At 48.2% G+C, this 121,896-nt stretch overlaps 3 protein-coding genes and 1 non-coding gene across 11 annotated transcripts in view; 2 read left to right on the plus strand and 2 right to left on the minus strand.

Moving 5' to 3' along the window:
- BMF (Bcl2 modifying factor) overlaps positions 1-17,584 on the plus strand; it is a 19,039-nt gene extending 1,455 nt beyond the window's left edge. The window contains exons 2-5 of one of the 5 annotated variants that reach the window (XM_064147514.1): positions 5-169; positions 1,091-1,411; positions 2,315-2,478; positions 16,271-17,584. In XM_064147514.1, the coding sequence (XP_064003584.1) occupies positions 1,096-1,411; positions 2,315-2,478; positions 16,271-16,372 (582 nt within the window). In that variant the 5' untranslated portion in view covers positions 5-169; positions 1,091-1,095 and the 3' untranslated portion in view covers positions 16,373-17,584. Of the gene's footprint in view, positions 1-4; positions 170-1,090; positions 1,412-2,314; positions 2,479-9,986; positions 10,203-11,632; positions 12,298-16,270 lie in introns of those variants that run through there. The other 4 variants (XM_064147534.1, XM_064147498.1, XM_064147524.1 and 1 more) reach the window with 4 other exon arrangements.
- A 38,309-nt stretch (positions 17,585-55,893) lies between these two features.
- On the minus strand, positions 55,894-56,008 carry LOC135181136 (U6atac minor spliceosomal RNA). Its single transcript, XR_010304751.1, has one exon. It is a non-coding gene; the product is annotated as a U6atac minor spliceosomal RNA (small nuclear RNA).
- A 19,162-nt stretch (positions 56,009-75,170) lies between these two features.
- SRP14 (signal recognition particle 14) lies at positions 75,171-78,824 on the plus strand. Of its 2 annotated transcripts, none has more exons than XM_064147589.1 (5): positions 75,171-75,279; positions 75,871-75,943; positions 76,389-76,501; positions 77,638-77,670; positions 78,016-78,824. In XM_064147589.1, the coding sequence occupies exons 1-5, from the start codon at positions 75,256-75,258 to the stop codon at positions 78,103-78,105; spliced, it is 333 nt and encodes a 110-aa protein (XP_064003659.1). In that variant the 5' UTR covers positions 75,171-75,255; the 3' UTR covers positions 78,106-78,824. The 2 variants fall into 2 exon arrangements, with proteins under 2 accessions (XP_064003659.1, XP_064003650.1); XM_064147580.1 differs by lacking the exon at positions 75,171-75,279 and adding an exon at positions 75,420-75,709.
- Positions 78,825-79,581: 757 nt separating this feature from the next.
- EIF2AK4 (eukaryotic translation initiation factor 2 alpha kinase 4) lies at positions 79,582-121,691 on the minus strand. 3 transcript variants are annotated; one of them, XM_064147557.1, is made up of 39 exons: positions 121,420-121,691; positions 113,729-113,844; positions 112,485-112,587; positions 109,979-110,152; positions 109,154-109,234; positions 108,511-108,659; positions 106,970-107,085; positions 105,969-106,126; positions 105,014-105,549; positions 104,533-104,642; positions 103,865-104,022; positions 103,168-103,574; positions 102,579-102,648; positions 101,457-101,540; positions 100,309-100,431; positions 99,805-99,909; positions 99,540-99,597; positions 98,796-98,875; positions 98,082-98,183; positions 97,464-97,514; positions 96,236-96,472; positions 95,586-95,661; positions 93,868-93,989; positions 92,788-92,837; positions 92,533-92,701; positions 91,947-92,063; positions 91,229-91,294; positions 90,536-90,706; positions 89,791-89,925; positions 89,577-89,684; positions 88,632-88,760; positions 87,818-87,904; positions 86,433-86,545; positions 84,984-85,042; positions 83,829-83,926; positions 82,579-82,647; positions 82,038-82,082; positions 80,823-80,947; positions 79,582-80,072 (listed from the first exon to the last, which is right to left on the minus strand). In XM_064147557.1, exons 1-39 carry the CDS (start codon positions 121,546-121,548, stop codon positions 80,018-80,020), a joined length of 4,941 nt encoding a protein of 1,646 aa, XP_064003627.1. In that variant the 5' UTR covers positions 121,549-121,691; the 3' UTR covers positions 79,582-80,017. The 3 variants fall into 3 exon arrangements, with proteins under 3 accessions (XP_064003627.1, XP_064003616.1, XP_064003637.1); XM_064147546.1 differs by having other exon boundaries at positions 79,582-80,075; XM_064147567.1 differs by lacking the exons at positions 79,582-80,072; positions 80,823-80,947; positions 82,038-82,082; ... (2 more) ...; positions 84,984-85,042; positions 86,433-86,545 and adding an exon at positions 86,566-87,386.
- Between the last annotated feature and the right edge of the window lie 205 nt (positions 121,692-121,896).

Consider the following 121,896-nt stretch of genomic DNA (forward strand, 5'->3'; position numbering starts at 1 on the left):
TCAGGCCTGAAATTCCTCTTGCTAGTCTTCTGTTCTGTTAAATGCTTCGCAAACCAGAGCAAAGGAAGAGACCTGAAGAGTTGAATTTCACTGCCTTGTTTGGAACTGGGTGGAAATCCTGGAGATGGATCTCTTAGGAGACTGTCTTCCATTTGGGTTAGATGCACAGGTAACAGTAAAGGGACTTGTGTCTTTTTTGGTAAATCTGCTTCTAATTACTATATGTATGCAAAGAGATCTGAAATAGTGATTTAGGGTTTATTTGGGGTCTTTTTCCCCATCATTTTTGTCCAACTTTGTGCTGCATCAAAGTTCAGGAGTGTTTCCTTTGGCTGTTACAGAAGTCCTTCTTTGAGCACTGACACCAGCAATGTCTGTGACTTGCTAGTAAGGTGGACTAACACACTGACAATGCATATAGTTGCAGGTAAGAGGGCTGATAAAGTGATGGCATTCCCAGGTTTGAGATATGTCTTACTTAAGCAAATGGAAGAAATTAGAATTTTCAAGTTGGCCCTTATAGGGAGAACTTAGAGAGCTTCACAAAAAATGGCTTGGCTAGCTCTTGAGTTTCGCAACCACTGGGGTTTCTAAGGAGCCTGCCCTTGCAGCCTTGTGATTACAAGAGCTTTTCTTCACCAAGTAAGAGATAGGAAAACATGACCGGAGTGTGCCATAAGGGTCAAATATGGCAGGCCAAAGCAAAGTAGGCCCCAAAGAAGCTGACTGGCACAGGGCGATCTGAAGGACTGGAGCTGCTTTTTAAAACAATGTCTTTTCAGTTTCTGTGTGTTGGCATTGGGGGTTGGGTGTCTCCTTGTGACCAGTTGTGGAACTGGAGATGTGGATGGACTCTTGGACACGTGAACTTTGTCTTTCTCAGGCTCAGTCCTCTAAGACTTTCCACAAAGCCCTGATCATCACCACTGAGTCACTTGCCTTTTCTGCCCATGCAGATGGGCAACACTGAGGGGGAGGGAGGCAGGCGTGAAGGAAAGAGCCGTGTTTTACACTTGGAGCAGAGGCATTCTCTCCTGGACAGTGTTCTGGTTGTGTTTTAGCTGTTTCCTCAAATGTCCCTTTATTGCAGGAGCAATGGATCGCCCCAGCTACCTGGAAGAGGACTATTCTAGCCTGGATGGGCTGGACGATGACGTGTTTCACTCTGATGACTTTGGACTTGCAGGTCAGCCTGGTGAGATGACTGCAACTGGCATTTTCACACAGAACCAGTCCTACAGCTGCCTTCTGGGGAGGTTTCAACTATTCCCCCTCACACATTGCTGTGGTCCCGGTATCAGGCATCCTGAGCAGCAGGACAAGGCAACTCAAACACTCAGCCCGTCCTCTTCCAGTCAGGATGTTATGTTGCCTTGTGGAGTCACTGAGGAGCCTCGGAGACTCTTCTATGGTAAGAGCACTCCAGTGTCACCAGCTTTGCATCAAGGAAACTGTCCCTTTAGCACTTCCCCAGCCAAGCCAAGTTTCTTTCATTAGCACATTTTATTAAAAGACCAAAATTATTCTGCTTTGGTCCTTCTCCCTCAGGAAAGACAGCTTGAATTTTCCTACCCTTGCTTGTCCACTGCAGGAACCAGGCACTTGCTCATTGCTTCTGCCGTTTTGCCTCTATCTGTCACATTTTATTTTACTGCTAGATATAAGTGCTCACCATATGTTGTACCCCACAATTTGACAACATTGTTTAACTTCTAGTGGTCTCATCCACTCCTAGAAGCTTTCAGCAGAGAGGGAAGTGCAAAAATTAATACTTAGTTAGACAACATTTAGTCCTTTTACTGGAGTTAAAGCTGTCAAGCAAGTAGCTTGTCCATCCAGTGCTTTACGAGTAACTGGTGGAATGCCACTCAGCTTTATGCATTCAATTCAGCTTTCATTCAAATCAGTCCCACTAAAGGCCAGGGACTGAGAAGAGCCTGACAGAGAAGATACAGAACCTTTAATGGGAGACAACTTGAGGCACAGGTCTTGTAAAACTGCAAAACTGTCATTAAAAAAAAAAATCAGCCTTGGCTGAACTATAAAGAAGCAAAAGGCACCGAGTGTAAGATCCTGCCAATCATTTGATTATGGGAAGCAGCACAATGCTCTGCTTGACTGATATAAATCTACTTAAAGACTGAGCAAATGTTTTACTGCATGGTTATGGTAGAGTCACTGTTTGGGCTTCAGGAACTAGACTGTTGCCTGAGTCAGAAATGTGGGATTATGTGCAGACTGTCCTCCATGAAGTACTGAGCAGAAGGGCTTTTTCTGCACTGGAAGAATGACTCTCCTGATACCTGTTTTGTAGGCAATGCTGGTTACCGTTTACATGTCCCTCCAGCTGGTTTTGCGTTGGATCCACACCTCCAGGAGGAGCCTCAGGAAGGTCACCGGGAAGCGCGTGCCGAGGTGCAGCTGGCACGGAAGCTGCAGTGCATTGCTGACCAGTTCCACCGGCTCCACATACAGAGGGTAGGGTGTCTGGAGGGGAAGGTGGGGGCTCAGCTGTCCAAGACTTGTTCTCTGTGACACTGGCTCCAGGCATCACCTAAGTGTGCTGCTGTCTAAGGCAGCAGACTGCCAGTAGTGATATGGCAGGAGTATCCTGATGAATTTTGGGTATGCTAGATTGCTGCCTCTTCCTAAAGGCTGGGCAGGTGGAGGGAAGAGAGTGTGGGCTGCATTTACTGCTTGGGAAGGGAGCTGTTCTGTGTTAGCTGTTGCACTTCCAGTTCATCAGCCACAGGGGCACTGAGGCTTTCCCCAGGGATCTCTCCCTTGGTCTTTATTGAAGCTTTTACTCCATCCTCCTCTCCTCATCACCTTCTTTTCTGTGGCCCAGGTGGCCATCTGTACCTTGTATCAGCTCCTCATCTTGGAGATGACAACAAGCCTGAAGGCTGTTCTGACACTTTGTTGTCTAAGGGTAGTTCTCTGAAATGTTGTGGAGTATGCCTAGATCATGCTAGACTTGCTAGCAACTCCTGTCAGCCAGTCCTGGTTAGTGTCTCTGACTTATGACTAACTTCCTCACACCAAAAGACAGCTCTAAGATGCCATCAGGTCTGAAAACTGCACTCCAGAATCTTGGTCACAGAATGTTAGAGGCTGAAAGGGACCACAAATGATGATACAGTCCAACCCCCTGCCAGAGCAGGATCATCTTTTTTTTTTTTTACAGTCCAGTTTTCATTATTTTATCTCCCCTCTTCTTCCCCACCTCTAAATGCCCTGATTGTTTCTTCCTTGCTCCCCTTCCCTTGTTAACATGAAATGTACATCCCAGCCCGTGCTGTTTGTCAGAGGTGGCAGGGTGTTGGCAGCAGGCAGCACTTTGACACTTCCATGCAGTTCCTTCCACAAAGGAGGGTGTTTATCTGCTTGCATATGAAGAAGCTGACACTTGGTGACTGCAGAAAGCATTCCGCACTCCCAAGAGAGTCGATGCTGTTAAGTATAGGACCTGTTGCGTTTCTTGTCACCGGTGAGCAAGGATTTGTCCTGGGGACAGGATGTGGCATGTGGTTAGGCAAAGATTTGGTCCTCTCCGTGCGTAGTATCAGAGAGGGGGAGGAATTCTGGGACTTGAACTCAGAATAGCAGATTAAAGAAGCTGTAGCAGGCAGAGCAGCCTGTGGAAGTGCAGATGGAGCTATGGGCGTCAGTTAGTGAACTGCAGGAGGCACGGGCAACGCGAGATTTTTCAGGCCCTTTGCGGCTGGAGCCCCGCAGCTCTCTCTGGCCAGACCCTCGCAGGAAGGGAGGTTAACCGGCTCGCTGGAGGCGCCCTGGAGCGAACTGGTGGAACTGGTTGTAACTTGACCCCGTCCAGCTCGGGGTGGGAGGGAGCGTTATCTGTGTAATGTCTGTGCCTCGGAAACCCATCCAGGAGCGCCCACCCAAGCCAGCCCTGCTGCAGGTGCCCCGAGTGGGGGCTCTGCTGCCAGGTGCCCCGGTGCGAGCTGGCCGCGGCGGCTGGCGGCCGAGGCGAGCGGCCGGCCCCGGGCCTGCGGCAGCGGTGGTAAACAAAGGCGCCCGGGCGCCTGCTGCCCGGCCCTTCAGCCAGGGAGGAGGAGCTCCGCTGGCTTTGTTGGAACTGGAAGAGCAACAAGTCGAGAAGGGAGGGGGGAGCCGCGCAGCCATTTACATTTGAAAACAAAACAGTAACAACAAAACCCCAGCAAGCACAAACGCCACAACAAACCGAAAAGTTAACTCGAGGACGGAGCGGTTCGGCCAGCGGCGCTGCGGGGCTGCCGCGGGCAGACCTTGGCGTGTGGATCCGTTACGGGATTCTTTCTTGTTTGTCAGGAAAACTGAGCGCGGAGCCCCTGCTAGGGTCCAAGGCACCGTTCCCCAGGGAGCGTTTTGTTGCCGTGCCCAGTGCCTTGCCGCCCAGCCCTCACGGCAGATTTGCCTTGGCTTCTGGCGCATAGCTAGTGTGCAGAAGCCGCTGTCCTGCGTGCAGCGCCGCTCCGCAGCCTGTGGCTGAAGAAGCGAGAGCTCTGCCCCTGGAGACACGGGAACTGGGTCATGTTGTGTTGTGGTTTGGAAAGGGCAGCTTCGGAGACACGGAAAACTGGGCTGTCGTTTGTCTTGCTCTGAAGCTAATCCCTGATTTTGGTGCCCCGTTCCAGCTCGTCCCAAACATTTGGTCAAACCCAACTTTCCAGAGTGGTGTTTTGAATCAGATTTAGAATACCACAGAGTTGGTCACACCAGTGTGGTCTTGCAAAGTACTGAGCGAGAGCAAGCCTGGTTTCCAGCAACTGTACCTCTTGTCAGAGCCTACAAAACACCTTACCTGTGAGCCTGTGAAAAGAAAACGTTTGTGCCCTGTCAGTGGGAGTCAGGCAAGGCTTTCAGCGTGGGAGTAGTGCACCCACCCGGCTCAAGGGTTGCCCTCTCGTGGCTCTGGAGTTCTGCAAGACTCTCCAGCAGTACTAGTCTGGCTACCATTCTGCTGCCAGAGCAGCAAGGCTCTGTTGTCACAAAGGCTGTTGGTTAATGTACATCCTTGGCTGGGAGAGGAATGGAGCAGGCAAGAGCTGCTGAGGCTGACATCACTGCGTTGTCGTTGGACTCAACTGCAGGCATAGTCTAACCCCATCCCACTCTAGGAACCGTGGAGAGACACTGTTATCTCTTCCCCAGGCTCACAGAGCTCTGTGGTATTTACTCTGTGGTACTTGGCTGTACAAAAGATTTTTGGGTATGTGTCTTGTAAGAATGAGAAAGTTGGCCACACCCCTGCTTTTGGCATGCACACCATTTTCAGGGGTTCATTTCCTACTAATACATTAAACAGAATACAGTAGTTTTGAACATGGCTATTTTGTCATTTAGAGCAGTAACAGAGCAAGAATACAGGCTGTAGTCTCCTGAAGGTTTAACATCTTTGTCAGTGATATGGACAGAGGAATTGAGTGCAGCCTCAGCAAGTGTGCAGATGCCACCAAGCTGTATGGCACAGTCAACTTGTTCTTGGGCAGGGATGCCATCCAGAGGAACCTGGACAGGCTGGAGAGGTGGGCCCAGACCAACCTCACGACATTCAACAAGGTCGAGTGTAAGGTCCTGCATAAATACAGGCTGGATGGTGAATGGCTGGAGACCAGGCCTGAGGGAAAGGACCTGGGGGTCTGGGTTCAGGAAAAGCTCAACATGAGCCGGTAGTGTGCACATGCAGCCCAGACAGCAACTGTGTCCTGGGCTGCATCAAGAGAAGTGTGGCCAGCAGGGCAAAGGAGGGGATTCTCCCCCTTTACTCTGCTCTCATCAGACCCCACCTGGAGTACTGTGTACAGTTCTGGAGCCTGAGCCCCCAACATGAGAAGCACATGGAACTGCTAGAGCGAGTCCAGAGGAGGGCCACGAAGATGATCAGAGGGCTGGAACAGCTCTGCTATGAGGACAGGCTACAAGAGTTGGGGTTCTTCAGCCTGGAGAAGAGAAGGCTTCAAGGAGACCTTATAGTGGCCTTCCAATATCTGAGTGGGACCTACAGGAAGGCTGAGGAGGGACTGTTTACAAGGTCTTGTAATGACAGGACGAGGAGTAATGGGTTTAAACTGGCAGAGGGGAGATTCAAACTAGATGTTAAGAAAGAGTTCTTTACAGTGAGGGTGATAAGACACTGAAACAAGTTGCCCAGGGAGGTTGTGGATGCTCCCTCCCTGGAGGTGTTCAAGGCCAGGTTGGATGAGGCCCTGAGTTACCTGTTCTAGTGGGAGGTGTCCTTGCCTATGGCAGAGGGTTGGAACTGGATGATCCTTGAGGTCACTTCCAACCTAAACCTTTCTGTGATTCTAAGGTGCTGTGTTTATTATGGGAAGGATTTGGGCAACACTCTGTGTTCCTAAGTAGCAGAGCCTGCTACAGGTAGAGTTTGCAGAGGGCTATGCAGAATGACATGTGAGACCTGTCTATGTTATCTTGAGCTCTTCAGTACCTTCTACCTGTCTGAGGCTGTGTAGTTTCTGGCAATGTTCCTTGGTTTGGGCCAAGTGTAGTACTGCCATGGGATCTTGTCTGTTGCTTGCTGCACCTTGATGTTATGGAGAATGGATCTGAGCTTAGGGGATCTGCTTGTCAGTTGGCTGGGATGTGCCTCATGAGTCCAGACCATAGCAGCAAGTGCTTGGGCTCTGCTTGAGGTCCTGAGTGCACGTGAGTGTCCTTCCCTCATGAAGGGGCCTTTGCCTGTGCTGACCCAACAGTGTATTTCATGACAGGAGGTACTGCTACATAGGATCTGAGTAGACAGCCAGGGATGGCAACAGCCACCCCATAAGAGCATGGGGCTGTACCAGAGTGGGGTGGGTGACACAGGCTGTCAGTATCACACCCCATGGGTTTGACTTGCTCCACTGAGGCACTGGAACTGAAGATTTTTCTAAATAAAAGAACTCTTTCTAAGCAGGCTGCAGCTTTGAGGAGACTGCTTTTAGCACATCTCTTCTTCATGGTGATAATATCACTTCACAGGGGATAAAATTGTCTCTTTAAGAGCCAAGGAGTGGTAGCCTTGAACAGTTCTGGGCTTGAGTCCAAGCAGAGCCACTGACTTGCTGTATGACCTCAGACAAGTCTCTTGACCTCCTTGTGCTTCAGTCAACCCATCTGGAAAGCTTGGTTTAAAAAAAGCTGAGCCTCAATGAGAACCAGATGCTGAATCAGAGCTGAGCTTTCTTGAGTAAATAAGTGCATTACAAACAACAACAAAGCCCCTTTCCAACACATCAGAAATCCTGCAGTTGATTTAGATATGCTGACCATGCTCAAAACAGCCTCTGTGAATCTAGCTATAGAGAACTTTGTTTCTCTAAGTTTGCCATTTGGTTCAGCAAGTAGCTCTTTTGCCGCCACTGCGTTGGGCTTGAGCAGCCTGTGCAACATGAACGTTTGCATCCACACAGGCTGTGGGCCCACCGCTAGGTATCTGTTTGCCTCAAGTTAATGACACTGAAAATGTCCAGGAGGAAATGTTGTTTTCCTTTGAAAGTGAAACTTGTTATATTTTGCATACTTCTTTCTCCTCTGATTCTCAAGAGAGCTGTAGAAGCATGATACACTTCTGCTTATGTAGTGAGGAGTCCCTGTCTGGTGGGAAACTGGTGTAGAAAGGGGCACACAGTGCTACATGTGCATTGTTATCGCAGCCTCAGCCCTTACTGAGGACACTCGGAGCATGTTGTTACAGTTGTTTGCTTGAACTGGAGATGTTGGAGAAAAATATTCTTTCTGATGGCTACATTTTAGAGAAAATGTTCAGAAAAACTCTCAGTGTCCTGTAGCTGGGCCTGAAGGTCATGAGGCTCTGTGCTTTAGTTGTACACACCTCTGAGACTTGGGTAGATGCTTGCTTTTGCTTCCTGAGTCAGTATGCTTCGGGATCTTCTCTGCTGGTTGGTGCTTGCTGGTCCCTGCTGTTGCTGTGCAAAGCAGTGAGTCTTCAGCTTGGCTTTTCAGGGGGGTTGCCCATTACAAGACTTTTAGTTTGCATCTGAGGATGCAAGAGCATGGTGAGAGAATATCAGATGGAGAGCTCCTAAAGTGATTGAGCAGTGGTTAAAGGACATGGGTAGGGTGGGTGTGAGGTTGGGAAGATTGAGTTGTAAAGCAAAGTTTTTGCAGGAGTATGGAATTGGGATTGTTTGCTTGGGGGAAGGAGGGTGCTATAGGCAAAAGAGGGATTCTCAGTCAGTGGAGTCAGAACCTTACTATGAGGAAGTGGGACAGACTCTTTACTTAGTGTTAGCTTTTTTTTTTGTCCCTGTTTTGAGAAATTACAATGAAGGAGAAGGCAGGCTTGGAAGTGCACTTTTCCCTATGCATGTACATGGCATAGCAACCTGTTGCCTCTTGTCTAGCACCTGTTCTGAAATCCTGCTACCCGTGGAGCTGTTTATTTAGCATTTAGGTTAACAGAAAATTGCTAGACCCTTTCATAACTGATCTGAAATAATATTCTTTGGTAAGCTAAGGAACTGAGAACAAGAATATAGTTACACCACTGTATAATTTCATGTTTCTCCCATGTCTTGAATATTACATACAGTTCTGGTTTTCTTCTTCCACAAGTGAAGCAGCAAAAGGTTCAGGAAAGGGCAAGAAAGATGATGAAACTTCCATGTGAAAAATGCAAAAACTGGGCTAGGACTGCTAAGAAAAACAACAACAACAACTACCACACACACACACAAAAAAACCCACAAAAAACCAAACCCCCAAAAAAACAAACAAACAAAAAAACAACCAACCACCAACCAAAAACCAAAAACCAGCACAAAGCAAAGGGTAGCAATATGAAATAGAACTCAAAAGTGACATAGAGGAGATGGATAGGCTTAATTCTCCCAGTGCAAGAACTAGGTAAAATCAAGTCAAGTTAGTAGGAGCCAGCTCAAAGTAAATAAGGCAGTTTTTCATATGATACATAAGTCTGTGGAATTCCTTGCCAAGGTGTATTGTGCATCCAGCATTTTATCTGGGTTCAAGGGGAATTGGGATGAGTTTATGGCCATTGAAGGGGATATTAAATAAACAGAAACCAAATCTGACTTGGGAAGTATTGAGTTTAAACTAGATAGATGCTGAAAGAGTATTTAGGGGGAGCTATTGCATGTATTTGCCCTCTGCTTTTGCTCAGGCAGCCACATAAGGCTGCAGCTGCTGGAGGCTGGGCTATGTGAACTGATGCAACAGTGTCATACAAACACCATATACTGATTTAAGGAAAACCACACAGCTTTTGCATCAGCCTTCTTTATGCTTTCAACTGACTAAAGATTTAAATATACTGTGACTCTGTTCCTGCTTAAACTAGGGGATAATGTCAAAAAGCATAACTTCCTGCCTAGCTCAGCTAGAGGAAGTGGGCAGAGGATAAGGGAGCTGGGTGGCAGGAGAGCAGTGCAAGCTCTGTGCAACAGTGCACTGCAAATCCTTCTCTCTGTCATACAGGATGGCAGTTGGGCCACAGCTTCAAACTGCCAAGGCTGCCCACGTTAAAGATCACAAAATAATTCTCTGGGACAAGGGAATTGTTCTGCAGTATTCCTTGACATCACCTGTATCGCTGTGATTTAGGTAGTGCTCAGCCCTGCTGCTCCTCCTGTGCAGCCTAGCAGTCTCCACAGGCTCTTCTGAGTTTCTGCGGCTCCTGTGGCACCATACTGGCTGTGACGGTGGGAGCCTGCTTTCTGCTTGCAGCATCTTGACAGCTGAGAAACTGTTTGTCAATTAAGAAATAATTGTGGTAATATCCCACTTCATTTTTAGTGTGACAGACTAGGAAATGCAAGTTGTAACTTGTCTGAGATCATGCAGAGATCACTGATTGGAACCCACTTGTTCTGCCTCCAGTCCTCTGCTTAGGTCAGTTGATCTTATTAAGATACTGCTGTGTCTGGGGGGGATGATGAGATGTGTGGACTGATTATTTATGGTGAGGAGTGGCATGTTTGTGTTTCCCTCAGTTACATTTTAGGGTGGAAAGGCAGGAAAGCAAGTGCTGTGCCGCAGAGTCTTCCTCTGTTTCAAGTTGGTGAGAAGGGATGTTCCAGTAGCCTCCTGCACTCCTGTCTTTGGGTGGGTGTTTCGGTTTCTCCTCGGTCGCTGCCCTTGCCAATGGCAAAGGGAGCTTTCTGAAGACTGCCCCGCAGCAGAAGGCACACTCAAATAAAAATAAAAGCGGTGAGATAACTTCTGTTAACCTCAGTTCGTTTTTTCTGTGCTGTAATGCCTGAGGAGCTGCCGGCTCAGGGGGTCTGCACCCACCCCCTGAGGAGGGCTGCGAAGGGCCTGCAGGGCACGGAGGAGCGGCCGAGAGGGCCGTGCGTGAGAGCAGTTCTGCCCGGCAGTGTTTGCGCTGTGTCTGCTGTGTTTATATCGCTGGCTAAATTTAGCCTCTGAGTCATCAGAGCCGCTGACGAGAGGCTGCTCTGCCCGCAGGCTCCAGTGCTGCACCTGCCTGCCCTCCCACCTCCCTGTCTGCCCTCCCTCTGCCTGCAAGCTCCCTCATAGCCGGGCAGCAGCATGCCCTGGAGGCTGTTGAAGTGTTACTGTACCAAACCCGAGGTGTGCCTCCTGAGTCAGGGCTGTCCGTGCACCGAGCGGGTTGGCAGCAGGTCCCTTGCGCTGGTGGGGAGGTCAGTCTGCTCCACGGCCTGTGCTCTTGGCTGACAAGCAGGGTTAGCCTCGGAACGGCGTTGTCAGGTCACAGGTGAGGGCCGAACGGATAAATCTGCCCGAGCCTGCTGCCTGCTGCTGAGGCTGTGGAGGGCATGAGTGTTGCCTTCTGGATGTGGAGGCCAGGTCCAGCCATCTTTTCCTGCACCTTCATTTCTGCCCCCCGGGGCCCCTGCCACAGGCTGGGGATGGTACCAGGTGTGGCTCTGTGGAAATGCAAGACCCTTATTTACTGTATTTGTGGCGAGTAAGCTGGCATGCCCCCGGGGGTGCAGGAGGGGAAGGCTGGGGGCCTGGGAACGCGGTGGCCGGTGGTTGCCCTTCCCAGGTTGCCGTCAGCTGGCTGTTGCCATGGCGTCTGTCTGCTTCCCCTTCCTGCCCGCTCTGAGAGGAAGACGCGAGGGGCTGCCTGCTTGTTTTCGAACTGCCAGAAAGCTGAGCGAGGGCTCATCTGCACAGCTGTGCCCTGCAGCAGCTCTGGGCATGGAGCTGCCGGCACCATGCCTTGCTCAGCCCATCGTCTCGGCAGGAGTCAGTGCTGCCCTGAACAAGGAGGGCCTTGAACGAGTTTGGGGGATCTGCTGCACCCTGCATCACTCCTGCCACGCTGCTGTTGCATGTCCTCTCCCTGTGAGCACTCATGGTGCTTGCCATGCTTTGCGAAGCCTGAGGGGGGCTTTGAGAGAGGAAGCGGTGCTTGAGGGGACACCTTTCTCCGACAGCAGTCCCGTGTAAGAGCAGTGGGGTTTGCAAGGCAGAAGGGAGCAGATCCCTGAGAAAGCTCCTCGTCCCCCTCTCTGTGTCACCCTGGGAAAGTGTGCCGCTGAACTCCCGGGTTGTTTTTTTTTCTGTGTTAGGAACGCCTCAGTGTTGTGGTGTTTCTCTGCTCCTCTTCCCCACTGCTTTTACACATGTGTTATTCTTTGGTCATTAGGAATCACAGCTGGAAAGATCTGTATCTGACTTCCATTGGCCTGCACTTCCCTCTCCAGCGGGGGACACCTTTTGTAACCTCCGTTGCCTTGGGGACTGTGACTTTCTAGTCTTTCTCAGCTGAAGCATATTTTGTGGTAGTACAATATGCCTGCAGCCACCTGGCAGGCGAGGCAGCCCTCGGTGATGAGTCAGCAGCTGCTCCCGGTGTGCCAATGTTCCTTGTTTTCAGTGAATAAATGAGACCCTAAAAACTGACTGCTAGCACTTGTGTTAGTCATTGAAGGAAGAGCGGTGGGTTTATGTACACATGTGCCATTCTTCTACTTTGGCTCTAGTAGTGCCATTTATGGCTGTATTTTAATCCTTCTAGTTAAGATGGGATTAGATTGGACCCTTAACCACCTGGAAGCCATGAAGCAAAGTCAGAAGTTGCCCAAGAGTGTAGACAGGAGTGGCCTTTGGGTATGTGACAGAAATGTATCAGAGCCATAGAAGATGTGCGTGTGGTGAACATATTCTTTGTTTTGTGAAGGCAGAGATGTATCAGGTGTAAAAGTGAATCCTATCCATTCCTTGAACATTTATGCTTAAGAATTTAAGGAGCTGTATCTGAGGGACAACATTGTCTTCAAGATGTATTACCTGTCCTGATCTTCCTGTGATCACCCCTTGCAAGGACTTGGTAGGAATGAAAAGCTTTGGGTATCTGGGCTGCTCCTGGGCAGACAGATACACAGACAGATTTCTGTGTGCTTACAGCATGAAACATGTCTTAGGAATTAATTACAGAGAGGCAGTGTTGGGTCAGTCATGTCCTGCTTTCATATGCTTCCAGTAAAAGTCTTCCTGGTTCCTGGTTTTTTTTTTTGTATGTGTGTTTGTTTACCAGTGTAGTGGAGTCTGGTTCATCACAGTGCATAGGATGTGCTTCACTGAGGTACTGTTGCTGCAGAGGACACTTTTCCTGTAAAATGGCCTTTCCTTGTGACTCATTCAAGCATTCATGCTAACCTCACAGACAGACAGACAGTCTCTTAAGGATATCCCCTTCAAAAAGCAGCAGCTGCAATAGGAAATGGTTTTATGTGCTTCCAGCTTTGTGTTGACTTGCTGTATTCACAAATTTAGTCTAGCATAGGAGGCAAAGCAGCATAGGAGGCAAAAGGGACTGCTTTGCATCTCGAGGCAAGAGCTTCAGAATGTTCACTGTGTCAGTACCACATGGAGGTAGCAGTGTTCAGCCCTGATGTCTTTGTGCAGCAGTTCCTTTGAGAGCTGTATCGTTTTGGTGAGGGACACAGCAGTGTGGTTAAGCTGAGGAAAATGCTAAACGTGTGCCACAGTAGTTATGACTCTTAGAAACCGGTAAGAATTTATTTGAAACATATCACATCTGAAAAAAGTTGGACACCAGATTGATGGAGTCATTCTCCTGGGTTTTGTGTCCTTCCTGGCAGCTAACTTGCACCACACCAAAAACAACCTCAGTCTTGAAACGTTTGAGTGTTTTGGGTTTGGCAGAGGCATATCTAGGGAAAAGCTACTGAAACTTGGGGAAAGGACATTTTTTAGACTGGGACAGTTCTTTCTATGAAATATTTTTCTCTACTGCAAGGAATATCTGCTGTTTCCATTCCGTGGTTCTTATTCCATGCTGAGTTAGTACCACAGAATGCAGATTGGCCCAGAAGTGAACCCATAACTCTGTAAACCCCACCAGCTAGACTCTTTGCTGAAGCAAACAGTCCCACTTTGCTCCTCTCCTTAGGTCACCTCTCTGTATCATCAGATTGATTATGCGATGCCATGGATCAGATGGATTAGGATGACCTGATCTATAGTGAAGGCAGCCTCTTGATCGGAGTACTTCTGGCCTTGATCATTGTCCTGCTGTTGTTCACTTTTCTGTGCTAGTGTGAGGAGAGAACAGCCTGAGTGAGCTGCTCTGGCAGGTGAGCCAGTGAAAGTGTATGTGGGAGCAGAGCATTGTGGAAGGAAATGCTGGCTGAGTATAGACCCAGGAAAATACAAGTCCTAGGTCTAGGAATAAACTCTAGGATGCTGCCCTGGGCCTAGTGCTCTATTTCTTAACTTCAGAACAAAATTAATGATGTCCTTCATAAAGGGATTTGAGATTCTTTTGATTTTTATAAGCGGGGGAAACAAGGGTAAAGTAATTCCTGTTCTGCTCTTGCATGGGAATCTCCTTGAGTGTCTTAGGCAAATAGTGGGAAACATTTTTAACTTGAAATGGACAAAAAGGATGTACCAAGAAAAGTGCCTTCAAGAGGCAATGAAATAAACACAATAAAATATTAACTAAGAAATGTGTAAGTTTTTCTCAAATCATCCTTCTCCATGAAGCAGGATGTTAGGATGGAGATTGCACTCCTGGCAGCATGCAGGAGTTGAAGTTGCACAGGCCAGCTCAGCTGATGTCACCTGCCCCTCAATTCACTTGATAAAACTTGAGAGTTTCCATTACAGAGGAGCCATCAGTGGAGCTGAGATGTATTTTCAGTTTAGAATTTCAATTAGCACTTGTTAAACATCCTTTTGCATTTCCCATTCTGAGTCCCTATGAGACACTTCTTCACCCTCATGGCTGTCAACAGCAGAGCAGATTATCTTCAGAGCATCAATGGCATGTTTGGCCATTATGCTCTCCTAGTATAGTGGTCTACCTGCAGAGCGTGCTTGCATGCTCCTTTGGCATCCTAGCCAAGTTCTCTGTTTGAGGAGCAGCTTGCCTGAGCTGTGGTAGCTTGATAATAAACAGTGTCTGGATGTCGTCGGGGTATTGTGCTCCTAGGTGTATGTCTGAGCAGGTTTGGGAGTGTGACTCTGTAGGGGAGGGGGAGAAGAATTTCTAGAACTGGATGAGGAAGGGCAAGCCTGGTCAGACTGACAGGCAGGTCACAAACTAAAAAGAATCTTGCTCTTTGTTAGTAACCCAGCCCTAGGGGATCATTGCCGAAAGATTGTGTTGCCTGTGAGCCCAGCAGTGCCTGGTCAGTATGGACTGAACCCAGGGCTGAGTGGTTTATAACTCACTATAGAAGGCTGCAGAGCCTCTGTCTATGCGTCGTGCTCCAGGCACAACCGTGCTGAACTGTGTGTTGGGATCTGTGTGAACTCCTCTAAATCCAGGAGACTGATGTTAAATTTTAAGGGTAAGAGGAACGATTGACTGCTAAGATGCAAGACGAACACTGTTCTGAAGCCTATTTTGTGTGTGCTTGTGACTGTGTTGGCACAGATCTGCTCACACTGAAATAGGAGCGCGGTGGAATGGCTACCTGGGAAGGGGTTAAACGCTGCCTGTTGACACCTCTCCAATACACCAACTCGATTTGCAATTCTCTCTTATTTGTGATTATGTAAAGAATGTCTTGCAACTGTGTTGTTCTGCCCTGCTGGGCTAATCTGAGCTGAAACAGCTTGTTCATATAATGTGCTTCAATGCTCTTTCATGCTCTCCTGTGTAGTGAGGCAAAGCTGTTGGAAGCCAGTCTTCTGTTTCCTCCTCTGCCGGGGATTGGGGGTGGGTGGGTTTGGGGCTGGTTTGTTTTGTTTTCCAGAAATGATCAGTCCCGATTAGCAAATATGGAATTCTGGATGAGAAAACAAAGGCTGACTTCTAATAGAGGGTGGGTTATTGAGGTGAAATAGTATCCCGGGCTGGGCAATGTAAAGAGAAACCCACCTGTTTGTGTGAGATGCCATTAAAGTGAGGGGAGGTGGGGGGATAATCGGAGCTGCTTTTCAGGGGTGATTACACGTAACAAAAGAAGGAACAGTGTCCCTGCCCCAGAGCTGCATTATGTAGTCTGGTGTCCCCCTGAAACTCAACTCCCATGTTTCTTCCTTGACAATGGGACCTGAAATAACCTCTTGGTTTTGTTTTTTTGTGTGTTTTCAAGTATGTTCTTGCTTAAGGTTTAATTGGCTCTAGTCAGTAGGAAAGGGCTCCAAGGCTGATTATTTATGGCTTACTGTCAAAAGTGGCTATAAAAAGGGCAGTATTATCTTGGAGATGCTGGGAAGGAAAATGTGGTGGGGGGAGGGTGGGGGAGTGTGTGTGTGCACGAATGTGTTTTCTTGTACTAGATGAAATCAGAGTTTTGCTGTCTCAGCAGTGTGGTTTAAATTGAAGATTAACCCTTTGACCTTCACGGTGTCAAATCACTTACAGATGGATCACCAGTTATATTTTTTCTTTCTTTTTTTTTTTTTTAACTTTTGGGGTGAAGGGGGGCTTTTCTTTAAAAAAAAAAAAAAAAAGGTTGTTTGTTCATGCAGCTGGGGCTTTTGAAAGGCTCAGAAGCCAATCTGATTAAAAACAGCACTTGGCTAAACTCTGCAAAATCCTACAAGCAAAAAAAAAATTAATCCTCTTGTGCACAATGCATAAAGGGTCTGCTCTTTCTTTTTGTAATGTTAGAGCTACAATTATTTCTGGAGAACTTATCATTTCCCTCTTTCCCCTCATCCCTTGCTGCACCCCCTTGTTATGCTGATGGGATTAAAGTGTCTGCTCTTGAAAAGTGTAACTGAGTTGTTATTGGAAAAGAGAAGTGGTGTGTTGCAATTTCAGAAATATAAATAACCTCGTCTCAACCGTTCCCCTCTACAGCATCAGCAGAACAGAAATCAAGTGTGGTGGCAGCTTTTCCCCTTCCTACACAACCTGGCCTTGCAGACGGAGGCGAACAGGAACGGCCCCGGGCAGAGGTGAGCCGCTGGCAGCCCGCAGGGAGCACTGAACGAGCACTGGCTGGGGCGAGAGGCTGCGCAGCGCCGGCCGGCCGCGGGACTGCGTTTCTGACGCTCCTCTTCTCGTTCGGGGGTTATGGACTCTCCTTTGCGGCTGCCTGCCCGCGCAGCGGGGAGCTCTTGTCCAACACTGTCAAGGAAAGCCAGAATGTGGGGGTGTTTGGTGAAGCTTGCTGCTGGTTCCCGGTCATCTCTGTGCAAGGGAGGCAGGCACCAGACCAACAGCTTCCTCTGCCCTCTGTCAGTCCGTGGCAGAGTGCAGGAGTGTCATTTTGGCTGCTAGTTAAAAGGGATGTCTGGGACTGATGACTCTAAACAAACTTTGGGTATCTTCCAGAGCAGAGATGCTCAAATCCTACACACACAAAGTCCTTTTTAGCAATGGAAACATCCAGGTGGCTTCTATCCACCAGGTTGCTTGTTTTCTGCATGGGTTACTGCTTGTTTCCTTGCACCCCGTGTGAGAGAAAATCACAAAGCAGTCTGAAATCTGATCTCTTCAGTCTTTCCATTGGGCACTGGTTGCAGCTCTTTCACAGGAAGTCATTCTTTGTCATTGCCATCAATGGGCAAAATTATTTCAGTAGAACAGTCTTAAAATTAAACTTTCCTGGGATTCCTGGTGGCTCTGGGCTCTGCCACTGTTTTCTTCCAGCTCAGTGTTGGCAGTGCCCGTGTGCCAGTGTGAAGCCACAAACACCATTCTTCTGAAATGCTAATGCATATGTTTTGATTAGCTGATGATGGGTGTTTACTTTGATCTGGTTTTCTTTTCTTACTGCAGTGTGGCTGGCCAGGAAGGCTTATGTCCCAGGCATCCCCTAGTTTGGTTCAGGATTCAACAGGGAAGTTAATTAGCAACTGCTCTAACACGAAGACTGTACAGGCAGTCAGCCCTTTACCCCAGTGTGTAATTTTTGGAGTCTGCTGTAAGCATATGTTGACTAGCAGCAGTAATGTCACTTCAAGTGACTGTCTCTAATAGGTCCTGGTTTGTGTGCACTCAGAAGTTTGTCCACGTGGCTCACACTGTTGGAGCAGCACAGGGAAACAACCCTATCAAACTGAAGGATGTGTGGCTGCTTCTCTGTAGCCTTAAATACTGTCAGGCCACAAACCTGGTGACCACAAGGGCAAAAGACACAGAAAAGCAATACAGACTGCATTTTCTTCAGGCTGTTTCCACATACCACTGCACCTTCTTGTAGGCCTCAAGCAATGCAGCCAGCATGAGGAAGAGCTGTCCAGAGAAAGGCTCTTCAGGCCTGCTGCAAAACGTTGGCTTAAAAGTGTTGAAGAACTCTGCTTGTGGGTACTCTGCAAGCCCCACGCTGCTGTATGGGACGAGCAGCTGACTTGCACGTGTGCTCTCTCCTCCACCCCTCTGCACACCCTTCTGAGTCTGGCTTTCTGGGGTGTTTGTGTAATCTCACTGTTGCACTGCAGTGGCTGGTAACAATTTGCTGAGCACAGTTACATTGGACTTTCTCCCTTTCACCCCCCTTTTCCTGATTTGCATCCTGCTCTGCTGTGGCAAAATGTGCTTTAGCTCCACGAAAGCTTCTCAAGCCTTCTTCAATGTTACCTGTTCACAGTCACTCTCAACACAAGGAGACTTTATATGAGAAAGGTTTTTTTCCTCCTTTTATGTTATTTTTCTAGCTAGAGCTAGAGTAATATGTTTGTCCATGGTGGTTAATAATTCACATACATGAATCTCAAGTAATATTTTTTTTGGGGGGGGGGGGGGAGGTTCAGGAGAGGGAGGGTGGGAGGTTTTTTCAAGAGGGAGAAGTGTTTTGGGGGGGTTGTGTTGTTTCTTTAAGCATGTGCACTATAGAGTTATCCAGAGGGACACAGGTGACAGCTGCTGCTGACTGCAGCAGCAGGATGGAAGCCACTCTTTGCCCATGTGGACAGGGCTGAGCCTTTTCCATGCCTTGCTTTGCCCGGTCTGTTTGGAGTGCAGGCTGGATGCTAGGAGCAAGGCCGTCCCTGAGTGGGGAGGCTGAGGGGAAGTGCAGGCACAGACTGAACTCTAGGATGTGCTGCTTGGGTTTCCCACTGGCTACCAGGACCCTTTTATCAGGAACAGTCAAAGCTGCACCTTAGCAGCCCTGCAGACTACAAACAATTCAGCAAGTGCACCTGGCAATTAAAAACTGTCCTGAGCTTTCCCCTTCCCCTCAGCTTTGACTTGGCTGCCAAACAGGTTGATAAGGCCTGTTCTGGATATGCAAGCTGGAAAGATAGGTTTGGTACTGGTGCTTTCTGGTGCTGCAAACCCATCTAGTTTATCTAGGGTAAGACTTCTGAACATGGAGAAACAAGTATCTGAAACCATGCTTCAGTCAGGCTGCCTGCCTTAGCACAGTCCTTTGGCTCAGGGAAAGACACCTCTTTGCCAGTCTGTATTTCCCTCTGTAACAACAGACTTATCAGAATTGGTCATGCCAGGGCCTCCAGTTAAGAACTCCTTGAATAACAATGCTTGATTGGAGACATGGAGCTAATGCTAGACAAAGGCTGACTTCCTGCAATGTGCCTGTTGGTTACTGGTGCCAGAGATTTACAACCACTGATAATATATTTTAATTATGTTGCATATCTGCATATCTTGGAGAAAGGAAATATGCTCTGTCAACCCAAAAGTCTTATTTTACTTCGTGTAGATTTGGAGGGGCAGGCTGGTGATTAACTTAGGGAGAAGCAGCTGGTTTGTACTTAGTGTCTCACCTACTTGAGGAAATAGTGAGAAGATGTCACATGTTCATCAACAAATGCACGACACCCATGCATTGGTCACCCATTCCACCTTAGGAAGAGCTGCTGAGCATGCCCTGAGGAGATCTGCCCAGCAAAGTAACTGTTATGTGGCCATGGACACATGTCACCTGTTGTGAAAAACAGTTCCAAGGAATGTGGATGAAGCCCTGTTGGTGAGGGAGCATGCTCTAGTTTGTCTTGGTGAAAGGAGTGGAACACTATTTCTCTCTGTGTTGTAAAGCTGCAGTCTAACAATTTACAAAGAACAGTTGGATCTTTCTCCTAAAGAAGTCCTGGTTTTAAGGAGCAGCTCTAAAGAGTTTGAGCTGCTGCTCCTGCTGGTTGCAGCACCCTTGAAGTATCTTGCTTGCCTGCCTCAGATCTCCAAGACAGCTTCAGACCTCAACTCTTTCCTTGAGGGACAGAGTTCTTCCTATCCCTTCCCAAATTCCCACCCTTTCAAGTATCTTGTAACCCACCCATCCCTGGATCCAGCAAGCCTGGTGCTAATAGGGAATAGTTTATTTTCCTTTTGTTTCCTTCAGTCCTTGAAAGCTGAGCCAGTAATCACAAAGTGACTGCCCAGGGCTAGCTGCAAACTGTCCTAAACAGGACACAACAAGGCAGGGGAGAGTAGGAATCTACATGGGAAGGGTTGCTGCTCTTGGCTCTGCGTGTTGGGCCTGCTTCTCCGCAGGTGCTGATACCCCTGGTAGCACTGAACTCCTGTAACTGATCTCATCTCTCAGTTCCAGTGGCAGGGTGCTGTTGGGTGTTTGTTGGCTAAACTCTCTTTAGAGCAGTCCTGAAAGAAATTTCCTTATCAGCCTTTGCTTTGGATCTGTGTTTCAATAAGGGAATAGAGGCAAGGACCCAGTCCTTGATGTAGAGTGGCTGCAAAGACATCTTTCTATTCGCCATTTGCTTTGTGCTCTCACACCTGGACGTGTTCATGTGAGGCTACTACAGTCCTGGAGCTGCTCCATAGCGGCCACTGGGCCTGTACCCAAGGCTGAATTCCATTCAGTGTGGGGCTTGGCACTCTTCTGGGAAACTGCAGATTCTGCCCATTAATAAATTAGGGAGAAGGACTGGGGGTTTTAAAAAGAAAGCAGAATTACTTGGGGTAGTTATTGCAATGAGACCTCATCAGCTCTGCAGTGAATTCCAGCCTTCTGTTGCTGGTCCTGACCCATATCTGCTGCAACTGTGGGACTGGCATCTGTGACATGCTGAATGGTGTGCTGCTCCTAAAGGGAAAAAGGGGGAGAGCACTTGGCATGTGTGCTAGGGTCACAGGAAAATGCAGCTTTGTGGAGGCCTTGCCTTTTTTCCCGGTAGTGTTTGCTGTGGGATCGTAAGCAAAAGGACCATGGAACGCCCGCTCCTGTGGATGGGAGCTCTGCAGGTGAGCTGCCGAGGACTGGCATCGTCTGACAGGAGAGCTTTTAGTAATGACCTGCAAAAGAGTCTGTCGTGCAAGCCGGCCGTTGTGATCACTTGCAGAAATGCCTACTGTTGCCTTTGATTGTTTTAGCAAGAAGAAATACCTCAAGGAACTGGTAAAAGATCCCTGGACAATCTTTTGCAGTTCCTCAAGCCCTGCGTGGTCTCTGTTTCTCTGCTCTGCGTGTGCTCACGCGGCTGTTCCACAGCTCAGCTCTTCTCCACCAGGAAAAGCAGAAAAGACCAAACACATCAAATGCACTGGAATGTAGTCGTGTGCGTGAGTGTGTGTGTGTGTGTGCTCTTAAACCGAATGCAGTCTGACGTCCCCTGCCCCTTCTTTCCTCCGTGTGCCTTACCTTCCCCCTTAGCCACAGAAAGAAGGCTCTCTTCCTGCCAATCCCATGCTGGAAGCTGGTTTCTGGGAGGCGAAACCTAATGTCTGTGGGCTGTGTTTTAAAGCCATGTTTCATTTCTGTCTTCAGACTCTTTGCTGCCTTTGGGGAATGGAGGGGTGGGAAGGGTAGATTCTTAAACTGTTTTTAAAATCTGTTATGGAAATGTTGCATGTATAAAGTTGTGCTGAAATCTAAAGGAGTCTCCCCGATTTGTGGACACAGCTCCAGGAGGGCATTGTCACACATTCCTCAGCTCTGGTTTTTGATCAGACTATTCTGAAAGGAAAATTTGGTGACAAAAGGGAGAGAGACTGATGGAAAGATGACATGGTCAGGATCTGCTTAAATAGAGGTCAGAAGTTGGACTTGGGAAATTTGCAGACAGCCCAAGGGATTGGTGCCTGTTTGAATGGGGTGCCACTAAATCTGAGCTGGACCACTTGGGGTTTGGCAAGGCTCATCACGTACCTCTTGCTCCGTTCCCTCCAGTGCTGTGGGGTGCAGTCTCCCACCTTTCTAGGTGGAATGCTCTGATGAGAGCACTATGAAGTGGGGGTTCACATTTTCTCCCTCCCCTTCCATGTGACTTTTCTACTTTAGTGGGATTTTTTGGTGTTTTTTTTTTCTAAACCTCACAATCCTCCACCTGGAGAACCAAAAGAGTAAGGTGAGCAAGAATTTGCAATGTACCTAATAAAGCTTCCCTCAGGGAAGGGTTTCCTCATGACTTCTGATCCTGCCCTGCTGCAGAAGCAAGCCCAATGCTCTCCTGTGAGGCTTCTGTCTGGACTAGTCCTGAAGTGCACACAGCCTCTTCGCCATGGACTGAGACCCAGTGAGAATGTAGCATTTTGTTGTCCTGGCTGTGTGCCTCCAGGGATCTTGCCTGTACCTGCGGTGACTGAGCAGAGCTCCTTTTGTCTATCTGTGCAGTATATTTGCTTTGTGCTTTCTTTCCTTGGTGCTTTTTAATACTTTAATACTTGGATTTTTTTTTCTAATAACTGGTACAATTTTTAATAAAATTGCTAAATTGTTTGTGTGTGTTCTCTGTTTGTTATGGGATGGAGGGCCCTTACACAGCAGTGAACCAAGGAAGTGATACAATTTGAGTAGTTCAGCTTTGAGAATATCTGGCAGATCTTTTCTGTGCACCCTAATACCAGACCCTGCCACAAAGGCAATGTTTCTTTCCAGGTGGGACTGTTCTTCTTGTGGCTGATTTAATTTATGAAACAATCTTCTGAGGAGGTGTGTCCCTGTGCCTGGAGGGAGAACTGCTGCACAGTTAACTTGCTGCTTCTGGTCAGGAAGATCTCTTCAGGTGTTCATGGGCTGCATGCTCCAGAGTGTAACCTTCGAGCAATGGCTGCTTCCCTGCTGCCTGTGCAAGTCCATTGCGAGGCACTCAGGCCTTGAGAACAGACTCCTTGCTGGGCAGCCCTGGCAGGCTGCTCTCCTGTGTAAAGCAGAGTAAGGTGGCCATGCCTTTGGGAGGGCCTGTAAAGTGATGGTGGTGACTCCTTCACACATGGAACCACAGAATATACTGGCTTAGAAGAGACCTTCAAGGTCATTCAGTTTAACCTTCATCCTAGCATTGCAGACTGTCTTGGCCATCCCAAGTGACAGCAAGACATGTTTTGGGAATCACCAGTCCTTGGGCGCTACTCTGTTCCTGCAGGGAAATGCTGCCTGCATGAAGTAGTGGTGCAGAAATGGAGTGTGTAGCACAAACGATTTGTGGTTGGCTGGTCAGGCTCCTTCAGCCACGTTCTTCCTGCAGTGTGATGCTGCTGGTTCAGCATTGATGGGAGGCTGCAGCCAGCCCAGTTAACAATCCTGGCTGATGTTAAGCTGCCTGGGCTGGTGTGTGCGTATGACAAAAGGGCCTTTCACTGCAGGAACACATGATGCGTGTGGCATGGAGAGCCACATGTGCATCTAAGAGCACAGGGGGAAGAAGACAGTTTTTCTTTTCATTGTGTTAGATCTGCTGAGAAGGGTGTCCCTGGCAGCCTCATGTGACTGTGAAAGAGCCTGTTGTAACACACTGACATGAGGGGACAGAAGTGAGATTGACTGAGATGGGAGGCTTGGCTCTGAATTTCCTCATTCTCATGTGGCTAAATTCTCACCGTTACTTAAACTGCTGCTCCTCAAAGCTGTAATAACCTCTGTAGCATAGACAAGAATATCTCTAAGGAATGAGTGGGGTGTAATGCTGCCCTGGGAGCCTCGGCCTGAGGAGCAGGACGTTGAAAGTAAAGGCACAGCTGTATAGACAGCCTGCCTCTCTCTGAGAGCTCCTGATCAATCCTGGCCCTTCAGTTTGGCTCCATCGTGACCTGCTGTCACCTGGTCATGACAAAGCAGACTCAGGGTGCATGGAAACATTGCCAGGATTAGGCATCAGGAGCACTGCAGGCTGGAGTGTTCCTCTTGCAATAAACATTAATCCTTTTCTCAGTTTGAAAGAAACTGGATATCCTAGAAAATGAGCTTCAGAAAAGCTTCATTCTTCAAACACTGAGCCTGCATGCTGAGGGCACTCTCAGTTTATCTGCAGCCGTGGCCTCTCTGGTGGCAATCACAACCCATCCCTCGCTCTCTGTGCTAAAGCGAGCAGAACACTTCAAGGGAATTGCATTATGAGCTTCCTAACGGTGTGCTGTAGGGCTGAGGTAAAAAGTTCAAGCAGGGTTAGTGCTTCAAGGGGAAATGTTGTCTTGTTAAGAGCAATAAAGTGCTCTGAGGATGAGAAGGTTCTGCGGTCATGCAAGCTGCTGCACAGAGCTCTCTGCATGGCGCTGGCTGCTGGCTTTCAGAAGCCACCCTGGGCTATGGACTGGGGGATATTTTCCAGGCACTGACAACATCGTTTCACAGAGCAGTAAATGTGCCAGGCCTGAGTCTCTGCCATGTACCTGCAAGCTTGGAAGCAACTCTGCTAACCAGCTTTTAGCTTTTGCTCTCATACCCGAGTAATTCAGAAACAGTCCAGCTCCATCCCCTGCCCTCTGTTTATGGGAGGTGGAGTTTGTGAAGGGAAAAGTGTCCTGAAAGCCATTCCTGAGAGCTTGGGGAGATTAGTGTTGAAATGCAAGGGCTGCAGTTCTGTCAGTGTGCATATCACTGGATCCTGAACGGCTTCAACTGGGAAGAACCTGTTTCCAACAGGCATTTACCAGAGTGGATGGTAATTCCTGGCAGTGAGTTGTCTTCCACCTGGCATGACCCATGGCACCCTCACACACTACGGAGCCCACCAGCGACCCACCCGGCGTGACACACTGCCTTCAGTGTTGCTGCTCCTCTGTGAGTCCTTCACATCTTGATTTCTCTTGAGTGAATTATGTGCTCTGTGACGCTCATAATGGACTCTTTTCTTTCTGCATTAAAGTCTGTGTCAGCATTCTCCTTCTCTGCGCTTTGCCTCAGGGCTCTTGATGTATACAAAGGCTCCTCTGTTTTCTGCTCTTAGTCACACGCTTTCCTCTTAACCTCAGTGCTATAAACTAAACATCCACCCACCATGGCTGGAGATGACCCTGTTTATGTCTGCCGCCCGGCTCACGCCAGCGGCAGCCACCGAACTCTGCCTTCATGGAGCCGGCTCTCAGCCCGAGGGCAGGGAGCCTTGGCTTCCTAGGGCACCAGCAGTGTGTGCAGTGCCAGCGGCAAGCAACAGCTGGGGAGCAGTTAGCAATCGGTAAAGAAGTGCGTGGGGTCACTCGTTTTACCCCCCACCTTTTGAAGGGACTAGAGGTGGTCCTCCTGGCAGTCCACTGTGGCTTCGGGACACACCAGTTCGGGCTGAGACGGCAAGATCACAGGAGGTGCCTTCACCTTTGTGGGGTGGTCATGGACTCTGCTGCAGTGAGTGTGACACAGCAGGGTACAAGTGTGCCACGGCAGGGTGTGTGTGTGCCACATCAGGCTGTGAGTGTGGCTCAGCAGGGTGCAGGTGTGCCACAGCAGGGTCACTCATGCTGCTAAGAAATGCCCAGTTTGGACACCTTTGCTGCCAGCCTTACCAGCACAGCTGCCAAGTGGAGGTCTGGTTGAGAGGATGACTCATCTTCAGCAGTCCAGCAGCTCGAGAAAACAGGGTGAGCAGCAGCGAGTTCGGGACACGAGGAGGAGGGGCAGGAGCCGCTGCTGGTTCCCGCCTAGGGATAAGGCTTTCGTGCAGGTGTCTGGAGCCGAAGGTGCTTCTCTGCGAGTGGAGCCATCTGAGCGTGCTGGGAGGGAGCAAGGTGTAGTCCTCCATGAGGGGCTGCCACTCTCCTAACTGGGTCTCAGCAGGTGCCACTGGAGCAGAGTAGTCCCAGAGGAGGGCTGTGACCCACGGTCACCTGCTGCATTCCCCCTTCCCTTTCATCCTTTGACAAGAAGGTACCAAGATGCTGTTTCAGTGTCTTCTAATGGGTCTTCCCTGTGCCTCTGCCCATCATTTCCAGTCCTGCGGCGGCAGCTTCTTGACACCCCTCTCACTGCTCCCCCTCATGCAGGGAAGCCCAGGGCTCTGCAGCTGGCAGCCAGCATGTCCGGTCCCCTTGGTGCTCACACACAGCAGGATGCGGCCACAGAGCTCGTTTTAACCTGTCAGTGTGAGCATGCTCCCCATGGAATCTTTGCTGCCTGTCTCATTAGTCTAATTTTAAATACCCCAAGTGACCGCCTGGCTACTGCTTCCCTCAGGAGACTGCTGTACCTGCTAATAAATCTCACTGCCAAAAGGCCTTCCCCATATCCCCCTAACTCCTCTCTCCCTTAATTACACCGCAGTACTCCAGTTGCATCGTTGTGTTGCTTTGCAAGGAGCTCTTACCAGAGGCATTTCTGTAACCAAGGTACCCCGGAGCTCACTGGACTCCTGGGCAGAAGTCCCTGCAGGCTTCAGATTTCTGAAGATTTCAGGGAAAGCTCTGCCCGTGCCCTTCATGCTAACCTGTATTGCTGGAGCTGGCGTGCTATGGCACAGCGTGGCTTGACTAGAGTTGCCACCCAGCCCTTCTACTGCAGCCCTCGTCCCCTTTCTGCCTGGACTACCAAAGTCTTCAGTGAGGATCTAAAAAAGGAAAACAAGATGTATTAACCCAGGATGTTGTTTTCAGAGGTGCCCAGCACCCTTGCCTGCTGGCATTGCCTCCCCAAGCTGGCAGCCCATGAGAATGAGAGCCAAGGCTGCAGCAGGACGCCTTGGTCCTTATGCCCTGGGAGCAGCTCAACGAGCAGCAACCTCTTTCCACCAGCCAAGTAGCACCAGTTTGGCAGCCACCGCTGTGTCCCTGTGTGTCAACATCCCTCCTGGGGTTGTGGCAGTCACAACATGACATTGCTTTGGGCAAGGGCAGATGCAATAAAGCATTTCCCTTCTTTCCCTTCCTTGTGCAACCATGAGTCATGGTTCTTAGGAGCAGATAATCCCTTGCCAGCTAGGGTTTAATTTGCTGTACTGAGAGGCTCAATGCTTTTTGTGTACATTTACCAGAGGGGGTAGAAGCATGTGTGCTCTATATAGAGTAACCTCATGCCCTGAGTTGATTGAAAAATGGGTCATCACTTGCCCCTTTTAGAATCTATGCCCTTAAAACACACAAGGAAAGGTGTCCTACCTTTTGGATACCTTTTTGTTTCTTTAAACTTAATGATGAGAGAGAATCTTGATGAGTTCAGAGACTTCTGTTTATTTTCAGGTAAACACAGCACAGACGGCTCAGGCACGAACCTCCTTATGCTACCCCAGCACTGCCAGCTGTCATAAAGAACAAGGTTTTGTCCTTTGCTGCAGGAATGTCCATGAATATGATACATTTTTTACCTCCTGACTGTTCAGGAGGAAAAATTATTAAAAGGCATAGGCCCAGGCAGAGCCTTGCCAGTTGCAGTGTCAGTTACAGGCCCTGTGCTGGCTGAGATGTTTTTCAGCATGCTGAGCTCTCATGAAGGCTTTGGAGGGCTAAGGGCCCACACAGCTCAGAGGCTAGAGAAGGCTTTGAGCAAAGCCTGGAATGGGCCCCATCTCTCAGACTCATAGAACTACATCTCAGCTACTTGCTACCGAGCCTTGTGAGGGGAAATCCCAAATTAGGACCTTCTACAACCCATGTTGTCACCCTGCTGCAAGAGAATTTGCTGGAGCAATTTGACCTTGTTGCTACTTCTGAGTTAGCATCTGATTCGTTAGCCCTAAGGTTGGAAATCCATGCTCTTGTAGCCAGACATCCATGGCTCATGTCTTACAGATGACCCAAACACAGATGTGTTTCAGCTGGCCATGATGCTTGTAACCACTAGACCACAACCTGCTCCTAGGGCCAAGAACAGCAGGGAGATTTCTGATGTTCAGTTTTCAACAAAGCTGTCTCACTTGCGAGAGCTTTTGGAGTGCTGGCAAGGTTAACAAACTGACAAGGAGCCTAGGAGTGGGCAGGCAGAACTGGAATGGAAAGGCAGAACTAAAACCAGAAAGGACTGCTAACAGCATTTTCTGGTCTTGTTGTTTGGTGTAGATTTAGTTTGATTATTTTTTTTTGAGTGACTCACAATTTTTGAATTTGTGGTAGGTTACAGTGTTGCCAAACCTTCATCTAAATCTCTCTCTAAAGGTTTCATGCTGATTTAGTCCTTGATCCCTGTCTTTTGGGATGGCTTCTAAGGATACCAACCATGAGCAGATATGACAGGACTTTTATTTTATTTTTTTTTATTGTGGACACCTCCTGAAAGAATTGCACCAAAATAAGGGCACAGCAACGGCCTGTGGGGACTACCAAGCACTCTCCAGACAGTCTCTACTTTTGGTCATTGCCAGCATGATTTGATTTGAACAGGGAACTAATAAAGAAATGCTGTCAAGCCCAGGCAAGTTATGTTTCTGCTTCTCCACCTGAATCATTTCTTGAGTGCTTGTTGAATGCTTGAAAGCAAGTTGGATGCCTTCCAAATCAAAGCAGATAGCCTCCCTGTCCCAGCGAGGTTACAGTGCCAACAGAGGCTACCCAATGTGTGGCAGCAATCTTCTGTGCCTATGGGAGGCAACAGAGGCAGCTGAGCATACAGATTGTGTAGGCAGGACCTAAAGACCATATGAGATGTTTGTCTGTGTTGTTGGCCTGTTGGAGTTGCGCAGTGCCCTGGGAAGCACTTCGTGTCAGGGGCAGGAGGGATGTAGCCCAGGACAGGTCACTAAACCCAGCCTTGTCCCACTGGATGCACTGTGTGCTTGGTGCTTTAAATGGACTTAGGAAAGGACTTGCATGGATATCCCCACATGATGCAGCTGAGGCTCAGTGACCAAGCTTTTCAACAGGAAAGGAGGCTTCTGGATCAAAACTTGCAATGTTTCAGCGTACATAAATGGCGAGCTCCTCTCTCTGTGCACTGACATTTGTAAACAACTCTTCCCTGTCTTGGCCAGCTGTGTGGCTGTGACCACAATTACACTCCTTGTACATCACTTGTTTCTGCTCTGGGTACCCGTGCTCTGGTAACAAACCTGGCCCTTGCAACACTGTTTGTGTCTGCTGCTCCTTTCCTCTGCCACCACTGCCATCTCCTGCCTCCAACAGCATCTGAGTGCTCAGCAGGTGGCACGCAGCATCGGTCACCAGCCAGGGGAAGGGAGCCTAGCGCGGAAAAACTCTAAGCTTTGAGCTGGATCCAGGACGGCAGCACAGAGAAGCACTGGGGTGGTGGGGTGTGGTGATGAAAGGGACTTTGCCCTGCCTGTCGGCAGGGTTCTTTACCATTATTGTTTCTCCCTGTCCTGCCATCAGGCTTTCTGCTCGTTTTCCATTGTACCCTCCATGCCTTTTCCATCTCTCCAGAAATCACTGTCTTTGTTTAGAATAGACTTGTGGTACCTGCCAAGACTATATTCACAGAGAGAGAGAAGCACATGGATGCCAAGTTCCTACAGAGTTATCAAGATCTCTGACTACACCATCAGCCTGGTCTCGGGGAGAGCTCTGCCCAGTCACCACAGCTCTTCCCACAACACCCACCAAAGTGTTTCTGACCAGGGCAGTGCACCTCAGGTTCCACTGGCACCTCCCCACATCTCCTTGCAGTTGCCCTGACTAGTCCCCTCCAGGCTTGGACTTTGGTGTTGCTTTGTGGTGCTTTGAACAGACACAAAGAAAGCAGCAAGTTAGGGAAAAAGGGTGAAGGATGCTTGGCTCAGAAGCATTCAAAGGTACCACACTCATACAGGAACAGATTTCATCAGAGCACAGCTTGGTGGTGTGGGCTTGTAGCCAAGGAGAAGTCCCCCTGAGGGGCTTTGCTGTCTGTGTTTGCCTTCTCTTTGTGCTTTACCACCTTCCTCTAGCTCGGCCCTACAGGGATTTCCTGCTTGGTCTCCAAAAGGAGATGCTTTGGCTAGGAGCTTAGCACCTCCTCTCTGCAGCAGTTCAAGTCAGCAAGATGGTAAGTACACATAAAATTGAAAACAGAATCAGTCCCTTCATCACCAGAGCAACAGATATGAAAACAGACCAAAGAAAATGTCCCTTGGTTTTAGGTAGAGGAGTCTGAATTACCTCTGTCTTTTGGACCTGTTTCCTAATATTCTTTGATCATAGTTGAGATGGCTGCTGGGGAAAGAATTTCCTAACAAAAGCAGCCTTCTGGCAGAAGGTAAACAAACCCACAGCAGGCTTTGTGAGCAGCACTCCTCCCACTAGGAGTGAAAACACAGCAGCTGAGAGCCAGCAGCTCTGAAGTTTCAGTAGCCAGAACAAGCTGTGATGCACATCTAAAAGATGCCAGAAGCAAATGCGTGTTCTTGCACCTTGCTTCGAAGAGGCAGCAAGGGTCTCATGTTGATTAGGGCACCCTGCAGTGTTCTGCCACCTGCTCTTTCACCTGACGGGACAGAATCGGGGATGGAAAATTGCCTTGTCTGAAGGAAGTGTAGGGTGGATACCAGACTTTAATCTTTAAAGGAGGGGGAAAGCTGCAGCTTTAGATGAAGTGTAAAAATTCTGATCTCCTCTTTTCCCTCCTGTCTGCCTGCTCCCCTGGAAAGGTGTTCTTCTTGACTGTCAGTTCAGTCTGGTTTACTGCAGATGGGTTTATTATGTTCCTCTTACTTTGCCCAAGGAAATAACACTCTCTTCCCACCATCTTCCCCTGCCTGCTGAAAGAGACTGACACAAGCAAAGTCTTCTGCTACAACTCCTGGCCTTAGATTACTTCAGTGAAGACAGCACAAGTCCTCCATGAGGCCTGGAGGATCTAGATCATAGAATCATAGAATCAATCAGGCTGGAAGAGACCTCCAAGATCATTCAGTCCAACCTAGGACCCAGACTTGCCCAATCAACTAGACCATGGCACTAAGTGCCTCATCCAGGCTTTGCTTCAACATCTCCATGGACAGTGACTCCACCACCTCCCTGAGCAGCCCATTCCAATGCCAATCACTCCCTCTGGGGAGTTTCTCCTAACATCCAGCCTATACCTCCCCTGGCACAACTTGAGACTGTGTCCCCTTGTTCTGTTGCTGGTTGTCTGGCAGAAGAGACCAAACCCCACCTGGATACAGCCTCCCTTCAGGTAGTTGCAGACAGCAATGAGGTCACCCCTGAGCCTCCTCTGCTCCAGGCTGCTCAACCCCAGCTCCCTCAGCCTCTCCTCAGTGCTGTGTTCCAGGCCCCTCACCAGCTTTGTTGCCCTTCTCTGGACACGTTCCAGCACCTCAACATCTCTCTTGAATTGAGTGGCCCAGAACTGGACACAGGACTCAAGGTGTGGCCTGAGCAGTGCTGAACACAGAGGAAGAATAACCTCCCTTGTCCTACTGGCCACACTGTTCCTGATCCAGGCCAGGATGCCATTGGCTCTCCTGGCCACCTGGGCACACTGCTGGCTCATGTTCAGCTACTATCTATCAGTTCCACCAGGTCCCTCTCTGCCTGGCTGCTCTCAGCCACTCTGTCTCCAGCCTGTAGTGCTGCTTGGAGTCGTTGCAGTCAAAGTGTAGAACCCTGCACTTGGCCTTGTTAAATGTCATCCCGTTGGCCTCTGCCCACCCATCCAGACTGTCAAGGCCCTCTGCAGGGCTCTCCTACCCTCCAACAGATCCACATCTGCTCCTAGCTTGGTGTCATCTGCAAACTTACTGATGCTGGACTCAATCCCCTCATCCAGATCATCAATAAAGATACTGAACAGGAGTGGGCCCAGCACTGATCCTTGGGGCACACCACTAGTGACAGCTGCCAACTGGATGTGGCATCATTCACCACTACTCTCTGGGCCCGGCCCATCAGCCAATTCTTGACCCATTTCAGAGTGAATCTGTTGAAGCCACAAGCTGCCAGCTTGGCCAGGAGCTTGTTGTGGCAGACAGTGTCAAAGGCTTTGCTGAAGTCCAGGTAGACTCCATCCACAGCCTTCCCCACATTCACCATCATAAAAGGAGAACAGGTTGGTCAGGCAGGACCTGACCTTCCCTGCCCAAGAAGCCAAGATCCTTCCCAGCTCTGCCACCAGCATGGGTGCAGGGGTTCCAGGAAAGCAAGAGTGCCCTTGCCTATGCCTCCCCTGTACCTCCGTGCATCTTTACCCTGCTGAAGGCTGCAGTCACGGTAAGCACAGGCAGCACTCAATGCACAATGCATGAACTTGTTGTTTTGCAAGGCTGGGCAGTAACAGCTTGATGACTCACTTTATCTCTGCAAATAGACTAAAAACATACTTATTTCTTCAGGGTATTGTGAAGATTCAGAAAACTCCAGCAAGCATTGTGGGGGGAAATTGCTGCTCCTAGTACTGTTGCAAATTAAATCTTTGGTTGCTCCCCTCACCCACGGTGTTAATGCTCCACAGGGAAGGAGTGCCCCTTTCACTGCCTTGCCCCTAGTTCTGTCTTTCTGCTGCTTCTTGCATAAATAGGGGATGCTCAGGTGCCCCAAACCTCCCTGAGTCACAGAACATGTTTCTATCTAACCTGGTGCACTGAATAGCCCAGCACTGTGCTGAGGGTGGGCACTTCTGCCAGCAGGCTCGGCACCTGTTGCAGGAGTTAGACTGAAGTGCTGAGATGTGCACCCACTCTCCAGCTTCCACTGGAGAGAGGGAAAGGAAGAGATAGAAAAAGGCAAAATGCTGGCACCATGAAAACCAAAGTGAGGAGTAAGCAGGGGGAGACGCAACACTTTGAGGAACCAGCAAGAACAAGGCACAAAGGAAGCCTTTGCATGGCAAAGAGAAACGTATAAAAAGTGCCAGGTGCTTCTTCTGTAGCTCTTTTTGAACAGTTCTGGAAAGCAAATGAATTAATGGTTTCCAAACCTAGCAGGTATACTTGCAGCAAGCAGAAACAGGAGACTAAAGAGAGTGGTAAAGCAATATTTTAAAGAGAAGATTACAGATTGGAAATTGGGCTCGGTGCAAAACCTTTTCTTCTTTTTTTTTCATTATTTTTAATTTTTTTTTTTAGTTACTGTTAGCTATAAGCATGAAACATGTGCCAGAGGAAATGAGAATTGAAGAAAATATAGACAACTTGGCAGGGCCACAAAATGAAAGCTTTAAGGAAAGAAAATTCAGAGAACAGAAGGAAATATTGGATGGAGAAGTGATAGCAGCACAGAAACATCACTTTTCAGAGAAACAGCCTTGCACCATCCAAGTTCTGAACTACATGAAAGGGCTAAGTTCTGTCACATTGGTCCTGGGTGGTAGGGAAATTATGGGATGCCTTCTCTTATTTAACCTGTTGAGAGAAAAAAAAAAAACAAAACAAACCATACACAAAGTCAGGGAAAGAGGAAAACAATTCCAGCAAGTGAAGAGTTAAGCTGTTGGAACAGTTACCAGACACTGTTTCTGCAGGAATGATGAAGCTGAGATTTAGAAGACGTTGAAAGAATTGTGATTCTGAATGGCCAAGTACACATTAGTGCCCCCACCTTGACACAAATAAACCACAGCTGCCTGGACAGTGTAATTCCCTTTTGGCTGGGAACTGGAGATGTTATTTAGAAGGCTCTTTGAGAATAGAAGTAGCCCAGTGAGAGATTCAGAGAGAAGCCAGGGATCTAAAGCTGACCCAGCAAATAGCTGCTCCTCCTGCCTGTGTGAGCAAGCTGAGGCAGCTGGATGCTCAGCAAGGACCACTGGAGAAGCAGAGGAATAAGCCCTGATCCTCTCCTCTGAGAAGACAGCAAGGCAACAGCAGGTGCTCAGAAGCTGCTGTGAAAGGCCTGCTGTTGAATCTCTACTGACATGAGGCTTGCACTGCCATGTTGGCCTTTGGTCGGTTGTCAGCAAGGAGCAGTATCTGCCTTCTCTGTCTGTAACGTGCAGCCATTGGCCTCTCTAGCACATGAAGTCACTGAAGCTTCTGACCTGTTTACTCAGAGCTTCCAGAGGCTGTTGGTGTTGAGACATGATCATGTTACAGGCACTTGGTGTCCCCACTTCAACCCTGCGAAGGAGTTAGTGATTGCTCTGATTTGATCTATAATGCTGAGGTGGCAGTGTTTTCCTCACCAGCTGTCCTGCTGCAGTGCTGCACCCTCTGTCTTTGCAGCTCACAGCACCCTGGTCCTCATGCAAGAGCTGCTTTGGCAAGTAGGGTAGCGTGTCCCTGCCCATGGCAATGGGGTTGGAACTAGATGATCCTTGTGGCCCCTTCTAACCCTGACTGATTCTATGATTCTAAGTCATTCAGTTAAATGATGCTGGGTCCACAATCCCTTAGCCTACATTCACATCTGCAGGCAACATGCTGGCCATGCATGCAGCACCCAGGGAGGGCATCAGTGTGTCACACTGGAGGCAGAGACATGCCCTTATCTACCAGGCCAAGGATGGGGTGGGCAGCCTGCCTGTGCTTGCCTTTTACTAAACTTCACCCAGAATCATAGAATCAATCAGGCTGGAAGAGATCTCCAAGCTTGTGGTATGGTGGGACTTCTGGGCTGCTCTGCATTTGCTCCCATGGTATGCCAGCTTCCAGTCACTGATCTGGAAGTGAAGGGCTGAGCAGCATTTCTGTGTCAGGAAGATGACAGCATATAGCTCATTTAGGTGGGGTCTGCCAGAGCCAGCAGTCTGTCCATAGTGATGCAAGACTTAGCCCAGGATGGAAAACTGGCCTGAGAAAACTAAATATTTGAGCAGCTAATCTGTGCTGCACTATCAGCACCTGAGCTAGGCAATTAGAGCTCTTGCACAGCTATGGAGCCTTTGGTCAGGTCTGTAGGTTGCAGCCCAGGCACACCTCTGATGTCTGAGATCATTTGCTCCAAGCCTACCTTTGTAGTTTTTTAATGTGCTCAGAGCATTGTATGGCAGTGGTTGGGGAGGTGTAGTCAGACACAGATATCCCTGTGGATATCTCACTCGATGCACATCGCCACCAGTCCTGCCTTTGGATATTGTGCTCCGAGATGCTGTGCTGTGCCTGGGACAGTCAGGTCCCCACATCCCAGGAGGCAGCAACTACAAATGCACTCTGCACACTGTTATCTCTTTCTTCTGCCCTTCAGCCTGCCAGGTGCTTTGGTAGCCACACAACTGCAGACACCTCACGAGCACATGTTTGTTCGCTCCTTTCATTCTTGCTGCACTGGGCAGCTCAGCCCAAGTGCAGGAGGGATCCCAAAGGGGGCTGCCAATGGTGTTTGAGTCATGATTCATCCCACCTACTTTAAGGACTTCAGATGGAATACTTCAAGAAGCTTTGGCACTGCAGTTTCACAGAATCACAGACTGGCAAGGGTTGGAAGGGGAGCTCTGGAGATCATCCAGTCCAACCTGTCTGCTAAAGCAAGTTCACATGCAGGTGTAGTTCCTGTCACCCAGAGCAAGTCATCCAGCTCATTGCAATCCTTTCCCCACTATTGGGGTGCTGCTTCCCCACCCCAAAGCACCACCTCCATCCTGCATGAAGAAGCTGGGGGTCAGGAAGTGTCTGTCTTTGTTCCACTGGGAATTTCCATGCTTGCAGCAGTATGGGTGGAGAGGAGTAATATTGTCTGATGGAGCGCCGGGGATACAGAGAAACCCCTCTGTTTGCTGGCCCTGACTGCTCCACATCCCTGCCGGGGGAGATGCAACGCAGAGAATCTGTATTCCCCTGAAGGGGCCCTTCGTGCATGGGCAAGCACCCTGAGAGGTCAGTTTGCTTAGCCAGAACTGGGAAAAGCAAGTTGCTCCTTCACAGCAAATCAGGGAAACTCCGGAGTGCAGAGGAGAGGTGCAGAGGTGCTGCTGGTGGAAAGCAGAGATGAACCTGGGTCAGGTAAAGCCACTGGCCCATGCAGGAATGTTAAGAAAGAGCCAGGAAGAGAGGAACAAGCCCCATAGCACATGTAGCTATGGGATCATGGTACAGAAAGGCTCTGGAGGACACAGGACAAGCTATGAACTGTTGTAGAAGGGTCCTGGACCCCTTCCTTCTTCCTAAGTGCAGCTCAGTTCTCCAGTACAGAGGAGACAAGGTGGGCAGATGCCAGTGAAACTCACTGCTCTCACCAAGATTCGCATCCTGTGCTACCAAGGGAAGGATTCTTTGGTTTAAGGTGGTATGAAAGGCTATATGTTATGTGCTCTGTGAGGATGTAAACCATTCCCTGATGCAAGCCTGGAGCTGTGGAAGAGTATGTATTGGAGCTGCCATGCATCTCCTGAGTTAGACTCATTTTTGGAGTCTAGTGCAGCTGGAGATGGAAAACTGCAGGAAGACAAAGTGCTGTAACCCACTTAAATCACAGGATTCATGAAGTCAGTGGCTTATAGACCAATACAGCTGTCAGGCTCCCTTCTGATCTTTCTGCTGTGGCAGTGTGCCCAAGAGCAGAAACAAGATTTCTGTGCTGTCGGGAGCTCGCTGGATGCTTTGAAAAGCCAGTCCAGCGGGCACATGAGGCATACCCTGCGCTCTCTGACCCAGCTGACCTAGCAAAATGCCTGGAGTTGGCATGGTGTCTGCAGGTCTGTGGTAAGAGACTGTGTCTCAGGAGATGTGGTAGTGCCCTCACTCCCCTCAGTGCTGCGGTGGCATTCCTCTTCTGCCACTCTGCTGCTGGACCTTCTGAGCACTGCCTTTACTTTTCTAATGTGGTATGTCATTAACCAGGGGGACTCACTGCCACATCACTGTGTCCAGAACTGAGCAAAGAAAGTTGCATGGTTCTATATGGTTCATTGACTTCCAACATTAAATGAAAGAAGAGATATGAAAGACAGATCATAAATCAAACTCTTGCTATTGGCAGCAGAGCAGCAGTTTTCCCCAGGGTAGATTACTGCAAAAGAGTTCTCACATCTTCTGGAAGAAGCAACATTGGCTGCTACCCAGGGACGACAGCAGACCAAGCAGACTGTGTAGGTAACATCACAGGGCCATAAGTGAATGGGCCACAGTGGCAACAGCAGCTCTTGCCCACTGCACTGCTAAGGATGTTTCCTGAAGTGAGAACAAAACACTGCTGCCTGTGCTACCAGGCTTGGAGGTAACAGAGATCAGCTGGCCATGCAAAAAGCCACCCTTGTTTTTTGCCTTCCCTGCCTCCAGCAAACAGCCTGGGCTGGTTGCACCGGAGGGCTGCAGGACCCCTGCTCCCCTTCTCTGGCTTCCCTGGCCACCCTCCAGCTACAGCCAGTGCAGAGGCTGAAGCTCAGACGCCTGTAAGCTTTCATGTGACTGATAGGCGTAGAGGCTCTGCTGCTTAAACCTGGGCTCAATTAACAGGTACAAGCAGTGAAGGGCAATACTAAGAGCTTGTTGGAGGATTGACTTTGCATTCATCTGTTGCAATTAATCCTAATGGAGATGTTAATTCTAAGTTTCTTTACCTTTCTTTCTTTTTCTTTTAGGCTGCAATATTTCTGCTTTTCCCTCTAGAATATATGTTGGTGTGCCTTTTCTTCCTTCAGTGTCTGTTTTCTCTCAAGAACAGCTTTTTTTTTCTGTTGTGTTTAATTGTTTTTCTGCTGATTTATTGTTCCAAGCCCATGCTAGGCAGTCTGTTTATTTAGAATTTGGATTATTTTTAAATGGATCCAGAGCTCTAGGTCAGTGTTTAAAAATTAACTAATAAAATACACAAATGAGGCCCAATGGTCAACATAAGATTACACATCCTTGAGGACTTGCATGCTACTCCAAACAAACCACTGGGGAATACCAGCCCTAGGTCCCGAAAGCATGGAGAGATGGACTGAAATAGACTGGTCTAGAAAATATGTACACATGGGGACCCTTCTCTGAAGGCATCAGGCCACTCTTCCTCTGATTGAGCCAGCAGGTGTTGGTATGAGCCCTCATGAGGAGTAGTGGTGGTGTATGGCAGGGAAATGCTGGGCTCTGCTCAGCCCAGGTATGTCTGATCCTCTGGTTTCTAGATGTGGTGGGAGAATGCAGCTTAAATGATGCTAAGTATAATGTGCTCCACACAACACAGGGCAGGACACCAGAGGGTCCCAAACTTGTGCTGCACATTTTCCCTTCCATCACAGAGGCTGCTGCTTCCCACTGAAAATGAAAAGTGGTGGTGGGCAGCCTGTGCTGTTCTGTGCAGAGACACAAACCCACCCATCACCTCCCCCCACTGCTCTGGCCCTGCCCCACAGGTGGTGCTCTGACACATCTGTTCCACTCTTCACACTCCATTGCAAAACTTGTCCAGTAAGCAAACAAGTGGCATCAGCCCTGTGCCTGTGCTCTGCTTGTTTGGAGAGGCAGCTTTGGCTCGTGGAGGATGGGCAGGAGCAGCAGACCCCAGGAGAGAGCGTGGAGAACAAACAGCCCCCCACTGGCAGCAGGCTGAAGGGGTGACTGTGGCACAGCCTGGCTCAGCTGCTTGTTGCACGGCAGGGCAATGGGACCAAGCCAGCGCATCACCCAAAGAGAGGCCATTGTGGTTGCCAGCTGGCAGCCACAAAAACGCACCCCGCAGAGACCGTGGTGTCCCGTGGCTGGGGATATCGAAGCTGTGAGGTCCATTGTCTCTGCACAGAGCGGGTGGGAAGGCTGGGGGTGGCCTGAGGCCATGGGGAGGAGGTAGTGCCCTTGGTGATGCTCAGAGATGTGGCACTGGTCAGGCCAGAGAGAGGAGCACACCAGCCCGCGGGCGCTGGCTGACACGCAGGCCTGACAGCTGGGCACACTCAGCTGCTATGCGTGAACGCAGGGGCAGTGGCAGGGGGTACCCAGTGCGGTGTGTCCTGCTCACCTTCCTGCAGAGCTGGGGCACGGACAGCAAAGGCAGGAAAACTTCTGGAGCTGCAGAACTAAACCCACCTGCTCCATCAGGCACAGCCCAAGCTTGCTGCTGCCCTGATGATGGATGAATTTCTCATATTCGTGCCAAGTGGGAGGCAAACCTCCCCCAGAGGCTGGCTGGATGCTGTCCCCCAGGGGCTGGCTGTGCAGTGTCCGCAGCCAGAGGCAGTGCCAGCGTGCAGAGATGCTGCTGGACGAGGCAGCAGCGCCGCTCCCGCTGAGAGCAGAAGGGTGTTTTAGCAGTTGTCCCTACGAAAACAAGATCGCGCTTTTTAGTGTGGTGTTAACAGCTATGTTAAAATCCTCACACTTTCCAACAAAAGAAAAGCCCTCAGAGAAACCCAAACAAACGCTCACACAAGCAACACTGGAAGTTGGCTTGAATTACAAACACAGGAAATTAAATACAAACCCATGCTACATAGCAGCGAGGGTCGGGCTGACGGCAAGCCAGAGGAGAGCAGGCAGCGAGCGCTCAGACTGCCGCCAGCTCCCCTGCCCTCCCGGCCGCTCTCTACCCAGGCACACCTGTGTGGTAGCCCGGGGGGGGGGGAGGTGCGCACAGGCACCTGCCTTCGCAGCTCTGCCATTCTCAGCACACCACTGGGATCAGAGTCGTGCAGTGACCTTTCTCTGGACGGAGCTTGCTCCTCAGTGCACATCTACAGCAAGGTGCTCTATCCAGCACTGCAAATAGCAGTTGTTGGTTTGGATTCTTTTCTAAGTTGAGGTCATGGCAAAGATTCAGTCAACGGCACAACTTCACAACAAATGGAGGTGCAGCTGAGAACAGTGCAAAGGTGGGAGCCAGGACAAGAAGGCAGGAGTTCCTTAAAGAGGTTTTATTGTTGGGAAAAAGCCAAAACAAAACAAACAAAAAAATGCAAATCAACCATAATATTTAATCTTCCACTCCAACTGCACCAGCAGAAGGCACTTTCACTCCAACAGGAATCGACACCGAGGGTTGTGCCAGCACGGCAGCTTTGCTTGGGAAAAAAGACACAACACTCTCCCAATGGACAAAGTTTTCCTGGGCTTCACAACTGGTCTCCTTGTGTGCCCTTTGCTGTCGCAGCCGGCATGCTGCCATCAGGTGACATCCCATGTCCTCTGCCGAAGCCTCTTCCCACCTGCAATCCCTGCCGCATGCTGACGGCAGTCCGGGGCAAGGGGCAGGTGGCCTGTGTTTAACCAACATGTCTTGGCTTGTCCCTGGCTCTGAGCAAAGCCCTTAGCGGCAAATCTCTGGCCCATGGCCTCAGGCCTAGGGTCTGCACTTGTTTTTCTGCCTTTATCTTCAAAACACCGGCAAATGTATTTGAAAGGAGCCCTCTGTTCTGTTTTCCTTTCCTTTATTGGGCTTCACTACAGTTTGTCAATACCGGCTACCGGTGTTATTTGAGGCCACACTGACAAAAAAAAGTAAAGGTCCTTGCGAGCTCTGCACATTTATCTGAAGTTCTGCAGAAGGTCACATGTCTCCTCCAGCAGAAGGGCTTGCAAAGTTAAACAAAGTCCCCTCGCTGCTCTGTCTGAGTAAATACAGACCAGATTGGAGTAAATAAACAGCCAGGCAGTGTCCCAGACAATGGCCCTGGCGAGGAATTAATAAACTCTGCCTCTCGCACTAGCAGAGTGTGACTGCAGCTGGCAGCCCGCCCTGGCGGTGCTCCAGAAACGATTATTGCTAGACAGAGCCAAAGGAGCCTTGGCACAGTGCAAAGCCCACAGCTGGAGATTAGGTAACAGAGGGGAGTGCTGGCGGCGCTGCCAGCGCGCTGGTTGCCCTGCCTAGGGAGGGGGTCAGCATGCTTCGCTCCCAGCTCTGAGCCCCCAGGGTGCCTGTCTCAAAGCCACACTGCTTGGGTTTGCAACCTGGGGTTACTCTGCAGGACCAAGCTGTCATCCCAAACCGAGGTGTCAGCCAAAATGCCTGGCTGGTGAAACTAGAGAGGATGAGCCTGCACCATCCCTGTCCTCTCACCACCCAGAGACTGCTGCCCTTGAGTGAAAGAGGCTTGGTGGCACTGCAAAGAGGACAGCCAGGCCATGGAGCAGAGCACTGCTATTTTGGATGAGGGAATAAGATTAGCTTCTGTAAAGAAAAGTTTTATCTGGGCTTGTCTTCTGAGCTGGGAGTTGAATCTAGCAGCAAGAGGCCTGATGAGGAAGGAAAGGCCTCCTAATGGGTTGTGCTGGGGGGTGGGGGGCAGCTAATGCCAATGGGGAGCCTTTGCTAACCCAGCCTCTTAGCTGGACAGAAGTTATCACTTGAACACATTAACGAAGAGTTATGGCTCAGACACATTAATGAAGGAGGTGTAAATAGGAAGGGACTGTGGAGGAATGGTAAAAGTCATCCCTCCACGTCCAGAGAAATGGTGTCTCCTTTGCTTTACATACTGTGATGCAGCAGCCCCTGAGCTCTCTCGAAGCAGAGGAACTGGTTGGGGCTTGGAAGCCCTTGGGGGTTGAAAGTGCAGCAGCTACTCTAGATGAGCACTGCAGCAATATCAGGTAGGTTTATCAACTGGGCTGCCTCCAGAGTGGACAACCTGCTGACATACCCATCTCGCTGTTTTCTTCTCCCAGTGTTGCACTGGCTTATTTGGACCTGTTTTCTTGGCTCCCAGGCATGGCTCTGCTCATGGCGCTGCATTGGCACGCCTGCATTTGCAGCTTGCAATCCCACAACAAGCTATAACCAGGGTAGCAAGGTCAGGGGGGCTCGGCACTTGTGTGTTAGAGCACAGGGAGATGGAAGTTGGAATGAAGGGCTTAATCTGTTGCAGTACCTGCTGAAGAAGGGAGGCTGTGTGCAAAAGCACTCTCATTCACAGTGGGGAGAAGACTGGCTCTGAGGGCTTCCCGCACCATTTTGATGGCCAGCTGCAGGGACAGCCCTGCTCCACATCTTTTACTTCTCAGTGGCCGCAACACTGGAAATGGAAAAGAGGAAGAAATCAGTCTTTCTAAGTGACATTGCCATGCCTGGACCAATCTGGATTACTCTGGCAGCAGACTTTACCAAACACAAAGTTACCAAAAGGAGGGCAGTGTTTTATGCCACATATATACTATAATAAATGACCTTTCTCATCCTCATTTACTGCTGAATCCCCAACCTGTCTCGGGCTGAACGGCCCCAGAGAAAAACAATAATAGTTTCCAGCTCTGAATACTGCCTTTTGTCATCAGGTTTGAAAGCCCTTCACAAAGGAGAGGAATCTCATTTTCTGTGTTTTTCCACAGGGAGAAAGAGGTCATGCAGACACAGCCCAAGCCCTGCTCTGCTCAATGCCGGCCTGCTGCCACATCACCTTCCCAGGCCATTGCTGTGCCCTCGCCAGCCAGCCCTGCTCCACAGAGGACGCAATGCTTGAAATGCCACTTGTGTGGACTTGTCTTACAAACAGTTGTTATCTCTGCATGAGACTGCAAAGGCTCCTGCTGCGAGTAGCTAATGGCTGGGTCAAACGGAGGAGTCTTCCAGTTAATGCTGACCAGGGCTAAGGCAAAACTGAAGCCACAGAACTTTGCTCACACCCCACACTCCTTCCTCCTCAGGGAGCAAGTGGATTTTTCTCTCATAACAACGTATGAAGTAAAGAACCGATTTCCATTAGCCAAGCTGCAGATTTTGTTCTCCCTAAATCACCTTCTCTTGATAAGAGTGGGCACTCCGTGCCAGCGCCTCTAAACATCGCCTGGAGAGAAAAGTTCTGCGGAAAGTGAAATTCAGAGGAGCTAATAAAACATTTTCTGAAGGGTCTGAATCTCTCATTCCAAAGCAAACAAAGAGGTCGGCTGACCTTTCAACCTGACCCTTCTCTTTTTTTTTCCTAAGGCATTAAGAAAAACATTCTGCAAACAATGAGTGCTGGTGGTAATTGTCCCTCCCCTGTGCCCCAGTTCTTGCCAAAAGCAACATTTCAATGGCTGTGGGGGGTGGAGGTTGAAAGCAAATGAGTGAGCAAGCAAACGCTGGCTTTCACACATCAGCGGCTGGCTACGCCCTGCCCGCAGCCAAGGAGGTTCAAGGTGAGGGAGTCAAGCTCGCAGGCTGTCCCTCACCGAGTTTTACAGTCGCAGGTATCTGAAATATTGCGGTCTAAGTATGGAACACTGTATCGGAAGCACTCAGAAAGCCCAGTCAGAGGGTAGGCAGAAGGGTCACGCCGCAGCGGAGTGCAGTGTGATTTAGATCAGCATCTCCAGCCGACTGCGGCCTTCTACCTTCCCTCGTGTGCCACAGCTCCTCCCCCCGCGGCCTGCCGCCGTCCGTCTCCTGTCAGGGAGAGGCCTGGTGTGCAAACAATGTAATGGGGGGGGGGGGCAAATTTGGTTTAGATGAGGAAAATCTTCTTGTTCCGTTTATCTCCGTTGTCTTCCAGCGCTAGGACCTGCAGTGGATCCTGCTGTGACACGTTTCCAGCTGCAAAAAGAATCAAAAGCTTTAGGGCCGAGTTCCCTCCTGGTTCTGGAACATGTTCCACTGTGCAATCTGCTGCAGTCTCTCTCTGCAATAAAAGCACTAATGCTCTCCAAGAGGCCTCCCCCTTTCACTTTCCTCATAAGAGGTGATGACAAGCTCCCAGCCCCATTGTCTACACACATCCTTAACTGCAAGGAGCCAGAGATTTAGCTACCTTTCCTGGTTCTGACACTGCCTAACCTGTGCACGGGTCCCGGGCCAGCCCCTTAAGCTTTCCCCCAGGCCAGAAGTCCCTCCTTGCTGACGCTGGACGGGCAGTGCCTGCGCTGCGGGGTGTAGACAGGAGTACTTTGGGCTGACTCTGGGATCCTGCTGCCAGAAAGGGAGGCCTGCCTATGCCAGGGCTCATCACGCTAGCTCTGCAGCAGCCGAGTCAGTCCTGTAAAAGCACACTGGTACTGTCAAGGTCCTGCCTTTGAACGTGCTTCTCCAGCTGTAAAAAGTGGCTGCAAACACCGAGCCAGCTCTGTAAAGGCCTACTGAGGCTTAGGCGTGTTGGCATCCTTCTCCTCGGTGTCAGCAGAGCTGGCAAACATGAGGAGTGTGCAGGATGGCTTCTGCTTTTTCATACTGTAAAACCCTGCAGCCCTGAGAACAGACCTTGTAATTCCCAGCAGACACACACAAGTGGGTTTAGGTGCTCCTGTGGGAGGGCAAGAAGAGGTCTGGGTGGGTGGGTGGGGGCGGTTAAGAAAACAGTGCATCCAGAATCTTTTTGTTACCCTCTAGATCCACTTCTCCTCTTCAGCAGAAGTTTGTGTAGCAAAGTACAGTTTTGTGGCTCTTCTTCAAGACCATTAACTCAATATAAAAATATCAGCAGTGTTTTTATTATCTGAAAAAAAAAAGAGCTCAGAGCTGGGTTTTTGTGAGCGGTGCTCGGTTCATTAAACAATGACTCAGAGGAGGTTTTGTGGTGGAGGTTTCAGCCTTTCCTTAGCGGTAGGATCGAGATGTCCTGTTTTCAGGATAATCTAACGTTTTTCATGATCATCTGCCTTTCATCTCTCTCTTGCTGCAAAATTCCTCTTTACCTTGATCCCACACAAACCTCTTAGGTTCTTGCTTTTGTTAATGTAAATTATTTACTTTAGAAATGCTGAATCATGACACTGAGGTTAGAGAAAACTGCACTTGTATTTAACCTAAGAATCCTTCCCACATCTAAAGATTCTTGGACTTTTATTTTTGCATGTCCTTACATTTCATGGTTTAAAAAAGTTCAAGTGGCACTTGGTTTGGCCCTCCTCAGAGAGGTCCAGACCTGGACCTTTTACCCTGCAGATATTTAATTCTAGCATACGATGCCTGCTAATGCTGTGTGGGAGGAACTGTGCCTAGACACTGGATAGCTGTGTGGGCAGTCAGTGCACTGGCTCCTCTCAGGCTGCCCGCCCGTGCCACTGCTGGCTGGCCTCCTTGAAGCGGGGGTGGCAGAACACCCGTGGGTCTCGGGCTGCAGCTGCACAGGCTCCCCTGCTCCATGAATGGCATGGCACGCACCTGAACAGAAGCAGGGTGCAATTCAGAGAAGCACTCCAGAGCTTGTGTGAACATCTGACACTTATGTTAACACTCAGAGCTTGCAAAAACAGGGATAGAAATCTCCTGAAAAAAAACCAACGACTTTTGTAGTTCCCAGTTTTCACCTAAGGAAAAACACAAGGAAAAGGAACCAGAAGCCCAGCCCCAGGTGTGCACCTCTGCCTGCTGAGCAGCTGAGCAGCCTAGAAATACAAATATGTCTGGGGCCACGGCTTGAGTATTGCCCAGCTGCAATCCTGGCCCACCAATGCAGGAGCTACCTTCCACCCATGCTTCTCTTCTTCATGTGTCTCCCTGGCTGACTCTCAGCAAAGACACGATGACATGCACTGGTTACCCACCATCGAGTGACAGGCAGCTTCCATATGCAGTCGCAAACTGAACTGGTAAGTGGTTTGTGTGGCTCAAATGAGCATGAAAGCTGAGGCAGGAGACTTGCAGTGAGCACACTGCCGCTATCAGTGGCTGCCAGCACTGATGATAAAAGATAAAAGCCAGGCCGAGGCCAGGAGCACTTTCTTCCCACTTCATATAGGTTTTCAGGAATGCACAGCTGAGCTGCAGAAAACATCAAGCACACAAGAAAGCCATAGCTTACACTTTGCTGTGGTGTAGCTGCTTACAGGTGTCTGCTCTGCCACCCTGTGCTCTGCCTGTGGGGTTACTGCAGCACCAGTGCAGTATTCCTAGAGCAAGCTCTGTTGGGATACACACAGGTGGGTTGCTGCCGGCAGATTGATTTCTGCTCTGAGCAGTGGCCGGCCTCGGGCTGCCAGGCACAGCTCCTGCCCTCTCTTCTCTGAGCCAGCCAGCAGCCCACGACATCTAACAGTGGCAGCCAGATGCCTGCTGCATCTCTGCTCTACTGAACACTGCCCAGCATGCAGAAGGGCTGACAGAGGCTGCCTCCTTAGACACTGAATGAGTAAACAAGCCATTCCTCCAGCCCTTTCCAGGGTCACTCAGCCTGAACTGAGATGCCAGCCTGGCAGAAAAGGGGCTCTTGTTCTGGCCCCCTCAGCAGCAGCTGGTGAGGGGCTTGTCCCTTGAAGCAAAACAGGGCTGCCACACAAGTGAGCCCAGTGTGTACAGAGCACAGAGGATGACCTGTGCCAAGGACTTTTTCTGGAGGCCAGCTCAACCTGCATCAGCTAATCCATATTTTCAGTGCATCATATTCCAAGTTCTTTTACATTACCACTGATAAATATCCATTTTAGTGCTAAGCTTTCCTCTTCTGGGGATGCCAGCAGTAGCTTGTAACTGTTTAAGCATCAGCACATCTTTAAAGCAGGTTTCATCTCTCCTGTTTACAGAAGGGCTGGGAGAGGGCAGGCAGTTGTTGGAGGGCGAGTGCCAAGCTGCATCATGGCCAGGGATAAAGCCCTATTTCCCTCTGTTTCTGCAACAGGACACTGTTTAATCCAGGCAACAGTCCGGAGGAAAGGAGTTTCCCAGCGGGACAGTGAGATGGTTTGCGTGCATGTGACAGTCCAAGGAGAAGCCCAAATAGGCACTGAAGTGCTGCTGGCCTCTCTAGGGGCAAGGTAGCTATTTTGGCTGTTATTTGCCCTGCATTTTACAGCCCTTCCCATCCTGCCATGACCTCACTTCATCACAGATGGCCTCTTAGGTAGTTTTAGCCTGCATAGCTACAGGGCAGTTACTAAAGTAACTTGGGCTGTGAGGGGAAATGCTGGAGTGAGGAGCTCTAGGACAGCAGCAGTGCCACCAGTCTTCTTTTCCCCAGGCTCTAGCAGAGTGCCACACGTGCATTTGATACTTGCTCCTGCTCCATCCGTGAATCTTTGCCCACTGCCAAGGAACTGCTGCCATGCTCTCCATGCCAGTTTGGGGGCAGTGCTGCAGACAGCTCTCCCGTGCCCTGCTGCCTGCACTCTGGAGCTTGTGCTGGAGACCTTTGCAGCAATGCAGAACTCAAGGAGCGTGCAGGACCTGGGAAGCAGGAACCTGTGGGTCGCGTGTTGGCTCTAGGAACCTGCCAGGAGTGGGGCACATGCAAGAGTGCAATTAGAGAGATGTATTCCTGGCGTTTCCAGGGAGCTTCATTCTCCCTTCCCAGCTGTGCTTGGGTGGAGGTGAATTTCCAGTGCAGTGGGAGCACTAACAAGTTAATGTTTAACATTATTATTACCTCATCTTCCAGAGACTCCTTCTAAACATAACAATTGACGACAGGCTCCTGATAGTTTGGAGGAGCCCGACCTCAGCCCTACGACTATGATGAATATGGTTTCCCTTCCCCCTCTGTTTTGATTTTCTGCTCTGTTACTCCAGAGCATTGGCTGGCCATGACCCCTGGCTGCTTTTTCTGTAATTACCAGCTCCTGCCAGATTTACTGTGGAAGTTAATGTCTGTTCCAGCCAAGTCAGCTCCACTGTTATATTGTACGAGACAGTAACCCCTTCAGTACAGGCAGAGCTTTAGCAAAGCAAAACAAAGAGCTGGGGAAGGGGCGTCTCAAGGCCCTGGGGAAAGCCGCTGGTGCCCGGCTGAGGGTGTTCCTTAGCACTGCCACTGTCAATGCGCAGGGGCAGGACACCAGCCCTTTCTCAGGGGCTTTCCAGTCCTGCAGAGCACACGGGGTGCCCGGTGAGGAAAGAGCATGAAAGTGACTGTGACAAGAGCTCTAATGCACTCTCAGGCTTTTGTCTCCATCCACGGTGCTCCTCTGGGCCTTTGCTTCAGAGCCTGCGTGTCGTCTGGTGGGACTCCCTGCAGTAAATTAACATTAACAGTTACCCTTAACACTGGAAGGATTTTTTCAGGTGGTTTTATGCAAACAATTTTTTATGTGCTGAGATGAAGCTTGCTACAAAGGGTGAGACTCACAGTCAGATGGCTCTCCAGTCTCAGCTTTGGTCCAGCCATCAGCAACATTCTGCCTGCCTGACCAGAGCAGCTCCTGGGCTGCCCTCATGGCAGAGCAGAGCATTCAAAGGTCTGTAGAAGCTGAAACACACTGGAAACACAGTCAAGGGCTAAATGCAGTTACAATAAAGGCCAGATTCAGATGAAAATTATGCTCAGCTATGTCTGGAATAATTCCATCTAAGACATTGGAACTGTGGAGTGCAAGTCCTGTGCCTGGGGGTCATGGTGGAATTAGATGAGTAGCCCTAGTATGGTGTGTACCTAGGGAGCAGCAGTGGCCACAACAGCAGTGAGCAAGGTCAGAAACTTCTGCCCTGGACACCACTGGGAGACAATTATGAGCAATCAGAGATCAGGCAAGTGCAAATCTGTTGATGTGACCTGTCACTATGGGTGGGAAGATGCTAGCAGTGCACCAGGTAGGCCTGGATAGCACAGTGGTAGCAAATTCTCCTCTAGGGTTCCCATCTTTCTGTTCAAGGTTTTGCAGACAGATGCACAGCAAATGCATGGTGGAAATAAGCAGGAGGTATCATCAGCTGTGGTGTGTGTACCCACTGGTGTTTAGACTTTTTGGGCAATGCACAGGCAGTAGCTCTGTTCATCAGGCTTACTTCACGTGGCTGGTTCAGCACAGCACATGGGCACAGCAGTGTGAGCTGGGAGGTGTTGCCTGCTGTGCAAGCACCCCATGGTGACTTGTGGGCACCTACCTGAGACTGAGACATGCTGCAGCACAGCAAGGGGCTTTTGACCTGATGGGCCAACCAGATATTCAGAGAAACATGAGAAATTTACAAAGCTTAAGCAACAACAAAATCCCAAAAGATCCAACTGGAGATACTCACACGCAGAACAAGAGAATACACCAAAACTGCAGATGTATGTGCTGTGCTAGTCTCCACTGCAATGAGAATCTGTGGTTCGTGGCAGACAGCCTGCTCCCGAGGAAAAAAAGCACTCTCCTCTTCACCAGGGACATCAGAGCCAGCTTCTGGGGTTGTGGGGCTGTGAGCAGGACTGGGTACCAGAGCTGCTTGGAAGGAGAGGCTCTGTGCTTATTCCCACTGTGGAAGCTAGGACTGGAGACACCCCCAGACAGTGGGGCTGAAGTAGCAGATGTGGGCACTCACACACAATCTAGTTTTTGGGTAAGAGACTTTTGGACCAACCAGCAACTGCGGGCACATACCAGGTGTGAAGAACTGCTAGCTTTCTGCATCCAGCCTTGGCAGCAGTTCACCCATGCTAACGTCCCCACGAGTGAGTGAGGTGGGTGCTGGGCTCTCTTGGGCTTCATGCCTTTCTGCAGCGCTGGGGAACATCTCTGCCCCGGGAATGATGGCAGCAGACTGCAGAACACGAGCAAGAGTAAACACTGGGTGTCTCTGCCAGGAAGAAGGGGAGATGGAGGGCTGAAGTCATCTCTAGTATTCTGGGCAAAAATTCTGGACAGAAACCAGAAGGAAGCCACCCACCAGCACCTCAGAGCCCTGGGTGAGGACAGCCAAGGGGACCCTGCACAGGCCTCTCGGTGCTGAGCAGCCTGCTCCAATCTCTTCTCGCGTGTGAGGCGGTTCATGGCCTGGCACGCCACGGGGACGTGTCTGGCAGGCTGGTCCTGAGAGGTGCAGGGGCTGTGGCAGGAGGCCATGGTGGCCTGGCCACCCGCCAGCCTGTCAGCTTCTCCTGCTTCAGGAGCTGCCAAGCTGCCGGCCCTGGCCACGCCGCGGGGAGCAGGGAGCGGGCAGCAGGGAGCAGACAGTGGGCAGCGGGAAGCAGGCAGTGGGCAGCAAGCAGTGGGGAGTAGGGAGTGAGGAGCGTGCAGCAGGCAGTGGCTGCGCTGCCCTTGGCTGTTTGCCGTCCCCGCAGCCAGGCTGCAGGAGGTGCAAGCCAGGCCTGGCAGCAGCACAGGGGCTCACCTTGGCTCGGTGAACACCCGGGCTGAGGGCAAAGGGGTGCCACAAGTCCATGATACTGCAGATGGAGATCTCCATCTCCTCAAGGTGCACCAAGGTGCCGCAGGTGCCTGCTGTTGGAAGTCAGCTGAAATAATTCCCAGCGGCATGGAGTGGGAGCGTTGCCCTCTCCCTGCACAGCTTAGGACAACATCTCAGCCCCATGCCAGGGTCCGCCTCCATGGCTCCTGCTCTGCTTCTCCAAGCTAGCCAGGTCTGTAGCACTACCTGCAATGACCGTGCCAGACACACTCAGGCATGCTGCCCTCTGGGTGCCACCACAGGGTGCTGGAAGCACCCCAAGAGACTGCCACTATGGGAGGCTGTGGCAGGGGTGGAGACCTGCTGATGTAAAAGAGGTTGTGCTCCTCCTCGACTTCCCAATCATGCAGGAGTGCTGCATGGATGCTACTGTGCAGGCCAAGTTCATTCAAGGCATGCGTGTGAAGCACCTCACAGCGTGCCAGGGGCTGCCGTGGTGGCGATGGCCACTGCTGTGCCTCATTGGCTGGGTACCTGCCTCTGGCCACAGCTCATATACAGTGCAGAGAGGAAGTTCTTCCAGCATCTGGGCAGTGATGCAGCATTGGATCTCACGTGCAGGAATCACCCCTGGATGCTGTCCAGCTTGTGAGAGCATGGGGCTGTTGTACCCATCCTTCATCCCTGTTCCCTTCAGCACAATGTCTGTTGCTGTATCTTCAGGAAGCCACCAGATATTTTCCTGTTAGGAATCCCACAGGACAGGTAAACCTGTTACAGGTCATTTGCAGCATCTCCCCATTACTGAAGAAGCATTTAAGACTTTCCAGCATCATCAGCCTGGCATCATCCTGGCTACTCATTTTCAAACCTTTGGTTTCACAATAGGGAAGGAGTTGGACTGGTGAGAAACGAGCATTAGGCTTTCTTGGGATTCTGTATCACTCAATGTTTCCAAAAAGGCTTTTGCAGAGCAAAATATACTGCCAGCATCCTCCTAAGTACTGTCAGGTGCAAGTAGATGTGCTAGGAGGTTTGTGAACAAGGGCAGGAGTGGGAGGTGGCCCTGTCAGCTCTGTTTACATCCCATGCTGTTACAGGGCATTTGCTGCTGAATTTGTTGAGTCTGACCAAAGCTTTCTTTCGATTTTGTGCAGTTTGTCAGTTTAGAAAATGGCAGGATTGCACCTTGCCCGGGGTGCAGAGCAGCAATCAGCTGTATGCAGACAGCTGAGCATTGGCAATCAGATGCACTGGAAAGCTCTGCAGCGAAACCCTCCCTTCTGTAAACATGCTCAGCTATCTGCTCATCAGGCTGGGGGCTCTTTCTCACAGGAATGGAGGCTGACACCAAACCCAGCAAAGGAACAAAAGCCTGGTCAGAGGGAAGGGCATTTGCAGCCTATGAAGTGAGTTTTGCTCCATTCCCTAGCTGAGATGCTGCTTTGGGAAATGTATTCTCTTCAGGCCTCTCACTGTGACTCTGTAAACAGAGGCATCGACTTGTATTTGGAGACACTAAAAGTGATTTAAATGCTCCAGCCTGGGATTTTTGCCAAGCAGCACCTCCTTCTGTTTGCTGCAGGGGCTTTCTGCCCTCCCTCTTGCTAGTGGGTTTGTTCTTGTTTTTTTCTTCTCCTTCCATGCAGATTTTTTTTGAGTCTATCCTTTGAGACAGCCTCTTTCACCTAAAAGAAGAAAAAGAGGGGGAAAAAAAATAAGTTTGCGTCTCCAGATGGACAGCTGCTCCCTGCTCCTTTTGATGTTGCTTTTATCTGCCAGGCCAGTGCTCTCTCACCCTCTTCCCTCCCCCGGAGGCAGTTTCCATGGGGGTCTCAGGGGAGCTTTGTCTCTCACATGTGTTTAAAGAGAAATGTGGAGCTGACACAAAGACTCCACTGCTCGACCTTTCACCCTCCGGAGTTATGAGTGCCATAAAGCTGGAGTCCCTGGTAACAGCACCAATGACCAGGGCAGTTCTGGACACAGACACAGCTCTTTTGGCAGAAAACTGTTTAACTAAAAATAGTTCTAGGGAGGAAAGTAAGAGGTTGTGCAAACTAGGCAATATCTTTTCTTGCCTTATTTGGTATTACTGGCACTGGCATGAGTTTGTTCACCATGGCCAGAGGGTTTCGCTGCGTTTCCGATCAGATTTGGAATGAATGGGACACAGACAAAAGTGACACCTGCTAAGGTTCTGGGAAGCCAAGCCTGTGATGGGTGGTTTGCAAAGGGGTGAAGGGAGAGATGCTTCTCCTTGCTAGCAAGGCCTGAGGAGCTGCCAAGCCAGCCAACAAGCAACCTTCAGCTTCAGGTCCCACAAAAGCATTCAGGTGCCTTGGCACCAGAAGAGAGGAAGAGATGATTCTTCCCTTGCCACTCACAGCTGTGAGGCTCTCCTGGAGCTCGCTGCCCAAGCCGGGTGTCTCCCACCATGACGTGTGGCATTAGTAGTGCTGTCTTTCTCCTTTTCTAATTCCTGTTCAGCCTGGCTAGGAGAGATCCAGGTGCTCCCCACCGGGGCAGGTGGTTCCCCAGCACTTGTGCTCCCGCTGCAACGCTCACCTTCCGCCTCAAAGGCGCCAGGCGCAGAAAGGGAGGGCAGAAGAACTCCCTGACTCTTCTGGCTCCTGCAGAGGCTACTCATGTGCAGGAGAGTGGCAAGGGCCTTGAATGCCGACCAAAAGCTCTAACAAGAGGAGGGCTTTGCCCAGGAAGCTGCTGTCATTAGAGGGGCCAGGTGCCAGAAGAGAAGTTCAGAGGTGACTCCTTCATTTCTTTAAGCGAAGCTGTAATGTTTGAATGCTGAGTGTGACAAGGCACAAGTGACCAGGTGACCATGACGCCTTGTCACCCAGTTTTCCTTCCTCCACCTTAAACTGGCTACAACCTGGCCTGGCCATCCAGGCAGCGTAGGTGGGGAGGGGTGGCTGCTGCTGAGCTGGGGTTACACTGAGCAGAGTTTCAGACTCCTCAGAGCACCCAAATATGGTGAAAAATGCCTGATTCTCTCTGGGAGCAGGTTGTCTGGGAGCAGGGCCCACCTGTTCCATATGCTCGTGTGGCTGTATCAGCTCCTTGGGGTTCTTATCAAGGCCTAGGGCTATGGCAGCAGTGAGACATTTCCCAGCAATCTTTCCTTAAACTCTCATTCTTCTAAAGCAGATAAAGTGAGGGTCACTCGCTGTGCAACAGAGGGGAAGGCTTTCCTACTCACAAAAACATTCAGGAGACTTTTACTTCAGGTTAAAGAACAGACCACGAAGCAGAGGGGGAGGGGACAAAACAAGCCTCCGAAAGAAGGAAAAACCTCAGTGATTTATTCTGATACATTTTGTGTTTTTAACCTAAATGTTGCTACTGTTGGAGCAGACAGGGAGAGCCTTTGCACCACAAGGTACACACAGAAAAGGCAGCCAGGGTCTCTTTGCTCTTACACGACCTCCCACCCCAGCAGCCCTTCTGCCTGAGAGGAGCAGCTTTGTGTGTGAGCACAGTGAAAACCCCCTGTGCACCAGTGCGTGCCCTTGTACTTGCGCAGCTACACTCGCCTGCTTGTCCTGCACGATAGCTGCACATAGGCACTCTCATCTCATTCCTATACACCTTATCTTTTCAGAGGCTTGTAAACCTGAAAATAACAGCACACACTGCCTTAGAAGCAAGGTTGACACTGAAATCCTTGGCTTAAAAATGGTGCCTCGAGAAGAAAAATCTCCACCAGCCTGAAGGCAACAGCTTTGGCTCATGTGCCAAATGCTGCTCTCCCACCACGTCAGGGGGAGCTTGCTGGGGGAAGGAATGGTGCAAAACTGGAGTGCAAAGGGCAAGCAGTCCTTTGGCTCTGGTGATCCTTCAGTGCTATATGAGCCTTCGGGGGATTGAGTGGCAGGAACAGAGAGAAACCTCCACCTAGCTCCCCTAAATCACATCACCTGGTAGAGTCAGAGAACACAATCTCTTCCCTCCCATCTATCACCCTCACGCCAGGCAGGTCTCAGAGGGGAGAAGTGAGCACTTCAGCTCAGAGCATGCATCTGTGGTTAATAACAGATGATCCTAATCACTGCTCTTGGAGCCCAGGGCTAGCTGATATCTCTCTTCTGACTACTGATCCCCATAATCTTCTCATTCTTGAGAAGGAGCTCATATTGTGAAAGATGAGTTTTAGCCACTGGGACAAAAATAGTCCTCCTTTTGCTCCAGAAATTCAGATAGCAAAGTAAAGGAGCAACAAAGTGGCTGAGCAGCCAAACTACAGGGTTGGGAAGGTTCTGCATTGTGTATCTGGCTCTGCCACAGGCTTGCTTTTGGTGACCTTAGCAAAATCAGTAAAGATATCACAGCCTCTTTCACCTCCTCTGGAAAAATCAAGATAATGACAGACACAGCTCCAGAAGGACATAGTGAGAGCACATCATTAACTGACTGGATTTCCCAGAGTGAGATGAGTTACAGTATTGACAGCTGAGAAGCTGTGCTGAAACTGCTCTTTTACTCAAGAGTGGCTTCAGGGCTTCTGCAGCAGCCTTTGAGGCTGCACTACCACTGAAGGGTAGCCTCACCAACTCTCCACTTACACATTAAAACCTCTGCACGGGCAGCAGCAGAGCCATAGATGCAGCTGCAAGAAGAAACCACACACCACAGTTATGCAGGTGCATGTGGGCCCCAGTGGGAAAGAATATTAACTGTTTCCTGGTAATAGGGACACTGAGGTCCTTCGTGCAGGCAGAATCATCTCAGTGCAGCTCCGGGATGAAGCCTGTGTGGGAAGAAGCTGCTATCTCAATAAATACACAACTGCAGCACATCTCAGCTTCAGTGACTTCAGGCTGAATGTCCTGGATTCCCTTTCACACTCAGCTGAGTTTGTGCACAGCATGTCCCATCTTTCCAATGTGGCAGCAGATGCTTGCATCCTACAACTTCCATTTGTGTCAAAGCTTTGTGTCTGGAAGGTATGGCTGGGATTTACCCCAGGATTTCAAAGCCAAATCTCTTTTTTTATTATTTAAACAAGGTTATCATATTATTTGTGTCTTTTCTTGACAAAAAGTTGCAGCAGGATCATTCTTTGTGCCCATAAGGTACCAAGGAATTAAAAGAATAGTTCATAATTCATACATTCTTAGAAGAGTTTTAACTTTTTGGAAGAAAATTGCCTGGTTTGATTATTCCAGTATAGTCTTTAATGGCAATCACTGTCTGAAATGGAAGCTGCCTGATGATTTACAAAGGCAACAGGGCATGTTTCCCTTCTCTGAAAAGACCAAAGTGAGGATCAGGACCCCAGCATGAATGTACACACAAGTTACATTAAAAAAAAAAAAGTTTCTGAAGTGTTCAAGGAAAACCTGGATGAGGCACTTGGTGCCATGGTCTAGTTGGTTGGATAGGGCTGGGTGATAGGTTGGACTGGATGATCTTGGAAGTCTCTTCCAACCTGGCTGATTCTCTGACTCTACCTCCCAGTTGCCTGCTTTGCTAGAACACTGAGATGTGAATCCAGACGAAACAGGTTTTTTTTCCAATACACGTAGTACCTGTGAGTCTGCAGGACTGGCTGAGCTGAAGCTGCTGCAACAGAGCAATGCTTTGGTAAGCCCTGCTGATGCTAATGCACTGAAACAACAACATGTGGCACTGCAGTCCACCCACATAGCACCATGCATCCCATCAGACGTGCTGATGGTTACATTTCTCTTCTGAAATCACAAAGCTGTCAGTTCTATCTGCAATGCTCACAACAAACGGTGCTGTTTTCATCACATGCCTTTGTCTGGTTGCAGCTGTACTTGGGGTACATCACCTCCTGCTTGAGGAGGTGATGGTGGATGCTCCTTAAGTATTTACAAATGAGATATTCAAGCTTCTGCTTTTACAGAGCCCCTCCTGAACAGGAGGAGGCTGTAAAACTAGGCAGAAAGTGTCGAAAGAAGAAAGTCTGGCAGCAGACCTCCATGGCCACTTGCTTGCAAGCAGAGCAGAAGGTAGTCTCTGTCTTTTGATTCAAACTGAAATAGAACCTCTGCAGGTTTTCCAAATGCCTTTGCACATAAAAGCATTTGAAAGCTTAGATTTGGTGCAAGTTCCAGCAGAGGTTTGTGGCAGTGGTTAGTCGGAATGATGACAGATGTGGAACTTTATCTTCCCTTGATGTCATGATAACAAAATAGCTATGAAAACATCTTTTTTGTTTGTCTTCTTGCCTGTTTGGTAAACAAGACAAAACATGCACAACCATGCCCCTTTGACAGCTTCTACTTCTCCTGCCACTGCTGAAGCTCAAGTGAAGATGAAACATTTTAGAAAAAATGGCTTGGATGGATCAGATCAAATCCAAGGAAGTCCTGCCTGCATGGACTTCTGGTTCCTATGTCCTAAATGATAACTTTGATAACCTCAGCTATTGCTTAACTCTGCAAATACCTACTTTCAATAGGTGCTTCAAGACTTAACATCCAAACATCCTATTTAAGCACCTTTGAAGTCCCACATCTGCACATGCTTACTAGCACTTAAGTGTTTGTGAGTCACACAAGTGCAGCTCCTACCCACATGGAAGGTCAGTGGAGATCCAGACCTAAAACATTGCTTCCCTCTGCCCTTCCCTCCTTTTTCCTGTTGGGCTAATGATGACGCTTGCTACTCTGGGGGTTTTCCCTTCGAAGCAGCAGTGGTTATGATGATGCTCCTGTGTTTTCACACAGACTGTGGCAGCTGTGATGGGCTTTTCGGGACATAGATTAGATGCCACAATGTAAGGTACAGTCTAAACCACAATAATGTCCACTAGGACTGCTTGCATCCAAACCAAGGGAAATGCTGTCCTGCTCTCATTACATATGTCCAAAGTACTGGGAAGATGGACTTAATTTCGTTTTGCAGTGTGTGAAATTCACACTTCTTGCCTCCCTAGAAAGTGTTGGCATGATGGGGGAGAGACTGGTGTGGCACATTTCTCCCCTTCTGAGTCTTCCATCAGGGAAGGGAAAGGCAAATGAATTTATTGTTCCAAACAGCAGAAGAGTGGGTATGATGCCTACTGGCTAGGTCAATTGTCAGCCAGAGCCTCAGCTTCCTCACCCTGCCCAGTACTGCTGCTGTATTCTCCACCAGGCAGCTGCTGTATGAAGTCAGCATGTGGAGCCCAGGGTGTCCCTTGTCACCTGAGGCAAGCTAAACAGTTACACACTTTTCTTCTGGTCTAGCTTATTTCCAGTCCTTTCCTACAGCTGTCTTTCCAACTTGGGAGCTTGTGAGTACCCCCAGTCTCTTGTCTAGTGGCCAGAGTACTCTGAACAGCTGTGGCTTTATGTGGGGCAGAGGGGTAGAAAAGGGCAATAGCAGGGCTTTGGCACATTTCACACTGTTGGCCAGCTGCACCTGCTGAGATACTGCACATCGATTACCTGCTGTGACAGTGGCCCTGAAATTGTGTGCTGTGTATTGCCCTCTGCACTGAGATCAGAACTGCGTCTGTCCCTGCCTCCCAGGAGGTCTGATCCTCCTCAGGGTCCTGGTTTTTGCTTCACATGGCTGAAAACTCAGTATCACAAATCCTGGCTCTGCGGTTTCTCTTTCAGAGCCAGCAAGTACAGTGTGGGAGTGAAGCCTGACTATGTCTTCATTCAGCCCTCAGCTTTTCAGGAGACGCTGCCAGCAGTAGCTGCAGTGATGGGCATTTAGTGAGGGCAGTGATGCTCATGTTGTACCAACTCCCAGCCACTGCCTGCCGGCGGCGGGTGCAGCCCTCACCTCGTGAAGGTGAGTGAGTGGTTCCTCTGCAGTAAGGGCTCTGGATGGCTCTTGTGCAGACAGGCTTAGGAAGAAGCAAAGGTCTCACAGCCCCAGTTACCGCTCAGCAGAGGCACCGACTCCTGGAGCACAGCCAGAGCACCAATGCAGAAGCAGTTGTGACACAGTGCATGGTGTTAGGGAAAGGACTCTGGGAACTTTCTGGGCAGACACGGGCTGCATGTCCTCCTTGTACACGCTGCAGGGGAAACGGGAGAGGAGAAATACCAAGGGTGGGAATTCAGACTGTGTTTTCATTTCCTCTTTCTTGTTTGCAACTTGGTCCTTCTCTACAAGAACAAAACAAAACCCATACCCACTACAAGAAGAAGAGAGAAGCCAGCTGCACCTGGGCTTGCACAGGAATGTTCTCCTGCGCTCAGCTCAGTCACTTCCCGGCAGTACTGAACTCCAGCAAACACGGTGCGCTCTCCCTTTAAGACAGACTGCTCCCTGCCCAGCTGTTGACTTGCCTGAAGGTGAGACCTCTGCTTAAATTCATGGCTCCAGCTGTCAAAAGCAAAGAAAAGCAGCTTTTCCTTGGCGGCTCTCTGCTTTGGGTAGAATTTGACATCTTCCTCAGTCAGCAGAATTTAATCAGCATCAAGTGCCCACAGCCACTCAGCTCCACCACCACTGGGCTGGGGAGCCAGACCTGTGGAGGAGAAGAGGGGGAGAGCCCACAACACAGCAGGCACAAACAGGCACAACTGCCTGTTTCTATAGGAAATCCAAGGCTTGTCCCTGTCTGGGGAGAGCCTCATTATACCCTTGGACTTTAGAACTGCTGTTATCACACAGTAACTGTACCCTGCTTAGGCTCTGCTGCGTCCTCCTGAGTAGCTGAGAGTAGTGAATGGAGTGAGTTATTGACAGCTGTCGATGTTACTGATTTCCAGAGGAAATCTGCTGAAATGGGCTCAGGGATATTGTTTCTCAGGCTTGAGTGAACAAGTAAGGCCAAGGGAGTGATTTCTGAGACTGCCAGGCTCTGCTTGCCTTCCTCCTGGGGAAGGATGCTTTCAGTTATTGTCACACACCTGTGAACAAATTAAATTATCTACCTCAGGTACAAAATTGTTAAGCTAAGTGCCTGACTAACCCAGCATTTGCTGCATTCAGACTGGACCAGTGCAGGAGATGTAGGCACACACAAACTTGCATATGGACCCCCAAAGCAGGAGGGAATTTGCCCTTTCCCCAGTACTGCCACCTGCTTCCTGTGATCAAGCCCCAAAGCTCTACAGAGAGAAGTGCCCTGGGAAGCAACCGGGGCTGCAGGCAGGGAGTTGCTGGTGTGGAAATTCCCCTTCCAGGCTTCAGCCCTGCACTGGTGTCTGCTGTGGACCACCACTTGGGAGCCAGCCTGGCTGTCCCAGGAGCCCTGCCTGGGTGTGAGCCAGCTGCAGCAAAAGCGTGCAGGGGGTGCTTTCTCCAGAAGACTTTGTGTTGGTGCTTGCCCATTCACAAGCACTTGCTCACAGTAAACATTATCTGCCCCTATGTTTTCAGCACACAGCCTCCAGCCCTCCCTATGCAGTTGCTCGTTTCTAGCACCTGCAGCTGTTACCCATTTCCTGACAATACCACCGTGCCCATTGAGGAGAGGAAGGACATGTTGGGTTGTTGAGGACTTTTTAATGTTTACTTCTTCCACCTGTTTGATATTAGGCTGCATAATGGCACAGGGTTAAAGCAGAGGGGGTGGCTGCTGGGAGCAAACAGGAAATGAGGCAATACCCAAGGTAAGGGAGGCAAAGGGCAGCTGGGCTGTGAAGAAATGCTTCTGTGTGGGTATGGATATTCACTTGCAGAGGGGTGATTTAGTTCTCCCCAAATCTAGGCTGGGTACTGGAGGGGCGCTAAAGCACTGAATGTGCCCAGCTAGAAGAGAAGAGGGGTGAGAAAAAAAGGAGATGTGTAAGGGGGGAAATGCTGTGAATGGTGGTGGGAGTGCAGGTGAAGGCTTGCTGCCCGGGGAGTGGGGGAGAGCTTGCAGGTGCACTGCAGCCCAGGAGCTTGACAGTGATCAATGTAGGGCTCAGGCTGTGAACTGTGTGCTCTTGCAGCCTGTAGCCATGAATGTGGTGGGTTTTTTTCCCCAGTCCCTTTGTATTTGGGGAATGAACTTCATAAAACCTGCATTCATCGTTTCTGCTCAGCCACATGACAAACTTCTACTGAACTGTATCCTGGAGGGGTGATGCAGCCACAATAACAAGATCTCTCCTGCTCCAGTCATTACAAACACAGCACTTCTCATTTCACAGTGCTGGGGGAGGGGACCCAGAGCAAAGCCCACTGAGGATCCCGTTACAATATGAAAGAGACCAACACACGTCCCACCAAGAGAGGCATCTCTCAGCCTGCTCATCTCTCAGCATTTTGCTCCAAAGCAGATGGTTCTTATAAGCAAAATCACAGTCCTGCTTCCCTTCTTCAGCTCCTCCATTTGAAACTTCACAATGCTGAGCTTGTGTCTGAGGTCTCTTCTTCTCAAATGATGTCCCCCTTGTGTAAGCAGCTAACTGAAGAGATCTGCTGGATGCAGTTACCCGGAGGCTGCACGTTTGTTCCATACGTGTTACCCAGGGAAGATGTGTCTGATCATCTTCCTCTGACAGTGGTGCTGCTTGTGAAAGTGTTTTTTTGCTGTCAGCCAGCTTCAGTGACTGGTTAGACTCTTCGTTGTCAGATTTCTAGTGGTAGCTTGCTAACGACTGATGATGTAGATGTGCATGGTTGGTTATTGTAATTGTTCTTAAGGAGAAGAGCTGAGCTGCAGCCCCAGGTAGCTTTCCATCGGCATCACACAGCCTCAGGGCGGGAGGTGAGCTCTGTTACAGGCTTCAGGTCTGTAGGATTACTCTGCTTGTGGGAAATGGGCCAGCTAATAACCTTGGGTTAAAGACTAGATGGGGATGGCTGGAAGAGTTTTCTTTTGGAGCCAGAAACATTTTGCTTGAAGTTCTAAAACTGTCATTACCCTTTGTGACAGCAACTCACGTTATCTTAACAAAGTAGCAGGGAAACAATGGCAGCAAGTGTCTGCAGAAAGCTTTTCTCTACCAGCTCCTTTTTTAATCTGTGCTCTAAAAAAAGGCCATACAGGCTCTGGCACAGCCGAGTTGCTGTGGCTTGCAAAAACAGCAACGTTAGCTGAAGCCTGGTCGCTGCACAAACGTGCTGTTAGCTGGGGCAAACACAAGGCAGACCGCATTTTCTCCGAGTACAAGCGCGCACCTTCCACCTCTCGAGAGGAGCTGTGGTTGCAGCTCAGGCAGTCCAGCCCAGCTGAGGGGCAGTACCTCGCTGTGAGGTTAGCCTGAAGATGGGTCTCAGCAGGGTGTGATGCCCTGGTCTTTCCCGGAGAGGACAACAAGGGTGCTCCTCTCCCTCTGCCCTGATGAGCACGGAGGGAAAGCACATTATCGCTGCTACTTATTTTACATTACTGTGACTCATAGGAGCTCCGGTTTGGATTAGGACTCCGTTGTACTAGGCACTGTATAAACACACAGCAAAGCTTGGCACTGTCCTCAGGAGCTGCCTGCCTTGCACAGACACCCAGGGCAGTCAGGAAGGGCTTCACACATGGCTGGGGCTGTGTCTGCTTTGTGCCTTGTGTGGTGCCAAGTGTGCTGCCAGCTCTTGCACCTCCTCCATGTCCCACAGCCTGCTCTCTGCTGAACTGGGCACTTGGCAAGACCTCGTGTTTGTGTGGCTTGTGGTAGCTTACCCAGAAGGTTCCTGGAGGCCAAGCTGGGACAAACCACTTGAATCTATTTTAAAGGCAGCTACAAAAATACTCCATATCTTGTAGTCTGAGTGGAGAGAGCCTGGGCTGGCTGAGCATAGAAAACAAGAGCCTAGCACTGGGAAACCTAGGGGTCAGGAAGACACAGAGCTGGACCAGCATGGGCAGGGCTCAATGAATCTGCTACATGCTTGATCCAAGCAGAATGTCTGAGCAGCCTGAAGGGCTGCAGGGCTTTCTGTTCCATAGGAAACACTTCCCCACCAGCTCTGAGACAGGCTGTCAATAAATGATAATGAAATTGTCTTTGTATGCCTTGGGGTGGCATCTAAAGCAGGAGCAGTGAGCAGCAGTTAGCTTACTCTGAGGGAAATGTTTATTCACTTGCCCTATAGGCTGCTAATGGCACTTCAGGCTTTAGCAGAACAAATCCCACCTTGTTGCCTAGAATTTGCTCAATAAAGATGAGTCATGTGCCCTGACTGTTCTGAAGCAGCGATCTGTCCTGCAGCCTATGTAGGAAAGGCAGAGTGGCTTCCGAAGAGGAACTGGATAAAACCCTGTCTGGACAATGCCCTGTGTTGAGTGGCCTGCAGTGATACTCTCATAGAGGTGTGCATCCAAATAGTGCTTGGTGGGTTTTGTTCTCTAAAAGGCAGTAAAGAGCTGTCTATGCAGTCGTAGTCTTCTCTCTTTCCATTAAAGATTTGACCAGGCTACTCCTTCACAACACTGAGGAAAGCTGCACAACTCCTTGCAGAGCACCAGTAAGTTCAGTTGTGTTCAAGACCTCTGCAGAGAGCCCTTCCAGCTGGAGTTCACCATTACGGCTGCAGCACCACTTACCAGCCTGTTGTATGCAGCTTCTTGTGGGCTGAAGGAGTGATGTGGGCAGAGTGAGTGGGGGAAATAATTTAGATATCAGGTGATGTAAGGATCCTCAAAACTGGTACCAAGCTCATATATAAGTCTCACCAGGTGTTGTTCAGGGTGATTTGTGGGGAAGCAAGAAGACAATGCACTCAAGGTATTGTGGTCTGACTGATAAACCAGCTCTGCTGAGGATGGGGCACAAAGCCTACACCATCCAGCTGACCTCCAAGCATAAGTGAAGGGTCCTGCCTGTGCTTTACTGCACTGCCCTCTGGCTTGCTGGTGCTCAGTTTCTCCCTGCTAAGAACTCACGTTTCTGCTCTTGGAGGCAAAATGCATAAACATTTGACCCCTGGAAACATGAGATACAGCTACAACCTGGAGTGTGTACGTGCAGTATGAATTCCCCTATCTCACAGGACCAGCACAGCAGAAAGAAAAGATAATTGGTTGTGTCTCTTGGTCTCCCTCTCCACACCGCTCCCCAGTCTCCCCTGCACTCCCCCTCCTTTGCTGTGGGATGTGCCAGCACTTGTCTTGGCAAAAGGCAGGCTTGGCTCTTACAGCTGGAGGAAGCTCCAGTGTGTTCATGACTCACTCAGCCTTCACCAGGCCTCCTCTCCTCCCAGCCCTGAACACAAGTGAAAGAAGTACGTGGTGCTGCTGGTGTGCTCTGGGAAGACTCCAGAGGGGCATCCCTGCCCAGCACTATGTGGCTGCCCAGAGAGCACAGAGTTCATGCTCTTATATGCCAAGCTCCTGCAAATAGTGCATGTGTGAGCATGGACAGCATGGCAGACACTGCCAGCCATGGGACAATAAGGGGCCACTACCATTCAGTCTAGCCTTGGTCTGTGCTTTCAGTTGTCAAGTGAGCAAATGCTTTGCTGGCACTGGAGGAGACCTGGGGCATTCTCTCTGCCTGGACGGGTGACATCAGCTCATGGCTGCATGATTTCCACCCTCCCCTGCACTGCACCCTCATACTGGCTGCTTTGCTCTTCCTTTCAAGGCAACTACTGGAATCTTTAGGAAGATTGCCAGCAAAGCTTACAGTCACTGCTGGCAGTGGTGATTTCAGGTCATAGAAACCCACCCATTAGGAGCTGTACAGTAGCTCATTTGCCAGGGAAGCTACCAACCAACAGTCAGGTAACAAAGCCCTAACTCTCCTCTAGCCACACTCAGCCTTGGTCTAGATCGCAGCCAGGGACCAGGCTATGACAGGTTCTAGTTTTCGTCTCCAGTACTTTGCAGTGTTTTGTCTTGATCATTACAAATTAAATCACACAATGCTGCTCCTAATGCCACTGCATCTGTGAGGTCAAGAGTTCAGATAGAAAGGGTCTGACTGGGCCTTCCACATCATAAAACACTTAATAATTTGTGAAGCTCCATCCTAAGCTTGCTCTCTGTTTCCCCTTGCTAAATTCAGTTGACATATTTCACGAGCTCATTCCCCATGTCACTGTTTCATGCCACCGAGTTCTTGTGTTAAAGTCATGCTTTAGTTTAACTGTGTTTCTGTCCCTGCTGTTTCCGTCCCTGTTGTTTCCTCCTCTGACAGATGCAAAGGCTCCTGCCCACCTGTTCTCATTGCTTTCTTGCTATATAAAGCAGTTTTCTTTGATGGTCTTCTAAGCTGGACTCTTCCTGTTGCTGCTTATCAGCGTTTCTGGTCTGCCCTTTGTTGTGGATAATAATATTCAGTTACGAAATATGAATATTAATTGAAGTATTAATATTATTTTCATTGAGAATATTCAACATTTCAGGAACGTTCCCTGTGATTCTTTGGATTTTTGGTCGACGGGAAGGAGTTGCACAGAGGGTATTTATAAATGCAGAATTAAGCAGTTTGAACAATCAGAACTTGGAAAAATAGGAACGCAAAACAAGGAAAGTTCTAACTATGCTCATGGAGCCTTAGCATTAATTGCAGCAGATGCACTCATGATGCTTTGGTCCCTGAGTAATTCTGCTGTACAAAGATGCTTACAAAACCCACGATAATGATCCCGGGGTAAAATGCAAAATATTCCAGGCAGAGGGAAGGAGAGAACAACCAAGTTGCTGCTGAGCTGGTGCAAGCTGCAAGCACCTGACTTCTGTGATTCCCAGCTAATGAGCCACGAATGAGGTGCTGCTGCTGGTGGAGGGTCAGGGCAGAAATTTGGTTTCTAAATCACCCCCCATTAAATACATCATTTTGAAAACGAAACTGGCCAATAGGCACCAATATCATTGTTCTGGCCAATGAATTCAAAGCTTCGTGCCTCCTGTGACCATGCAGGCACCTTGAGGGGCAGCACAAGGCACCTGACATGTGGTGCTAAGCCCCTAACCCTCAAGGCTTTGCTGGGAACAAACCCTGATTGTTTGCTCATCTAGCTCCACTTCTGTGCCTGTAACAGGAGGAGGGGAGCAAGGGTTAAACCGGCCTGGCAAGATTTATGCCCTACCAGGACACCCTTCTCATGCAGATGTGTGACAAGTGCAGTGTGTGCTGCTCTGGGTGACATCTGGTGTCAGCTGAAGTATCCTATCTCATACATCCTGTGGCTGCCTTTAGCTCTTCATGGCTGTGTCACACTGGTGCCTCACTGACGCTGATGTGGGTGACTGCATTTTGCTCTTTCCTCACCATTCTTCCAAGTGCTGTGTCCCTGTCCTCCCTTCAGGAGCTCCTGCTGCCTAGCTGTATGCCCTCCTATGCTGTGCCCTCCTGAAGCCACCAGATCTTTTCCTGACATTCCCCTTACCCTCTCCGTTGATGAGACGTCTCTGGTAAACTTCTTTAGCACTTTATTATTATCACCTTTATGTGTCCACCTGCCCTTCTTAAGACAAGTGGTAATGAAAACTCCATTTCTGTCCTATGCTGTTCCTGGTGGGAACCTCATTCCTTATGTTCTAACATGGAACGTCTGTGATTCTGTAACTTCTGTTGCAACTCCTTTTCAGTGGCCGCAGAAGCTGTGTGCGCCTTTGCCCATCTGCTTCTGCCAGACATTCTTCTCCACCACAGGAGAGGAAAAGCAGAGTTCTTAACCAGCCTGCATAAGGTGATAAGACCAATGCAGGGCAGGCCCAGGGTAGAGGCCTTGCATGCTCCTGGCAAAGCAGTGGACAAACCTATGGAGTGGAACTTGCCCACTCTTCCCCAATGGGCTTTGGAGGCCACTGTGGAATGTTTTACTGGGGTTCAGCAACACGTAGCTGTGCCCTTCACTCTAGGCACAGAAAGAAGCCACTCAAGTCTGTGTGACCATTCATCTTCTTCCCTCTGGTCAGCTCCCACCCGGAAAGCCACAGGGCTTTGAGTGCAGCTTTCCAAACGGTGAGGACAAGCTGCGAGCACTGGTGAGAGCTGCGGAGAACGCAGTTAATGCACCCCGATGTGTGTCAGCCCTCGGCCCACTCCAGTGGGTGCAGGGTGTAAATCTTGGGAAGGTTAAAGCTGAGAAACTGGCATCGATAGGCATTAAGACTCGTGCTCCTTCCAGGAGGAGGAGGGGTGTGTGAGGTGTTATCATTCTCCATTAATCACTTACATCTCCAGTCTGCCTAAATCCTCTGAAAAGAACCAGCAAAGAAAACACCAGCTGCTGTAGCTCCTACTTGTTCCTCCATACCCACCAGTCTCCCTCCCTCCTCCCTGCCTTCCCCAGACTGTGTTTATTTTTACTGCTCGTGAATCAGCCAGGAACTTGCTCCCTGCAACAGGATCAGCTGAGAACAAGCTGCAGATTGAATGTTCCCTGAGATCCCGAGTTTGTTTTGTAGCTTACAACCAGCAGCAAAATTGTGGAGAGAAGGAGAGAAAGTGACATACTGTCTTCTTCCTCACCCAGGAGATGGGACTTTCACTCTGTAGAGTGGGGCTTCCCCAGCTTGCTTTGAGTGTGTGGCAGCTTTCACCAGAGACTTTGAGCACACTTAGCTTATGTAAGGCACTTAAACTGTGAGAGTTCTGGGAAGGGAACCACTGTTTCGTGCAGGTGTGCCCAAGGGTTGCAGTAACTCAGACCCACTGCCCCACCACACCAACTGCCCCATGAGCAGCACAACAGCTCTCAGCCACTGCAATACCTGCTTCCTCCAGCTCCCTGTGCCCAGACAGCCCACAGACCACTCTGGCTTTTGTCTTTGGACAACTCTTGTGACCTGACTGCAATCCAGCATTTCAGTCTGGGTTCCCTTTGAAAGGCCAGCAGTGCTGCCTTTGTCAAATGGAAAAGCAGCCCAGGGCTGGGTTGCCCCGAAGCGTGTTGCCGTGGCACGCACACACAGCCCAACCTGTTACTTTGGCACTGGCCTTCTGTGGCACTGCTAATCTCCTTCAGATTGAAGTAGCTGTTTGCTGCCAAGACCTCTCGGCCAAAAGATAACTTTATAATACTGATAGTCAGGTGCCCTGTGATGATAAACTGCCTGCTGCTTGCCTCTCTACCAAGAGTTTCTTGCTGACAAGCTGCTTATTCCGGCAGGCCATCTGGTTTAGGGCAAAAGCAGAGCCTTTTATGGAGAAGTACCAAAAAAAATCTTATCTTAGCCTGCAAGTGGGGGAAGTGTAATTAATTAATTTCTCAGCCTGACCCCTAGACATAATAGATTTTATAGCACAGCTATATTGTAATTACAGGATAGAGCAAGGCTGTGTTGCAGCTTGTAACTGAGCGTGTAATGAGGAGTGAAAGATTGATGCTCGTGGCAGTCAGGTGAGTGACGCACTGGGAACAGCAGAACTGGTCGAGCAGGAGTAACAGGCACCTGAGATAGCATTTGATGCCTTGCTGAATAATGATGTGGTTTCCTCTGTTGATTATCTTCCTCTAGCCTGGTAATTAACTTGTCCTAACAACACTGAGTGAAACACAACATTCAAGACACTGCTGCTGCATGTGTAGCTGGTGCTGTGCCACTGCTCTTGACTCTCCCCGAAGAGCAGGCAGACTGCAGGCAGCAGGCTTGGCCACACAAGCACCTATGACAGGTGATAGAAACTTTCTGAGACATTTGTGGGAATGACACTCTTTAGACTTGTCTGAGGCAACAACGGAAGGGAAGCTGAAGGTGAGAGAACATCGTACCTTGATTGCAAAATAACGCTAGGTAAAAGTTTGGTGCCAACAAAGCCAGTTTCATCCTGGGATTTATGGGAGAGTTTTTTTGGTCTTAACGTACCTCTTTTGTGATGTTCTTCATAAAGAAGTCCAGTGGAGTTGTAGCTCTCCTGCTCTGTGCAGAGGATGATAAAACACTGCTGGGTTTCAGCATGATAGATGTCCTACATTACTGTGTCTCACTGACTAGGCTCTTTGCAAAACTTCACCGCGTGCTTGCTGGTTTAAGTCCTGCTTCATACTGGCACTAGAGCCCAATCACAACTTGGCCAAAAGCAAAACTAAATCATAAATCAACAGGTGGGATTCTTAAGTGACTTTTCAGGAGAGGAGAGGAGTGAAGAAACTGTACACAAAAGAAACCCTTCACTGTGGAGGTTCCTGGCATGCTGCTCTTTAAATCTAGTGCCAAACTCCAAGGCCGTATCTTTAAGCATGCCACTCCATAAATTTAAGAGCTGTAGGACTTAATCACCACATCTTTTTAAGGCCACAGGCAATAACAAAGGAGCTGCATTTGTTGCTTCTGAGAATTTCCTTGACAATAAGGCTCCTGAGCTTGACTGGCAGTGGCTGAGTTACCTGCTACTGAAAGCAGCAGTGACTTACCTGGGATTTCCACAGCCTGAGCTCTAACAAAGAGCCTGTGACTTCCAGCCTGCCTGGGGCTCCTATTTGCTGCTTGGTGTGCTTTTAAAGGCAGCATGTGTTCAGAAAAAGAGAGGGGGAGGCAGAAATAAAGCAACAGGGACAGCAACAAACTCAGATGGCAGTTTGAGAGCCTCCTGTTTCTGAGTGACTCCAGTTGCAGTGACAATGGTTAGGTGAGTCTGCTTCACAGAGCTACCCCCTGCAGCCCATGATCTCAGAAGGTGCTTTTGAAAAACAAGGCCAGTTAAGTGAAGTAGGATTTGGGTATGGACAGAGGCCACCATAACCAAACTCCAGTACGGTAGCAAGGGATGCTGCCTGAGCACGTAAGCAGTAGGAGGGGAGTAGGAGCATAAGAGCACTTTGTGAGCTGATAAGAGTGGATTAAGTATTTGGCACAAGTCATTAGAGGAGAAAGACATCATTCAGAAAGGCAGAGTAAGGAATCTCCAACAATGCTGTTCCCTAATGAAGTGACCACTGCTGGAAATGGTTATCTCAGGATGGTGCTGAAAACCATCTCCTAGGATAGGCAAGATGCTGTAGGTGTTTTAAGAAGGCCTGAGTGCCTCTTGCTGACATTGACACTCCAGCAGTGCTGCACATGGATCTCACTTTCCCACCCCTGAGAGGACAGATACAAATTAGTACAGCTCAGTTTGCTGTTTCAGACCCTCTGCCAAGGGGTGGAAGCTGTTTACATGGCAGAGATAGCTTTGAGCCCTTGCTGCCTCAGCCTCCAGTGCCTCTGTCCCCTCTCTGCTGCTGTCCCCTCGCTGGGGTGGATGCAGGAGGTGGGGGCTGGCTGGGATAGGTAGGGGAAGCAGGCAGGCAGCTCATGGAGCAAACAGTTTTGCTATGCTTAGATCCTGCAGTTTTTTCTTTCTCCCTATTGTTAAGTGTCATTGAGCACCAGCAAAACAGGAAACCGCTTCCTCCAGCTGCTGACCCAGAGAACCCTGGGCAGCTGCTGGCTGCACAGAGCCTCACCACACCACCCTGTTCCTAGAAAGTGTCTGGACATTTGGAGGAGCATTTGGGATGAGCAAGAAATACCAGTAAAGCTTGAACAAGCAGTACCCTTAGCAGCTCTCAGAAGAAGAGAGTCATACTGGAAATATCTGGTGGTAACCATCAAAACTGTCTCTGTTCTTCCAAAAGTAGGGCTCGTGAAAGCAAGAGCACTCATGTCTGAGCCAATCTCTGTCACCTCACTCATCTGGTAACCAGTTTCACTATCCCTTTCTTTGTGTCTCTGTTGGCTGTTGTATCAGACATCCTCACTCAAGGTGTGAAGAAACTATTGTTTTACAGGCACTGCAGCTTCTGTTGTGATCTCAACCCTTAGGAGTCCAGCCAGGTCTCGCTTTGCTGGGCAGCCTCAGTGGAGGCAGGAAATAGCAGTGGTGAGGTGGTGGGTGACCCTGTTCTTCCTGAGACAGCTGCACTCAAGGGTATCAAGAGACTATGCACTGCCTGAGTTTCTGTTGTTGTGAGCAGTCTGCAAACAGAGGATAGCAAAGACCTCATGGCTCCTTTTCTAATTACATATCCCCTGGCATTCTCAGATATCAAGGACAATGTTGGCCTCCTTGGTGACATTCTACTGACCTAGAATTCCTATTGACTTGTTTTTGTGGCAGGGTATTTTTTTTTAACATGGTGTGATATTCCTCATTCTGTCTCTTAAAAACTTACATGAAAAAAAAAAAAACCTGTAACCTCCCTGGGAATGTCTGGTGGAAAATTTTCACTGCTACATTTCTGTGTTTCTGAAAGTAGGACACATCGATGTGAAAGAAACGATGCTCAACACAATCTCTGTCACCTCATTACTCTTGAGCTCCAACTTAATTACCTCCCTGATGCTTTGCACAGCTCTTACCCAGCCATTCTCTCTGCTTAGAGATCTGCCACACCAGATAAAGTGATGACTGTATACCCTCTGCCTGCTAGAGAGATGAGCTGTGAGGTTGGGGAAGGAGAATCCCATGAGCACCCAGAAGGTGCATCAGACTGTACAGGTCCTGTGCCACTGGAGTTCACAGGTGACTAACACAGATAGACTGAAACCACAGCGAAAGCTCCTATCACAAAACTGGTTTAAAGATAATAGCAAAGTTTTAACCTCAATGAACTCGTGGTTTATAGTTCACAGCTCCAAAGCCAGAGTTACATTAGCAGCTCCCAAGGTCTGACCTCCTGTGTACCACCATGGCTGTACTGATGCCAGTGGGATTGCAAGGAAGAACTTGATAGTTTATTTTCAGAAAGCCTCTGAGTCCCTTGTTTGAAAGCTCATAGCCTAAAGTGGAATGAACCCTGACACGCCTGAACGCCTTGCAAAACTTACTCCTAGTTCAAACACAGGCCAAAAACTACCACTGGGTAGCCCTCTAGCCCTGAGAAAGCAGCTGAGGTGTACACTGAAAGTTATTTCACATCCCTGAAAAATTAAAATTCATTAGGTTTAGCAGGAACAAGTAATATGAAGAATAACTACCAAGATACTCTAAGCTTGGACATGGAGAACATAAAGTGGGAGTTCAGCCACATCAGGCATCTCTGGGTTGTAAGAATGGGTGCATGTCCTGGTACTTTTGGTTTGTTTCTGTGAGTGTCACATATATCTGGACTCAAGCCTGGTGCTATTGCTAAGGCACTTTTAAAGACTCATTCTGCCACAGGTGCAGTGTTCTTGGCCACACAGTCTCTACTTCATGAGGTGTGTTCAGTGTGATGTCTTCCCAGCAGCAGCAGACAGATGCTGATAGTCTGGATGTGTTCCTCTGTGATCTCTGTTAGATAGTATTGTCCTGCTCTGGCAGGGGGATTGGACTCGATGATCTCCTTGGGTCTCTTCCAAGCCCTAACATCCTGTGATCCGGTGAACCAGAGAGGCTGCCGGAGGAGGGAAAGGACAGCTCAGCTGCATCAGCTTGCAGGTGCACTGCTTCAGAACAGGCTGTTCTTCCACTTCACTCTGCTCTGCTCACAACTGAAAGTTGTCAGGACAAATGTACCTTCAAACCACAGGATGTCCACACTGCATCAGTCTCCTTTTTTTATCTGTTTGTTTCACTGCAGTGCTTTGCACTGCCCGTGGTTTTCTGTGAGATTGTTTTGTTTGCCCTGTCCTTCAACAGCAAACATGGTGACACATTGCTGCATCTCCTGAGTCCCTTCCTCATACTGTGGGAGTTAAAGGAATTTCTTCTTTGGTGTTACTGTTCCCAGAAGTGTGTTGTGCACTGCAGCATTATCCATGGATTCATTACACAGCTGGCATCACAGGCAGACACTCCTTGCTGCATCATCCCCAGGGGAAGCTGTGCCTCAGGGTTTCTCTAGAGAGCACAGAGGACACCTCAGGGGTACAGGCAACCAACTTTACGTCTGGGCTGCTTCCTTTTAGTGAGCTGAGGGCTTGTCATTGAGCCATTCTGAGCACATGTAAGACACCTTGCAGCACATCACAAGTCATCATTTCTTATCCTAACATAGAAGCTGCCTAAAATCTGGGCAGTACTTCAAAACCATAAAGCCCTTTCCCACCAAGGATCCTTTTGCATTTCACTCCGGACAGGCTTTGGTTTGCACTACAACAGCAATGTGGTGCACTGGAGTTTCAACAAGTGTATTTATATCCATTTTCTGGTCTTCCTCACAAAAGATAAATAACAGTTCATGTTGCTGTTACACAAGGCAAGCCAGTGCCCACTGAACTCGAGCTTACACTTAACCTATCTTTGAAGCTCACTTGGTGTAAATAAAGCATAGTATTGAGTGAAACAGAAGGGATTTGATGAGATGAACTGAACTGGTTAGCAAAGAGCTCAGGGTACCTAAATCACTTCCTAAGACATGAGGGAGCACCTCCTGCTTCTTGTGGACAGCTTCTCTTGGGAGCTGGCCTTCTCCCCAGGGGCTCAACACCTTTCTGGTGGCATATCCTGGTCTCACAAAGCTCTTTCTAAAATGCCCTGTCTGGACCTATAAGATATTCAGTCTCTCTTGTTTTCATGGCTGGCCAGGCAAGTAATACCACTTTGTGTATCACACAGTATCACACAGTATCAGCAGGGTTGGAAGAGACCTCACGGATCATCAAGTCCAACCCGCTGTTACTGCTGGCCCCTGCAGGCTTCTCCTCTGGCCGTTAGTCCCGGCTCTGTGGAGGCCAGACAGGCGGTGCGGTGCGGTGCGGTGCGGTGCGGTGCGGTGCACACTGCGGCTCTCGCAGTGCTAATGACAGACTGGCAAAGCGGGAAGGCTGTTACTGGGGTTTGCTCTTGTGCCTCACGCATAGCTACGCTTTGACGTGGGGTGCTTCAACTTCAAAGGGAATTACCAGAACGATCTACTTGTGAACTGTGGGGCATTACCTGCCATCAAGTCATGCCGAGCGCCGCTGCGAGCATACCCTGACTTGCCTTTGTGCTCAGGCCGAGCGCAGTGCGTGCGGCAGAAGGCAAGGAGAGGGGCGAACCTCGCCTAGCTAATTCGGACAGACCTCTGCCCACTTTTACTAAGGCTAAGCAAGAATTTAATTTGCTTCTACTAAGTTTGTCTTTCTGCTTCCTGCTCCTCCCACCACATTTCGGAGAGAAGGTTTCACCTTCTCCATTTCTCTTCAGCACATGCATTGCTTCCAGGAAAACTTGGAAGTGCAGCAGCAACCTCCTCTAGTTCTCTGCCAGATTTCCTTCAGGATTTAATGATTCAGGTGGCTTAATTTGCTAAATTTTGGGGGAAAAAAAAGAAAAAAAAAAGTCATTTTCTCCTGACAGCATATAATGAAGTTGAGCAAACAGGAGGGCTGGTAGGAGCCTTACTTTTATTGCCTGGCTCTAGTCACATGGCAGATCGGGTTACAAAATATTAATGCTCCTGCCAACTCTCAGGATCCACCAATTCCTCTTGCTACCGTTTTAGACAATCCCTTTTGTTGATTTATTTTGGAAATATTTCCCCCTCCTTTTATTTCCCTTTTTACCCTCTCTCCCCACCCCCTCACCCCACCCCACCCCCCCCAGTTTTTGTTCTGAGGACAAGGGCTGAGGGGAAAGGCATTAGAGCAGGGCAGGAGGCAAAGTGAAACGCAAGTATATCATGATTGGGAGTATCCCTTTAGCTCCTTCAGTGTTTGTTCAGCACTTTTTCGCCAGCTGAACAGCTTATTCCCTCCGAGTGTTGGCAGCCTTTGGCAAAAGTAAAGCAGTGTCAGCATTCCCCTGCTCCATCTATTTTTTGGAGAGGAGTTGTTAAAAATACTCCATTTTCACCTTGTTTGCAAGTTGGGATGAAGGCTTCTCCTCCAATTAAATGGTGACATTCTGTCTTGAATAGCAGCTTCCAGATGAGGAAGATAAGCTAACACACACATTAACAAGAATACTCTTCTTTCTAATGGAAATAAATCCAGCAATGCAGCAGAGCCACTTCTTTTATAAGCATTGAGAGACAAACACATTTTTAGAGAAATTGCTGATAAAACAACAGATTGGAGAAAAAGTAAATTTGATGCAACTCTCTGGAATTCTTCCCAATGTTTTCCCCTTTGTCCCTTCTTTCAGCACACAGCAGAACCAGAAGCTTTTGTGTTACAGGTTCCTGCAAGAAGTCTCCCCAGGCAGGTAGATGCCCACTACCTCTTGCACACTCTTGGAAGCTCTAGCCACACTGTGCCCACAGCATCCCAATGGCACACCCCAGCGACAGATGTAGCTCCTAAGAGAAGGTGGAGATTTTTGTGCAGAAGCAGTGAAAGCCAACACGGTGCTCACTGCACAGGCAGCATAAAAGGCACAGCGATAGCCACAGCTCCTTCCCCACCTCTACAGAAGAGCTGTGGTAGAGAAGTTCAGAGACCAGTTCAAGGCCACACGAACCTCTTTTGCTGAGTTCAGAAGTCAGAACCCAAGTGAGAGTTGCAGTCCCCATGTTTCAGCTAAGTGACCACCCAACTTCTTTTGGCAAGCAGGAGTGGAAATGCACTTCTGCCTTCAGTGTCTGTGACCATGGTAGCTTCCACGTGGGAGTGTGTTGAAATTGGTTTAGTTTTCCCATTTCTGCCTATAAAACTTGCCACAATATTGCATCTTCTTCCTCTAGGGCCACCCTATTCTCATTTCTGACAAAGTAATATCTTGTAATTTGGAGTTTGCTATAACTGCTCCTGCAACAAGCAGGGTTAAGGAAGTGTCCACCATGTCTGTACTGGCTGTGGATGCTGACTGCAAGTATTTGGGGCAGGGATTATCACCTTCTGCACCTGTAGGAGGCTCTGGCCCAGTAGTCCTTCCAGTCACAGCACTGATGATGTCCCCTTAGAATGCTTGTTTCCAGAAAACTTAAACATACATTCCTCACTTTGGTTTTTATGAGAAAGTGAAGTTCAGTTTTCTGAAGTCTATTCCCCTCAGCTGCAAATGACAGAGCTGCAAAACCCTCAGAACGACAACAGCATCCACATCTAGGGAAAGGCAGTGTTAGACCTCGGTGCTTCCTGCGACTCCAGCATCACGGGGACAACAAACTGACAAGCTCTGGTAAGGCAGGCCCGGGCTGCGGTGACCTTTCCTGCGGCAGTGGTTTCCTTGTTCTTCAGGCAGATCCTCGCCGTGTGTGCAATCACAGCACCCTCTGCTGCCCCTCGCTTAGCCTGCAGAGGGCCGCCCCTGAGCGCAGACCCGAGAAGGGACCCCGGGCGTGACCAAGCTCTGATCGTGACCGTCGGATAGGCGAAACACCACTCCCCAGCCCACCGCGAGAGTGAAGGCACAGAAAGGGATTTCAGTTCTGACCAGACTGCATCCCTGAGCTCCTGAACCAAAAGGATGCATTCCTTAGTGGCTCAAGCACCTATCAGCCTGAGTAGTTCTTCCCATTCAAGCTGTAAGGCATTGTCTTCCACTTTCCTTAGGCCCACGGAGGAAAAACAAATCATTTTCCTAGTGAGAAACATGGAAAGGGATTAGATCAAGGGCTCCTTCTGTGTGTTCCCACATCAACTAACGTAGGCCTGACACAAGGCTCCCCCTTTGCAGAATCTGCCTCTCAGCACCTTCAACCTCTCCCTCCCCACCCCGGTGCTCGTTCTCTCTCAGCTGTTTCTTGAACGTAGGACCCATGATCATTGAGCCTGTGACATTCTTCCCTCTTCACACATTCGGCTGGTCAGGGCTGCCTGGACCCTTGCTGCACTGCACTGTCAGCGAGGGCCAGGGGCAGTTCTGCGGTTGCAGCTCCCAGCCCTCCTGTGCCCTGCAGCACCCACTCGAACGAGCGGTAAGGAGGGAGCCGGAGCTGGCCTGCGGCCTCCCATCCCCGCCGTTCCTGCGCAGCTTGGCAAAGCGTCCCCGCTTCTCGTAAGGCCAAGAGCAGCCACTCGCGGCAGCACCGACGTAGCCTCGGGTCGAGAGAGGTGCTAGGGACGCGTCCGCCTAGCTGAGGCAGCCGCGGGCCTGCCGCGGTGACGCCGCCTTTAGGGAGCGGAATGCCGGTGCCGCTCTTCCAAGCTCGAGTCGTCTGCTGGGGAAAACCCCGCAGTGCGAGCCGCCCAACAACGGGACTGGGCACCGTGTCATGGCAGCGGCTGCAGGGCCAGCCAGAGCGCTGCAGGGCCCACCCGGCCTTTCCCAACCGCCTGGGCACGGCACAGGTCAGGGGAGGCACGGAGGGGAGGCGCAGGGCACCGGCAGCGACAGCAGCGGCAGGAACCACCTCCGCGACCGCCACTCGCCGCTGGCCGCGCGGCGCCGACGTGGCGCTCCCTGCGGGGGCGGGGCCCCGCCGCTCCCCGCCCCTGTGCGCGAGCGGCTGGGGGGCGTGGCCTGCGGCGGCGTGTGCGTGCGCGCGGAGGGGCGCGTGCCCGGCGCTTCCGGCCGCGCAGGATGGTGCTGCTGGAGAGCGAGCAGGTGGGCAGCGGCGCCGGGGCCGCGGACGCCCACGGGGGTCTGCCGGCGCCCACGGGGGTCTGCCGGCGCCCACGGGGGTCTGCCGGCGCCCACGGGGGTCTGCCGGCGCCCACGGGGGTCTGCCGCCTGCCGGGTGGCGCGGGAGGGAGGCCCGCAAACCTCCGGCTTGCGCCGGGACCGCGCCGCGCCCCTGTCTCGCCTGCCTCGGCGGCCTGGGAGCGGCACGGGGGAGGGGAGCAAAGCGAAGCGAGCATCGTGGTGCCGGTGCTTTGGGCGAGGGAGGAGGGGAGGCCAGAAGCGTTGGGGCCGCGGTAGGTCCGTGCTTTAGACCTCGTTTTCCGGAATTAGAGCTTCCTGCTGGGCCGTCCCTGGCAGGGACTTCCTATCCTGTGGCTTCATGGTGGGGAAATGGAGGAGCTCCCTTTCCGTGGTGCGTGTTCTGGCGGAGGTGGGGGGAGCCGGGCCTGCCGTAGCGGCGGCGGTGGAGCCAGACAGGGGCTGCTTCCCTGGCAGTGAATGGAGCACAGGGAGGAGAAATAAACCCCCCTGTGATGGTCTCCAGCATGGATGGGCTTCTGTGTTCTCTTGCAGTTCCTGACAGAGCTTACGAGACTCTTCCAGAAGTGCAGAACCTCGGGGAGCGTTTTCATAACGCTGAAGAAATGTAAGTTTGAAGTCTGTTACTGCATTACAGCTGCATGCTGTAACCTTGAAGCCTGCAGTTCAGACTACAAAATCTTAGGACTTTATCAACCGCTAAGTGGAAGTCCTTGAATTCCTGTAAAAGGGGAATTGTGATGTTGTGTTTGTGTGTTCATGTTTCTCCGGCTTCTGGCTAGCTGCGACTACTTGAGAAGTGTACAGAGCTGGATTTGAAACAGTGCTGCCGAAGCAGTGGCTGGCACGGCAGGGCACGGGTTTATACCCGTCCTTTCAGGTGCATTCTGTGGATCAGATGCTGAGGTTGCAAAGGAAGGGGTCAGCGAATGGTGCAGCAGCAGTGTCAGCTCAGACAGCCTTGAACTCTGCAGTGTTGTACAGCTCTCCTGAGCAGGAGGCAGGGGGTGGTTTAGTACTGCTGAGTAAAGGCTTTCTGTCCTTCAATGCAGATGATGGGCGAACAAAGCCAGTGCCACGCAAAGGCCACACAGAAAGCTTTGAGCCAGCAGACAACAAATGTCTCCTACGAGCAACCGATGGGAAGAAGAAAATTAGCACGGTGGTGAGTGCCAGCTTTGGGTTAGGAGGATGAGTGGTTCTGCTTGTCCTTCATTTACTGCCCCGTGTTTCAAGCGAAATCTGTCTTTCCATGAATTCTATGAGCGCTACTCCCTTAGTTCCAGAGAGACTGTGTGGTAGCTACAGACACAGCTGAGGCTGGGCTGCTGAAGCATTGCCGACCTCGTACAGGCTGGATTTTGCTTGAGGGGTACTGCAGGGCACTGAGAGGGCTTCTGCCTGTTTGCTGCAGCAGCAGCTGTTGTGTTCTGAGTCAGGTAAAATTGTTTGGAAGGAAGGGGAAACGTGCTTGTGGAGATGTAGGCAGAAGGACAGCAATTGAATGGGCAGATATGGAACCTGTGGTATGAGGACAAGTGTGGTTCCAAGCAGAAGGTCCCTACACACCTACACTCAAGCCTCAAGTGACAGAGGCTGTAAACCTCAGTGGAATTGCTGAGTGTTCTTACAACCTAGGGAAGAACTGAATGTTCCTGAAATAGTAGGAAAGGAATCCTTGTTTCCTGGCAAGAAATTGTGGGCATGGGTGGACTTGGAATTCTAATGCTTAATCTTGTGCAGCATGCCTGTTTTTCCTACCTCATTTACAGAGCTATTTGTGTTTCAGGAAATGTTTAAAGTTGAAAACCTGATGGCTGTTCACTTTGAGAGATTGGGAAAGGCTTTAGCTGTCTCTAGGTCTCCTCTGTCATGTAACTCAAGGAACAATGTTGATAAATACTTGAGGGAATCTGGGCTGCAACCTATTTTTATGGCCTTATAAGTAAATTAAGCCTTCCTTAGAATGTTTCTTCACTTGCTTCTCATTTGCAAGCGAAGGCATTTGGGAGGTGCTCTTCACTGTGAGGGTGGTGAGACCTCAGAACAGGCTGCCCAGGGAGATTGTGGATGACCCTCCCTCGAGGTGTTCAAGGCCAGAGTGGACAAGGGTCTGAGCAACTCAGTCTAGAGTCAAGTGGCAGGGGGATGGAACTGGGTGATCTTCAAGGTCCCTTCCAACCCAAGCCATTCTGTGATTCTCTCAAAGAAGCCCAAAGGATTTTGCCAGCAGGTGCTGATCACTTGGTCTGTAGCAGAAGCCAGTCCTTGCTTGCTTAACCTCCAGTATTATTTTTGTAGGTGAGCTCAAAAGAAGTAAATAAGTTCCAGATGGTAAGTTTTGTCTTGCCTTCTATCTGCCCTTTCTGGGGGTACTGGGGAGTGGTCAGTAGGGAGCATTGGACAGCTGTGAAGAGGCTGATTGGGTGCTGACCTGCTCTGCATATTAACCTTAGACTGCCCCTCTGCCTGCAGACATTAAATGAACAACCCCCCCCACCAAACAAACCCCTAAAGCTGTTGTGCTGTATCTGACTCTGCACAAGCATTTTCCAGTGCAGGCTGTAAGAGCATGATCATGGTGACAGAAAACACAGGTACCACCCCAGCAGTGCTGTCAGATGTCACCTCTGGTCTGCTGTCACTTGTGTTCTTCCAGTGGTTCCAATTGTTTTTCAGGCATATTCAAATTTGCTGAGAGCTAACATGGATGGCTTGAAGAAGAAAGACAAGAAAAGCAAAAACAAGAAGAGTAAAGCCACACAGTGATGGAGCAGTGTCCTGCCATCACCATAAGGGACTTGACCCTTGCTCAAAGTCCATTTCTTTTTGAGTTTCCACTTGTCTTTGGCTTCCAGCAGGACACTGGGCTGTGACCAGTATCAGTTTTAAGGGAGCAGAAGGTGCTGTTTGTGGATTGTTGTGTGGCAGGAGCATTTCGCTGAACTAGCTTTGCAGCTGCTGGCCAGCTGGGTTTGTGCTGAGACTGCTGCTTGCTTTCTGTTGTACCAGTGGGCAGCATAAACCTGTCTGAGGGGTAACAAGAGATGCACCTAGCAGAAGTGAAGCAAGGCTGGAGGAGGGGTCTGTGACAGGTGCCCAGTTTTATAGCTAAGAGCAGGAGGGCAAGTGGGTGCCAACATTACCAGGAACAGCAGCCTTCCTGTTTCTGCCATCTTCTGAGGTACCTGTCCACATGATACAGTGAAGCTACTCCCTGAGCTCCTCAAGAGCCAGGCAGCTGTACCCTCACTCCCTGCTGATCCAGCTGTGCTGACCCTAGCTCAGGGTGGGGGGAGGGCAGGGCTCTGCATCATGGTCCCTTCAGACAGCACTTAAAAGTGCTCCTGTCACCTGAACTTATTTTCTTAAAGCTTCAGCCTTGGGGATTGATCTCCCCATACTTCACATCTGAAAGAGCTCCTTTACCTGAGCAGGTGTAAAGGGTGAATGCTGAACTGTTCCTATTAAACACAATGAGACATGGACTGGGCTCTCATGAATGGTGTCACTCGTCTTGCTGAACTGCTGGGAAGATGATGGCTACCTCTGCCTTTAGGACTGACTCCCCTGGTGTCACTTGGTGTATTGCCATTACAGCTTTCACACTTCCCACAAGTTCTTTGGGTTGCCTTTAAAATTACCTCTTTACATAGGTGAGCTTTGCTCTCCTCTTTTCCACAAGCAAAGGGCAGATGTAGGTAGGTATCAATGCAGTGAGCCTGCAGTTTTAAAGGCAGTGTTATGGGGGCAAACCAGGAGGTGCCAGGTGGGGAGGGTAAACAGAAATCCTGAACTGCCCTGCAGTCTGGTGTGGAATGATGCCTGTTGCACAGGTAACTGTGGCTGCTGTGACTGAGCTTTGCTCAGCTTCACTTCCAGTGGGGCTGTGGTACTGTTTAGCATCAAGAAGATAATAGAATTCCAAATCTGACTATGACTTTAAGCTTACTCTGACAGTGCATGAGAAATACACTAGCTCAAAACTTTGGTTGTGCCTCTAGCACATACAGGTTACTGTTTAGGTCTGAAACAAGTTTCTCCTGTATCAGGTCTCATTTCATCTCCCAGGAAGCTGCTGCTTGATTTGAATGCACAAGCACAGGCAGGACAAGCATAGGGGCAGGCAGGCCTGCAGCAACTTGGATAGAAAGCTGGCTTTTAGAGAGATGCTGAAATGGGAGCTTATAACGACAACAAAAACTCCAACACCCCTCCCCAAACACAAGAATCTTGTAACAGGTATTTGTATTAGATAGCTGGAAAAAGTCCAGTAGCCAAACCTTTTATTAAATAAAAACCCTTCTGAAGAAATGTGTAAACCAGTTTGGTAGAGCTGAGCACAGTCCAGCCTCTCCAGCCCTGGAATGCAGTTTTCCTTTCGCTGCTGCATGTTGACATAAAAGGCATTCTGAAATTAGGATGAGTTTGACAGTTGCACAGCTGCTGATCTGTCACAGGGGCAAGCATTACATGGCAACGCGGAGCTGTGGCTGCAGGCAGCCTCGCTGCTTCCTTGCCTGTAAAACATTTATTTCTGCCTTTGGACAGCGGTGTACAGTTTGTGTTGCACATGAAAGTCAATCTGGACGTGGGAAGAGACAGCAGTTGCCTGTCTTCCATTTTGACAGCTTTTGATGGCCACTTGGGGGGAAGCAGCCCATGGAAGATGCTTCAGGCACTAAACCAGAACCTTGTACTCATCTCGGTAGCTGTACAGGACAAGCATGGGAGCCCTGCTGAGGGAAGGAAGAAGAGTCAGCAGAACAGCAGCAAGTTTGGCTTCCTTTCCACTTACCTTGCCCGCTCAGTTTTCATTTGGTGACCTGAAGGCTCTTGGCTAAGCAGCGCCCCCTGTGCAGGCACTAAAACGGGAAGGATGCCCCAGCCACACCCAACAGCAGGGATCAGTGCTGGCCTGTGGTCACTGGCCAGCCCTGCAAGCCACAGGAACAAAAAAGTCTCACTTGATGTTTAATTGCCCTAGTGAGCATTAGATATGCACCCAAATTGATTCAGGTTTGCTAAAAAAAGCAGTCCATGTCCACTTGTATTTACAATTAAGTGATGCCTTCAACATAGGTTGAAGAAAACATTCTCCACGAAGCCCAGAGCAGTGCCTAATACCCTGAACCTGAAAAGCTGAGGCTCCAAACAGGGTGTGCCCAGAATTCCCCATCCCTGCCCGATTCCACAAGGGAACAAGTTGAACACAAGTGTTTCTTATGCTGAGAAATCAGGCACAGAGCATCACTGTGCAGCAGGAACCCAGCACTCCTCAATGGATGGAGCCAAGAACTGGTTTTGCCACAGGTGATAACATCAGATGAGGAGTAAGCTCTTCCCACAGCACTCAAGGAACTCTACACATTGGCTAAGTATTTCTTTTGGCCTCAAGGAGTGGGAAGAAGTAGAGCAAATGAGGAGCAGCTTCTTCTTCAGTACAGGTGGAATATAAGAATACTGGTGCTGCCTAACAAATGTACCTCTTTTCCATCTTGATGGTGTAGATTTCATCACAGACTGCTTGCAAGTAGGAACACCTCTGCTTTGGCCACCGCGACATCAGCTGTCTCACAGTAGCATCGAAGGCTTGTCTGTCTTCTTCAAGCTGGGAAAAACAATTGCCAAAGAGATGTGACACAGGCTTCCACTCCTTCCACAGAAACGCTTCCCCCAGCAGCACTCAGCTTCTGAGTGCTACTTAACTAAGCACCCTTCAAACAAATGTCACAGAAACAACATCTGCATCTGCAGTTTTAATTTTTAAGCAGGTTTCTCAGGAATCTGGTGAGCAGCCTGTTGGCACAGGTTATCAATGTGAAGACAGAAGCAACAGAAAGGGCTCTACCAGTTCCAGGATGCTGAGTAGAATCAGAGAATTGTGGTGTGAGGGTGGTCAAAGATGAATGGTGCAAGCTAATGGTGGGCATTGATACTCTTTTTTTGGTTGTTTTTGTTTTTGTGGTAGTAAGCTGCTGTCTCCATGATTTGGGCATGCTGGAGGGACTAAATATGCTGGAAGTATTCTCAGCTTTGTCACTGGGGGCTGTCTACCAGAGCAGCACTGTTTGAGAGCAGCAGATCAAAGGAATGGAAGAACTGAATCCATTTCCAGGCAAGATGCCATTCCTGAGTTTCTTTTTTTTTTTATGGGTGTGGGGAGGCATCCATCTCTCTGTGCAGAACTTCTGACTTCCTAACTTCTGCTTTCAATGGAGGAAGGAGAAGAGCTTTGCCCTTGCTGGGTCTTTTTGCTGATGGAGCAGTCTGAGTTGTTAAGGGTGTCAGTGCAACACATCCCCTTTTTATTTTGGCTTCACTGCTCAGATCCTGTCCTCAAAACAACTGCCTCTGGATTTTTTGCCTTTCTTCAATAATAGCTTCAAGAAACACTTTTGTTGAAACTGTCCTTAATGTATGTTTGTTTCTAAAAATGAGCATCAAGTTTAATTTCAGTTAACTATTCTTGAGGGAAAAAACCAGAGCCTTGGCTCAGCACTTCATCATAGTGTCCTTCTTAACTCACGCATTTGATAAGATTTTTCCCCAAACTTCTGGGCTGGGAGTGGGTTTTAAAACCTAACTCAAACTTCCATAAGGAAGAGATCTCCAATGGAGGCATTTTCTACTGCACTCCACCAGGAGCTGCATTTGTCCTGCAGTGTTATGAGTTCTAATGCCAGTACTCAACTGCTTACCTCTAAGGACAGGAAGTGTATCAGTGCTGCTTTTGGCAGATCAACCTGTAAAGAGAGCACCCAGAAATCACTGCAAGGCAGTGCTGTTAGTAGTTTACCAGCTAGGCACTGGCTGCACTGAAGGCAGACAGGCTGTGCAAAGCAGCACCTGTGCTGCCAGGGCTGGGAACTGACCATGGCTTAAAGCACCTGACAGTGTTGGTGACAGATGGCATCATGAAAAGTTCCAGAGGTACAGGCAAGCAGGCAGCGCAAGCAGGCAAACAAAAGCTGTGTTGCTTCAAATGCAAGAGCAAATCTATCAGGAGCCAGTTATTAAATCTCCCTCAGCAGCCAGTACAGCTACAGCTGAGGCATCTACAGCTAACTACTGCTGTAATTCTGTTCAGGCAGCTGCCCAACACACAGCATTCAGCTATGAAACAAACAGGCCAGGGGGCTTGTTTAGCCAAATGTTTGGTTCGCTTGGGATCAGATAGCAACTGAATGGTCTGGCCCGAGTCAGAACTTGCAATCAATTCAGGCTTGTGCAAATACTTACTGCTAAGACCTCAATTTCACTTGTTCTCTGCTGCAGGCCAGAAATGAATGTCTGCAGTCTGGTTTGCACCTGGTAACAAAAGAAGGGCAAAAGTAAAACACAGGCTCTGTGCTGCAGGGTAGTACACGCCTGCTTCACAGCTGGTAACAAGAGGCTGCCTCTAATACAAGGTGAACAACTACCTCACACTGAAACAAAAATTCCCATTTAATATTATTTGCAGTAGCCATTCCACTATAATCCTTGATGAGCAGACAGGAAGGAGCCTGGAGCTGCGTCACTCTGGTAGCCATGGCAAGGCCTTGCTGGCACTGGTCCCACAGTGGAGCAGAGGGCAGTGCCAGTCACAGTGCCAGTGCAGACTGCCTCTGCTTCACTGGGGTCAGAGGACTTCCTAGAGGAATGGCAGAGCCTGGCACTGGAGACAGGGAATCATCTCTAGCTAGTAAAGGACTCCTGATTTGAAATCCAACCCAAAAGCACGGCTCACACCTTCCAGAGCAAGCTGCAATCCTGCAACAGCAGTACTTCAAAAAGGTAGCTGCAGCCTTGCACCACATTCTCTTTTGTACCTTGGAAAAACGCTTTTATGCATCAAAAACCTGGTAACAGCAGCTCTGTTTAGCTCAAAGTTCAGGTAACTAAATCCTGAGAACTACATACAGGGTGGTTTTCCTGTTGTGCATCCAAGTTTGGCCTGAAAAGGGGCTCAGATCACAGTTCAGCTTTCCCATGTATTCCAAATAACTTGAAGCAACTAATCCTAAATAAGCAAACTCTGACTTTTCTTTAGCATCACTGAACCCCTTCTCCACTCTTATTACATCACATTTTAGCCTAGGCTCTGTAAACTTGTTAAGATCTGCAATGTTTTCGTAAGCCTTCAGTTTGAGCCAACATAATGAACTATGTAGAGTAGCTATTAGAAACTTACTACAAATTCAAGTGTGCTCAATTTTCACACCTCTAACACACTTCAGCATAAAGAGAATGACAATTCCAGATTCATGATCCCTGCCAAAACAAGATTTCTGCTGTCTATGGACAGCAATGGTTGAACTAAAACTACCAAGATCCAGAATGTTCAAAGAGGTGGTCTTGGCCTTCAACCTTTTCTGTTGTTCACAGTCTATGTTATGAATAAAGAACCAACAGGATGCATTTATGTGTTGGGTAACAGTGAAGATGCAAATTCCACCTTTCCTTAACTTCTAAGAGTCACTTCCTGACAGATATTTATGTGAGTGTACCTGGATCTCCTGACGCCGTCGGGCGCTGGCAGACAACTTCTCTGGAGCTATCACACTAACATTAGGCACCACAAGAGTTCCATGGGGTTCAAACACACCTGAAATGCACAGACAGCTTTAGCTGATGCATGTCCTTTAGACAAGCAGTAGCAAGAACAGAAAACTCACCAATATCAGTAAGCTAGCATCTGTGTGCTAGAGGGCTCTGGTGAACCCCCCAAGGCCAGTCATGTATGGACAGGGAAACATGCAGGGAAATTTGCAGCGGCTCCCTTAGGATTCTGAAGAACTGGTTGGCAAGACTAAGGCATTTAGGGATTTAGTCTGTTCCCCAAAACTCAGGCAAGGTTCCCAGTGGCTCACAGAATTTGACACAAAAAGGTGGCACACCTAACACTAAAACAGCAATCTGCTACAACAATCAGGCAGCAGCAAAACAAACCCCAGCCCCTAGTTCCCACAGCTAACAACAACTGAAACCTGAAATGGCTTCTTTTGCAGACTGCCGCTTCTGGTACTCACACACACACACACACACACAAATAAAAGTCAAGGTAACACCTGAGTGCGGCCACCTCTCCCTCAGCCCTACAGAAGGGGAGGACCAAAGTGTCACCTCAGAAGCAAACCTTGCACGCTGTTCCGGTGCCCAAGCACAGCATTAGCAATGCAGCTTGAGCCACACAGGTGCTAATCACTGCTATTTACACACAACCTCTCACTGTCAGACTGGGGAGCTAAAATCTGTAGCTAGGATGTAAAGGCACTTTCCCTGAAGAGCAGCAAGGCAGTGTGCAGGGCTCTCCACTGTCAATGCCAAGTTGTCTCCTTTTTCAAGCAGATGACATCCATCTTATCCTCAGCTAGGAATGCCATGGGCTTTGGCTTCTCCCCATTCCTGAACCACTGCACCATTGACTGCTTGTACGCGGAATAGTCTGCTGTTCTGAGCACTTGTTTTGGTAGTTGGGAAAAAATGTTAGCTTTAGATCAGCTGGAACAACAGGAGATGAGGCTGAGGTGTCTCTAACCAGAGGCACTGCTCGGAAACGTTTTCCTCTGACCTTTAACTATGCTCCAGCAATGCTTCTCATAAAACAATTTTTAAGTAGAAAAAGAAACAGTTTTTATGTTCTGTAGGTAGAGACTAAATACCTGAAATATTAGTAAACGATCCCTTTTGATTCGGTACTGAAAGGTTATCTGAGGTTTCTCTAAAAATAAACAGAGACAGGAAAACAAATTTACAGTGATGAAGAAATATTGCAATGAGACAATGCTCCCAGCTTATCAAACCCACTCATTTTACTCCCACAGATGCAGGAACTGGAGCACAATTCCAGCAAATGCTTGCGGAGCAGACTGAAATCAGACAAAATTACGTGACAAAAATCAAATCTAGGAGCAACCTTTATGGACACACAAAGTGCTCCCACCATGCAATGGTGATTGAGGTGACAAACCCAGACAAGATTGTGAGACTGTCACCTTCAAATCATTCATTTAATCAACAAGTCCTCACAGGCAATAGTGCAGCATCAAAGTGATATTTACACTTAAGTTCACACATTCAGAGAAGCTTTCAATAATTAGTTTGGATCCCTTCACTTTCCACATTTAGGACTCATTACCAAAGCAATCTGCCAGGGTAATCACAGTCATTGCATCTAAGCATTACCAAACAGGGACTGGTCTAGAGTCTGTTCCCAAGAGCTACAGAAAAGGTAACTTTTAGCAAGAGCACTTTTCTCTCACGGCCTCTGTTAGATCCTGTAGATCTGTCACAAAACACACGAGCATCAGGTTAGTTGCAGGGTTAAATGCTAAGACTGGGTGAGGCCAGAGAAGAGGGAATGAAGAGGTCGGTGGCAGGAGACATCAAGCACCTGCACAGACTGCTCGGGGTAAGCATTTCTCAGCTTAATGTTTAGGGATCCTTGGTGCTGTGACCAAGCTACGTCTGTCTCTGCTGCCAGGACAGCCACACACAGGAACAGATCTGGATGTATGCATGGTTCTGTAGCTCCATAGGGATGTATGTGAATAACAGCTACACTGCTCATGCACGCAGCTGTGCCTGCAGCCTCCTGTGGCTTCCCTGCTACCTCCTGCTGGCAGCAGGAGACAGTATACGGCAACTTCAACCAAGACAAGATGATGGGATGTTGGGGTGCACTCTGCTCTTTGCCAGGTGGTACTTCTCCCCAAAGCATATAGGCATGCTACAGTCGGACCTTCATTTCTACCTCGGAGGGGAGGGGATGTGATGCTTTCACTCTCTGACTACACAGCACACAAGTGGTCAGGAAGAGGCATACACAGCAGTCCTGCTGTACACACTACACTGCTGCTCTGGCGACACTTGAGCAAAACAACCACAGCACCTTTTCATGTCTGAATGTAGCAGCAGCTGAGGAATTCAGCCTCAGTCTCAACACAATTCTACACCCCAGCCTTTTTCTTTCTTTTCCCCTCAGAAACGATCTGGCAAAGCTCTTTATCAGGCCAAGGTTTAACCGAGCACATCGTAGCCCTGCTCCATTAAAACAAATGTGCAGTCCCTCTTAATGTGGGTGATCCACATGGGCATGTGATGCCACTTACCTGCTGCATCTTTCATCAGAGATCTTGGTTTTCAGTTTCTGGAGCAGATGTTCCACTAAGTCAGACTCCAAAATCCTTTTCTCTGTCTGTCTGTCTTTCTCAAAGGACTTCACCTATGGAACAGTTCAGTGGTTCTTACGATAGTTGAGTCTTAAAATGGCAGATGAATAGGCATGACAAAACGTAATCAAAACCCAGCTGAATTATTCACCCACTGGAAGAGGAGCAGTCAAAGGGAGGGAGCTAACATCATTACTAATCAGTCACTGTCCATTAAAGTTTTGATTAGATTTTTACTTTTCATCAGCCAGCTAATGTCCTCTGCATTGCCAAAGCTTAACCTAATGTGGCTGTTTGTATTTAAGGTATGACAGTTAACTTTTAACAGAGGATTTCAGAGGTGCAAATACCATTATCAGCAATAGCCACAAAACACGCCCAGAAGCAAGTGTGCTGAGGGATCCAGTCAGGACAAGGCCTGCCTTCAGCTGGTGAGAGTTGGGCAAACATTCAGACTCTAAAGGATCTGCCCCAGCTTTACTGGAAGAGGTGAACCAGTAGCAGCACCATTCCCCTCTCTCCTGGTGCTGCTTCAACAGAAAGCCCTGGTGGAAGGCACTGCTCTACCATGTGCTGTCACCATTGCCTGTTCCAACATGGCTTGTACAGGTCTCTGCCAACTCTCTGACAATGGCACAGACAGCAAGTGACAAGGCAAACCCAGCCCAGTGATGCACACCAGCAAGGCAGCATGGCCATGGCAACTGCTGTCAAACACTTACTTCCTGCAGTCCAAGAAGGAATCTTTAGTCGAAGAACAGTGATCTTCTGCCTAATCATCCAGAATCAACAAAAGTTTCGGCTTCTCTAAAAGGTACCAAGAGCAGGGGCTGCAGAGCATGGCAGGTGCTCATTCGTGTTGCGTGGGACACAGCCCAGCCTGTCCATCCTAACCTTAGAGATGAGGAGAGTTCAGACTCTGCTGCTGCAACTACTTAGGAGTTTCAGAGGGATGTTTTAGTTCTGTCAGTTTGGTACCATGGAAAGCTGCCAGCTGCTAAGGTCAGAGACAGCAAATGAATTTTGTAGTCAAAGAAATCAGGGAGAACAGAAACCTTTTTTCCACATAAAGATGCCAATGACTCCAAGTCGGGCAATGTTTGCACTGAATTTTGGACCGCCTAGAGGAAAGGAGGTCTGCAAGTAACAGCCTGGTTATGCAGGGATAAAAAGCAGCCTTCTTCAGGAGAACTTTCTACTGCTTAGCAACTGGAACTGTATTTACCCAAACTCCACCCACTTAAATACTTCATTGAAAATTAAAAAGTGGGACATTAGATTATAAATTTCAAACACCATCAAGCACCCTCTGGTCCTATGCTTACCTTCACATGGCTTCCTTCTTTATCTGACACCAGAGCCACATAGGTAATCCCAGAGCATCTGCAGTATTCCTGCAGCTCCTCCTGGGACTGAAATGGGAACACAGAAGGGGAACAAAACAGAAATTTTGATTACAAAATGATCACTTAATTCATCAAAATCTCCTACTCTCATTTAAAATAACTTGATATGCAGCACTCCGCTCATTCTATAAGCTTCCAATAGATTCCTCTCTCAGCTTTATTAACAAGTCCAGGAGGTGAAGCTTCCTCATGCTTGTATTTATGCACCTAACAACTCTCAACACCTGCAATCTGTCTAAGTCTTCATTAGTCAGAGGGAATACCCAGGCCCCACATGGAAGGACCAGCTAGTCCAGACATATCCCTCATTAACGACTGACTCATTAACTCAGAGATGCTGCTTGCATTTCTCATCAAAAGGGAAAGTGATTGCCTTGACAGGTACAAAATAAGCTTCTGCTTTGAAACATCCTCACTCCACTTAACTGGAGCTAACAGGCCTCATTTCAACTTCACTATGTGACTTTAAGCCTTGATTTCAATAGTCTTAACTCCTCTGTGCTCTGAAGAACACATTAAAATCCTCATCATGCTTTTAAATACCCTGGGATGTAGAATGAAAAAATGCTGCAAGGTCAGCGAGCCTTTCTGAACACTGGTATCTGAACAGCACCCTACAGGCTCAGCTTCATGTGCCTAACTCAAAAAAAAGTTCAAAACAGTTGAGAAAGCTCCTCAGGCTGCACTAAACTCAGAGAGCAACGCAGTTAACACATGGAGACAGAAACCCTACCTGGGACCAGTCATACATGATCTCAGCTGGAATTCCTGCAGTCCAGAGTTTCTGAACAATATTGATAGCTCTACCCATTGACATCTGGCCAGCACTTACAACCAGCAGGTCACACGAGCTGACAGAAACCTGCAGGGCAAGGAAACCAAAGGGGATGTTAGCACAAAATCTCCTTCTCCCCTGCAGGAAGCAGTTACAATAAGAAAGAAGATAAACACACTAACGTTCCTCAAAAGGCATCAAGCTGAAAAAAAGGGGTTAGATCAATCTCCTTTTACAGCTAGAATCTCCCCAAGCTTGTTTGATCAGTGAAAAGGAATCTATGGAAAAAGCATCTGCACCACTTCAGCCTATGCCACTCCTTTCATAGATCACAGAATTAGCCAGGTTGGAAGAGACCTCCAAGATTATCCAGACCAACCTAGCACCCAGCCCTAGCCAATCAACTAGACCATACATTAAGTTTTTTCTTGAACACCTCCAGGGACAGTGACTCCACCACCTCCCTGGGCAGCCCATTCCAATGCCAATCACTCTCTCTGGCAAGAACTTCCTCCTAACATCCAGCTTAGACCTCCCCCAGCACAACTTGAGACTCTCTCCCCTTGTTCTGTTGCTGGCTGCCTGGGAGAAGAGCCCAACCCCACCTGGATACAGCCTCCCTTCAGGTAGTTGCAGACAGCAATGAGGTCATCCCTAAGCCTCCTCTTCTCCAGGCTGCACACCTCCAGCTCCCTCAGCCTCTCCTTACAGGGCTGTGCTCCAGGCCCCTCACCAGTTTCATCTCCCTTCTCTGGTCACGTTCCAGTATCTCAACACCTTTCTTGAATTGAAGAGCCCAGAACTGGACACAGTACTCAAGGTGTGGCCTGACCAGTGCTGAGTACAGGGGAAGAATAACCTCCCTTGTCTATCTATCCCTGTCTCCCAACAAAGACGACTTACAGAGTCCTCCCCACTGGAAACAGCAGCAGTGATTTTATCAATGGCTATGCTGACTCCAACAGCTGAAGGAACCGGTCCCACCGCCTGCGGCCCTCTGAACTGTGGGATCTGAAAAGATGAAACAAAGTGCAGGAGCCAAAGTTACCTTTGCAAAGCCTCAGAAAAGTTTGTCCTTTCAAAAACCTAATTCATCAGAAGAGAGCTGCACACATACCAGATGATCATATCTGCCCCCTGCTGCAAGAATCTCAGGCACAGTCCTCTGCCTTCTTTTGATGTAGGCTACGAACTGAAAGATGATCCCGTTGTGTTGCTGGATTTTGTACACCAGCCCCAGATTGATGGAGACCTGTCAAAGGCAGATGAATGTGTGCAAGACCTTTACCAGTATCACCAGTCCATAGCATTCGTTCCCTATGAGCAGTATGGACTTCTCTCCATAAGGAAGTAGGCCCTGACACAGGGAAGACATATGGAAACAATGGTCACTCTCAAAGAGCTAAAAATAGAACCAAGGAAATGATGGTCTATCTTAAAGCATCCTGAGGAGACCTAGAGCACAAAACCCAAACAGCAAGCATGAAGAAAGGAGGAGAAGGGGAAGCCTTTACTAGACATCAGCTGTCTGTGTTTATAAACTATTCATAGCTTGTTTCAAAGAAAACAGTAACCCCTCACGCTGCAGGTAATGCCTCTAAGCCTGGCTGGAAAGTCAAACCAAGTCTGTGTGCTATTAGCCAGAAATGAACTCAGAGACTTCTGACTGGAACCAGAGGCCTTATTCTGAAAATGCCATTTAAAATCCACGACCACCACAGATCACTGCCAGAGTTATTAGTGGCTGGAAAAAGACACCTTGATGTGTTTTCAAGATTCTAAAATCCCATTGCTTTGTTTTCTGCCTAGCTGCAAGGCCCAGCTGCCTACAAAATCTGTTCATAGCAGAGCATTTTACAAACCTGAAGCTTTATTCCAAGCTGCTTCAAGAGGTGGATGATCTCCTCTAAGTCCTTCATGCCGTGCTTCAGCAGCTGAGTGACACCTGGCTTTTGTTTAGTCAGGGAGTTTAGGAATGGAAACACGTTACTGGCCTCTCCCTTCTGCTCAATGAATCTGTAGAGGCGAGAAAGCTAAAACCACAAAAATCCAATTAGCAACACACCACTGACAGCACTCAGCACAGCTCATGAATCCCAGTTAATCTGCTGGCAGTAAACTAGCTGCCTGGTTTGCTTGTTTTGCCTAGCAGCCTGGTTTTACCCAATGCCTTCAGGAAAAGAAATGGACAAATCTCATCCAGGTGTCCAGAAGTGAACCTCAACCCCTTCTGCACTTCCATCAACAGTGGCAGACAGTTTGGTTTCAGTTTTCCCCCGTTTGTTTTACTAACACCACTGTACACTATTCCATTTACGCTTTGTCTCCACACTCTGAAGAGCACATTTAAAAGAAGAAACTTGAACAGTTGCAATGATGCCTTCCAGAAAGAGCAGAGGACAAAACTAGACCACTTCAGGAGACTGATCTCCTTTCAACAGCAGATGGGACAGTTTATTTGTCTTATTCAGGCTGATTAAACTGCAAAGGAGATAAAACATTCCTAGCTAACGGCAAAGGTAAAGGGCAATTAACACTGAACTGGAATTACTTACACTGTTCGACGTCAGAGAAAGATTACAGAATTTGGCTTCTACTTCTCTTTTAGTTAGCTTTTCAGTCTGCAAGAGAAACAGATCCAAACCTGTTCAGCAAGTAATAAACAACAGTACATAAATTACTACTGCTGAGAAGAAGGAAAAGAGCTTTCCAGCACTTGTCAGTAACAGTTGCTTTTACAGGCTTCAGTGGTACTGGAAAAGAACAAACCCAACCTTCCATCACTCTGGTAGTGAGGTCATGTTCAGCTTGGTTGCAAAACAACCACAGGTGTAATCATCTGAGCTTTGTTGCAAAGCTCTTTTGCACGGATACCAAAACATTTATGTAAACAAATAACCAACAAAAAGACTAAAATGGCAGGAAATCAAGAGGCATTTCGATGGGACTGAAATGCTGCCTGAATGACTCACAAGAATTTCACACATCTGCCCTGCCTAGCAGGTAGCAACGACCAACATGCTATTAAGACATGTTGAAGTTCTAATTATCCAGGGGGATAATCCTCTCATAAATACACATTTAGAACTCATCTCAAAACATCCCAAATGTCATTAACTGTACAGCCCAAAGACAAGCAGCATTTTTATATACCAACAGAGTGCTCCTGCTTGTGTTGGCCATGGGCTGTTACTCACTGCTGAGACAGCTTCACAGAACAAGATGCTCTACAGTGATGATTACAGAAATCAGACCAATAACTAAGTATCTTACCACAGCATCATACAGAATGATATAAACTTGACTGAGCTTATCTTCTGGTATCCCACAGTGCAGAAGTATGGCTTTCAGTATGGCAGTGTGGTTCAAGTAAATACTGTAGTTTCTTTCCTGAAAAAGGGTAAAGAAAAAAAGAATAGGGAAAAAGCCAAAATAAAAAGGGGTTTATCTGCTTCCTATTTTGCTTTTTTTTTTTTTTTAAATCCTAACCCTTTAATAACAGTTCAAAACTAACTTCACCTCTCTCCTTCCACCACCTTAACTTTCATCTACTGTTAAAGACTGGCATGGCTTGTCCCACCCTATAGTAATCACTGGCCTGACAGAAGACGTGATTTCAGTGTCACTGTAAGGATTCCATTACCATTTCCTTTGCACATAAACCTATGCTTCAAGTTTACCTAGCAGATACCTTTTTTGTTTAAATGACAGTGTTCTACAGCTGTCAACCAATGTGAACAGTGCTGCCCTTTTTCAGGTTAAAGGAGCTTCCCTTTTCAAACGCAATACACTAAATGTCTACTAAAGAGTGAAGTTACAGGATGGAAAAGAGAGCAAAGGGGATGATTACAGAACCTACCTGTAGCACTGGAAACTCCTGAATTATCTCTGAAATGGCATAAATTGTTTCAGCTATAGGCAAAAAGCTATTTCCAGTTGATGTAATGATGTCAAATGCACACTCCAGGAGCTCCTTGGGATGGCAGCGGTCTAGCTTCCGAGGTCTGAACACTCGCTCTATGCAGTATCTGAAGGAAACATTGAAAAGCAAATTGGCATCTTCAGGGGTCACTCTCATGAAGCACCTGTGCAAAACACCATCTCTGTCCCTTACCTTTTCAAGTTGGAGATGTTATTTCTAGCTACGAATCTTGCAAAAGGAATCTGAAATGGACAAGAAAAACTGTTGAAGCTCACAGTTCAGCCTGATAGGCTCTGGACCTGCAGGTGAATCACTGCTGTGCAGTAACGTTTGTGCATTCGTCCATGTGTGCTACAGCCAAAGCAAGGTAATATTAACCTAGAATCCTTGCTGCAAGGTACAAACACACACATGCAACCCACCACAAGTGGGAACACAGGGATATTTCTTAATGATCCTAATGTAAAATGCCCCCTGAACTGATTAAGAGCAGATTAAAATGGACAAGCAGATGTTTTGCTATTTACATAAAGCTGCATTTGTTAATAAATCTTTGGTCAACACATTTCCCAAACCAAGTACTCCCAACAGAAAGATCATCTTTGAAGGTCCTGCACAAATTGTCCTGTACCGCTTGGTATTACAAAGGCAAAGGAAAGGCAAGTCAAACTGACTTCAAAATAGTGACACAACAAAAGTCAGGTTCTTTAACCACCAACACTAAACGAAAAATAGAACTTAAAGCATGGAGGTGATAAATGAAGGGCAAGGTAATTAGGCAGCATTGCATATGGTTGGGTATTAGTGATGGAGGGAGCCTGATGGAGGGAGCCCGGTCAGTCCAATCTGAACTGTGCAATCCGCAATGCCTCCCAGGAACAGGATAATCCTGGACAACTCCTACTTGAGGAACACAAAACTGGACAGACTGTTACCCACATTCTCTATAGAGACATACACAAAAGATAGGACCAGCAGTGACATCTATCACATCTGTAATATGACATTTTTTTCACCTATGTAAAAAAACAAAAGAAGGGGAGGGGGAAGAAAATAAAAAGGTAAACTAAAACCCAATACAAGTCTGTTTCTTCCCTCTGTTGTCAGGGCTCCAACTGCCTAGACCAGCAGAGCACCATGAACACAGGGAGAGACAATGAGAGATGCACAACTTCAGCCCACACCAAACCTGTGACTAGTCAACCAAAGGAGTCTACACACATCAGAGCAACCTTGGAGCCCGGCCTTGCCTGCAGAGTTACTGCTACTCACTCTGAGGTCATAAGGAAGCATCACCAGCATCCCACTGTGATCCATGAAATAAGAAGCCTCATTGTGCTCGTAGAGTTTCTTGTTTCTGGGCATTAGCAGTGGGGTATGCAGCTTGATAGCTCCTGCACAAACCAACACAACATTATTATCTCCCACGCTGGAAGCAGCATCTGCTTTGTAGAAGCTTATGACAAACCTTGCAGGGCATGACCATCTCAGCCAATCCCCTTTAAAAATGACAGTATTCTAGGTGTCCTCCATAAACTTCCCTGTTTCAGCCGTTAAAATAAGCCATCAGTCAAGCTTCCTGGGCTCAGTAGGCAGCCCATAGAGAAACAGATGGGAGCCGGCAGATCCACAGCCCCAGCACAACCCTCAGCTTGCTCCCCCTCTTTAAAGCCCATCTCTCACAGAAGTCTGCACACAGAGCTGACAGTAACTCCACAGAGACATCAGTAGCACTGCTGTGGTCAGGAGTCACTTCCACAAAGGATAAATATTGTTCAAACATGGTGCATTTTGCATCTTGAAAACATACTAGAGGCGTCCATGGTTTATTCTAAATCCTCATAAACACCCTTTTTTATTATCCTGGCTATAGTTTGCATCCCTACATCTGCATGAATCTGAATTTGCTGAAACCTTCATAGTAGCAGTAACAGCTCTGATCACAGAAAAATGCTTTACTCCTTCAAACTCTGCTCATTCTCAGACAGTTCTTAGGGAAGCTTTACTCACATTTAAACAGAGACATTTACATTAGGCAGAAGACAGCACTCCCAGATAGAAGGGAATGCTTCTGACTGTTCTGGACAATCTAATGGAAAAAAAAACCCAGGTACCCAAAAGCTGCCTTTTTTATCCAAAAGATTGGGAACAGTCTCTAAAATGCTGACAAATACTCCCCAAAGACTGTCAGACTTCAAATGGGGTGCAAGGGAACTTCTCCTTACTTGACTTGGCATTTTTCAGTTTCTCTCTCCTCTGTATTGCCAAACCCTGACCATGCTTCACCAGATTCCATTAGGAAATCTCCACTTTCCAGTATTGAATAGTGTCATACAAAAGTGTCATATAATATAAAACAGTGTAATATAACACAAAACAGCATATTATAAACTAGCATAATGAACATCTAGATATTAACAGGGTTTGCAGCATGTTAAATGTGACACTGCACGCAGAAATTTTCTTCCTCTCTTAAAAGTTAATTTTAAGCAGTTACTATTGCTATGGCTGGGGAGAGTCCTGAAAAGAAAAGCCACCAAAGACTATTAAACAGCACAGCAGCAGCCCTGGCCCAGGAAGCTTCTGATCAGCAAAGCATTGCTAAGAGCAGCAGCACTGGAAGTACCACCACATGCTTGCTCGCTCCCAGCCAGAATGAGACTGGCCTCTTCTCACAGAGGCTTCTGTGCTTGTGGGTGCTTGGCCTCCCCCTCACATTTAGACCCAGATTTTACATAACACTCCCTACCTCCACAAGCTCATCCAGACTTAGCAGAACCCCCACCACACAACTGAAGATGCAATAAAGACTTTCACTGTAGACGATTTAAATCTGCAGTTTAAGGCAAATGGCTGTTACTAGGATGCCAAAATGACAGCAATAAGCAATGTAAAAACTCAAATGCTCTGCAAACACGGGGGCATCCTTTCTGCCTTCCCACCCCACTCTGAGAAGAATGCAAAAGAATGACTTTGGGAAGCACACCCACCGTGTCTTTTAAATATCCGGCTGACAATCTCACAAACATGCTGCTGTATCTTGGCTGCCCAAATAGAAAAACTACCCTGAAACCATCACAAATGAAAAGCACAAATATAATTCACATGCCATGGACACTTCGTGCAACACAGCCAATAAGCATTCTGCTACATCCCACCATTACCACTGCAGTGCTCACACGGCACACAGATAACCACAGCTCTACACGGCTGCAGCTCCTGCGCTGTGGCACCTTGCACTTCTTTAGCCTGAGAGAGAAGGGTGGGGAGCCCAGAAGGATGGCTTTGACTGGCACCATTAGAAAGGGATGGAAGCAGAGACAACACTCTCTGCTGGCAATCAGATGCTAGCAACATTAGCTTGCCAGAAATGCAGAGTGAAGGCAGCAGCCACCTGGACGTGCCCTTAAAGCTTTGGCTGCTACAATCAAACACTAAAGAAAGAACCTAAAGTTCCACAGGCAGTAGTTATCTGAGAACACAAAGTACAGATTGCAGCCTTAAGTGGGAACTAACATGAAGGCTACCCTAAGGAGATAGTGCAGTTCTCTCAAATCTGGCCGAGTTTACCTGCAGGAACATTTTTCTCAACTCCAACACAGGAAAATGAATCCCCAGACATCCCCTAACACCTACAAACCTTCAGCATATCACTGTCATAGGTATAGTCTATAGCTGGAGAGATACGCTGGGAAAAGATTTGACTCATCATGGTCCTGTAGGCCTTTCCATCCACATTTGCCAGGGTGTGGTGCAGGACTTCATGGAGTTCAGACTCCTCCATTTGTGGTGGTGGAAGATGTTCACTTTTTAACAGCTCCACAGCTGTTGGTCGTGCTGCAGGGTCATGGTTCAGGAGCCAGGTAATAACTGCTCTCTACAAATTCAACCAAAGTTTGACAGCATAGAAAAATGTTCTACATTAGCAGTGCTTGCAACAGACTTCTAGGTTACAAACATAAGACTGCAGGGGATCTCAGTCTCTGCAGCTGGTCTTCTTTGCTTATTAAGTTCTACAGACCCTTGATTGGGTTGTTACTGTCCGAACAACATTTACTGAAATACAAACTGTGGTAGAAATGTGACTCCTGAGACTACCTAACAGGCACTGCCCTTTGCTCTTTTAGGTAAGGCTGGCTCTGCTGGTTTTGTCTTTGCTGTTCTAGGTTAGACTGGCTCTGGCATCTCTTTGCTGTTCTAGGTTAGGCTGGCTTTGGTGTCTCTATCACCAAAGTTGAGAAAAAGCAGAAGCAAATGAGCAGTACAAAGATTTGAGAGTTACAGATACTACCTAAGGGGGAACCTTCCTGCCACGTTTCAGTCATGCACGATGGAAGCGTTTCTCTGGTGCCTGTAAAAAGCAGACTGCTGCTTCACAGGTAACAGACAGAAAGCTAATGGTCATCAGCAGAGCTCAACAGCAGGACAAAGTACCCAGATGATCCAGAGAAGAGTTTTCACTTCTGGTCTTTGCCATGGAGGCAGCCAGACAGCTGCTGGCAGGTCTGTTCAGACCCAGAGCAGCCCACTCTGCTTGCACACCTAATTCTGTTTTGAAATTCCCTACAGAGGGTTAAGAGCTAAACAACAGAGCTGCCACTTGTCAGAGCCCCAGAAGTCCAAACCTTCCTTCAGAGCTTCAAAAGCATGGCAGTGAACTCTGCATTTCTCTGCCTGTGCCCAGCCAGGTCTGTGGGTGAGTCTATTTTCATCTCAGCTTCGTACATTATGCTGAGATCTTTCTTCCTTACATTGATCTAATGCCATGCAATCAGAATTTGGTAGAGATTACTAATTCACAATTAAGTGGAAAAATATAATTAACAAGTTTTGACAAGGAAGAAAATAAAAAATGTCCTCAACATTACCTGCTTAGCATGCTTGACTTCATCGAAGTCTTTAGGAAACACAATACTGGGCTACAAAAACAAGAACACATTTGTGTTGTGAGAGCCAGCCCAGCCTGCTGAGGATGCTGAAATCTGTACAACTCAGGGCTGACAAACTCAGCATCTTTACTGCAACAGGGAAAAGAACCCAGACAGAACCAGAAACCCTTCCACAGGAGAAATGCAATTCCCAGAGCTGACAAGCATGCCACTGAAATGCTCCTCTGGTGTTTTGTACACAAGGATACAATCCAGAACCACAAGCAGGACTCCCAAGGGACACCTATGGGGGCTAATTCTAGGAGTGCCAGGGCCAGGATGTCTTCATCTGATCTTTACATTTTGAATGTTCTGCACCCTAAGAATTAATTTCACAGACAGAATACTGACTGATGGCAACCTCGTGAGGGAATCCACAGTGCATCTGGATGTGTTGGGACCAGCTGCAATCTTATACTTCACTTCTCATTACACATTTTCTAAACCCTTTTACTGTAAGCACTCCCTGTGGGATTGTTTATGCTACATTTGCATCCTTCAGCCTCCACTGAACTATCTGCTGCACGGCACTGGCGCAATGGCTGTCTGTGTACTCACCAGTCTGAGCTGACCAAGAACAAAGATCCTTTCTGATGCAGTACTCATGGGGTGGTAAGACATTTCAAAGAATATGATTCCCAGGCTGAACAGGTCCACTTTCTAAGGAGCAAAAACATTGAAACTTCAATGTAACACCTGTGGATGCTCTGCAGAAGAGAAAGAAAACACCTTGGACGAATACCACAGCACACTACAGCTGGAGAGAGGGGTGGAGTTTGGTGTGGCCTTGATTTGCTGTTGTTTTTCTAAAACAATCTGCTGTTATAGGACACAATCCACTGAGATTTGGTGCAATTCAATGCTTCCTATCACCACAGCACTGCCAGTACATAAAGGCAGTTTCCACTTTGGAAACACTTTTGTTTTCAAATTCAGCTTGCATTGTCACACAAAGAGCACTGCCTGCTCAGAATGTGCACCCTCACCTCCCAGAATCACAGCCTAGGAACCCAGGAGAGCAATGCAGGAGAAAGATCCTCCATGATTACCAGCTTGCAGCCTGAAGTCAGTAGCACAGGGAGAAACTTCCCCACATCCTTCTGCTCTTGATGTCCTCTCAAAAGGAGTATTTCTCATTCCCTTGCTTACTGCAGTAGTCTCACCACACCCTGTTCCAGCCTGAACTCACCTTTGTCAGGCATGAATGACCTAACCTGTACATGGTATCTTAGATCTCATGCTACCTTTTCATCAAGTCCTCTCAAGTCATACCTGATTGTAGGTAGACTTGGTGCTTCCCTGGACCTCTGGGCTGACATAGAGAGCGGTGCCAACCATCCCTGTCAAGTTACCTGCATGGCAAAGGTCACAGCATTAGTTGCAAGAATCTGGGCAAGAAATGCAGCAGGAAAGCCAGGGAAACAACTCATCTTCTTTCCTTAATTCTTCTAGTGGAATGCCGTCCTTATGGAGATACCCAGCCAAGAACAGCTCACAAGACAGAGAGTCTTTACCAGAGTTTTTACCATCACAAGCATCTCTGACTATTGCAGCTGAGCTTGACTATTGCTTTACAGAGTTGTAATTCAGCACACAAACAACACAATTAAATTCCATTTCCATTACACCCAAGGCACAAAATGTACTCAAAACACAAAAATTCAGTCTCTTAAAGTAAAAAAAAAAAACCAAACAACTAAACAAAATCCATGAAGCTTTGAAATTGTCCTGTGGAAGCTAGAGAATAGAAGTGGGGGTGGAACAGAAACACAGGATCTCTGCACACCTCCCCATGAGCCAAGCAGTGACTTCTGCCAGAAGGCTGGCAGTGGAAGCCAATTCCCTTTCAGCTGACAGCCAAAGATGTCAGATTATAGGTAACAGATTACCCCAAAGTGCATGGGTCTTTATCCCCAGCAAAAGAGGGCTTATTTCCAAAGAGTGAATGGCAGCTTTAACACAGTATACAAGAGTGCAGAATGGAACAGTTCAGAACAATCCACTGTGTAAACTAACCTGATGGGTCAGACATAGCGGAACTATCTGAGTGGTTTTCTTCTTGTTTAGACACCACCTGAAATAAGGAATAGAGAGATGGCTTTAAAACACTTCTGCTGGCATTTCTTGCTGCTTTGGTTTAATTCCAGAACCTCAGAAATTCCAAAGTTGATGGTATTGCAATATCAAGCCCAACGAGCACTATGTTTGTTTTAGTTTTGTCTTTCATATCCTTTCAGCACCAAATTCAGGGTTGCTTTCATTCACCTTCAGTTGCACTTACTGCATTTGCTGGATGATCTGTAGCTAAACCAAAATCACCAATCTTGACATGATCACCCGAATCTAAAAAAATGTTCACAGGTTTCAGGTCTCTGTGGATCATTCCCTGTTGCAGCAGGAAAGAAAAAAACAATCAGTGCAACTCAAAGTAAAACTTTAAACAGACTGGACTATCATTACATATTTTCATGGCAGTGGCAGCTCTACTGCATTAAGTTCCTGATAATTAATTTTGAAGACTACATTTTGTAGGCCAGAAGCTAGAAACAGTCCTCAGTGCTAATATATACCCCAAAAACGTTTTTAAAGGTGGTCATGAACTGAAGTAGTTCATGATAAATATGAATAAAATGTTCTAAAGCCACAGAACTGATTAATAACAGAAAGAGCAAAGAATGAATCTTACTGAAAATACCCCAAAATGGACAGAATCTGAAGAGTCCCCTATAGGAAAAGGCAGGAACATGCCTATTATGGGCAGGTCCCAGCTGAGCCATCTACCAACCTTCTCATGGATGTAAGCTAAGCCATCTAAAATCTCTCTGAAAAGCCTCCACAGCCGACTGGTGTCCTCACACAGCCCCTGGTCAATGGTATCCCGTAGCGTGCTCTTCTCACAGTACTCCATCTTCATCCATGAGTGTGGAGGGGATAGGAGAGAGAGAGCAGCTTTGTCAAGAGGAGAGATCATCAGAAACCTGTGCCTGCGCACACTGCAGTGCCTGGGTCTGTCACGCAGGGCTCAGGGGCTCACAGTGCAAGCACACTCAGCTGTCTGGAGCTTTCCATGCATTTACTCACAGATCCTTGCCCATGTTCTGGCCGTAGGGTAGCACATTCTCTAGATGTGCTACAGCAGACAGAAAACAGCCAAGCCCTGGTGTGTGTTTAAGCCACACTTGAATGGATCTCTGGCTTTACTTGGTGCCTTAAGTGCTTATACTATGAACACGCAAGAGACCTGTGAACAGCCTTATCAAAATCTAATTGTATCTAGTTGTATCTTCCTTCCAGACAAGCTGTCCCAGAATGCATCACAACAGACTGCATGTCCCACACAACAGCTACCCAGGGGAGCTGACTTCTCCTAACACAAAGGACATGTTGTCAGTAGTGAAGCCCTTGAAGAACAGGAGAAAGTTTCCACAGCCGCGAAATGCAGCTTCGCCTACGGGAGAGAACTCAGAACACTTCCTGTAGGGAATGAGCAGCAGCACCAAGCTCAAGAACACCAGATACAGTATCAGGGGGTTGGGGTGGTTACTCTAAACAAGTAACAAGCACAAGGCAAAACAGCTCTTTGGAAGCCGAGGGCTCGGCTGGTTGGCCAGGGTCGTCTAAGACTAGGTCAGAAGCTGCCAACTTTTACTGGCACACAAGCAGTAAGAGCGATCCCACTCCAAACTACGGCACTACAGAATTGTGCTCTCTTCAGGCACAGCTGTAGAGCCTTAGAAGGCACAAACCACATGTGCTGCCAGATGACTTCCACCAGCCAAGCCCTTCAGAAAAAGACTCTGTTGCAAACAGCAACACTGACCGTAGTCTCCTATGCAGCTGCTAAAGACCATTACTGGTCTCAAGCAAGCCATTGCCCTCTGCAGGCCCAAGGAACCAGAGCTGTCTTCTTTGCAAATACAAGCAGGTTTATACCTGAATGTAGAGGTAGTGCACTGTCTGGGTGACTGCAGTCCTGTCCTCTCCTCTGTGGCTGCTCTTTTCATCGCCTTCTTCATCCTTTAGCACAATAAAAGCAACACAAAAGTAAGCCACAGGAAGCTGCCTGTTCTATGCATACTATTTTTCATTGATGAGAAAACACATCTTCTGTGCCAAGTGTAACACTGCAATAATATACCGACACTTTTGCAATGCCACTGCCTCTAAGTAAACTAGGACTAAGAGGTGTGATCCAGTTCTCAAAGAGACAACAAGTAACATTTTGCCAGCATTAGACACTGGGGAAAAATGTTCAGTGACATCTGGATGAAACAGTGTGCACCATTTGAAAAGAAAGCAAAAAACCCAAGGAACCCCCCTGAAACAACAACATAGAGCTTGCTAAACAGGATGACTAAGGCAGCCTCCACCCCACTCACAGCTGTGACACAGTGCACAGGGACAGGGACAAACATGCACTGCCATGCTATTATATATTGAAAGGGGTTTGCATGCCGATGTACATACAGAGAGAGGCAGGAGATAAGGCTTTAAGAAGAGCCTTTTACAGATCATCAAGACTGACCAGGACAGGTTCTAGAGGCTGCAGCAAACAGCAGGGTAGCCTTCTGGCAATACTCTGCACCAACTGCTCACAGCAAGTGCTGGGATACAAAACCTTGAAGTCAGCTAAACCCTTACACATCACTCTGACTTCCCACTTCTTTCTGACTGCCAGCAATATGTAGTCACCACTTTCAGCAAGCAGTCAGCATGAGCAAACCCTTTGGTGTGTACAGCCCCAAAGCACAGCATCTCAGCTGTCAGTCCCTGTGGCTGCCAGACCACCTGTACACTGACAGTGAAGCCTGCATTGAGCAGGCTCACGACCACAAAGTGCCATGTTCAGCCCAGTGAACACCATAGGAAACAGACTCCAGGTTAGCAGCAGCAGGCTGGTTTCCGTGGAATGCATCTGGTGATGGCACAATGTTTACTCTGACAGAACATAACTGTAACCCAAGTGAAACCAGTCTTCCCAGCACACCTGTCTGCTTGTAAAAGGCTATTCTACCTCTTGTGATTCATCCTCACTAACTTCAGCATTATACTTACTGGCGTGTGACCTTTACTGTTCTCATCCTCATTATCAAAAATGATTTCACTGTCAGAATCTGTGGTTGGCCTGTGTAAAACAAAAGAGAAAGAAAAAAAAAAGGCAAAACAACAAAACAGCAATTTTGTGTAATAAAAAATATTTACTAGGAAATCTAGAAATTATTTGCACAAAGAAAGAAGACAATTTGGTTACTTGCCTAAACCAAAACCCATTCTGTAGGCAGGTGTGGAATGCATTAGTAAGGAGAGCAGACAAGTAAGATATAGCTCAGGATCTGTAGTATTTCTGTTACTGTTAAGTAAAAGCTCTACTCAAGGCTAGAGAGGACAGTCCAGCTGACACAAAGGGTAAGAAACTTCCAGAAGCCTAAACCCAGTTTTTCCTTATACACTGACAGTTTTTCCTTATACACTGACATTTGTTAGCCCACATTTTCCTTCCTCTGTTTGACTGCTGGCAAATACAGGTTTTGAAACAGGGGACGGAAGAAAGTCACAGTGAAGTACCTGTGGCAAAGGAAGGGTGGTAAGAGCCCAACTTGGCAAACTCAGCTCTAGTGATGCTCCTTGCAGTGCCAGTACTTACAGAAATGAATGTGAGAACACCCCATCATCATCCTCATCACTGGACTCCTGGTCAGCTCCACTGAACCTGTTGCTGGAGGAGCGCTCACAGGAGGTGCTCCACTCAACGGAGCTGGTCAGGACGGGGGGTGAAGCGTCGACTTTCAAGGCGTGATTTTGCTCCGTGGTGAGGCTGAGGAGCCCAGCTCTGGCGGCTGTTCTTTTCTCTTCAGTGGTGTCAGATGTTGACAGCGTGGGCACGGGGCTCTGGTGCCTCTCTATCCAAGCATTGTAGTACCTGACGATGTTCTCATGGTTCAGGCGGGACAGCAGGGTGACCTCCCCCTTGATCCTACGGAACTGCTTGCTGGTGGGGCTGACGCGGATGCGCTTCACCGCGTAGTAGCAGCCATCCAGCTTATTCCTCACCTGCAGGGCTCAAACCAGATGCTTATAAATGCCTTAGCAGGGAGAACAATTGCATGCAAGAGGACGTTTCCCTTCTGCTTGGGAAATTACTACCCTTCAAATGCAAGCCTTCTCCCCAGACTCCAAATAGCCTTCTTCAAAACCCCTCAGCCTGTCAGCTGCAGATAACCTCTGTGACACAGGCACAGCAGGCAAGAAGATAATGAACCAAGTCATGCAAACACAGAAGAGATCATTCTGATGCAGACACAAAAACATGCCCACAGAGGGAAATCACTTGTATCCCATACCTTGATGACTGCTCCAAAAGCCCCTTTGCCAAGCAACTGCAGCTCTTCAAACTCATTGTAGTAGCGGGAGAATTGCTGCTGAGTTTCTGTGCAGAAGGAAGTGCTCGGCATCTGATTGCTGGGGACCATGGTCTCAATGCAATCCATGCCTGTTGAGTCTGCAACCAGGACAGCAAAGTAACCACCACTGGGAGTACAAGGGTTTGAAGATAAGGCACAGGGGACTATCAAACTATCAGCAGGGAAGATAAAAAACGAAGTATCTTCAAGTGCCGTGTGGGGGCAGGCTCTATTACCACACACACCTCAGCACACCTCTTCAGTACTAATACTGATCGTGCTGGACAAAGAAACTGATCCTAACAAGACCTACAGGAAGGTGGAAGTCTCACTGGAATAACATCTCCCAAAGACAAAGTGAAGGGTGACATTTGCACCATGCAGGAGGTGGACACATTTATGGGTTTAATTAATGCATCAGCTTCCTCTGCTGATGAGAGCAAAGTGGGTCCACCCCAGATAGTCAGGGATGCAGAGACTAAGGCTTTTGTGACAGTCAATCTAGAGGACTTGTGCAGCCTTCTGAGGCTTTAGCAGAGCCCCATTCTTCTGTTGCTGCAGGCATGTAGGCTACTTAATTATCAGGAATGGAAAGAAGAATCTCTTACCATCTAGATTTTCTTCAGACACAGGGATTTTCACCCGTGGAATGCTGACAAAACTGTGCTGTAACAGCTGCTGAGGAGTCCATCTTGCCTTGTCCTCCAAGCAAACACATCTGCCAGCAAACCAAGATGAGAATTGCTTAAAGATCTACTCCATGCCAAGCCTAAAAATTCAGAGATGTCTCCTCATATTTAAAAATGTGATCACGTTGATCATTCAGATGGAATCAGAAGCAAAGACAGACTAAATGACTTAGCCACAGTGATACATAAAGTCGGTGGCAAGGCAGAGAGAAGAGCACCAGACCAGACCTCTCAAACCCCAGCCCAGCACAGCCTGGGCTGTGAGAGGACAATCATCTCCTCTCTGAACACTGGTGACACAGTAGGGGTTAGCTGCTCTTTCACAGAACCCTTCAAGCCTTTAGAAGACAAATGTTTTAAAAATCCACAACAAAAAGTGAGAGGAATGCAACCAACATACTTCTGCAGGAAATCTTGGAAGTCCGCAGGTAAACTGGTAGGAACAGCCACTGGGTACTCCTTGGGTACTCGGCCCTGGCTGAGTGAAAGCAGAAGCAAGCCCAGGCTCCAGACATCTCCTTTCTTGCCAGGTTTGCTGGGCAGCCCATCCTCACTGAAGCGAACTTTGGGTTGCTCGAACACATCTGCCTTGCAGATGTCAGCCAGGCGCTTGGAGATGCTGTAGTCTGTCACCTTGACATTTCCTTCAGCATCCACCAGCACGCTGGAAGCACAAAGGACTTTGTGCACCACCGAATTGCTGTGCAAGTAGTCGAGAGCTGCCAAGATCTGGGTGAGGTAATGACGCAACTGCTCGACTGGGACTGGAGTCTCTTTGTCTAAGTAGGTAGCAAGGCTGCAGCCACCAATGTGCTCCACCAGCATGTGCACCACGATGGACTCGTCCTGCTCCTTGAGGGTCAGGCATTTATAATGGACTATGTTGGGGTGGCTCAGCTTCGCCAGGGAGCTGAACTCTGTTTCTGCACCCTGAAGCTGTTAGAGAAACACAAGGTTACATGCACTGTGTCACAGCTCATCACATCGCTGCTAAGACATAACCTGTGCAGAACTCACAGAAAAGACAAGTGCCCCATGCTCCTCTGAAAGGGCAGCCTTGTACTCAGGGGGTAAGTATAACCTGCCAGGTAAGCTTGGACCCCTCCATCTCCAGGCTGTCACTGGGTTTTTGTTTGTGCACACCTGCAAATTTATTTTCTTGCACTGATAGCACTGTAACTGAGGCCCTCAGTACTCTGACACACCCAACCCTTTTTTGTGCTGCAGGCACTTTCAACAGCAGCATTTTCAAGCTCATCACCATCTTCCCAAGTTGAACATCACCCAGCAGCCTCAAGCAAAGCACTGAACCCCATCTAATCTTCATTAAACCAAATACAAAACACGGGCATTACCTGTTTCTTACACTTCTCAATCTTCTCTATTTCCTGTGTTGTAAGGTACCTTCCCATCTTTTTTTGCCAGTGCAGAACCCACTCATATATTAAAACAAAGTCTCCACTCTGAATTTCCAGGGCATTGTAGACTGATTTACCAAGCTGTTCATCCTTGCCTGCACATAAAGGGAAAGAACAGGCACGGGGCTTCTTTTGTTTAAGGACTTGCAAGAGCTCCTGCAAAGGCTAAACAAACAGCATTAAGCCTGCCTTCTAGAACTTCAGAAACACACAAACCTACTTGAAATAAAGCATGTAAGCACAGAAAATAGCAGGTCTGATGAGACTGAATGCTGTGCAGCAGGAGTCAAATGAAAGCAACAGCAAGCACACTGGCAAAAAACTGCTGCATTTTAAATCATTTCAGCTATTAAATGCACAGTCTTTCTGCTGAGCAGATGCTGAGTTTCACCCACAGTGACATAACAGCTCATCCTCAAAGTGCAAACCAAAATTCACTGCTTCAGAGACTTTCAGGCTGTTCACTGTGCCACTGAGGAACTGCTATGTTGAGAACAACAAAAGCATTTGCTGTTCTGTTCATAGGGACCCCATGGAGGTTTCAGTACTGAAACCTTCTGTCCTTGTATTTCTACTGTTGGTAAACCCACTGCTTTTACGCCACCAGCAGCAGGGGAAGCAGAGCAAGTGTGGATTTCTAAGCTTGTGCTTATCCCTGCTTTCACACTAAGAGAATGACTTCTTGCTTGGTAGCCATGTGGATCTGATCAGCTACTTATGTTTAAATGCAAATTGGTTTGGGTACTATCTTAGCTATGTATGGAACACAAAATGTTGAGGAACCAACTTCAAATTTCACAATCCACAACAACATTCTCCTCACCCTTGCTGTCTGTACCTGTGGTTTAAGTTCCTCTTCTTAAAAAACGAACCCAAATCACCACAAAGAACCCAGCCCAAACCCCAGTGTTTCAAGCTGCAGATGAAATGGTGCTTACCTAGACATTTTCCTTTATGGACAGTAAGGTGTCCAGCACCAGCAGTGCTGAAATCCAAGACTTCGTGGTGTCCTGGAGCCTCTTTGGTACTCCTGAGGGAAAGCTGCCGCTCTCGTCTGCAGTGGGAACACAGCACTCTGCTCCAACACAGCCTAAACTCTCCCAGCCCCCAGTCCCTACAGACACCCATGTGGTAAGAGCTTTGGCTTTCAGAGACCTCTGCGTATAGTGAACATTCTTCGTGTCAGAAACTGAGCTAGTGCAAAGCTTTTGATGTCTGCCCAGAAACCCAGTGTCCTAGCAGCCACATCATGATGCCTGCAGTCTGCATGCAAAGCCAGGCACTGAAGCCTTAGAACCTTTGCACCTTAGGACAGCATCCCTAGCTGGGAGTGGGAAGGAAAAAGAAGTCAACGTACTACAGATATGAAAAAGATCTAAGTTGGATTTGCATTTTCTTTCAGAACAGTACAAAAAGCAAACACATGCAGTTCTGGAAGCCTGTTCTAGCTTCAGCTTAACTAAGTTTCCTAATTCAAACTAAGCTCTCCATTGGCCTCTTTCACTAAACTCCTTCAAGGGAAGGGAAGTTTTACAAAACCTTTCCACATGAGTCTGATCAGGATGTTTCTTCTCACATGCATGTATGGAGCTGCACTGAGACCAGAAAGAACTCAAGACCACTGACCCACAGCAACCTCCATTATTTCTTACAACCAAACTAACAGAAAAAGCAGCAGTGCAAGATTATCTTCTGAACGAATGCAATCACATACAGAGGCCACAGCAGTATGCAGAGGCTCATGTAAAAGCTCTCTCAAAACACTGAATTTATTTGAAAAACACAAACCAAATCAAAAGCAGTTAAAAGAGCCAACACAGAATGGAGATGCCCAAGGGAACTTCTCACAAGTGCTGTCACGAGAAAAATATACAAAGACAACATCTAGCCTTTTGAGTTCATATACTGCACAAATGAAGTTATTTTAGATTTTAATTATCCTGTAAAATTTAGTGTCCCTCTAGTCACAAACACACACTCCTCTGAAGAGAGCACTCGGGAAAGTTCATGCCCAGCTTCTGCTCATCCCTATAGACACAATTTGCCCCTCACTAAGCCGCCCTGTGCTAATGGCAGTCAACATTACCCAGCTCTCCAACAGATGTATCTCGACAGCAAATGTTTGGAAGCTTTAATTTGTTGTGCTGTTCCAAAATCTTCACAAGCTTACTTTAAAGTAATTTGTGTAATTGCCAGCATCCTCTGAAGCAACCAAGGAAGCTCCGAATATACCTTCCAACAACTGCCCAAGATTTCCTGATTTCAGCCGACTGCCTTAATTGCAGCCTTCAGGTTATTCATAGCACATGAATTAGCTAAAGCATGCCAAATGGAGAGGAAAAGGAAAAGAGGGTGGAGAGCAAAACAGAGGGCTGAGCAACGACAGGTTAGTCTCCTGCCTTCAAACTTCACTTTGAGATCTAATGTTTGGGAAAAACAAATAAGCAAAAATGTCCCCCATGCGCCCAGACATCCTTACTTTGAACGTCCAGCCGAACTTGGGTGGTGCTTATTGCTCACTCCATGCTCCTCACAGCTTCCATTAATGCTGAAAGCAGCTCTGCGCCCTGCAGACTCTCTCCTCTGGGAATGTTCTTGACTCGTCAAGGCAGCTATTTCCAAACGTTCCTGTCAGTCAGGAGAAGCATTAGCTAAGTACAGAAACTGCTCCTGTCCTCCACTATCCAAGTGCTTGCCTGTTCCTCTTCAGACACACCCACATCACAGGAGGCATGGGTTTTCATAGCACGCATAGAGCTGAGGCCAGGGGCAAGTAGGGAGACTCAGCAAGTGCACTCTAGCACTGTCCATGGACAAGAATATGAATGGTTTGCAGTGAAGGCAGAACCAAACATGCTGGCTTTTGCTATGTTTGTTTGAAAATATCCACCCCAAGACACTTAAGGTGCCAATACATTAAATCTCTTCCCTTGCAGTTGGTTATTCACCAGAAATAATCCCCATTTAATAATATGAGAACCTATTTTAACCCAGATCTCTTAGAAGCACTGGGTGAGAAAAGATGTTCAAGAGAATTCAGGCACATAAATCTCTCCAGTGTTTAATAAGCATTTGCTATAGTACTGGCATTGAGTTATTGCACACGTGCTTAGAAAGATTACCTGCTTGGCAATCTCCTTCTTTTTCCTTTCTTCTCTTTTCTCTTCTTCCCTTCTCTGAATCTCATTAAGGATTTCTCGTTGCTGAAACAAATTTCAGTGTTATTAGAAACACAACAGCACTTGCAATGCAAGTCTTATCTCACCTTGGGTAAGAAAAGCCAATACCAAGGCAGCTATGATGCTGATTTTCACAGAATCACAGAATGTTAGGGGTTGGAATGGACCTTGAAAGTTCGTCCAGTCCAACCTCCCTGGCCAGAGCTGGATCACACAGGAATGCATCCAGGTGGGTCTAGAACATCTCCAGAGAGGGGAGACTCCACACCCGCCCTGGTCAGTCTGTTCTAGTGTTCTGTCATCCTCACAATGAAAACATTTTCCCTTGCGTTTCCATGGCACTTCCTGTGCCTCAGCTTCCACCACTGCCCCATGTCCTGTCATTGGGTATCACCGAGCAGAGCCTGGCTCCATTCTCTCAGCACTCACTCTTTACATGCTTATAAACATGAATGAGGTCATCCCTCAGGCTCCTCCTCTCCAAGCTCAAAAGCTCCAGCTCTCTCAGTGTCTCCTCGTAAGGAAGATGTTCCACTCCCTTCACCATCTTTGTGCTCTGCACTGGACTCTCTCCAATAGTGTTAAAAAGGACTTATGCCAGCTGCATGTCACATACAGCAGCTACAGATCAGCTCATGCAGACAGGTCTGACTGTAAGAATTCCTTACCAGCCCCTGCTGTGCAGGGTGAATTACACAGCCAGGACCACTCAGGACCACTCATGCTGTTGCAAGAACACAGGGTTAAGCACACCACAGATTCTCTCACCTCCTGCTCTTCTCTTCTCTTCACTTCCTGTGCCCTGCGCAGCTCCTCCTGAGCCAGTCTTTCTCGTTCCTTTTGATGGTTTTTCAGCATTTCCTCATGGAAAGACTTGGGAGGTGGCTTGTTGTGCTCACTGAGAAACAACTGTACGTAGTCAGCAAGTTCAAATATCATCACCTGAAAGAAAATGCACATGAATGACATGCAGAGTTCAAAGGACAAGTAGATCACATAGTAAAATGATACTCAACTCAAAAAAGCAATACAGCAGCAGTGGGACTGCTGATTGGTTACTTTTCAGGGAGAGTCTACCATACTTCAGCATTTTTTGTCATAATTACATAATAATAACAACTTGCAACACTAAAAACTCTTGAGCAGAGTAGTAAATATGGCAAAACTCACTGAATGAGAACCAACTTCAAACATCACCTTCCTGCAAAAAACCCTGCAAACACAAAATCCAGCCCTTGCCCTGCAAACCAGTTTCCACTGTGAAGCCACTCAAGGCATTCCACAGTCACGGAATCACAACTACTGAAATAACAACCACACTGGACCTCAGCTGAGGTCTTCTACCTGGTTTGTAAAGCTGGAATCAGTTTTCAGAACTGATGATCTACTGATCTGTTAGGCCTTGGGCTCTCATCAGTCTGGGCATTAATTCAAGCATCCCAGAGCACTAAAAGCATTGCATCTTCAAAATTACACCAGGAAGATGCATCCCAGCAGGCATCAGCAGCACTCAGTGAGGTCTGCATGTGGAGGTAGGAGGACAGCCAAACCAAATGGTACCATCTGTCTGGAACCGGCTGACATTCAGGAGATTCTCAAACACCAAATCCCCTGCCTGACACAGGAGTGAAGGCAGGAAGCAATTCCAAACAGAAGGGCCAGCACCACAAGATATATCTGGCATGTGTAGGTGTCTTTCCCAAGTCACTACTCAGAAGGCAGGGCACTCGTGCATGCATACACACACAAGTCAAAAAGGGAGGAATCTCAATAATCAAACCCAACAATCTGTTCAGTCTGACAGCCAGCTGAGGTACTTTCAGATTTTCCACACTGCAGAACACACTTTCATGAAGAACATTCATCAGGGCATAAAGAACATTTATCTGCCTTGCTCTGCAGAGAAGGCAGTTCACAACTGCACCACGCATGTCGTTCATTGGCAATGTCTGTCATGCATGTAGCTCACAACTTCACCCAAGCCCTGCGGGAGCATGATCCCTGTGTTAGAGCTCACTTCAATGAGATCACAAAACCAACTGGAATTTAAAGCATTGCAGGCCAACAGCTGCCCTGGGGTCAGTGGTGATCAGATGGAGTATATATTGTATGGCTGAGTGTTTGAGAGTTTGAACCTTGCATTTCCTATCAATTGTCCACAGCAAAGTCATTAACAAAAATTACCCCCTCCACAATGTGCTGTTAAGTTGCTCATTTCCAGAGGGAAATTGAGGGAACTCTTGGTCACTGAACAAAATACTATCTAGCTGAAACAGTTCTTTCGAAAGCATCTGCAGAAGTGTAGCATACACTTGATGTGGCAAGATTGAACAAGAGGCAAGTTCTGCCAAACCTCTGCAGCTGAGAGGCTCAGGAAACTGAAAGCAGAATACTGGCCATTTCTGGAGGTAAGAGATGCACAGCTGGCAAAGTTAGCACTTTTAGAAAGGCAAACTGAGCAAAGCAAATGGCACTTGGTGCCATGGTCTAGCCTTGAGCTCTGTGGTAAAGGGCTGGACTTGATGATCTGTGAGGTCTCTTCCAATCCTAATAATACTGTGATACCGTGATACTGTGAAATATGTTCACCTGTAGCATTTCCAAACAATGAAACAAAACATACCACAAACTCTGCTTTCAGCAAGAATTCAGTGTTTGCTAGCAATTCTTTGAATCAGCAACAATGGAAAGGTATTTTTAATATCAAACATACCTAGGGATTTGTAGAACCCCTTAAAATAGAGACAAGCTCTAAACTTCACACGTCTCTCTCTCATTCTCTTTTCATCCCATTTGGGCAGAACATCACTATTCCTAAACACAGCAGAAAAAAGCACAGTGGCATGGAGTGGCTGCCCTGCAGCCACAAAGTCAGTTCTTGAGCTCAGTGTTTTAATTGAGGTCTTCTGCCCTTCACTTTGGCCTGAGATGCACAAGATCACAGCAAAACACTCCTCACAGAGTCGCTGTTGGGTTGAATTGCTCCAGCCACTTACCATATTCCAATAAAGATGCAAAGTGCAGAGAGCTCTCAGAGTCAGCTCTGCTCTTCATGCTGTGAGACCCTTTACGCAGGGCTACAACTTACACATGCATTCTGTTCTAAGTGCATGCACATTCAGGAGTTTCATTGATCAGAAACATGCTTACGAAAGAAATAAACTCTCTCCTTTCTCAGGAGCAATGCAACTTGTGCTTTCATGTCATGTGCCTCACTGCATTATCTCACTCACTGCTAGAAGGATTGAGGCTGAAGGACCCGAGAAGCTCTTACCTCTCCACAGCGCTGTTTCGCAAGTTCAGTTAGTCTGGATTTTAATTCATTTATTTTCTCATTTGACAAGCCTTTGGAATTTCTGAGTTGTATTTCAGGAACACTGGGGGACAGCAACAAAACCAAAACTCCTCATTAGACATAGTGAGTGTAGAAAGCAACAAAATGTTGGTAAAAATGGTGGATGAGGGAATGGAAAGCAGTGCATAGTCAGTGGCAATTAGCCAATGCTCAAAGAGGCAGCATATAAACAGTACCTACAAACACAGGACAAAGCCAGCTGTGCTGTTTCATATTCCCTACCACCATATTTTCTGCCTGAATATCAGCTGCCAGTTATATTAAGTAGAAGAGATAACAAAAAACCCTGCAGACTCCTATGATTCAGCTCTTAGCCAGCAATTTACATACCAATCCCTTAAAAATATTTGTAGCCTAACAGTTTGGTGTTTGAAATGTATTTATTACCACTACACTGGTTGCACAAACCTGAAGAAATATGCAATAAATAAAAACCAGCTACTCAGGAAAAGAAGGTTAAAATGAAGAAGGAAAACGTCTGTAGCTATTATAACTTAGATAAATAACAAACAAAGTGGCTGTTGAGCCCCACGTTACAGACTAACTGAACTGTGACCTGGTAAGGAACACCACTGCCCTTGGGCACCACTCGTGCCACAGCACAGGTGGACAGACTACAGGCAGTGATGCTTTGGGCGTAAGCAGTAGCATCAGAACCGAATGAATGAACAACAGGGCAACACAACCCAGAATGACAACTGAAATGCTGGAGGATGGGCTGATCAGCTGCAGTTCTTTTTACATTCTCAATGGAGAACTCCTCCAAAAGACTAATCCAGCAGAGAACAGGATCAGCAGATACAACTAAGGCAGCAGATAGCGTTAAAAGAGAAGATTCAGACTCTCTCCCAGCAGGTCCTGAGCTGAAAAAGTTTACAGATGCCAGCAGGTCCCTGTGTTTGTCATTCCAAGCTACTAAGCAGGCTGCAGTCTTGCACTGACAAATGTACCTCTATTATTCTGCGCTGCATCAAGGACCACAACCAGTTCAGGTGCCCAGTTTCACAGTTACCTATTCTAAAATACTATAGGCTAAAGAAATGCTGGCATGCAGAAAGCAAAAGTAAGTGATGAATAAACCCACCTTTTTTCAGCTCTACATTTCACTATGGAAACCAGACAAACGTTCAGAGCAGATGGGCTGCATTTCAGTGCTCACTCACCTGTCAGGGTAAGTATGAGGACACTTGACCCACAGATCCACCCTGGCATACACTTCATGATCTCCAGTCAGTCCCTGAGGACGCAGACCCAAAGTAATTTCTGGAGGCTGCTGTACCTACAAAGGAACACAAAACCTTAGATTTCAGAGGGATTTGGGGTTTATTGAAACACAACTCTCACAACCTCCATCGTGTCTGAACTCAGGTTAGAGCATTCCAACTCAAAACCATCTTATGTCAGACTAATTTACATACTTGACAAATATGCACAAACTGAGTGTGGAAATGGGAGAGGCTGTTGTTTGCCCGCTGCATGAGTTGGTAGAGCGCAGACCCCTTTCGTGCCCAGCGCTGCTTGCTTCTGCTTTAACAAATGAATTTGATATTGTCTTTGGGAGCTCCCCAAGCAGCGGCCGCAAAGTACCTGTCATTCTAAGCACACAAAGACACGGGCAAGGAGTCGCCAGACAGCAAGGTATCTGGGGGGGGATCGGTGGTGGGAGGCGCTTGCACAGGACCTCAGGAATACAGATTGGTGACTGTGGACAGATTGGATCTCTCTGGGATTAGGAGGGGACTGGTGGCAGGAGGCACTCAGACAGGACATTAGGAACCTCAGGATGGGGCAAAGTACCAGAAAGGCAAGGGCCCTGAAGGACAGGGGAGCAAGAAGGCATTGCCTAAATATACCTCCTGATAGTCCACTGGGGGTAATGATTTCTAATTGGAGAAATGTAAAATATACTAAAAATAAAGATAAAGCAAAAATTATACAATATTGTAGGATAGAATGGCCAGAGGCAAAGATAACACCTGATGATCTTTATTGGCCTTGATATGGGTCTTTCAAAGGACGGATTTGTCAAGCTCTGAATAAATATGTAAATAGTAAGGAACTGTTTAGTGAAGAGGAAAGCAATTATGCTGCATGCTGGAAAGGGCATATTTGGCCCAAGGATGTTAGAAAGGTATTAAAAATTAAGACTGAACAGCAGGATGAAGATCAGGATGGGAGGAGGGCTAAAGAAACTAAGTGGAGTCCTTTAGATTATCTTCCTCCTGCATCCCCACACTCTACAACCCCCTTTACTGCTGACGGCACCTCCCTTGGTGCTGCCTCACAGATCTCCTTCTAATCCAGATCCAGGAATGAAACCAAGATGCAAAAAAAGAGTTAGAGCGGAATCGAGAGAAGTTAGTGTTAAAACTAGAACAGGAGCCAGATGACAGTTCAGAGTGAGGGGGAGTCACAGGAGGCTACCGCGGGAACTACCCAACTATGTCCTTTAAGGGAGGTGGTGCTGGGAGGAATCAAGGGGGAATACGCTACGTGAATGTTCCTTTGAACTCCGCAGAGGTACAGGCATGCGAGAAAGAGATGGGAAAACTTCTAGACAATCCTCTGGGAGTATCAGAGAGGTTTGACCAGTTTCTGGGGCCAAATACCTATACATGGGAAGAAATACAGTCATGGGGATTCTCTACACCTCAGAAGAGAGACAAATGATCAGAACAGCTGGGGTGAGAATTTGAGAGAGGGAGAATCAGAAGGGACCACCGGGGGACAAAAAAATGCCGTCTGTTAATCCTAACTGGAGTCACATCCAAGCAGCCGACCAGCAACAAATGGCAGATTATAGAATGTTAATGGTAAGCGGAATAAAAGAAGCAATCCCTCAGGGACAGGATACTGCTAAAGCATTTAACACTAATCAAGAAAACAATGAATCCCCCATAGACTGGCTAGAGAGACCTAAAAAGGTTAGACTCCAACTCCCTAGCAGGCAAAGTAGTGTTAAAAGTAAATTTTGTCAGTCACTCCAACTGGGACATCAGACAAAAGCTACAGAAATTGGAAGGATGGCAGGAAAAAAAGTTTACAGGAATTATTAAGAGAAGCACAGAAGGTGTATGTTAGAAGGGATGTGGAAAAGGTGAAGAATAAAGCCAGGATCTTTGTGGCAGCAGTCAGAGAGACGCAGCAGACGGGGCAGCCAGGGGAAGCACAGCTGTATCCAAGCAATGGTAGGAGTAGTCCCCGAATGAGTACCGCAAATGCACAAGCTGGGGAATGCTTTTACTGTGGGAAGAGGAGACACCGAAAGAAGGACTGTCTTAAACGACAGCAAGATTTGAATACACTCCAAAAGGCAGAACAAGATAAGAGGGGTCAAGAGCTCTTCCTCCTGGGGGTAAATGACAAGACTGAGCCCTTGATAAAAGTAAAAACTGGAGCCCAGGAGGAGGAACACGAGCTCTCCAGAGCAGAAAGATCAAGCATTACAGAGATACCCCAGGGGCACAGAGAAGGAAATGAGACTGTAAGGGTAATTTGGGCTAGTGGGGAAGGGTTTGAAGTACCAGTTATTAAAAAGGCAAGCATTAGGAAGACAATCGTTGTGCAAGATCTACTCTTTGAACCTGAGGTAGGATGTAACCTACTAGGCAGAGATTTCCAGATCCAATTGAGAATTGGAGTGGTTCCCACAGAAAAGGAAATGGTAGTGAAGCTAATTAAGTTAACAACTGAAGATGAGAAATGTATAAACCCAAGGGTGTGGGCCACAGGTGGTAATTTTGGAAAATTACATATAGAACCAATTAAAATAAGGATTACAGATCCAGACTACCTGACTAGGGTAAAGCAACATCCCATCTTGTCTGAAGGAAGGAGGGTGCTAAAGCCCGTAATAGAGAATTAATCAGGGAAGGGACTCCAGAACCTTGCATGTCGGTACATTATACCCCCATACTCCCGGTAAGGAAAGGGGATGGCACCTACAGACTGGTACAAGACTTACATGCTGTAAACCAGAGAACAGTTACCCAGTTGCCAGTAGTGTCAAATCCTTACACTCTCTTGAGTCACATACCCGTGGACTATACTTGGTATAGTGTGATAGACCTAAAGGATGCATTTTGAACTTGTCCACTGGACAAAGAAAGTAGGGATATTTACCTTTGCATTTGAATGGGAGGATCAGGACACTCGGAGGAAACAACAATTACAGTGGACTGTATTACCCCAAGGATTTACAGAATCTCCTAATTTATGTGGTCAAACCCTGGAGAAATTATTGGAAGCATATGTAATACGTGAAAAGGTGGTTCTGGTTCAATATGTGGATGATATATTGGTAACAGGAGAGACTTGGGAATCAGTCAAAGAAAATGAAATCAGGCTGCTAAATTTCCTTGGTGATAGGGGGTTGCTGGCCTCTAAATAAAAACTGCAACTCATCGAACAGGAGATGAGATATTTGAGTCACTTATTGGAAAAGGGATCAAATAAATTAGTCCCTCAGCAGGTCCTTCCACCTCCCTGATCGAAAAGGGAAATTAGGCGAGTTTTTGGTTTGCTTGGATATTGTAGACTGTGGATTTCAGGGTATATTCAGTTGGTAAAATTTATGTATGAAAAACTTGCATCTGATACCATTACAGGGACACAGGAGCATGATGAACAGTTCAGTAAAGTAAAAGAGGCACTGGTGACAGCACCGGTCTTAAGCTTGCCAGATTTGAAATGTCCTTTCCAGTTATTTCTAAGTACAGAAAAACAGGTGGCCTGTGGGGTTCTTACTCAGAACTTGGGAGGTCACTGCAAGCTTGTGGCATACTTCTTCAAATTATTAGATCCTGTAAGCCACAGCTGGCCCACTTGCCTCCAGGCCATGGCCACCACAGCCTTGCATGTCAAAGAGGCTTGGAAACTACTTCTGGGAGGATTTTAACAGTATACACCCCACATAGTGTGAGAAGTATCCTGGAGCAAAAGGTGAAAAGGTGGTTAACTGATGCCAGAACACTGAAATGAGGCCATTCTGTTACACAATGAGGAACTGAAATTGGCCATAACCCAAACAACTAATCCTGCCCGATTCTTGTCCACTAGGAACATTAGAACATGGCTGTCTAAGCCTTATACAAATGCAGACCAAGGTCCATGAGAACATAATTAGAAAAAGGAGAAAGACTGTTCATAGATGGATCTTCTAGTTGCAAAGAGGGGAAGTGAAACTTAGGGTACGCTGTGATAAGTGGGCTAAGCATGGAGGTGATTGAGCCCAAGCTTGCAAGCTATATGCACTCTGGAGGGCTTTGGTGTGGCTAAATAGCAAAGGAACCATTTATACAGATTGAAATAAACTTATGGGGTGGTCCATACATTTGGCAAAACCTGGAAAGAGCAAGGATTAATCAATACCCAGAGGAAGGGTTTGATCCATGGGGAATTAATCAAACGAATACTGGAATCATTGAAGGGGCCTAGTGTGGTAGCTGCAGTACATGTAAAGGGGCATCAAAACAGGCTGGCCCTCCAAACAAGGGGAAATAATCTGGCTGATAAGGTAGCAAAGGAAGCAGCAGAAGGAGAGGAAATAAAGATATTCAAAGTTAGGGTGGACACAGGGAAACTAACACCAGAATCAGGGGTATTTAGTCCCACTGAGTTAAAAGTAATGAAGGACTTGGGGGCAAGTGAAATTGAAGGAAAGTGGTTCCTAGGAATGGATGGGAAATGGTTCCCAAGCCTGTAGCGAGGCAGATCTTATAAAGGATCCATGAATGTACTCACTGGGGAAGCTGGGCTCTTTGCAAACAATTTTTGAGAAGCTTTGGATGCACTGGAATTTTTGAATTGGCCAAGCAAATTACCCATGACTGTTTGACTTGCCAGAAGGTAAATAAGAAGGTTGTGAGTCAAGTCCCTGATGGGGGAAGGCAGTTAGCACACAGGCCTTCTGAAAGGATCCAGGTTGATTACACCAAATTGCCTCAACTAAATCAGTGGAAGTATCTCCTGGTGGTAGTGGATCAGTTAATCCATTGAATGGAAGCATACCCTACTGCCAGGGCAGCTTCCCAATTTGTGACCAAAATGCTACTTGAACAAATCATCTCCTCAGTTTGGGGTAGTAAGAGCAATTGACTCAGGCAGGGGTATGCATTTTACTTCTAAAATCATCAGTGACTTGACCTCGGCCTTAGGCATTAGATGGGACTGTTATCTAATGAACAGTGTTCGAAGAAGAATGACGTACAGAACAGGAAGAGTGACCCTAGCAAATAAACCCAGGAGAGGCAGAGGGCAAGGCCAGATTGGTGCACTCATTAGCCTAAGATCCACCCCCGCCACAAGTATCAACCTCATGATGACAGAGCATGGGAGTGGGACCCATACTGGACTTCTGCTGCTTATGCTGATGTTTGGGGTCGCTCTAAGCCAAAATGCAGGTAACTGTACAGCCTGCATCCGAACTGTTTGCCAAGGCAGCATGAGAACTCAAACACTGGTTTACCATAAGATTAGAAAATTATTGTGGGGCTATAAGTTGGGATTGTGTATCAAGAAATGGCCACCAGAGGGATATATGAAATTCCCATTATTGCAAAAACTTGTTTATAACTAGCTGTTATTGGAATTCATTTAAGATGATGTTATAACAAAACAAAAATGTTTTGTAGATGGGGGCTTTCAAGTAAGGAATATATGTGTTGTTCTTGTTTACACCATGTTTACTACCTCTCTTCAATACTATCATTAAATGAAGTGTCACAGTTCAAGGATCCAATAAATAGGAGAGGGCTGGGTTGACGCTGAACAGATTTAAGAGGGAAACACAAATCAATAAATGGAAAAAGAAGAGGGGGGATTGAGATAAATAGGAGCATGATTTGTGTTGGGAGGAAACAAAAAGGGGGAGAGATGCGCCTCTCTGGGATGGAGAATTAGCGCGGGAAGTGGCGTGGGTTTTTAAGCGCGCTTGTGCCGGGGCGGGGTCAGACTCAGGAGGACACTCAGAGAAGCTCCAGATCTCCAGAGGGGACCGGATGACACAGGCGCATGAAGGATCTCTGGCGTAGCAAGAATCTCAGGGACTTTTTTACCCACTTGATACATATGCATAACTTGATTGCATAAATGGGAGAGGCTGTTATGAGCCCACTGCACGAGTTGGCAGAGTGCAGACTCCCCTCGTGGCCAGCGCTGCTTGCTTCTAACAAATACATTTTATACTGTCTTTGGTACTTAGGCTTGTGCCTAAGATCATTCATAACAGATCCATTCTCCCCAGTCCTATCTCTACCCAACACCCCAAAAAGTCCCTCACCAGCTTTCCTATAGGCCAGCTGTATTAGAACTTCCTCAGACAAGCATAGTTACAATTACTAGAAAGGTGAGACAGACTGAGCAAAAAGCAGGCTACAAAAGCCTTGCATTCTGCTTGCTGTGGGCTAGCAGTAGGAAAAACCGAAAGAAACGTCACACGGGTTATTTACAGAATGTCATGAATTCCTTGTAACAACAATCTTGTTTCTTTCCGGCTTGTTTCACATCACTAAGAAACACCAGACAGTACTTCCTGACAGGGCAACGGACAGCATATCACATCTGTATGCACAGTGTGTGGCCAAGCAAGCAGACACAAATACTCCTGTAGCTATATATATATGCGGGTTTGGCATAAAGCAGAACTTTTAACAACGCGCTCCAAGTGTCTACTCAAAATCAGAGCACAGTAAAACGTGCCCCCATAAACATGCTGAACTATTTCAATTAGGAAATTAATTTTTGGGGGGAAGAAAACAACCACCCAAGCCTTAGTAATGTGACAAAATAAAGACCATATGGAATAGCAAATACAGAAACAGGTTTTCCCTTTCCCAGCAGGGAAAAAAAAACAGATTAAGCCAAGGGCCTACCATAAAGGAATTTAAGGGAATGAGGTCTACAACACTTCTGAAAACTTACTAATGGAGTTCACATCAAGCACCATGGAAACTCAAAGTTTCTAAGCTGCTGTGAGAATTCTAAGCTCAGGGGTTTTTTTGGCAGAACAAAGTTAGCAGGGGCTGTGATTTATTCTGCAGAAGATAAAGGAAAAAGAACATAAAAGAAGCAACAATAGCAGTGAACGTTGGGAACTGAAAAGTGACCAGAACCTCCAGGCACAGGAAAACAGTGCCACAGATGCAGCTGGAAAGGTACCATCAGTTAGACATTGTGGGTCGAAAGAGCAACGTGGAAGAATAGTGAACACTAGACCTGAGCATTAATTAGTTGTAAGTTAAACCAAACAAACTGCAAAAATGGAAGCTGGAGTATTATCATGGAAACAAACACAGCTCGAGTAAACCGCAGCATAGAAAACACATGCAAAGATGAGCAACACGTAGTGATGGGATGGATTAATGCAGCGGGTACGTGGCTAGGCGGTTAAGGGATGAATTGTGAGGCAATTAAAAAACCCCATCTGACAATTAAAATGCAAACTCTTTGCACAGCATTAATCACGGTGCGAACGCGTGGATATACAGGACGAATCACCGTCTCCGGAGGGACAACGGGCAAGCAGCAAGAGGGAAGAAGCGCCCGATGAGAAACACAAGGAATTGGCCCCTGCGACAAAGCACCACGCAGCCCGGCCGCAACCACCGCCAGTGCCACCAGCCGGGCCCGCAGGTGACAAGGATCCGCTCTGCCTCCCGCTGCTCCCGCCCACCCGAGGGGAAGGGGAACGTGTGGCTCTGCCTCTCTAGCGCAGGAAGCGTTCCGAGACAGCAGCAACGAGGCAGCTGCGCCGCCGCGCTCCGACGAGCCAGGCGAGGGGCAGCCCCCAGCCGGGAGCAGGGCCCAGCTGGCTCCGCGCACGCAGCTGGCCAGCCGCGGCAGTCCCGCTCACTACCTTCCAGGCCTGGCTCTGCCGCAGATCCTGGAAGTCCTGCCCGTAAATGGACTCCAGCACCTGGAGCTCGTTCTCCTGCCGCATCTGGTAACTCTCCTCCGGCGGCAGCTGCCGAGCGCCGCTAGCCATGTCAGCTCCCCGGGCGGGGGCTAACAGCAGCCAGCGGAGCAGCAGTGCCGCGCTGCCACCATGTAAAGCGGCGCCGGCCCTGCGGCGGCCGCGCTCGGCGCGCCGGACCCGCCTCCGCCACGCCGGGAGGAGGAGCCGGCGGAGCCGCTTGGGCCTGGTGGCGCGACAAGGGCTGGTGGCGGTTACACGGCGTGGGCTGGAGGCCCCGGGTGGAGTGTGGTGCGCTACACGGTGGCCTTAACCGCGCGTTAGCCCCAGGCCGTGTAGGACCGCGGATCGGACGGCTCTCGGCGGCCTTTCTGGGGCCCTACCAGCGGGTGAGGAACCGCGGTGTACTGCCCAGCGCTG

This window comes from Pogoniulus pusillus, chromosome 1 (assembly GCF_015220805.1).
Source record: "Pogoniulus pusillus isolate bPogPus1 chromosome 1, bPogPus1.pri, whole genome shotgun sequence".
Taxonomy (NCBI): domain Eukaryota; kingdom Metazoa; phylum Chordata; class Aves; order Piciformes; family Lybiidae; genus Pogoniulus; species Pogoniulus pusillus.

What these genes read in the sequence shown, in the direction of transcription:
- EIF2AK4 (XM_064147546.1), bottom strand. Translation starts at nt 121,548, where the DNA reads ATGGCTAGCGGCGCTCGGCAGCTGCCGCCGGAGGAGAGTTACCAGATG. An exon ending in ATGACAGTGATATGCTGAAG is followed by an intron (nt 95,662 to 96,235) that starts GTTTGTAGGTGT and finishes TGATGGTTTCAG; the next exon opens with GGTAGTTTTTCTATTTGGGC. An exon ending in AAGAAGGAAGCCATGTGAAG is followed by an intron (nt 86,546 to 87,817) that starts GTAAGCATAGGA and finishes ACTGTTCCATAG; the next exon opens with GTGAAGTCCTTTGAGAAAGA.
- SRP14 (XM_064147580.1), top strand. Translation starts at nt 75,677, where the DNA reads ATGGTGGGGAAATGGAGGAGCTCCCTTTCCGTG. An exon ending in AGAAGAAAATTAGCACGGTG is followed by an intron (nt 76,502 to 77,637) that starts GTGAGTGCCAGC and finishes TTATTTTTGTAG; the next exon opens with GTGAGCTCAAAAGAAGTAAA. An exon ending in AAGTAAATAAGTTCCAGATG is followed by an intron (nt 77,671 to 78,015) that starts GTAAGTTTTGTC and finishes ATTGTTTTTCAG; the next exon opens with GCATATTCAAATTTGCTGAG.